Source organism: Micromys minutus (assembly GCF_963924665.1).
Source record: "Micromys minutus genome assembly, chromosome: 11".
Taxonomy (NCBI): Eukaryota; Metazoa; Chordata; class Mammalia; order Rodentia; family Muridae; genus Micromys; species Micromys minutus.
The window spans coordinates 49,051,484-49,170,437 of NC_137980.1; the positions used below are offsets into that span (position 1 = coordinate 49,051,484).

Below are 118,954 nucleotides of genomic sequence, written 5' to 3' on the forward strand. Positions count from 1 at the left end.
GAATTGAACTCAGGACCTCTAGAAGAGCAGTCAGTGCGCTAACCACTGAGCCATCTCTCAGAAACCCCTTTCTTTTTTCTTAATGAAAATGTATAGGCTACTTACACTGCACTCAGAGCCCTGTGTGGGTTAAAGTCCTAACCCCAGGATATGAGAATGTGCACACAGGGAAATCAAACAAAACTGAGCCATTAGAGCAGGCTCTGGGTCAACATAAGCAGACGGCAAATCTGTGGGAGACAGCGTGCAGACAGACACCCAGAGAGACAGACATCCATGATGACATTCCTCAGGCCAAGGAAGCGAATCACAGCCAGCAGATGTTGGGGAGTGGGGGAAGGGACTCCGACACAAGGCCTTCAGTGGGGTCAACACTCACCTTGCACTGACAGCTTCTGCCACCCAGGGACACTGCCTGCTGCTACTCAAGGCCCCTGAGCTTGCTCCCTGCACACTGGCTCCCTAGAGGGCTCTGCGTTGGCTCTGAAAAGAGAACTTAGGGCTCAAAGCAATGGTGGGGGTAGATGAGGGGGTGCTGAGGGGCAGGAGTCCTGGCCTGTAACCTGAAGTTCAGAGTGGAAAGTCAGTGTGGGACAGACAAAGTCACATGGGACTGTGAGAGACCTAGATGCTGTTGGAAGGACCCAGGGACCTACATTAGGGTGGCGGCTATCTCCAACATCTGACTGGGTGTGACGAGGGACATAGGCTGCATCAGAGGTCCAGAAAATTATGTCTTCTTCCATCAGTCCAAGAAGGTGCAGAAGGACCTGGCTACTCCCGATTCCCCTCAGGGTCCATCTCACGTACTTCCAGAGGTTGGGGTAACAATCCGGGGGCTGGAATGTGTGCCCAGGACTGCAGGAAAGCTGAACTTCGATCCCTGAGCGGTTGCTGGGGTTGCTTGTACCAGGGTTTAAAGCCAGGGGGCGCTCCAGCCATGTTGAATGGGGATGGATCATTACCAAAGGGAGCCCCAGCCCCATCAGGCAGATAAAAGCCCAATGCTGTGAGTGTGCATGTGAGTGTGTGAGTGCGCGTGTGTGTAAAAACATGGGGAGGTGTGTTTGAGTCATTTCTTGTGCCTGCGTGTTGGGGGATACATAGAGGCTCGAGAAACATGGCCTTCTCACGCGCAGTTGGTAGCACCCTCCATGGGAATTTCTGCAAGTTGTCCCGTGGGGTTGTAGCATACACACTACACCACGTTCTGAACCTTCTGGAACATTTCCACACAGGGGCAGGTTTGTGGGTGAGGTACAGCCATAGTCATCACATCCCCTGGGAGGAGAGAAGAAACCCCCCATTCGGCAACATCAGATGGGCTCAAATCCTCAAGGCCAGTGTCACACTGGAGGAAGGGAGATGGGGGAGGGGCGCTGTGATGGGTGCTGTGGCTGAGTCACTCTGACCGACAGGAGGAGCATCATCGAATGGCCAGATTAGCAACTCAGGCTCTGCCTTCACCCTGGGAGAACTTCAGTTTTTGGGGTCTCAGGATGCTAGGGGAGGGGCAAAGTGATATCAGATTACCATCTAGGGAGGCCTGTCCCCTCCCATGAACCATCTTCCAGTTGCCTTGGGGTAACCAGAAGACTGCAGGACACTCTGGTAGTTTTCCAAGACCCAGGATCTTAAAATGCAGCCAGGCACGGTGACACGTGCCTTTAATCCCACTACTCTGGGGTCAGAGGCAGGCAGATCTCTGAGTTTGAGGCCAACCTGGTCTACAGAGCAAGTTCCAGGCCAGAGCTACTTAGAGACATCTGTCTCCGTGGTGTGTATGTGTGTGTGTGTGTGTGTGTGTGTGTGTGTGTGTGTATGTGTGTGTGTGTGTGTGTGAGTGTGTGTGTGTATGTGTGTGTGTGTGTGTATGTGTGTGTGTGTGTATCTCTCACCTCAAGAGGAAGAACTCTATGGATCAGCACCTGGCTCAGGAGTCACTGGGGCCGGTTTGACTCCCTGTTCCTCCAACATGATTTGGCAAAGTTACTCAGCCGATGTGCCTCAGTTTCCCTCTCTGTAATTCAGGGATTAGTTAGCCAAGATAACCTCAGAGAATTCTTACTAACAACAGTCCTGGAAGAAGCACCGAGGAGAGCGTGTTTCCCATAGCTAATGCTCGTAGATGCTCCTGTGGTAAGGGGGCCAATCAGACGCAGTGCAGACAGCCACACTGTAGTCTAGTCAAGGGTCAAGTTTGCAGTGTGGCACCGGTGCTCGCCTTTGCCAGCAGACGTGAGGTTGAGACAGTCCAGAGAGAGTCGGCGAATGAACGGACATCGGAAGCTCTGTCAGGGGCACAAGAGCACCCCCATTTCTTTAATAGGCACCCAACACCTGTGAGTTCAGCTGGATGACGGAGAATGGATGCGTTGGTAAGAGGCATGGCAGGTCTGACAGCTGGAGGTCCCAGGGAAAGCTCCTGTGTTCTCTTCCCAACATCCACTGAGGCCCAGATGATGCCTGGATAAACAAGTCATAAATACACGGGGCTTGGGCTAGAAACGAAGGCAGAATGCAGGGTTAGAGACGCACAGCAATGGTGGGTTGGGGGCGGGGGCTCTCTGTAGATGGATAGGATGGGATAGCTGACTGTGGGGCCTCGCGTGATTCCAAGCACACACTCACATGTGAGCTTTTCCGGGGAAAGGTTAAGGACTCTGAAGCTAAGTGAGGGACCCCATCTCTCAGTCCCGTCTCCTCCCCCCGAGTCGGCAGAAAACATGGTGCTCAGCTGTGCTTCATGGGGAGGCTGCCGTGAGGAGATGTGGGCACAGCGGAGGAGATGGAGGCACCAGGACCTGCTGCCGTGGCTGGATGTGAAGGAGCCCGGAGCAGGGAGGAAAGAAGGGGAACTGGGCCTTTGGGCTTTGCTTTGTGGGGTGGCCGTGGAAATGGAGAATTCCATCTACTCCGGACATGGAGAGCTTAAACGCGCAGATGACAGAGCTCGGAGGAAGATTAGAGTGACGACATGCCTTTGGGGACCACTGGCCGGAGATGGCATTAGCCCAGTGGAATGGGGGCTGCGGCTCTGTTCCTCTGGGTGATACCCCAAGTTCCCACGTATACATGGAGGTGAGAACACCTTAACACAGCGTTCACGGTGAGCGTGTGGGGAGGACAGTCTGCACACCCCAGGGCCACCAACCAAGATGACTGGTATCATAGGCTTTAGCCAATGTGCCTACAACTCCCACTGTGTGGCAGGCAGGGATTTGGGTGTTTGGGTCCCCCATTATCTAGGTTTCTGGAAGGTGGGAATAGACACCAAAGGAAAGTGGTGCAGAGTCAGGGGGGGCCTGCTGGGAAGGGGCACTGTAACTTGCAATACTGGGGGGGACCCCCTGACAAAGTGACATTTGAGCAAGTCTTGGGAGGTAAGAAGGGATATCCAAAAGCTGTGGGCAGAAGTGGGGCTCAGAGGGATGGCAACGTCTTCCTTTAGTGTGCAGTAAAGGTCCACTGTGGCTTTCTTCCTCCAGATTTTTACGGCCTGAAGACTACTCCCTTACAGAGACTGAACCTATGAATTTAGCTAAACCTTCCTCTTTATCCAGCTGAATACCATAGTTCCTGATCCTCAGGCAGCCGCATCCCATGACCCCTGACCCCTCATCCAGCTGTTACTATAGACCTTGGCTCCTCCTCCAGCTGTAAACCGTGGCCCCGCCTCCTCCTCAGCTGTACACTATAAACCCCACCTCCCTATTCAATTGCACATAATAGACATGCTCCAAAAGCCCAGATCACCCCTTCCAAGCTTGTCTATGTTCATACATCTGTCCTTTCTTCACGCCCTTGCTGCCCCAGTCGGGTCAAGTCCCTGAAACCATGGGGATCATGGCAGGGCAGTCAGTTCTTCCGCAAGGCCAAGGCACAGGGTGTCCATACACCAAGGTAGCCTGCACCAAGGGTCAGCTGCTGAGGTTTCCTGCAGGCCCGGGGTCTTCTTACCGCCTCCTATCTCTAATGAAGGCCTTACCTGGTAGAGCAGGCTCACCAGTGATGGCTGTCCTCCTGTCCAGAATATGGCCCTTCATAGCCAGACTCAGATGGTCCTTTGCTCCAGGGTTCCCAGTTGAAGCATAAATCTGAATCACCTTCCTTTGATTCTGTGGAGACCGGAGACAAAGCTTCTGGGGTGAGCACAGCCTGTAGCGCTCCTCAGCTCCAGAGGAGACATCTGCCAGGCCTGGGGTCCATGGGACGCTTTATGAGACCGGAAGCTGGGGGCTGGGGCTAGCTCTGAGACTTCATGGCCTTGGATGGAGAACGAAGAGGGACCTAGAAATAAGATTCTCTCGGAGACAGTGACCGTATCCACCTACTAAAATCAGAAGGACCCAGGAGGTGCACGGATGCCCCTGCTGCCGTCTGGGAAATGTCCTGCACAGGATCATGGGTATTCTTGGTCCCCAGCTAGCGGAAGTCTGTAGAAACTGCAGGATGTGGAGCCTCTAGAGGGCGTGGAGAGCTGGGGACCACCTGGGGGTTTTCCAGCCTCTTCCTCTTACTTGTTCTCTGCTTCTGACTGGGATGGGGGGAGGGGTGGGCATGCGACTGCCACCCAGGCTCTGCCACACCCTCCCCATCATGGCCCCTGCTTAAACCAGGAGCCAAAATGAAGCCTTCTTTCCCTAACTGGCTTTTGTGAGTTTTTTTGCCGTGGCGGTGAGAATGGTAACTGTAGTGGGCGTTGTCCAGGAAAAGCGCCCAGTCGCTGACCTACCCATCATTATCTTCTGGGTTACTGAATTACCAAATATCTGTGCTTTCTACACAAGTGAATGCAGGAATTCCTGAAAGACACACATCTATAGGAGAGGCCTGGACGACTCAACCACCCTTCACTTCACAGAAGAGCTGATCCAGACACTCAGAGCCACCCTGGAAGTTGATGACTGACTGATGTCTGTCTTACAGTTAGAAGACAATGGTGCCAGAGTGCCACCCGCCACCTCTGAATGGTCCCCGAAGAGCAAGGGCTTATTTCAGAGGGGGAAGTAAGATGTACTCTCCAGAGAAACCACCCAAAGCCATTCCTCTCCCTCCCACTCCCACGGTGACAAAACCACCACCAACTCAGCCAACACTGATTGAGCCCACAAGCACCTACTGTGTGCCATGTGCTCAGGTCCTTGTGTTCCTGCAACAAGAGCTCTAGACCTGGTAAAGTGTCTTCAGTCTGAAAGATGCGGTGTGTGTGTGTGTGTATGTGTGTGTGTGTGTGTGTGTGTGTGTGTGTTAGGGGTTATGATGACCTTCACTTGTGGTAAGGAAACTGAGGCTCAGGCAGCCCTGCCCTAAAGCCACAGGGGCCATTAGATGTAGCACAAGGATTTGAAGTTTGTGCTGATAACTCTTCATTCCAAGCCTCAGTTTCCCCCAACTGGGCAATTAGGATTGCTTCATAGGGTTACCCTGAGGATTGGAGGGAGATGGCATGCCACCCACCTTCAGTAGAACATTTGTGTGTTCAGAAGAGGTTAACCTCACTATAAACAAGGAAGGTGGGTACTGGAGGACTCGTAGAGTATTGGTTTTGAGTCTCATATATCCCAGACCTCAATTTTGCCGCATTTAGCTGAGAATGACCTGCACCCCTTCATTTTTACCTCCTGCGTTCTGGGATACATGTGTGATACCATTCCTGGTTTATGCCCTGTTGAAGCTCAAAGCCATAGCTTCCTGCATGCTATGCAGGTGTTCTACCAGCTTACACCTGAGCCAAGACAGCTTCACAGCCAGCACACAGCCTAACGCCTGGGCTGGGCCAAAGGGCAGGCTCTAACTCACCCTGAGAGTGACTTGGCTTAAAAACATGTTTTTCAGACACCTAAGGCCCTTCTCGGCTCTTGCCGGGTAATAATAACGAGACTATTAATGAGCCCACACAAGGCGGATTGTAGGGCAGGCCGTTGCTGCTCCTGTTGCTTCAGTAACTTGTGACCAGAGCTGGCAGCATGCTCGGTACGCTGTGGCCCAGTCAACCTAAGGTCACAGAGCCAAGAAGCGGAGAAAGAAAGAATCCGGGTTAAGGGGGATATTTATGGCGACAGAATGCCCCTTACCGTATCCCACCCCACCTACCCTCTAGCCTCTTTCATGGCCCAGTTTTGTCTGGGCCTTTAACTCAGCGATTCTCAATTCTTCAGATGCTGCAACTGTAATTTTGCTACTGTTATGAACCGTAGTGTAAATATCTGATACATGAACACTGCTTTAGTTACTCTAGTCACTTTTCAGGATCTTTGTCAGCAAGCTTCCATGACCTCATATCCCAGAGGAGGCCAGCTCATCTCTAAGTTTGGTCTGGACAAACAAAAAACAAAAAACAACAACAAAAAAAAAAAAAAAAAAAAAGCAAAACAACAAAAAAAAAAAAAACCAAACAAACAAAACCCACATAAACAGGACAGTATGTGAGTGCCCCTCTCCAAACAGCCAAGGCTGTGTTCCCCCCCCCCGACCCCCCCGCATGCGGGAAGGGCCTTCGTGAAGCCCAGGTCTCGGTCTTTTGCACTGAAAGAGGCACCTTTTCCTAATTCAGCAGCCCGCCGATGCACTAGCAGGGACCCTGAGGGGCTTCGGAAGACACAAGCATGCTTCTCAAGCAAGAGACTCTATCAGGATTAAGCCTGATGGCGCACACCTTTAATCCCAGCACTCAGGAGACAGAGGCAGGGGGATCCAAGTTCAAGACCCTACATAGTGAGTTCCAGGACAGCCAAGGTTATCTGGTAAGATAATATCTCAAAAAAGCAGACAAAAATGGAAGGAAAGAAGGAAGAAAGAAAATAACCCTTTTCTTACGGTTGAGCTACACTTAAAATACTGTGCAAACCCCCTCCTGTGACTGTTTCAGGGAACTTTTTTTCTGATTACGCCTCTGCCCAGTTCTGAAATGAAAGAGTCCAGCCTGAAGCAGCTCACCTTGACTAAGTAAGAAGTTTAACCAGACGATCATCAAGAACAGCAGCAAACCCACCGGCAGGCAGAGCCAGAACACCAGGAAAGAGAGTGTAAGGTCGTTCACCAGCGGCACCAGAGGGTACTTCATTGTGTACCTGTGGCCCTGCAGGGCCACCTGGATTCAGCGGGAGGGCCGCCCCTGAGGACCTGGCAGCTTGGCCAGGGCTTTGCTTTTAGCCCAATTGTGACTTACAGGGAGTGTGATGTAACAAGGAAGTCACAGTGTCCTCAGGCACAGAGAGCCTACAGGGGGGGAAGCTGAGTGGGGCTGGCTGGAACACACGGGCTTGGAGAGGCCCAGGCTTCTAAGAAGGATGGCCAGGGCTGGCCTGACCCAGCAGTCACTGGGCTCATGTGAGCCTCTGACCTTCTTAGGAAAGAAAACTGAGTAATTCTAAAATCAGAAAAACAGACAGGACAAAACATCAGCCCATGTAAGGTACTTGCACACGCATGATTACAGTGTGGCCAGGAACCAGCCAGGTCCCCTGGGTCTTCCCTCCCAGTAGCACACACACATATATGTTGCCAAGGTCACGAGGGGTCAGAGGACTGTTGGGAATGGAGGGAGCTCAGTGCTGCAAGATTAGAGGCTGGATAGCTCCAGCAATAGTTGCAATGCTGGAAAGACAGGTCCAGCATTGCCACACGGCAGCCCTCACAACAGTGCAAGCCTGGCTGTTTTGCAGGTGGGCAGTGTGGAGTCTCCCAAGTACAAAACAGGAGATGTGGGGCGGGGGAGGGGGGAGTATAAAACACCTGCTCCACAAGTATGAAGCACAGAGTTGGGAATCTCCAGAATCCACATGAAGTCAGGTGTCCTTGTTGGTCCACCTATAAATCCCAGCAGCGTCAGGGAGCCCTAGAGCCAAGCTGGTTAACCGGAAGAGCTGAAGTAGTTAAACTCAGCAAGAGCACCTGTGTCAACATGGAGGTTGGAGGTTGATGAGAGAAACGCCTTGGACGATACCCATCTCCATGTATACCATACATACTATATACACCGGCATCGTAGGCTACATCTGTCAGGCACCCACTGTGTGGCCATTTGAAACTTTAACACAGTAATTTGAACTTTCCCCACTTATCCTTATTAGGAGTTTTAGTGAGGGACTTCTAAAAGCTTGCCTCCTTATGTCAGAGGGCAAGACAAGTGCCACCCTCCTCTCACCTGGCCTGGTTTAGTCATCTACCCAAGTATTTACTGAACATGTCACAGGAAGTAGGATCAGCATCAGTCTGCACTATAGACGGGCTGGTACACAATCTTCAAAAGATGGATGGGGCAGAGAGGTACGTTAAACACGCCTGTAGGGCACATGGACCGAGCTACAAGGCGAGCAGAACTGGTGAGGCGGAGCATGCTCAAACACGGGGAATCTCTGAGACCTGGGCTGCCCTCTCTGGAACAACCCTCAACTGAGAGACCACCGGCAGGCAGTCCCGATGCAGCATCCAGAATATCTCTCCATGCTAACGAGGGAGCTCAAGAGCCTTGGCCTTCAGCCAATGTCCTTCCCTTCCCTGGTTCACCCGAAGAAAGCGTGTGCTCACATACAGAAACATGACAAGCCTCCACGTCTCAGCTGCTGCATTACAGATCTCTGTGGGGAAGGCCTTCCCTTAAGAGATGTGACACACTGGCTCTCAGTCTGATCAGATCCTGGTCAGATGGGGAAGCTCTCTCCTTCAGGTCTGGCTGCGCAGTGGTGCTCACCCCCGAAAGGGAGATATGCCCTCTACCCTACCCCACCCTGTTTCTGACTTCCTCTCCCAGTGGCACCCAGGTTCCCTGAAAGACAAAACTGGGAATCACAGCTGTTCATCCCAGACCCCCTTCTCCTTTCAGCTGTGAGCTGACGCCCTAAGGGAAACATGTGCCCTGCCTGTGAATTGGTGAAGAGAGGGAGAACCTGGGACCCACAATGAACTTGGGTACCAAACACATCAGTTCCTAGGCTACACCCCTGAGGGTTCCTCAGGACGGAGGGGAGGCAGGCTAGACTGGGGAGAACACAGCATCTCACAGTGGAAAAGCACAGGTTGAAACTTGACTTGGCTTATGGGGAACTTCAGCCTCACTAGGAGGGGTCTGGGCAAACGGTATACAAACATTCGTCAAAGAGCTGCACAGGCAGGTGTGGACAATGCAGTTTGGGATTTCTAGGTGCTGGGTCAGAAGCTGTGTCAGACATGGAAAAACCTGAATATGTATTTTTGGCTACAAAACCTTCCCAGACACCAAAATGAGGTCATTAAAGTCAGCTTCTTTGACCAACAGGCCTGGCTGGAGGTCCTGTGGCCAGTAAGCAGAGCTGGAGTGAGAAAAAATGCAGAAGGCGGCTCTGGGTCCCAGTACATTCAGATGCAGCAGGAGAGCAGCTTGTGGGTTGGGCGCCACATTGGAAGGGTGGCTCTGGATGGAGGAACAGCTTTCACTTGTTTCCAAGGCTCCCCGGCCCATCGCCTATGCCCCAGGCTCATGGCCCCAAAATATTCCCTGTAAAATCCTCTGCGGCCAACCTGTGCAAAGGGGCAGCAGGGACATGGGGTGACACCTCTCTCTGCCATCTCTCTTTTCAAATGTCCTGGTCTGTCTGTCAGTTTTCTCTGTAGGCAGAACAAGGACTCACTCATCCCCCAGCTCCGGTATTTGTGTATTAACGCTCCATGCTCCTGCAAGCATTACAGGACCATGTATTCTTCTCTTAACAGTTAAAATTGAGCAGACTCCTGGAGAGTATGACTTGTGTGCTCCTGCGGGGGTCAGCCCCAGGGCCTGTAACCAAACGGGCCAGCCCCGCAGCCTGTGACCAAAACCACACACCAAGTTATTAGATAAGAAGCTCCTTAAAATTTAACTGACTGCGTGTAGTACATTCAATAACCCGTGGGTTTCTTGTGGACAAAGGACAGGCATAAACAGGAGCAGCTCTGCTCCTCTTCCTAGGCTGACACAGACCCAACAGAGGTAGCAAGGAACACAGGCACACACTCGTATTTACATTTCCTTTACTTTACAAGTCAGTGGCAGAAATATTTACAGAAAATACAATAGGAAAAAAAGATCCCATCTTGGCAATATACTGAAATTCATACAAATTGTAAATATGGTTTCGAGCAAATAATGATGCTTAGTTTTTAGCCACAACCGCCAAGCCCTTCAGAGGAGGAAGATGCCTTGGTCACTGTGGGAACAAGGAACTTGGTTTGCTTCAACAAATAGGAATTGGGCGCCTACCATATGCAAGGCACTGTGGAATCCCAAATTATACCTTTTCCCTCACCGTTAAAAAAGCCCGTCTGAAGATCCAGGGTGGCACCTCGGAGCAAACCCTATGCAGTGTGTGGCTCTGCCAGCAAGATCAGTGGCCCCACTGTCCAGGTAGACCCCTCGGGGAGAGGGGCCCTCAGGAAGTGCTAGGATCTGACAGGTGATACTGAGGGTCACTGTCAGCACAGATCTGGCCTCAGCAAGCCTTAAATGCTAAAAGACAACTGCTTCCAGGAGAGTGCCACATTGCCTCAAGGCAGCTACCAGCAACCCGGCTGTACTCAAGGCTATGTGTGCAAAGTTCCGTTTTTTAATGATAATAAACACCCTGGAGATCCCAGCATTGTAATGTCAGCCTGCAGAACCTGGTTCTTCCCTAGCTCATGAACAGGGGAGCAGGGCTTCCAGACTGTTCTACTACCCGTGGGTCAGACACGGAGAGGGCCAGTCAAACTGTATTTTTATATGCAAGTCCAAAGATGGCGCTAACCTAAAATAGAGGCGCTGGAAGGGGAGATGCGCGTGTTCACAAGTGCATGGCACACGCATAAGTATGGCTAGGGAAGGCCTAAGGAAGAAACCCTAGGCAAAGGGAAAGGAGGCTTCGAGGACTGAAGACATTAAGAGCCCAGTTTCAGGAGTTCTCAGCCAAAGTAGAAGCCCCACCCCCACCCTTACCCCCAGCTTCAAAAGTGAAAAGAATGGGCCAGCAGCCTGACTGCCCTTGGGAAATGTTTTCCTGTTTGAAGGAGCCTGGTTATCCAGGTACGGCAATGGAATAGTTTAAGCCACAGTTCAGACTGGTCCCAGTCTTCCCCCAAAGTTTTTGAACCTGTGGTGGCAAATTTATCAAGTGAACTACTGAGATTATTGTTAGGTACTAAGTATGTTCTACCAGGATTGTTCAAAGTGATCTTAGTGAGCAGGGTTCCAAACACCTCTGCGAAGGCCCAAGGCTCTTCTGACCCAGTCTTCTGTTGGGTAGATGGTGTGTGGCACACAAGTAACCAGTGAGGGGGTGCATTCCAGGTTCTGTTGGCTGTGCACACCAGGGCTTCTCTCCTTTGGGAGTGGGTGGCAGCCCTCCTCCCTTGGGTAACCATTGCATGCACCAGATTTCAGACTTCATCTGACATGGTTGTTTTCTTACCAAAATAATCAGAATGACAGAGTTATCAGAAACTAGAGCCCACTGAAGGGGAAAGGCCAGCAAGCCTCCTCCACAGACACAACCCTCACGCTATTTTTCTGTGTCACTTAAAAACATCCAAACATAAGGTTTTCAGAAGAATCACACCAAGGAAGTGTGTCTTTATGAGTTAATTGTGCCCTCTGGAATGTCAGGTTGCATGTGTGTGGAAGATCTTTGTTCGCCTTGGACAGAACAAGAACCCACTTTCCCATGGAGTCAGACCTGGAAGTATCTTAGATGTTGCTCAATCTCACCTATTCTTGCTGAGTTACTAGAATCCCCCACCTTAGGGTATCGCCTGGAAACATTAGATTATTGCCTAACTTCAAAGGGAATCAGAGACAGAAGGCTGTATGCCTCGAGTGGAAACTGGACTCAGAGGGAGGAAGAGGACAAGAAAGGATGCTAAGGACAAGGAGGTGATCGTGGTGGGGTGTCTGTACCTGAGCTGAGAAATAAAAAGGGTGGTGGCAAACTTTAGACCAAGGACCGCTACAGTCATGGTTCTTGTTTCGAGATGGCAGAGCACAAATGTCTAGAATGGAGGGACCCACACAGGAGAGCAGGCCCAACACTGTCCCTGATATCCAAAGGAAAGAAACCTCAAACCAAACAGTGGAGTCTTTAACGACAACAGAGGGCCAGTAGGAACACCCCATTCGTTCAAGTCTGATTATTTCTCTTTGGACTACAAATGTCACTTGTTTTCTAAGACAAAAAAAAAAAAAAAAAAAAAAAAAAAAAACAAACAAACAAAAAAACCCCAACAAACAAACACACACACACAGCAAACCTCTTACTGAAGGAGAACATAAAAACAGGCACATACTGAACACTGTAACAGGAGTCCTAAAACAGCTGGGTTCTGGCCACCTCCCAAGCTTTGTCCCTGGCAAAAGAGCAGCAGTGAGGTGACAGAGCCCTGGCAGCGACTTGTGCCGTTAGCTGGCTAAGGCCAGAAACAAACAGTAGCAGCCACTTAAGGAGGTGGCACTAAGTTCTGTGGACTGTGAACTAGGGGCTCTCCAAAGAGATGAGTGGGTGACACACTGCTCACTGAGCCACGAGGTAAAACCCCATCAGCCACTTGCAGCCTGCAGGTTAGTCCTGAAATCAGTGATGAATGGAGCCAAATAATGTTCAGCCCCTGCTATGAACTCACATTTCTTGGTGTTTAATGGAGGAGCCATGTCTAACCTATCACCATGCTGTTAAACTGAACAGCAACGGAGAAGGGAGGCTGTTCTTTCAGAGCCTTTGGCCACAAACATGACTCATACCCTCAGAGAACACGGCTGTGCCTCCAGTTCCCATGTCAGAGAAGCTGAGCCATGTGACACATCTCCACAGTGATAAGAGGACAACTGGCTTAAAGATGGAGAGAAAATAAGAAAATTTTAATGTCAGACTTTTTATCTGAATAGAACTCATTTATGTTTCACCCTCTGTCAGTGTGACAGGGTGACAAATGGATCCACACATGAGGACAACGCTGCAGCCTTCCTTCCACAGTGTCAACGTGAGCCTAAAAAGTTCTGGAAGATTCTGAGACAGATTTTAATTTTGAATACACCCTCCTAAAAAGCGAGGTATAAAACTATCTTCAGTTTCTAACTTGCAAACTTGTTGACACTATCAATGCATGTATTTAACTGATGCATAAAAGCCTTTTTTCTCAAAAGGCTGGTATTTTACTAAAATTGTCACTTTTAAAAGAAAGTTTATGGCTAAAATGCTTGTTGTTTTCAGCAGGAGTGTGACTGTGCAGGGTCCCTTCACTGGACAGCCGAGTCTTCACGCCAGTGGCTTCACATCATGTTTCTTCTGGAGACTCAACAGTGACTCTTGGGAGTGATTAGCTTGTATTTTTACAGGACCGTCTTGCTGTGATGCTGGAGCCCACTCTGGAGTTCACCGACCTGGACAAACTGCCTTCTAAGAACTGCAGTTCTTGAGTCCAGCCTCTTGGAAAAGGGCAGTATAAAACTCTGGCTCCAGCTGCTTATTCCGGTATCTGTTGACAATGTCAGTGATTTTCTGTTTCCGACGAACATGTGGTGGACTGTAGGAGTCACTCTCCAGCCTCTTTCTTCTACAGATGTTTATCACTGTCTGCCTCACCAGAAAACCTTGAAAACAGAGGTCAGAATAAATTAGTGAGGTGCCAGGCAGACCTTGTTCAGGACCCATTTCCTGAGCATTCCAATTCTTTCACAGCAATCCTCCAGTTTCCCACCTCAGAAACAAACAGGACACCAAGACAAGACCAGAGTCAAAGCCTCTCACAGAGGAGCCCTGTCCTCTGCACCACAGCTGTTCTCCTTGTCGAATCCTGGTAGTTAGTGAAGGCTCATTTGTATCACTAGATTAAAGCTTAAACTGGTGCCAATACAACCCCACCCCTTTAAGGGAAGCAGCTTGTGCAGGGCTGTTAAGTAATAAGACACTTCCTTACCTTTACTTCTTTGTGCTCTATGATAGAAGGAAAGGCAGTGGTGTACTCACTGACATCCTGTGCTCCACTGACCTCCCACCTACACCCATACAGGGAGCCCTAATTAAATGGGACGGTGACACACACATCATGAAAGAAGGTTGGCAAGGCTTCAGTAGTACGAAGAGAAATAAAGAAAAATACTATGACGTGAAAAAGACTAAAATTCCTTAAATACATAAATACATATATGAGATTGTCAAGGAAGGTGAGGGAAAAAGAAGAAAGCAGGGGACTCAGTCCTTTAGCACCCAAGCCCTTACCAAGTGCTCGCCGGCTGACTATCATCCCATCAACCAGAGGTATGACCATGTTAAATTTTCCAGTGGCTCCTTGGATTTTTATCCGGAACAATCCAGTGTTTAATGGATGAATGAAGATTACTGGGACTTCTTTTTCAAGAGTTGTCGATCTTAGAAAAGATAAGTCTTTTTAGTTCAAACACACAAGTCTTTCCTATTTGGTATAAGAACAACAGGGCCTGGGGAGCTGTTGTCAGCAAAGTTTGAGCAGAGTCTGCTCGGAATACTTTTCCTGGGAACCCATGCTGCTGCAGTGGAACCTCTGGCCATAAACACTTGTTCCTGGACTTAGGCTTTTTAGTAACAAGAGTCGTCTGAAAAAATGATTCTTAGACAACTACTTCTGAGATGTGGGGTTGAACGGCCAGGCAAGTATGACAGACGGCTAAACATCTGGCAGCCAACTACGGGACTTTCGCTCAGTCCCTTGTTGCAGGAGCACAAGTGTGGCTATGACACTGTCAAGGCAGAGCCCAGGGTACAAGCAGGAACAGTGAAAGCCCGATGTGGGAATTCTATGTGTAATTTTTTTCACAAGACAGGAGTTAGGATAAATCCGAGAAGCAGTACGCTAAGAAAATAAAGTCATGCATGAGAAGACAGATTCTTTATAGGAGCATTTATCTGAAGAATAGAAAATAAAGTCAGAGTACACAGTGCTTAAAGACAAAATGGGAAGGTTCTTACTACAATACAAACTTTCAGTTGTACAGAGTAAGTCCCAGACGTCAGCTGCCACTGTACTGAGTAAAGTATACTGTACTATATAATTAAAACCCTGAGGACAGAGCAAATAGTAATAACAGTAATAATAATAATAATGATAGTAAAACGGTAGCTACACGGGTGGCAGGTTCAGGCCTCTGAAGGTGACACTCATGTTTATGGGATATAGTGCAGTGACGGTTTTGTGTGTATAAACCTCCAGACTTAGCAGATTTAACACACTATATGTGTACAGCTTTCTGTGTAGCGATCGTCCTTCAGCAAAGTGAATGCTGACCTGCACTCCTCCGAGGGTCTTACTGTGCAGTCCACGCTGGTTTTCCTGAGAGGACTGAGACACTGACTGGAACACCATCTTGCTAGCCCTTCTTTGATTCTTTATTTAACAAATTTATTTTGTTCACTTTTATTCGTGTGTGTATTTCACCAGCATGTACACATGAGAAAATGTGTATCTGGTGTCTCCAGAGGCCAGAGGAGGGAGGTGGATCCCCTGGAACTGGGGTTATAGGTAGTTGTGAGCCACTACGTGGGGGTCTGGGAACAAAGCCTGGATCCTCTGCAAAAATAAGTGTTCTTAACCACAGAGCTATCTATCTCTCTAGCTCCAGGTTCTTTACTTTTTGCCTTTAGCCACTGTTCATTCTAAATATTTTACTGAGCTGTATCCAACAGATAAGAACAGACACACTGATAGCCTCATGCAAGTAAGAGAGCGCACCTCAGGGAAGTGCTGCTGTTCGCAGTAGTCTCCACACCGGTGCTGGTCTCTGCCATCAGATCTGAAAGTGGGAAGTTCTCTGGAAGAAAACAGTTCAGTTACTACCACCTAATTCTCCACATTCATACACGCACACAGTCTGTGCTACACCACAGTGCAGAATCCTGTGATTCCCACACGAAGACAACTGCCGTTCACAATATGCTCTGGCCAAGCTCACCTAAAGCAAGGGTCTGTGACTGAGGGCTTGGTTACAAGTAGCTATGATACCTTCTTATGAACTCTGAGGCGGACAGGGTTCTAGGCTAAGCATGTATTTCTGGGTTCCAACACTGCATACACAAAAACACTTCGAAACTTATCCACCACAACCTTTAAGGACAAAGGAAGCTGTTATACACAAATGGGATCATCTGCACACAGAAAAGGTGGCCCAGAGCTCCTGGTCTCTGCACCGAGACCAACAGAACAGCTCACAACTAGAAATAAGGGCCACAAGTGTGCCAGGTTACCAGGCTTCATGAGACTGAATGGAGGCTGGGACAGTAACCCAGGCGTATGAACGTCAAGCCTCTGCATGCACCCTTTTTAGGCATCATTTTACTCAGAAACCCCTCTTCTCATACAGTACCTATGTCATCGTAGCGCTCCACCCAAACCACAGACACTCTTGTCTCGGGTCCAAGGGGGGGCACAGGGCGACCCTGAGGCAGCTTCTTCATTCTGGAACTGGGACTGAGCTACATTAAGAGAAGAGCAGAAAGAATGTTGTTATTGTTTTAAACCACCTGATTGGACATTTACTGAGATGATTAGTGACATGTTCATGTCACCAAAGTCACTTTGGGAAGAAAGGGTGAAATAAATTTGCTAAATAACTCTTCTTCAGTATCTCTGCTTAGAAGCTTGAAATACCACTAATTGGTCTGGGGATTTTAGTTTCTAAAATGCAACACTGGGAAGTCATTCAGCTTCTAGATGAGGTGTTCCAATAGTAATTTATACCTAACTGCCCTCATACTGTCTGCAACAAGACAAGAGTTCACTGGTCTTTAGAGGAAGCTCATACAAACTTTTCCTTCTCTGCCACTCAACTGGCTTATTTTTAAATGAACTATTTTTGGTACGTGTCTTTAAATCATTATATAAGGGTGCATTTATTATTATGCATGAAATCCTCCTGTTTAGTCACCCTCAGTGGTATTGGATCTCTTACTTTTGAAAGATATACTCAAGCAGTGCCACAGTGAACATATTTATTCGAACTGCAGACATATATTTTATGTTGAACACACACCAGATCAGCCCTCACTCTTCCCATCCCCCATCTTCTCCCCACTTCTGTCTGTCCCTTTGTTGTTCTACATAATTTCACATCTACTTTTTATGTGTGCATACATAATTCTATGACGATTCAAAATCCAGAACCCACCAAAAGACCATCTGTTTTTCCAAACCAGCTTCTCTTAGTTGCATCCGTTAAAAAATAATAGATGTATTATTTGTCATATTACATCTGTGCATGTTCATGTGTGCCTGTATATGTGCATAAGGATGCCTAAGGAGGGCCAGAAGCGCTTTATCATGAAGGGATTCAGATCTTGTCATAAAACTTTTCAAATCAATTGAGATGATCATCTGATATCTATCCTTGAGAAAACATTTGTATGGTATATTACTACATTTATTGATGTTTTTTTTTCAGTTTTTTTAAGGATTTATTAATTTTATTTATATGAGTACACACTGTCGCTGTCTTCAGACACACCAGAAGAGGGCATCAGATCTCACTAGAGAAGATTGTGAGCCACCATTGGTTGTGGTTGCTGGGAATTGAACTCAGGACCTCTGGAAGAGCAGCCTGTGCTCTTAACCTCTGAGCCATCTCTCTAGCCCCCTATTAATGATTTATGTATGTTGAACCATAACTAAATTTATAGAATAAAGACAACTTGATCATGGTCTTTCTGATACACTCTTGATTTCACCATGCAAATATTTGGTTGAGAACTTTTACAGCTATGTAGCTTGTTCTATAATCTTCTTTTTGTTGTCTGTATCTTGTCTTGATACTGGACACTGGTTTCAGAACGAACCCTGAGAGGGCCTCATTCTTTCCTGCGTTAGACCTGGAAGTCAGCAGAACTCAGCAGTCAAGCTGATCCAAGTATGGCTCTCTTTTAGGAAATACTTCTTTCTCCCGCTCTCTCTTTTCTTAAATAAGTGCTTCAACAGTGTTGCTTGCTATAAATATGTTAAAATGATATCACTTTGATTTAATTTTGATATGGCTCTATACCCAGAAAATTGTCCATGTTTTCTAAGTTTTCTGTATAGTATGTTTTTAAGGCATGTCCTGATGATTTACTGAATTTCGCTGTTTTAAGAAACCATCTGTCTGTCACTGCTTTGTTTCTAGTTTACCTGTCTGTGGACTTCTTGTTCTTTCTTTTTGCTGCACTGATTCTTTGTACTTTTCCTGTTTCCAAGTCACTAATTTCTACTTTAATCTTAATTATTTCTGTTCTTATTTCTCCAGTATCTGAAGATGAACTGTAAACCGAAATCTATCCATTTCTTAAATGTGAACACTTACAGCTACAACCCTCCTGCTAGGCCTGCTGTTGTACCCACATTTTGGTATTTGTGTTTTCATTTTCATTTGATGGTAAGGTTTTGTTTAATCGACATTATACTTGTTGTAACTTCCTTCATGTCCTACTGAACAATCTGGCTTATTTATTTTTGTTGGTGAATAACAGATGCTTGTCCTATGCTAGGGTTATGTGTGAGTTCACATTTTGTAGTATTTGCTTTATGAAATTATGTGTACCCATTTTCAATATAGATTTTAGAATGATAATGTTCTCTTCATGGACTGCTCCCTTGATGAGTATGGGTGAGTCTTCTGAGTGGATTGAGGTGATGTCTACTTTTATCAGATCTAGACTAACAACAAAGGCTTGTTTCCTAGTTCTGTTTGATCGAATTACCGTTCTCCATCCCTTACCCCTACAGTGCATAGGTTTATCTGTCTTTTGTCATGAAGGGTCTTTCTTTCTCTTTTTTTCCCACAAGTGCATTGGTTTTACTTGCATGTATGTCTGTGTGAGGGCATTAGATTCCCTGGAACTGGAGTTACAGACAGTTGTGACCCGCCATGTGGAGACTGGGAGTTGAACCTGGGTCTTCTAGAAGAACAGCCAGGGCTCATAACCACTGAGCCATCTCTCCAGGCCCATAGTGTGTTCCTTGGTGGCAACAAATTCCTTTTTAAAATTCAGTCATGTCATCCTGTGCGTTCTGATTGGGAAAATGAGACATTACCACTGAAAAGTGTTACAGGGCTGTAGTAACTAACCCTGACATTCTGTTGGTCTTAGAATGGTAGCTTTCTATGTCTCCCTTGCTTAACCTAAAGGGTTTGCTTGCTTCTCCATCCGCACAGATGTGTTTAGACTCCTTTTGTCATCTTTACGGAGCTGGTTTAGTGGTCATGCATTCTTTCAGCCACATCACAGAACGCTTCTTTTTCATTTATGATCAATTTCCTGAGAACAGTAGTCTGGGGTGACAATGGCCTTACAAAATACATTATCTACCATGGTTTTTAAAAAGTTTCTGCTGAGGATGAAACAGGGGTTCGCTGGAACAACAACAACAACAAAAAAAGGCCATAAATTTGAAAGAGCAAGAAGAGTATATGGGAAAATTTGGAGGGAGGAAAGAAAAGGGAGAAATGATCTAACTATATTATTATCTCAAAAATAAAAAACAAAATCCGTAAGAAAATTCTGCTGAAGAACTCTACATTTACTCTGATGTATCTGCCTTTGTACATGACTTGGTGTTTCCTGATGCTTTCAATATTTTCTTCATGTGTGTATACATGCAAATTTAATTTGGGTGCACGTGTGAAGAGCAGAGTAACAACTATGAGTGTTGTTCCTCTGTGCTATGAATTCTCTAATAAAGACAAGGTTTTAGACTAGGCAAGTGCAGCCGTGAGAAGGGACAATGAAAAAAAATCCAAGAATTTGCTTAAAAATACTTAAGTTAACGAACCAGTACTCTTGCTATATACTCCCTGCTTCTAAAAACTGAGAAACTTCCAGACTTGATTCTACAATCACTGCCAATTCACCACAAAATTTTGGGCAAGTCAATAAAACAACTTACCCTCTGTGAGGAATTAAGACTGTCTGTGTGATTGGGGACCAACTCAAGTGTCAAGGGTGGCTGCTTCAGAATTCCTGGCATGAGGTCCATATTTGAGTCACTATCGTGGTCTGAGATGTTACTTTCCAAAGAATCAGCTACAAAGTAAAGAAAAAAGATTATAGTATCTGCTACTTTTCTGGAGCAGAGGCTTAATTATGTTAACCATTCTAAATACCCTAGGTAACTTAAAGCACCATTTCCATAGCAAGTTCTAACAGATATCCTATGAAGGAGCAGGGGACCTTTTTACAGGATTTGCTGGTCATAGAGATCCTTGCAGCATACTTATTTTTGCATTTATAGCTCAGCAGCTAAGAGTAATGGCTGCTACTGTGGACTTGAATTTGGTTCCTAGCACACATGTGGTGGCTGTAACCATCGGTAACTTCAATTCCAGTTCCCTGCCCTCTTCTAGCCTTCGTGGGCAACAAAGGCGCATATGCATGTCACGCACATACTTATCTGCAAGCAAAATAATCATACACATAAAACAAACACTTTAAATTTTGTAAAAGCCACAAACTCATTCTTGACTGAATTTCTCTTGTGTGCTATGGTTTGTCATCTCCTGCTCTACAGGATAACTGAAAAACTGAGGTAAGACTAGACAATAATAAGGGTCTGGAGAGGTGGCTCAGTGGTTAAGAGCACTGACTACTCTTCCAGAGGTCCTGAGTTCAATTCCCAGCAACCACATGATGACTCACAACCATCTGTAATGAGATCTGACGCCCTCTTCTGATGTGTCTGAAGACAGCTACAGTGTACTCAGTACATAAAAGAATAAATAAATTAAAAAATATTTTTAAAAAAGAATATAATACAAAGCTATCTGCTATTTTCTGAATTATTTATATTATATACTCAATCAAAAGCACCATCCTAAGTAGACAGTGAGACACCTAAAAGACACCAAGGACCTAGTCTGAATTTAAAGAGCAATCTGGTCACAATAAAAACTAAACAAATAAGCAAACCCCCAGAAAAATACAAATATTTATTTTATGTAAACGAATGGTTTGGCTGCATGTATGTAAATGCACCACATATATGCTTGGTACCCAAGACAGTCATAAAAGGGTGCTGGATTCCCTGGGACTGGAGTTACAGATGGTTGTACAGATGGCTGAGACTACCATGTAGGTAGAGGGAGTCAAACCTGGATCTTCTGGAAGAGCAGCAAATACTCTAAACCAGAGTCTTCCTCTAGGCCCAGAATAAAAATATTAACAGAGACTGAGTGAGAGCACAAAATGGAAGTGGCATCAGGCATATGTCATGACCGTAGGTGAAGACTCAGTTGTGGGAACCACAGTGTGATCCAAAAGGTCTGGGAAGACTTGCTAGTGTAGGCTACTCAACCAGAGCCACCGGGCAGGCACTAAATCTACACAGTTGGCCCTTAACCTCTGAATAAAGAGGCAGCCACAGCTTTGAATGGAAAGCAAATAAATACTATGATATGGATCGTGGAAGGCTCATTCTACTAGGAACAAAAACAAGACAGAGTATGAAACAGATGGGAGCCTACAATGTAAAGTCAAGGCCAAGTGCAAAAGTAGGAAAGCTGCTAAGCTACACATAGCAAAAGTCTTTGCTCTGGCAATGAGACCATCAAGTGTGACGTATCATGCCTCATACTTACTGTCTATGTACTACATGGGGAGGGCAGGTGACACACTACAGAAGGCTGTAGGATCTAGAACCAGAGTCACAGGTGACTGAGCTGCTCAGCACGGGTGCTAGGAACTGAGGCTGGGTCTTCACTCCTGAGCCATCTCTACAGGCCAAAAAGGCTCATGAGTTTAGATTAAGCGAGAGCACCCATACTCCATCCATAAAAACAGTGCCATCTCCAACAATGGGCCTGAGGGCGTCCTGAGATCCCGCTAGCTCTAGGTTTACACAGGGTTCCGTACAAAGGCTCTCACATGGGCATCTAAGATAGGAAGGCTCACTCACGAGTGTGAGAGAAATGACCACAGCATGTATGTGGTTAAGCTAGATGAAAAGACAAATCTAGGGTTGAAGTGGGATTTTACGAAAAGATTCATTAAATGAGCACATAAACAAAAGCAAAATTTTGTCAAATGCAGGAAACTGGATCTAACTGGAGATCACAGTGTCCAATGAAAAAACCATGGAAAGACAAACCTCTCATTTTCTCATATATGAAGTCTAGATATACATAAAATATCTGATAAGAAGAAAGAAGGGAGAGGAGTAAGACAGACATGAGAAGGGAACAACTAGGGTGGGGAAATAGGTAAGCTAGAGCATGTTTTCTTTCATGCTAAATTTCAATTTAACAATGTATGTATAGAGGGGTATTCAGAAGAAAGGCTAGTAGAGAATTATACACACAGTACCACATATACACATGAAAAGGTGATAGCCAAAGATAAAATTTAAAAAAGGGGGCAGAATTAACATTACCCCACGTCTAAGTGTGCCCTGCTGTGTTTTCAGTATGAAACTGCCTTCCCAGACAGGCTCCTACTTTGAACACTTTCTCTAACTGGTGGTACTCCTCTGGGGAGCTGGGGGCCTTAGTGGGCACTGGGAAAGGTCCTTAGAAGTAAATACCTAGCCACTGATTCTGACCCTGGCGTCCACTTCCTGGCCTGCTATGGAGAGAAGGCTGCCATACGCCCACAGCCATGGACTAAGCCATCCGCCATGGCATTATCACAGTGAGGGTAAAGACTTCTAAAACCATAAGCCAAAACCAGACCCTTCATCCCTTTCTTGTCAGATATTTGGCAACCAGCACTGTCTAGTTTTGTCCTCTTGACATACCTCGGAGGAGGGAGCCTCAAATGAAGAAGTGCCCTGATCAAACTGGCCTGTGGGCGTGTCTTTCGGGTATTTTTGATTACTAATTGATGCAGGAGGGCCTGGGCCCTCTAACAAAAGTAGTAGAATAGGAGCCAGGGACTGAGTAGTAAGCAATGCCCTTGGTGGTTTCTGCTCTAATTTAGCTTCTGACTTCAGGGTCCTGCTTGAGCTCCTGCCCTGGTTCCCACTGCCCAGTCTGCTGTGATGTAAGAAACTGTCCAAGTTCCCACTGCCGAGGACTAAGCCACTCCACCATGTCTTTTCCATCACGATGGCCTGAAAGTTCTGAAACTGCTTTAGAATAAACTAGTAACAGGACCAGCAAAGTAACTAACACATTACAGTAAGTTATGAGTGGACTTCACAATGTGTGTATTTACAGTTATAGCGACTTTGCTTAGAAGCTAAATAATGCCCCCGAGGACTTCACAATCTCCTCCAATGCGTAACAACACACCAAGTAGTGAACAGAGGTAAAACAGCACTACGAAAAACATGTTCTTACTCAGTGACTCCACAGGAGAAGGAACCACAAAAGCTATTTCCGTTAAGGCATCAGCATAATACAGCACCTTCTTCTGCCCGTTGAAAATGCTAGCCCCAACGTCTTCAGAGGCAGGTACTTCATCTACGAGCAAGAAACCGCATATCACTATGTCACCAAGTTGGGCACATTCATCTTCTTGTTCATGAAATCTAGCCACTTTATAAAACAATAGCATTTTTAACAAGAATCAATTTGTTGGTGAGAACAAACCATGAGTCTTTCTTTCTTCCTTTCTTTTCTTTTTACAGATTTTAAAAAGCATTTTGGCATAAAACTATATGAATAGATTTTTGTCAGTACTTGACTTTTTAAAAGGTTTGATAGTATGCATTGAAATCTTACTAGTTACCATAAGCATAAAGTACATGTAAAGCAAAACGTAACATGAAAATAGTCAAAGTTTTCTTGGTGTGTATAGATTAAGCATAATGATTTTTAAATACCAAAAATTGCCACAAGGCTATCTTCTTAGCTCTTGAGTTATTAATGATTTAAGGTCTAGGTGTACCCCACTCTGAGTGAGTGTTCTTTCTTTTTTAAAGAATTGTTTATTTTATGTATTTTGACTACACTGTTGCTGTTTTCAGCCGCACCAGAAGATCTCATTACAGATGGTTGTGAGCCACCATGTGGTTGCTGGAAATTTAACCTTGGAGTTAGGAGTTAGTTAAGCAGTCTCTTAACCTCGGAGCCATCTCTCCAGCCTACCGTGAGTGTTGATTAAGTGTCCTTATGATAATCTTGTTATAGATAATAAAGTTATTCTACTGCTCCTCAGCTCAGCTTCTGCTCTCCCAGACAGTCAGTGACGTAAAAATATACAAGTGTCTGCTCTACACCAGAAAGAATGAGTTAAAACACCCCTAATATCCTAAGTCTCAGTTAGAATGCATATCCAAACCAATATGACAGAAAAGACCAGGATCTTCATAGGAGGTTGGCACAGATTTCCAGGAAAGGAAATGTATAAAGACATGCTTACTTTTCTATCACAACTAAGATTTCACAATACTTTATGCTGGTAAAGATGTGGTGGTAACAAGAAGTTTAGAACAGAGGCTGACACACATTTTATATTACAACTTGATGCTCTGCAGGTGGTATGTCTCCGCTACACCTACCACTCCTAGACTGTAGGCCGACACACAAATGGAGTGTGGATGTTCCGGAACATTCTACTTATAAAACTAGACACAGCCACAGCTCAAACTCTAGGGATGCACTCCCTCCCACCTACGATGCCACTGCTGGAGCAGGCCTGAAGCTAGCAGGGGTGGACTAGCTCAAAATACCATCTCTTTATCAGAGTCAGGGTTAGGGAGGGAGGTCCAGCCCAGCCAGTTCCCTTCTCCTGGCTAGTGTGATGTGTGCATGTCAGGTCTGAACCAGCCTTTCTTCACTGTGAGAGGAGGAAAGCAAGAAACAGAGCTACAGTAAAACTGCTGAGAACACAAAAACTTTGGAATTTCTTAGTCCACAGGAGAAATAAATGATAAACTGGAGACAGTAGGACTGGTTTGGAGTGAATAGTGCTGGCTGCAAGGCCTGAAAACCTGAGCTTAATTCCTAGAATCCATGTGAAAGTAAGAGACCTGCTCTCTGTACCTACATGTGTAGTGTGGCATGTACATACCTGCCACATATATCATACATACATGTATCATACATACACATACTTTCTTCTTTTAAGACAAGGTCTTACTATGCATCCCTGGCTAGCCTGGAACTCTCTTTCTCTCAAGGAAACCCACTTGCTTCTGCTTCCCAAATGCTGGGATTAAAGATGTGAGCCACCACACAGAGCCAATAATAATTTTAAAAAAAATAATAAAAATCTCAGCCAGTTTTGTTCGGGTTTCTGTCTCTTAAAACCCTAAGCATTTGAAGGACTTATTTATAAAGTGGTATAGAAAAAAAAATCTATTCAGTGGTAGAGTTTGCCTAGCACATGTGAGGCCATAAAGATCAATTCTCAGCACCATATATACAAAAATTCTACTAATGCGCAATGACATATTTATAAAATGAAAAGTGTGCATATCCTTTATCGATTCTACTTACAGAAACATAAGGTTACATATAACCCAGCACATGTTTCATGGGTACATAGAAATTAAAATTATGGTATATCATAAAATATTTTCCTCCAACTTGAGTGAAAATTAGAGGTCAGGTTGTACCGGTGCTGAAAGGAATTGTAAGACAGGATGACAGTGAGATGAGAAGACCTCAGACCTCAGGAGCCCAGAACACTGAGATTCCAGGATTCTGCTCAAGCTTTCATCTGTGCCGCTCTCTGTCACTCTAGTGACAGACTCTCAGGTGTGTGGAGAAGGGTAAGAACCTGAGACAGGTGACTATCAAAGATTCTTGTTTCTAGCACTTGGGAGCACATGTTAGCCTGATGCACACATGGAGATCTCCGTGAGTTCAAAGGCAGCCTGGTTTACGTAGCAAGTTCCAGGACAGCCAGCGCTGTTACAGAGAAACCCTGTCTTGAAATGCTCCCCATCAAAAAAAGAAAAAGAAAAAAGAAAAAAAAAAACCTGTGATTAGATATATTGAAAGTATTTTTATAGGAAGCTGTACTTGTTTCTTCACATGTAAAAAGCAACACACCAGCACAGTAATAATAAAGTAGTTAATTTTGCATTGGCTTACCCTGTCATTACATCTTTCCCACACACAGAAAATATCTATAAAACTAGACAAACCAGGAGTGGCAAGATGGTTCGGTATGTAAAGGCTCTTGCCTTCAAGCTCCACTAACCTGAGTTCCACACCTGTAGCTCATACAGTGGAACGGGTGAGCAGACTCCCAAGCTGTCCTCTACATCCACAGCACAGACGTTTCATTCCTTCCCCAACCCTCCCACACAAAATACACAATTTAAAAAAGAGAGAGAATATACAAACTACAACATGACCCCAAAAAGATCAGCACTGAGGAAAGGCGGCCTCCCCTTGATATAATCTGCTTAAACCACTAAAGGTTCACAGGGAAGGGAAGGAAGGAAAGGCAGGAATGACCAAACAAGGAAACAGTGAACAGCTATTCCAAGCTTTACCTTGTTCAGACCCTTCACCATCATCACTGCTATTAATTGACCAACTGGTGGACACATGTCCCGTCCAACCGGGGTGTCTCCCCACATCTACTGACCAGCCCAGGGAGAGCAAAAATTCAAGGAAATGTGGTTGAACATTTCTGGAAGACTCCACATTCTTTAAGATCTGAAATACAACACAGCAAGCATCAATTATGAAGGAAATACAAGGATATAGAATAAAGACACCTGAAGACTGATGGGCTTTGAAGCTTCTGACAAAAAAAACATGAATTTGAGAATATATCACCCAGTGAAAACTGCATGCTCTAGAGCTGGCTGGCCCTTGTCTCTGATTCTTTATGTGCAAAGTGAGGAGGATAATGATGGTTGTGAAGATTACAGGACATGACGTAAAAAAAATCCTAAGCTCTTCCTGTGGCAAAACAGTTCCTGAGCCAGACCTGTTTGATGAGAAATGTTAAACAGGTGTGTGGCAACAACCTTGACAAATGTCTAAAACTACAAGCCTAGTACAGTTTATTAAAGATTAGGTATAATTAATAAATGTGGAAACACCCTTTCCTCAGTGGAAAGGAGAGAATATAGGCAGTATAGAAAAACATAGAAAAACAAAGTAACCACAAGTTTCTCTCTTCTTCAATTGGCCACAGAGAAGAGAAAGCCTCATTCTAAACTGGTTTTTGGGGGCTGGCAAAATGGTTCAATGATAAGGGAGCTTGTTACTAACCTGACAATGTGAATTTGATCCCAGAATCCCACACATAACAGTGAAAGGAGAGAACTGACTTCCACAGGTGCCCTCTGACCTCACTCACCTACATACCATGGATGTGGATGGGTACAAGCATACAAATAAATAGATATGCAAACATGGGACCGTTTGAAACAGTCATTCTCATCTGGAGGCCATTTTGACCTCCAGGTAATAGTAAGTCTGGAGATGTTTCATCTGTCACAGTATGATAGTATTTACTGCCGACCTAACCATCTGGGAAGGGAGTCTCAGTTAGGGACTGTCTGGATTAGAGTGGTCTATGGGCATGTCTATGAGGGTTCTTTCTTTCCTCCCCTCCCAGTCTCTTTCTCCTCCTTCCTGTCTGTCTGTCTGTCTTCTCACTATATTGCCCTGGCTGCCTTATAATTCACTATGTAGATCAGGCTAGCTTTGAACTCACAAGTAATCTGTCTGCTTCTGCTTCCTGAGTGCTGGGACATCACCATCACCCAATATGGTGTGTTCGTCACCAGGTTAACTGAGGTGGGAAGAACCACCTTGAATGCAGGCAGCTCCCCTCATGGCTCAATTCTGGACTGGCGATGTAAAGGAGAAGGAAAGGGAGTTGAATACAAGCCTGCATGCTGGTCCCTGAGTATGAGTGCTATGTGACCAGCTCCTCTCAGCTCCTGCCTGACTTCCCTGACATAATGGATCTGGAATGAGGAGCTAAATAAGCCTGTTCCCCTGCATGGGTTTTGTCAGAGTCTCTTATCATGGTGACTGGGAAAGAAACTGAGACACAGTAAAATGCTGGGACCCAAAATCAAAGATGTTGCTCAATGGTGTGAAATACTCTGGGGAGCCCCACAATAAAGACAGCTGCTCTGAAACACTCAGTTCTACAGGAAGGAAGATGTGGAATTCCTTTCCAAATGAAAGATAAAAAGGAGGCGAGGAGAGTGCGCCAAAACCGTATGGAAAATTTTCTAAAAATAAGACTTCCTTACGGTACCTCAGGCATACAGAGTCAGCAGAAGTGCGACCGTAAAATCATGATCTTAAGGCTCCTCTCAGACGGGAGAAGCAGCTGTCTACACATCTCTAGTCATTTACAATGTCAACTGATGGCAGTACCCACATGCCTGGAACTTCCTAGCCTGCTGTGTGTCACCGCCACAGCATCCTTTGCGCACACAGTCAGTCTCTGGAAGTGTATTTGCTTTGCTCACCCACAGCTCTCAAATTCTTCTCAAACATCATTTATTTATTTGGGTGTTTATCTAGCATGTGAGAGACATCCAGAGGGCCAAGGAGAGTAGGTGAGAAAGTGTGAGCATTCACACTGCCTACCAAGTGGAGGTCAGAACACAATCCTGGGAGTCAGTTTTCTCCTTCACGTGGGTCTAGAGATCCAATTTAGACTCCAGATGTGGCTAGCAGTAAACTCTACTCACAGCGCCGTCTCACTTCATGTTAGGAAATACACCCTGGCTCTGCTTGAACTTTCCATCTTTCTGCAGCCTGACTAGACGTGAAGTCTGTAAATAAATAACTTGTGTAAATTTACTCACAAAGCAGTAGGTGATTCAGATTTACCTTGAAGCTCACCTGTTAGCAGGCAGAAATCAATCTCCACTGGCTAGGGAGAGGTTTCAAATAATTCTCAACAAGTGTTCAGAAACCTTCATGGCTTCTTGATCACTCTCAGCTCCCAGAAGCCCAAGGAAACTGAATGGATTAGGAAGTGCCTCAGGGCCTGTGTCTTTTACAGGTAGGAGAAAACTTGCTCCATATTTTCACGTGAGCAACACCCTAATCTTACTAACCTGACTTGACTGGGATTCTAACAAACTAAAGCACAAAGTCTCATTTCTGGCTGTCACCAAAAGACTTTTCCCTTTTTGAAAGCCCTAAGCACACTTGGGGCCCTAATGCATTTCATGAAGATGCAATAATGCTCTTTTTACCTCTCGGGAACTCATGCTGTGGTCAGTGTACACTGAAACTGATGAGATGGGCTTGTCTCAGAACCTTAGAATCAGGTTAGGTCTCTCAGGCTTCTAAGGCACAATTAAACCCCACTGACACACTCTATTATGAGCTTGTCTTCCATGTCTGCCTTCCCTTTAGATAGTGATACGGCCTTTTAGATATTCTTTGCCTATAATCCTGGAACCTAACAGAAAGGAGAAACTTTGTGTATGTTGAATCAGAACAGAAATGAGAAGGACTTTCTGTTAGCAGCTCACTGACACACACTTGGAGACAGTGCTTTTATGGAGACATTCTGTGACTTCAGTAAATGTCTACTGGTACGTTAATTTAATGACAGGTTAATGATGGGGCAATTCCAAGATCACAGGCCACAGCCACTATCTGTGTTTCAGCTTCCTGTTTCCAACTGACACTTCCCATCCCGTTGTTATTCCTCCCAGTTCCCATTCTCACGTCACACATCCCTTCAACCCCCTGTTACCATATCCAACCGTGTCTTAGTTCATCGCATTTTATGCTTTAGCTCAACTGAAATGGCTCACTGTGAGGCTACCTGTGAGAAGACAGCCTGCTGCTCACTTCTATCTGGCAGGAGCCCCAGGGAAATGGTCAGGAAGCATTTAAGACCAGTGTCCTACTCTGGCTCCCTGTAGCTAACCTTCAGGTGTTTAGTCTCCTCTGCCTCATGAGTATGAATTCCTTAGGGAAAAGGAATCCATGGTGCCTCCTACTCTAAACATGCTTCTTGATGGTGGAGAGGCTCGGGACTCTAAGCTCAGCGTTATACACACGCAGTTTCTAAATGCAACAGCAAGCCTAAGTCGACACCAAGTTCTCATGTCAAACACAAATTCAAACAGCTGACATAAACGTGTATGTGTGGAGCACAGAAAGAGGAAGCAGAAGGTTCAGAATTCTTACCTCTTGGTTTGTTTTCTGACCTGGTTTCATGTAGAAAATAAAAACTGTGTCAAAAGGCCGGCATGGCAAGAGATCCAGATACCCAATGTCATCAAAAAACCCAGGAATGGTAGAGTCGAGTGCAATGAGGTGAGGAGGTAGACGACTGTTCGCAGGTTCCTGTCACACAAGCAAAGGAGCAGCTGTTGTTACTGCATTATTGCAACCATAAAGCAGCACTTGTGACTGTGACAGATCGGTTCATTGGTCATTCATTCATTTACTCATTTATCATTCCAGTAGAGTCTCAGGATAGCATGGCAGTCCAGGTTAGCCTCCAACTCATTATGTAGCCTTAGCTGTCCTTGAATGTGTGCATACTTCGAGTATGTTTATAACTCAGATGGCTGGGACAACAGTGTACATAACCGAGATCCTTTTTCTTTCTCGAATATAATGCTTTGTAGAATGCAAAGATATGGCTATGGTTATTTTGCCTGCTGTGTATATATGTGCTCCACATGAATGCCTAGTGCCCACAGAGGCCAGAAGAGGATATAGGATTCTCTGGGGCTGGAGTTACAGATGGTTGTTGGCAGCCATGTGGGTGCTGGGAACTGAATCTGTGTCCTCTGTGAGAGCAGGTGGTATTCTTGAAAGCTGAGTCATCTTTCCAGCCCCTTTAGAACTTTCCAAGAATGTATTTTAAAAAGTTGCCAATTGCTAATACAATTACTTTGGAAGTGACAGTTTCTTGCCAACACTCATCTTAAATACAAATAAATATTCATCTTAAATACAAAGTAGCAACTGCATACCTTGGTTTTTTCCCAGTGCAAGAAAAACATAACCACAGAAAATGACGGAAATGATTCAGTCATAACTGCCAAGCCAACATGTACAGGAAGCCAAGCATTTCAGTAGGTGAATGGATAAACAAACTGCTCATTAATGAAAATAAATGACTTATTAAGTCCTACAGAGACACGCAAGAATCGTAAATTCACAGCACAGAATCCCATTGACTTAAATTTAAATGCAGATAATAAAAGCTCAGTTTGCTTGTTCATTAGTTTTAACCCTTTCTTCATTTTGACAAAAGTTTAAAACTATCATCAACTGATGGCTAACTTGTGAATATATTTATTTATAAAAGTTTCTAAAAATTACCTTCAATGACTCTAAGGACAAAAATCCAAAGTGAGAAAGGAAAAGGCGGGCTGTCTGGAATTCCTGGGCAGGAGGTGGGGGCTTACAGTCCGTAACAGGGTCAGGGAAGCTGCGCTTCTGCAGCTCCCCCTCGCTCTGCTGCTCCAGGTGCATCTCATAAGCAATCTGCTGCGCCATGCCGCTTCTTAGTTTCTCATGCCTCTCTTCCAACTGAAATAAATCACACACAATTTCCTTCTATTTTAAAAAATAAAGCAAAATACAACAAAGAAGGGTAAGCTCCAAAATTCTTCCCCAGGACCTAATCAGTTGCTTCTTCGTCCCCTGCTATCTCTGCTCTGAGCTGTTTTCTCACTTGACTCCCAGATATAACCACACCCCGCAGTACCTGTCTGTTTAAAGTACTTACCAATACGGATTCCTTACCTTCTCACCAACCCTACCTTTAAGTTTCACCCCTTCATGCATGAAGATACCGCTAAACAACCTGGCTTAATAATACAACCTCCTCAACCCTCACTATTCAGACCATGCATGAGCAAATGCTCTGAGCTTCAGATGTTAGCCACTTTCCAGGGCTGTATTTCGCTCTCCAATCCCAACCCCACTTCTGACACTATATAAATAGCTGCCTTTACCACCAGATTTTGATCATGTTAGTATACGACTATCGTCAACAGCCCAAGCAGCCTGTCTCTAAAAGATGTTTAGTTCTTAACAACTGGCCCAAATTACACACCCATTCTTTGACATGCTAACCTCCTGATGGTAGTCACACCTTCTTCCCCTCCTCCCTAACACTAAAGGCAATGTCTGACCACATATACCGCCTAAGAATGTTTGCATCCCTCCTTTCGGCAAGAGCCAACAATAACTTGTCTTACTTCTTCAGTGACAATTTCATGTAAATCTGGAATGCTCAAGTCTGCTTTTACAAAAGGAATCTTGTCCACCTCTTCAGGAAATGGCCGATGTTTCACAGAATATTTAAATCCAACATCATTTTTAGGAACTGGGCGAGGCTCAGGCACAAAGAGCTGTTAAAATGACACAAATGATATTATGGGCATTCCACATCATCCAACAACTGCTAAGGAAGTGTCTTCAGGCCACGTCCCAGGTCTGCTCGAAAGCTTGTTTTCCTAAGTGTATATATCAGCACTCAGCAAGTCTGTACAAGCTACGCTAATGTTACAAGCAGGAAACCTATAGATTGTGTACTCCACTTCATTTTTCTAAAATTATTTGCCAACTTATAGATTTCATGAGCAATAAGCAGCTTCAGACCTCTACTGTCCAGGCACCAGCCAGCCACACAATTCTTACTTAATGATTAAGGACGTTTAAAGTTTTAAGACTCAAACTTTCTTAAATGTCTACATTGTCCTAGGATTTTTGTTTTGCTTTGAGACAGGGTTTCTCTGTGTAGCCAGGGCTGTCCTACAATTCTGTAAACCAGGCTTAACTCAAACTCACAGAGCTATGCCTGCCTCTATCTCCTGAGTGCTCCGGGGTTAAAGGCTTGCGCCACTACGCTGCCCTGTTGCCCTAGGTTTTATCCCCAGTACAAAACAAAATAAACAAAAAAACCAAAAGCCCAAACTTTCTCTTTTCCTAAGAGCTCTCAACATTTCATACATCTCTAGAAAATGTGTCTGATGAGAACCTTAGCTGGCTTAACTGAGAGCACGATCCCAAATCTAGGTCTTCAAGGCCCCAACATGCTGCCCTATTACGTACACTGCACACAATGAACCTTCAAAAAATTCAGTTCCTTTCCTATTCTTCCCTCCCTTTGAGTCTTACAGAGCTGCTGACAGAATGCAATGTGCTCAGCTTTCTAACAGATACATCTCAGGTGTTAAATCTGGAGAGAATCCAAATGATGAGGGATTTCATTATAATATTTAAAAAGAATTTTAGTAACATAAGTAAATTCTTTAAAAGTAATAATTTATAAAGTATTATTCCAAGTGTGTACTTTCTTAAGCTGTTAACCTTATACAGAAAGAAAAGTGATTTGAAGAAAACTGAGCAATATTATCGGTATATCGGTGTTAGGAGAACTTTGGCTAGCTTCCTCTGAAAAAGGAGAACAGGTGATTTAACATTTTCCTTTTTAATCTGAATTTTCCAACAAGTAGGTAACATTCACATAATTTTAAATGTTATAAAATATTATAGTAAATTATATAGCACAGTAGCAACTATACAAAACGAATCATGCATCATGCAAAACAATGTTAAACCTATCAAAGGTCTAGTCAAACTTCCCTGACATACAGCATTCATCTGACTTTTTAAAGCTGCACAGAAACGTCCTGGACCTCTGTTTAGAACAGTAGTCCTTATTCCTAGCTGAGTATCAGAACCACCACAAAAGCTTTTGGAAACTATCCTTACTTCAAAGGTACCTGGAATTCTAAATTCCTAAGAGGACTCTAAAGTAAATTCAGTGACAGAGGACCTGGCTAGGGACCTGAAACAGTCATGTAACCTGTGACTTTCTGTTGGACTGTTATAATCTTTACATCACCCACACACGATGCACACATATGTCATATGCACCCATGTATATGTACTCACTCACACACTCTAACTTCTGATGTACCTTCTGATTTGCTTTCGCTCCTCTGGGTAAAAGGCAAAGCTGCTGAGCCCACGCAAGTCTTCCAGACATTCCCCGGACCAGCACAGTGACAGAGGGGAAAAAATCATCTAGAATAAAACGAATGTGTAAAAGTTTGTACTTCGGATAGCAACCATATAATACACAACCTGCTATCACCTGCTCATGGCTAAAGTCCTAGCTCAGTGCCTCCTACGGTTCAGTGCCATGAAGACACTGCCCCGATCGGTACCAAGCACTCGATGGTAGCTCTTCTAACACACTTGCTTCTCTCTACACACTCAGTTTGCTGAGATAGTAGCTATCAAGACAAGCATTCCTAACTTTCCAGTGTTGAAGACAACTTCTAAGAAAGAAAGCAAGTTGGACATCTGCAGTGCTGACATTTCATTTGCTCAGACTGGGCTCCTACAGCCTACTATAAGCAGGGACCATTTCCTCCCAGCAAAAGTTCAGGGATGGGGGTGTACATAAAAAGCCAGAATCCTTTTTATTCCCTTTCTTAGTCTTGGTTATGGGAACTAAAACTGGTTTGAATGCTCTCATTTCTTCTGTTATTAACCATCTCAATAAAAAAAATGTCTTTATAATTGTATAAAGCTGCAGTTTTTTGTTTTGTTTTTGCTGTTTGGGTAGATGATCTATCTATGCATTAAATTTACTTGGAATAAAAGGCAATCCTAAAACAAAAAAACAAAAAAAACCCAAACAAACAAAAAAAAAAAAACTTGCAAGAGAACCAGAGGCCTAACGGGGACACTAGGACTTGGCAGGCTGCTCACAGACGGCTCAGTGCAGGAAGACGGTGACAGTGAGAGTAGGAGGCAGGAGAAAAGCCAGGCAGGCCTCAGCTCTGGGATACAGGAGCTAACTGATCGGTGGTGCACGTGGCCATTCTCTCTCACAGTAGTGCTACTAGCCTCATGAGTGACAGGACGGTATCCTGTGACAGCCTGTCTGTGGTCAACAGAAGCTGAGCAGGATGCAAAGACCCTGCTTTTCCCTTTACATGTGCCTTTGGCCACCAAGGAAGTCCTACTGTGGTGGGACAGCAACAGAAAACAGCACTGTCTGGAAAACTGGAATCTGAATCCTAGGAATATACTTCTCTAGTCACCCTAACAAAACACACACACACACCCTGTGAGCCTCGTAACTGGGGAACAGTGTATGTCTTGTCAATGAACATCACTCAAGTGTTCTCAGCAGACCATGTCTACATGCTTAAGGAGGAGCACTATGGTGCAAGAAGGGAAGTGGTAAGGACAAGCAAAATTCTCAACTACCACAGGGTATCAGACCAGGTAGAGAGAAAATGCAACAATCGATACAAGAAATGACTAAGGCCTTCACTTGGATGCACTGGGAGGAGTATAAAGGAGATTCAAGAGTCACTGGGGCAGCAGAGACACTAAGACTAATTATGTGAGGAGGGAATGACAGCAGGAGGAAGCGAAGATGACTTCCTAAACCTCTCCCTGTGGATAGTAATGACTCCGGGGGAGCGGGGAGAGGGGCAGGATCCGAGCTTCACAAGGAAGTGTGATAAGGATGTTTATAAATTGTAAATATAAACTATCTCACCAAGTAAGATTTATATAAACATTTGACACACTATGATACATCAGGAATATATATATGATCTTTAAACAATTTTACTCCATATGCCTATTCTATTTGCTGACCTGTTATCTATCCTCTACCTTTAAATCTTTGACAAGCAGTCAAAGGAACTCACAATGTCTGCTTCCCTGGATGCACTGAGAACAAGCACACTGTGTGAGCAGTAGAGAAAGCTAAGCGTGCCACAACTTACTCTGCTCATTTCCAAGCGGTTGCTCCAGCATTGCCAGGATGACACTGTTATCCAAAACAAAGTACCGGAAACTATGCTTGTTTATGGTTGGCAGCCTGGAGTATTTGATCAGAGTGGTCTCATTCACCAGACTACAAGGAGAGGCGGGACCACTGGGTGAAGGAAACGCGCCAAGCAACTGCATGATACTACAAAGAATGGAATAAAAAACAATTAATTCCCAAAGAAAATTCTAACCTTACCTTTTGGCTCTATGTGCCCTTCTGCCCCTGAATTAACTGAACAGCTATGCTTCCTCTTCGTAGATTAGGCTTCACTCCCTGTGGCCTGCTGGGCAGAGCCTGCACCCTAATGACAGCCCCTCTCCTGGGGCAGGGCAGCAGCAGTCACAGCTTTCAAGTGGCCCAGGAACTGCCCTCAGCCATGAATGCCTCACTCAGGACCTCCGCTTCTTTCTAGGCCATATTTACTGGTTAGCACAAGGGTCCTAGTTCCCAATTCCCTCCCAACTAGAGAGAAATCTGAAGGTCAAGTCAGTGTGATCACAGGTTGCAACTGCCTCCACTGTGCGCACCTTTGTTCCTCCACCCGCCCAGTCCTGCTTCCTCTCAATAGAGCTGCAAGCAAACTTCTCTCAGTTACCCAGGGAATATGGCTGACTACAGTTCCAAATCAAGAAGCTCCTAAAGGCACATTTAGAACTGTGATTGTGTGCTCCACGTTTCAGGATTATAATAGCCAAAGCATCTGAGGCCTAGAAAAGGACATAAAGATCAGCCAGACCTCCTCACTTTTAAGGTAAGAAAAACTTAAGACTCCAAAGAGCTAATGATTGTTATGAGGCCAAACCCAAGGCCTGCTGCCTTCTTCCTAAATGGCCAAGGAATAGACGCCTCCTCATTTCAGGTAAGGAACATGAGCTATTAAGAGTTAAATCTCAAAAAAAAACTATCATAAATAAAATTATAACACAAAATGCTTTATAAAGCAGACTTCTACTGATCAAGACTTAACCATTCAGAAATGTTTGTATATGTGTATACAGAGTGTGTGCACACTCTTATGCACACATAGTAAGGGAATAAAGATTTCTGCATCTGTGCAAGGAATTTAAAAATTCACCTAGCTCTCACTATGTGTCAAGTACTAGTCTAGTACTTTATACGTGTCTCATATAGTTCCATAATAAACATGTGAATTAGGCCCATCATTACGGCCATTTTTATTACTCTCACTTAAAAGACTGAGGCTCAAAGAAAAATTCAATCTTTACTTAAACAAAGATTTTACCATGTAATATCAACCTGGCCTTTCCTATGCATTTCATACAGAAAAACTATTCTTCAACAGTGTTGTGTGTGCATGTGAGCATGTACATGTGTTGTATGTATATGTATGTATACATGGGGGTATATGTAAGTGGAGGACATGAAGTATCCTGTACCATTATTCACTGCCTTAACCCTTGAGACAGTGTGACTTAATGAATGTGGCATTAGGCTGGCAGCCAATAAGCCCCAGTGACCCCTCCATCTCTGCCTTCCCCTCTAGCACTGAGTAGGGTCCAGGCGCAGACCATGCCAGCTCCTCACGTGAGCACTGGACATTGGAACCCAGGCCCTCATGCAGCCCAACACCATCTTTATCATTCAGTTTCTAGCTTGGGTGGTCTGGCCTCAGCTCTCTAAGGTCTCTGATGGAAGGCACTGTTTCCTTGCAGTTTTCACTCCTTCTATAAGTACTGCTACAATTCAAGAAACAAGGAAGCTCCTCAGTAAGTTCAGCATTCTAAGACTGTGAGAAACAGGAGACATCCAGGAACCAGTATTGAGAAAATACAACTTTGGCATCTCCCATGGAACAAACACAGATGTCACAAAAGCACACAGACCAGGTGAGCTTGTCTTGTCCCAGCTAAGGTACAATGTTATTAAATAGGCTGCTGGAAGAGTTAGGTCACTCAGATGAAACCATTACCAGCCTCACCACATTCTTTTCTTCCTGGTACTGACTAGACTGGAATGGTGAGCAAACATCTTTGAAATTAAACCTGTAGATAAAGATTAAAAATCCTGTGAACCTCTGGGAAAGTCTTCACTGGCATGCTCAGAGGTTCAACCTCTGCTTTCTATAAGCAGTGGTCAACTAAGAACATACAGAACAAGCTCATAATGCTTGTGCATGCCTGTTAGCAACACCCATGAAGGTGAGGCAAGAGGGCTGCCATGAATTTGAGGCCAGCCTAGGCTAAAAAGTGGCCTCAGAAAGAAACAGGAGCCAGTAAGCTGGCTCAGTAGGTACAAACTATCGCTATCAGTCCCAACTGATATGGATTCCCTGAATCTTTTTCATGGAGGAAAGAAAAAAAAGACTCTCAAAAGTTATCTTCTGACATCCACAGGCCCAGGCCACAAACACATGTTTAGTTTTATCTCTGTAAAGAGCAGAGTGGTGCATGTCCTTAGCCCCACACTTGGGAACCAGAGGCAGGCAGATGTCTGTGGGTTCAAGACCTGCATGGCCTACACAGTGAGTCCTGGGACAGCTAGAACGACATAATGAGACCAAGGGAAAAGGGCAAAATAATTAAGAAACAAACAAACCCAAGCCCACAACAGACTAGAACTTATCTGCAAAGATCATACATCAGAATAAGGGTCAGGATTTTAAGACTACAGATAATGTGGAATGTCTTACAAAAAGAAATTTAAACACTCCCAAATAAAAAGCACAGGGTGAGAGACTGAAGAGTCCAGTTAACTTGACTTTAGGAGAATCTCATGCTCAAAGTCTTGTTGCAGTCTCCCAATAGATGCTGCTGCTGATGTACACTGTTTACAGAGCCTGAAGACATCCAGATCTCTACTCAGATCCATGTACTATGAACAGCACATGAGGGAGCTGGCGGAAAGGAACAGAGCCACATGACCACTGTCGCTGTGCATGGCGCTGCCTACAGAACAAATTTAAGGACCAAAAGTCTGAATAAGAACCAAGGAGAGTAACTTTAACAGGAGAGGATTTTAGCTTGATACAGAATATCATGTGTGGGAAATCTTAGGGACTAGACTGTAAGCCCTGACTGAAAGCTAAGATTTAGTAAGTACACCTTGAGCAGAGAGAACCACTGAGATGGCGTCTGGATTTATCCTTATATGTCAAGGTCAAGAAACCCAACCAGGCTCTTGCTCTTGTGCTCTTGCAGCCTTGCTCTCCCACCCCTATCCCTCCTCTTCCCCCCCACCCCCACCGTGCTCATGGCTGGCCTCTACTCCTCTCTCTCTCTCTCTCTCTCTCTCTCTCTCTCTCTCTCTCTCTCTCTCTCTTAACTCTCCCATGATCTGAATAAACTCTATTCTGTACTAAAAAAAAAAAAAAAAAAAAAAAAAGAAAAGAAACCCAACAAGTTAACATGTACATTGTGAAGGTTAACAAAGATAGACTGGCATGTACCTAATAAACTCAGTATGACTGTGACAGTATGGACGCCCGTGTGTGAGACAGGTCAGTGAGTACAGAAGTAGTGAAAACAGTTGTGCTTCCAATACAGAGCAACAGAAGGAGGCGCCGACATTTACTGTGAGCATGGGAAGTCTATGTTGGTGCCTGAAATGCAAGAGAACTATATAAGCAAACATGAGCATGCCCAGTTCACCACAGGTGGCCCGGCAATGGCAAGGGAGGCTTGAAAGCAACATGGGAGGAATCTAATCACCTCCCTGACTATCGCAGGAAACAAGACTTTCAAACACTCAAACAGTAGGATGAAATAGTGTTTAAGGATGATGTGTTTAGCTACAGAATACAAGACAAACAGGAAGAATTAAGAGACTGGAAACAAAAACCAGGCAAAAATTGAGATAATCTAATACAGAATATCATCTAGGGTTTCAGGGGATGATGGGAAGACCTTACAAAGACAGCCTACAGACTGCTGATGGCCTCATGAGGAATGAGATCCACGTCAGAGAAAAAGCCGAGTGGAAGCAATGCTGACAGTGGGGCGTCGTGGCCACACTTTTAACCCAGCACTCAGGATGCAGAGGCAGGGGGATCTCTGTAAGTCTGAGGCCAGCCTGGTCTATTTAGTGAGCTCTAGGACAACCAGGGGGACACACTAAAGCCCTGCCTCAAGAAAACAACAACAAAAATCAAATCAAAACACACACACACACACACACACACACACACACACACACACACACACACAGAGTGATGCTGTTGAAAGACAGCAGCAGCTGTGAGGAACGAGCATATTTTCTCCATGATGTGAGAGATGGACTGGCACACACTCCTCCATGGTGAGCTTTGCTGAGTGCAGACTAACGACTTCATGATGGACTCGCCAATAGAGACAAGAAAGCAGAAACCGAAGAAAAGCCACTCAGATAACCAGTCTGAGGGAGAAAGAACCCGGGACACAGCCGGCCCTCAGCGGCAACTATGCTCTCATGGGAGCAACAATCAAGCTAAAGAAGAACAAACTTCTTGTAGCAGGAAAAAGTCAAGAACTCCTAGTGAGCAAGGTTCTCCCTGGTATGTATCAAGCCCAGCTCTGTGGCACTCTATGACTGGGTGGCCCACGGGCTGCACGAGCCCTCACAGCTGTCATCACAAGTCTAGCTAAACCTCAGCAAAGGCACTGAAGGTCATTAGCACAGTGAACACAGTTCTAAACAAAAGCAAGCATCCTTCTGAAAATTATCACCTAAGCCCATGAAGAAAAGCAAATCTAATTATTCTGAATATAACCCAAAGAAGCTAAGGGTACTGCACTCACAGAGATGTCAGGATCTGAGGCTGGCTTACACACAAGTCTTCAAGCCAGTAACCTGACATTTCCTTCCTGTGGCTGTTTTCTTAGGTTCTCATTCAGTCATTTCCTTGCATGAACCACATTTTTACATTATTACATATACATACACTGGATCTATGTAATCTCTATTTATTCAGTCCCTTTAAGCTGTAGATGTGCCAAACACAGTCTCTTTCCAGTCCCCAATCCAGCAGGTACAAGGGACTTTCTCAACTCTTTCTGTCATCCTCTCAAAGACAGAACCTCTTGTTTCTATGTAACATTCATTCTTAATTGCCTACAATGCTGCTCACAGCTCAAATGTTCCCCATCCCGCAGTCTGGATCCATGGTTCTCAAAGTGTGTTACTCTGCTCTCATTTTATCCCAAAGGACTCGGCGCCTCCTCCCAGCTCCCTACCATATTATCTGTACCTCTTCTTTAGGGACACTAACTACCCACCTGATACCAAAGAAGTCTGCATTTCTATTTCATCTTCCCTGCTGTTCCAGAATTGTATTCGTGGTAATAACTGTATCTAACTTATCTGTAAGATTCTACTACCAAGCTTTTTAAAGGGATTTAAAAAACCAATCTTAACTGAGTAAGTTAAAAGATGCAATCGGTGAGCAGCAAATGTGACGCTGTGACACAGCTCATCTCTAGGCTGAGCCATCAAAGAAAGGGACAGAGTTAACTCCAAGTTACTTTGGCTCTAACATGTCTGGCCTGAGTTAGGATCAGTCAGTACAGAAATACAAATATCCCAACCCTCTGGTTTCCTGTTGGTCTAAGAATGAATACAAAGAAAATTATTTCCTTTCCATCTTGTGTCTACAGATGCAGCGCCCTACAGGGCTGAGCTCCTCTGTGCTGAACAAGAACGACAAAGCGGCGAGGCCACTGCTGCCCGGTCTTCAGCACTTATGTACCATGTTAAAGTGGCTTCTGCGGCGTCCTTCACCCTCATGGATGCAGGGTTCGGCTCCTTATCACCTTTGTACTTGACTTCCTGCTCACTGTTCTTGGACTTGCTTCCTGAGATACCCAGTTCTACAATCTCTAGGACTTCCTTAAGGCAATCCTAGAAGCAGGAAAAGACAAAATGATTTTTTAAGATATTTCAAATACATCATTTAAGGAAGAATATATGTGTGTTTGTGTACTAGCCAAGGTCTGAGAACAGCTTTTGGAAGTTGATTCTTAACTCCCACCATTTGGAACTCAGAGATCAAATTTAAATCATCAGACTTGGTTACAAGCAGTTTAATATGCTGAGCCATCTCATCAATCCCAGATCAAATGTTATATATGTTACTTAAAAGAAGACAAGGAACCCATAACAGTGGTTATGTTTTGGAGGTGGAGCTCAAGTTTCTAACGCTCTTTAACAGATATATGTTTGTATCTTAATATAAGAAACTTAAAACTCCATTAAATTTCTTTTCAAAGAACTAAATTTGTATGTTCAAAGGAGACTAAAGGCACGTTTTAATTTTAGTAGCTACAGAGCTCACAAAACTACCATGGACTGTCATAAATCCTAGAAGGCTAAGTAAGTAGATTCAGAAGTAATTCCGTTAAACCTAGATGGTTTAAGACACATCAGATTACCTAATATGTCAAGGAGAATTACTTATTTTTGAAGAGTATCTCAACATGGGACTCAGGTTGATCTCAAACTCACTATGTAGCCCAAGCTGGCCTTGAACCTAGAACCCTCTGCCTCTCCTAAGTGGTAGACTTACAGGCAGGTGCCACTGTCCCCAACTCCAATGATTGACACCTTCAAATAATTTCTTTTTAAATTTGTTTTTGTGTAACAGAGATTCATGCAGCCCAGGCTGGCTTCTAACTCATTATATTGTCAGGGATGACCTTGACCTCCTGACCCCTCTTCTACCTCCCAAGTACCTGAAATCACAAATAAGCCCATCACTAGTTTACGTGTGTTAGAGATCAAACAGAGCTGTACAAACACTGAACAGGCATTCTATTAAACCTAGCTACAAGTCCAGCCCTGTAACAACTTCTGATATCCTGACTTTAAAAGCCACAATGAAACTAACTCAGATTTTATGGACAATATTACTTACAAAGGTCTCTATAAATACCCAGTGACCCTGGAAAGCTTTACTGGTACTGAGCTCACTGTGGCTGCTTCACTAGAAGGTACAGTGGCAGAGAAAACAGACTGAATATCTGTTAAAGGCAGAAACCTGTGAGAAATGCAACGTTTTCACAAAAGTAACTTTCATAGCCAAGCTGTTACACTAGATTCCAGGTTTACCATTAGGTGTCCTTCTTTGTTTGATAACAGAAACGAAATAGCTTTAATGGCTATCTCAAGTCTGCCATCCTATCAGAAAAAAAAAAAAAAAAAAGTACTTTTCCAGACAAACAGTTATGCAACTGTGAAAGTGTACACAGACTTGAGCAGGCTCAAGCTAAATGAAACTCCAGCATAGAGATGGTGAATATAGGCAAACTATTGTCACCAGCTAGGGAGCTACTGGCATGTGTGGTCATGTGTGACAGCTGCTGGGAGAGGTTGGGAGAGGTAGAGTCAGCTTTCTTAAATGGCATGATCAGTGGTAAGGTGACTACACTCCAGGGCAGGCCCCATTCTCAATAGTAGCTAGGAAACACAAATGACTCCACAGAGGGAAGAAACTCTCAAAACTGTGTAGGTAAGAAAGTGAGGATAGAGGGTAGGACTTGGTGAAAAGGTAAAAATGTCCAAGATACACAGTATGAAGCTTTTCAAATACTAATAAAAATATTTTTATAAGCGATATTGCTGGCTCATATAAATTAAGCAAGGTCTTCCATAAAAGGTTTCTCTGTGGGGTTATTTGGAACCAAAGCTAAGCATGATGACAGTTTTCAAGTTATGCCAAAAAAAGAGTGAGTGTCCTACTAAAATCAAACAAGTAAATCTGAAGTGTGTGAGACTGCCTTTACACCCAGATATTCTCTTTTCAGTTTCCTGCTTTGGAGTCTTTAGAGTGAATAAACTCACCTTTTCATCCAGCATATCAGGGTGCTCTGTGAGCCAGACACACAGACACTGAAATGCTGCCACGATCATGGAGTGCAGATCCCGGGAGTGAAGAGGAGCCGGCCGGCTGCACTGGTACACGATGTAACTGCACACAGAACTGATGGCACGCTTCCGGTCTCCCGAGTCAACCATCACCTTCACCTAGGCGTGTCATTTAAGGAACAGAACCAGTCAGTCAGAACCACCACACCAAGCATTTGTCCTGCAACTGAGCCTATCTGGTAATGCGATATACAAGAGGCCTTGTTTTTAAATATTATTTATATATAGGAACAGAATATCTACATATACAATTATATGTAACAAAAAAGTGGTATTCTCAAACCTAAAGCAGTGCTTTACTCTAGCATGGTTGTTCACAGCTCAAAACCCAAAGTTCTTGGGCACACTTACTCATATTGCAAAATGTGCAGGAATGGTCTCAGAAAAGAAGCACATTCGTACTTTAAGGTCCCTAACCCAACCTCACAGTGAAGGGTTTTGCTCTGCACAAAGTCTAGTGAAACAGCTCAGAGGCTCAAATATCAATTACAGTAAGTTATACATATTCAAAGTATGTAACCTTAAAGAACTGTTAACTACAATCAGATAACACACATGCACCATCCCCACATCTCCTGTGCACCTACGTAAACTTCTTCCCATCCTCTGTGAGAAACCACTATCATTCTCTGCTCCATAACTGACCAGACCACACTTCCTAAAATATATATAAGTTCTACAGTATATATTTTAGGGAGGGGTATTTCGCTAGCTTCTTTCTTCTATTTAGGACAGTTAATTACTTCCAGATGTATCTATTTTTGTAACATTTCCTTTTTATTGAGCTGTATTCTAGTACATAAATATAGAACAATTTATCTAACCAGGAGTTTGTTAATGGACATTTGGGTTATTTCCATCCTGTGGAAATATAGTTGCTATGAACATCCATGACACTGACTGGATATGTTCTCTTATACTGGAACTGGGATGACAAGGTCATAAAATATAAGTGTGATTATGGTTTTTATTTGTTTTGGGTTTTTTATAATTTATTTTTATTTTATGTATGTTTGTGTGAGGGTGTCAGAGCCTCTGGAACTGCAGTTACAGACGATTGTAAACTGCCTTGTGGTTGCTGGGGATTGAGCCCAGGTCCTCTGGAAGAGCAGCCAGTGCTCTTAACCACTGAGCCATCTCCCTCTAGCCCATATGATCAAATTTTTAAGGATTTGCCAAACTTTTTTCCAAAGTGGTTATTACAATGAACATTCTCATTAACATTTTCCTTATAATCTCGTCAACATTTGGTACAGTCAAGTCTTTAAATTTAGCCTGTCTTTGTTTGTTTGTGTGCATATATGTGGTATATGCATATGTGTATTTTTATGCAGAGGTTACAGAAGGACTGCTGGCTGTCTTCCTCTGACACACTGGTTCTCAACTTTCCTAATGCCGTGACCCTTTAATACAGTTCCTTATGTTGTAGTGACCCCCAACCATAAAATTATCTTCGTTGCTATTTCATAATTTTAATTTTGCTACTGTTGTTAACTACAATGTAAACATCTGTGTTTTATGATGGTTGAGGCAACCCCTGTAAAGGGTTATGTGACCCCTCCCAAAGGGGTCCCGACCCACAGACCGAGAACCACTGCTCTCTGGCTTTCTATATTACTTCCTTTAGATGGGGGTCTTTCACAAAACCTAAAGCTCCCTGTTTCAGCGAGGCTGACAGGCTAGTAAATGTCTGACATCTGCCCATCTCTACCTGCCACTCTCTGAAGTCCACGTGGTCATGCCTGATCTTTTTAAGTGGGTGCTGGGGATCTCAATTTAGATTCTCATGCTTAATTAACAGGCACTCTTAACCTAAGCTATACTCCTAGCCCTCAAGGTTAGGCATTCTAATGATTATTTCACTGTGAATCTAATTACATTTCCCTAACTAATGATAGTGAGGTAGGAGGACTCACCTTAAAGGAGAGTGGCACTATTCCCTGGGTTTGGGTCCTGGACTGCATAAAAAGGAGAAGCCAGCTGAGCACCAGCATTCATCTGCTCTCTTCTTCCTGACTGCAGACTCAACGTGACTAGCTGCTTCAAGCTCCTGCCACCTTGACATCCCCGCCATAAGAGGCTGTACCCTCGAACTGTGAGCCAAAATAAACCCTTCCATCCTTAAGTTGATTTTGTCAGGTGTTTTGTCACAGCATGAGACAAGTGACTAATACACTTTACATTTAAATCTACAACCAATTTTTTTTTAGCTCATTTTTATACCTACCATATACCAAACAGGTATGAAACCAACTTTTCTACTAGAACCACTGGTCAAAAAGACTAACCTTACTCCTCAGAGTTATCTCTGCACCTTTGTCAAAAATAAGACAGCCATGTAAGTGTGGTCGTGAAGTCTCAATTACACACAACTAGTCTATTCACTCAACCCTCTTCTAAAACCAGATGGTTTTAATAATTTTATCTTTATAGAGAGTTATAAAATCAGGTAGTATTAGCCCGTTATATTTTGGCACAGGTCCAAAGCAATGCCCCATCTAACCTAATCCATCTTTAAACCAAAAGTGGACCACAAGTCATAGGGAGCAGCACCTCAACTTCTGTATGGCCCGCCATGTCTCCTGGGTAGCTATCCTAACGCTGTATATCGGCAACTGCTCCTCATATGTCTATTACATTTGGGGATTTCTGAAGTAAAGCTCCAAGCAGTGCTGAGAACACACTTTTTGTCTCCTCTGTCCCTCACAGCTTATATGACAGCTCTGACGTAAAGTGTCATCTTAGACACTATACCCTTTGTGGTGACTTATCACTACAGGACCACAATGCCCTTTATACTTCCATTTCAGCTGATCCTCACAACATCAACTGATATATGAAAAATATTCTTTTCCATGTTAATAATAAAAAGTGTTCAGATGCTAGCAAGGATGTAAAAAATGTGGAAGCCTTGTATGTTGCTGTGGAACAACAATCTGTAGTTCTTCAAAAGCTAGAGATCTATCATAAACCCAAGAGTTTTGTCCCTCAGTACATACCCCAGAGAACTGAAACCAGTATTTCAAATTAATACACATACATCCATAACAACTCTACTAGTAAGAGCTGAAAATGGAACAGTCTAAATACCCCTCAACTGATGAGCAGGCAAACAGTGATGTTTACATTCAGCCCACGGTTGTGCAACCATTAAGAGGGGCTGAAACTAAACAAATTACACTGGGCTGGAGAGATGGCTCAGATGTTAAGAGCACTGACTGCTCTTCCAGAGATCCTAAGTTCAATTCCCAGCAACCACATGGTGGCTCACAACCATCTGTAATGGGATCTGATGCCCTCTGCTGGTGTGTCTGAAGACAGCTACAGTGTACTTATGTACATAAATAAATAAATCTTTTTAAAAAAATTATGTGAGAAAGACAGGCACTGTTGAAATGACATACATGATTTTCATTCTGCTCCCTTTATGTGAATGGAATCTAAGGAAGCAAAAGCTTAGTGGCTGTAACAAGAGGTGGTGGCTGGGAGGGTTGTCAAGAAAGCACGTGCTTTGAGCCTTGAGAACCCCTTCTTAGGTGACAAAAACACATTGCAAGTGTGGCTGGAGAGCCGCGTCCACAGCAGATGCACTAACAGCCATGGGATTGCTTGCTTTAAAATGGTCAGTTTTACGTTACATAAATTTAAGAAGGAGACAAAAGACTGAGGTGTATGTGCCAAAAAGATCCCACACTTCTAAAGTCCCATAAAATTCAAACAACAGAGAAAATTGAGTATAGAGTCGATCTTTGCTTACTACTAATAACAGAAAATAGTAATCACAGAAATACTTTATAATTTTTCATTTTGCAAAATTTCACTTGCAGGCTTGATTTTGTATACTGTGTCTGTAAAACATGCATGGACACTTATAACAGTAACATAGCCCCACAAAGGAGTGTGTGCCAAAATTTAAAAAAAAAAAAAAAAAAGCAGAATGAAAGTCTATGGGGCTAAATTAAAGGACTGTCTCACCTTTGCCAGGCCAGAGAGGAGCTCTAGAGCTGCCAGGGATATGCTCATATCTTGCCGCCACTGAGAGTTGAGTCGCTGAGTGACAAGATGAATGCTGCGTATCAGGAGCCCAGCAGCTGAATCTGTATTAAGAGCTAGGATATAACCCAATGCCACATCCACAGGGAGGGAAAACAACTAAGCATTAGTAACAGAAGCACAGCATTCCACCAGGCACAGACCACAGCAGCCACAGTGAGCAACAATGGGCACCCACACAGAGCTATGCTCCCCACCCACCATACTGAGCCCCAGGCCTGACTGATGGCGCACAAGGCGCACATGGGGCGGGGCCAGCTCCTAGTTCCCAGGCTACACTTTAACAAAGAACACGAAGACTTGGCAATTTTAGTAAAATCCTTAGAACAAAAATTGACATCTTAAATTTTTAAATTAGTGTCTTATAGACTTTAGTCTTCAAAAAGAACAATAAAAAGGCATCCAAGTAGTTCCTAGAGTTTTACAGAGGCAAAAATTCAAACTTATAGCCTCCTCAGATACTAGGAATTACCTTAAAGCACCTGTTGAAATGACAGGGTATAAGCCAGTTAAAACCCACATGCAATGCCTTTCCAAACCCGTGTTTACATTTTGCTCTTTACCATTACTTTAATACCTTTATAAAGGTAAAACAACCAAGTCAATGTTTTCACTTGGACTTCAATTTTACATTTAAAGCCATTATTACTTAAAGAGTGAATTCTAAGAATTAAACAATAACAAATTCTAATTATAAAGGAAGCTTAGGGGCATTATATTATACCTGTGGATCCTATCAGAAAGAGGGCAGTGACAACAGAAAAAGGAATGGTCATTAAAGAGAGACAGTCATGCGACACTAACACAAGTCTGGATTTCTCAGTAAGTGGGACATAACAAGCAGAGCTCACTAACACCAGCTGCAATGCTGGACAGTCACTTCCAACACTTACACAACGCACGCTGTGACGCAGTGTCTTTAGTTTTGAAATGTCTTAGAAAGTATGAGAAAGAGAACAACCCAGAGGATGCCTAAGTCTACATAAGTAACACTTTAAATGCACTGGATGCCCACATGACTATGCATTTGACATGCTGATGGGCAATGCATCATAAACTGCAATCGAAAGGATCCCCCATGAACACAGCTCAAAATTCTTCAGATGCCTAGAAAGTCAAGCTCACATCTAGGGAGTTAGATATGCTAATCTCATGAAACAAACACTCACAGATGTAATCGATATTCGCACTTGTGCGTAAAAACATTATAAAGTGTTCACACTAAGTCCATAAAATAATGGCTCAGTGTGAAGGACACCACTGAACAGGATGCTTTGCTGACAAGCATTTTAAGTAGCAGAGCAAACAGTGTCTCTTTATTTTTATTACTGAAGAGTCTAACAAGACAGATACCTAAGTAAGTTTTAACATGGAAACACACGTTCCTCTGGGTCTCCCTCACAGCTGCAATTACTTGGCTCACTGACCATCTCTGTCATTATTCTGAGAGCTCTGAAGCAAGGCCCACAACGTATGTGAGCCTGATTCACTACTGCCTGCTGCAGAACACAGACCTTTCTTCATTAACATCTGTAAGGCCTAACAAACTCTAAAACAGATCTACAAAAAAAAAAAAAAAAAAAAAACATAGAAGTACTTTTTCCTCAGCTTTTTAGGCTAACATCTTCTATTTATTATACCTAAGTAGACAGAATTCTTATTTTTGTTTTCAATTCTTGAGAAGCTTTTGTTCTGCTTATTTTGTAAATCTGAGAATTAACACATGTGTAAACGCTAACAGACTGTTCTAAGCACAGCTTACCATAATCCCTCAGGAGAGCTTGAGCAGGTCTCTCACTATCAGGGGTTGTAGGCTCCGTGCTTCCTCCACTGGCTGAACTAACACCACTGTTCGTGCGACTGTGACTCTTCAGGTTGTTTTCTCCACCGCCCTAGTCACAGTTTACAAGGATGAAAAGTTAATGACTAAAATCTGCTAGAGTTGGGGCTGTGGCTCTGGAGCACAGCACATGCCTCCCATGCAGGAGGCCTAGGTTCATCCCAGCACTGAGACAGTTAACAAGCTGACTAGCACAGGCGACACACTCACAGACAGACACAGGTTAAGATCACTTGGTGCTGCTGCTCAGGTGCCATCTGTTAAAAGGATGCTCAGGGTTGGAAAACTACAAACATCCACACCGAAGACGCCTGTGCTGTTTTCAGCCACCTTGGAGCCCTTTACATATACAAGAGTTCCCTAGCTAATGATGACTTCGAGTCGTTAAAGAAAATACCTCAAAGTGTATTTATAGCAAAACCTCAGAACAGGAATATAATCTTCAAATAAAGACGATATGGGCCTGGAAAATGAGCTCTGTCAATAAAGTATTTGCCACTCAAGAATGAGGACCTAAGTTTGATCCCCAGAACCTACTTTAAATTAAAAACAAAAGGCAGAAGGAGGGAAGGCCTAGGGAGATGGCTCGGAGGGTTAGGAGCACTTGCTACACACGGCAGCAGAACCTCTGTTCAAATCCCTATCAGCTACTTAAGAGGTCAGCACGGCCACCCACATGCCTATAATGACAGTGCTATATGGGTCAAAACAGAAGCACCACTGGGCTTGCTGGCTGCCAGTCTAGCTCCATGCTCATCAAAAGATACTCAAAGGAATAGGGCAAAGTAACAGCACAGAATACCTGACATCCTCCTCTTACCTCCACGCTCACACCCACCCATACCCTTATACACACACACAAGCACACACACATGCAAGCATACCCATACACATGGATAGACACATGAAGACCCACATCCATTTGAGTCTATACACACATAAAAGAGCAACTTTTAAATGTAGTTACATGATAAAGCACAGACAACAAAATACTATAGTTAGTATAAATTCCCATACACACAGGAGCAAATAAACCCGTTTGTTAAAGATTCCTTGTACCTTTCCCCATATGAACACACTATTGTACCCAGACCAGCACATTATTAGACATCTACTGAAACATGAATGAATTTAATATTTTTATATTTCCAGCTCAGCCTATTATACCTTATTATTTCTCCCATAGCCCAGCCTATACCCCAAGTACAACATGTATCTTTAGGAATACTGTCCATATCTGGGGAGCTTTGTAAATATCATTTAAAAAACTTTCGGACTTTGGGGTACCTGCAAACTTCAGTCTACAGGAACTACAAAGAAGATAAAGATAGCACATCTTACAGGTAGTCCTACATCTGTTAGGAATAACAGGAACTAGAAAGGTCTTTCCTAAAATATTCAGACTAGTTGATTGGTACTTCAAAATAATCCCAACTGGTGTTTCTCTCATGTAGGATTTCTCAAGGACATGAGAAAAATCTCAATATATGTGATGTTTTAAAACCAGACCCTTCTAAGTCGATGAGCTGAAATTTATAAACAAAATGGCTTTAAAAACCAGATGTGATAGTGCAAACCTGTGGAGTGGGAAGACCAAGGATTTAAGGTCACCTGCAGCTATATACTCAGTTTGAGACTAGCCTGGGCTACATAAAATACTGTGTACTGGCTGGTTCTGTGTCAATTTGACATAAGCTGGAGTTATCACAGAGAAAGGAGCCTCCCTAGAGGAAATGCCTCCATGAGATCCAGCTGTAAGGCATTTTCTCAACTAGTGATCAAGGGGGAGGGCCCAGCCCATTGTGGGTGGAGCCATCCCTGGGCTGGTAGACCTGGGTTCTATAAGAAAGCAAGCTGAGGCAGTCATGGGAAGGAAGCCAGTAAGTGACATCCCTCCATGGCCTCTGCATCAGCTCCTGGTTCCTGACCTGCTTGAGTTCTAGTCCTGACTTTGGTGATAAACAGCAATGTGGAAATTGTAAACTGAATAAACCCTTTCCTCCCCAACTTCCTTCTTGGTCATGATGTTTGTGCAGGAATAGAGACCCTGACTAAGACACACTGCCTCAAAAAATAAAGACAAAGGGCTGAGACACAGCTCGGTGGTAGACAGCTTGTTCAGCATGTGTTGAGGCTCTAAGTTCATTGCAGCGCTGTTGAATATGATTTACATAGAGTCAGAAGCAGATATTCTGACAGATTATGTAAGCTTCTTACCATTTCCATTTGGCAACCAATGGCTTCTAAAAGTGCAGAATCTTGAACAATATTTAACATTGCCCCTGCAACAGTAAAACAAACAGACAAAGCAGTTACATGACATATAATTACAGTGATGGCTCAATCAGGGCAAAGAAACACGATTCAGCCAGGGTTGGTCAGACACAGAACCCCGGCACTCAGAGGCCTAAGGCAGAAGAACTGTTATCAGCTGAAGCCACCTTGGCTACACAGCAAGTACAGGGCTACTTAGACAGACTCTGTGTTTCCTCCCCTTTCTCTAAAAAAAGAAAAAAGGGGGGAATTTTGGTAAAGCATTCCTGAAATTCTCTGAAGATTACAAATAAATACATTGGTAGGTTAAAACGAGCAATGCTTTAGAAATCCCCATATTCTGATGCACCTTCATAGTTTTTACACTTTCACTTATGGGGTGGGGGTTGGTTGCACACAAGTGTATGCCACCGCATGTGTAGATTAAAGGACAGCGTTCAGAAATCAGTTCTCCCCTTGCCTGGTTAGGGTCCAGGAAGGGAACTGGGGTCATTAGTTGTGTAAGTTGTGACACAAACCTAGTATCATCTGGGTGTTGTTAGGGTCCGTTTCTGTCTGCAAGGCACCTATTAGTATATTCACAAGTCTCAGCTTCAGGGACAGAAAAGTTATTGGTTTATCGTAAGAAGAGCTGTCATCATTACTAAACTTCCCTTCTAGGACCACCTGGAGAAAGAGAGAGAGAATATTTAACACCAGCTACTGTACACTATGCCCATTTAGGAAAGCAGGAGCAGACAAGAGTGAACAGGCTAACAATCCAGGCTCCCACTTCACACCTGTAGTCAGATGTTATTAATCTATAACTCATGAACAGTAAGTCATAATATGTTGGCACTTCCAAAATTAGAAATACACAAACCACAAAGACTTCATTAATCCATTAGAAATGTATATTTTAAAATATTTGTTTATTTACTTAATGTCAACACAGGGTCTCACTGTATAGCTCTGGCTGGCCTCAAACTCACAAAGCTCCACCCGCCTCTGCCTTCAAGTGCTGGATTAAAGGCTTGTGTAACCATGCAGGGCTAAAAAAACATTTTTTAAAGCCCTGCTCCACTTTGTTAAAAGTGCAGTTTGACTTAAGTTAGCATACAAAACCAGGATACAAAATACAAAAAAATGTTAAGAATGATACCTGGCAGGATGCTGAGGCAAAAGGGTTTTAAGTTTGCAACCAGACTGAGCTACCTATACCTAGCAAGAGCATGCATCATGAAAGAAGGGGGGATGGGGGTGGGGGGAGGAGACAGAAAAAGAAATAACTAAAGAAACATTACCTCAGATCTGACTGTACCAAAATGATGAGGGAGGGGCAACAAAGAAAGCAGGATATTAATGGATGATCTTCTCAATTCTGTTGGATTTACATAGCTTTTGAATTTTGAGAGTTCTCTGCCAAAAAAAAAAAAAAAAAAAACAAAACAAAAAACCTATTAGTATTTTTCAACTAAAGAGTAGTTTTAGCTACTTTCATATCTACTATGCATTCACTTTCCCACACCCCAAGCACTGTATACATGAGAACTGTTATGTCACACACTTACTGGATTAAAGCTAGACTCTGACTGAAAATCTAAGGCCTACTTTATAACAGTAGGGTTTCAGGTTGACCCATCTAGACCAGGCCAGAAGGGACAAGACTGGTTGGATGCTCTGCAGTCAATTCAATGTAGCCTAGGTCCCAATGGACTGTGAGAACAACTAGATAGAATAAATTAACAAACAGGAAAAGTACCAAAACAGACCCCGGCAAACTAGACAACTGACACAGTAGTGGAGAATGACAGCTTACCTGTCAGGCAAAATGGTTTCAAGAGCTGAAATAAAGTAAGGAACCACAACATCAATCCCTTTCAAGTCACAGCAGAACAAAGGAGGGGAGTTTAGAATAACGCTGGCCAAGACAGGATGGCATACATAATCGTTTATCTGCAAACCTTGAATTAAAAGCATGTAAAATCTAGGAAAGCAAGAAAAACATTTTAAACAAACTGCTGATCAAATGTCTCCACATTATTAGCATTTTTTACACAGTTCTCTGAAGAGCCATTTTCCACTCTGCACTCTAGTTTCTGGACTTTAGGTAATTACCAGGAGTCAACAACTCAAAAATCAGAATGATCCATGTCCATTATACCTTTTTTTAAAAAAGTTTAAACTCTTTTACATCAAATTACAGGTACCTACAAATGAGATACCCACACCAAAACAAAGCCTGGGTATTTACCAATCAATTGGTGGAACCAATTAATCAAATTCTAAAGCAGTATATTTTTGTGGTATTCACAATCCTAAGAAAGAGGTGAGTCTGTGTCTTTTTCCTTCCTTCACTGCTCCTGAGTGGTTGGAGCGAAAAGAGCCCCAGACAACTCCGTGCTCACCACAGTAACTAAGACCACACTGAGAAGCCCTTGAGGAATCCTCCTGAACTTATCTTCCTTTTCCTACAGCCTCCGACTGCAGCCACGTCACCAAGCACCCAGTAGCCTGGTTACTCAAGAGCAAGGACGTGGCTCTGCTTTCTCACCACAAGGACAAACTCGGCAAACTCTTTCGAAACCATCTCCTCACTCACTGGTGCCTATTCAGGTTGTGGTCTGAGCAGCTGAATGGGTGGCAAAGGCGTCACAGATGGTAGAAGCCAGAGATTCGGGATAGATAATCCTGCCCGATCTCCCAACAGTCTAAGCACTACCCAACTTCTCTAAATCCAGTATAAACAGCTAACAATATACCACAACTCTCTCCTGAACCCTCTAGGGCTAAGTATGAGCTGTTGTTTCCTCCAAACACTATGTCTCTCTCCTGCCAACTTCTGCTTCCTATTAAATCACTTTAATTTTGCATGAATCTACTCACCACAGTCATTAAATTCCTTGGAGTAAAAATTCACATCTGACTTATTGCTGGACTGTACACAGAACCTAATGGTGTCCCAAAAATCTATTAACAAACTATTGTGGTACTTCCAAATCTCTTCAGAATGTTCAAATGATAGAATAATGACAGCTCTAGAACAGAACCTTAAGTCTTTACCAGATCTGACAAGGCAGGTAAAATCAAAGAATTCAAGCAGGTTTCAATTACATAAAGACACTGGCAAGCATTTCAGACCAGCGATGGCTTAATGATTTAACCTACCAAGCTATGACACAATAATATTTCACCATCAAATGATATAAGTGCAAAAATAAACAAAAAAAATTCTAAAACCTGGATAAATAAGCTGGCAGAATCTCTTCTCCAGTCTTCTTGCTACAAAAAATTCTACATAATGTCCCACAAGCCTCAGCTCTTCCTGCTTCATAGTTATCGGGAAATTCACTTGCATCAAACACGGGATTGGAAACCATGGTGTCTGTTGACATTTGGGACCCTTTCCGTCGAAACTCCATGCTAGCTTGTGTTGCAATGGCTGGGGAGAAAAAAGGAGCATTTTATTACTTTTATCAAAATGCCAAATAGGCTCATGGGACCCTGGACACAAAGATCAAATACTGGTGTCATTATATAACTACTTCAATAGAATCCAATAATGCTTTTGTTTAGCAACTATGTCATAATTTAAAGGGCTCTCTGATATCTTCTTTGAAATAGATAGCAATTAATTTACAATAACATTGTCAACAGAGTCTACAAAAATGATTTTTTTTCATTAAATTTCTGGTCAGAAGACTATAACTGTATACATCTGTATACAGATATATACAGAATTTGCCTTATCTATTATTTATTTTCTGGGTTTTTTTTTTTCCTCCTTCTATAGAATGATGCTTAACCATGAAGAAAAGTAGCAATTAAAATTTATACAATTAACCCAAATGGACACAGTAATTAAGAGGGCAAGGAGATGCCACTTTGAGTGCTTTATGACATGACAAGGAAAGATAAGAACTGAGTAAGGAAGGCAGAGAGGGCACTCCCACCACCCACCCAGCTCCAACACACACCAAAGAGCTGGCCAACCAAGCAAATGAGAATGAACTTTAACAACCACAGACAGCAGCAAACGTGAGGTTGATAAATCAGAAAATCAGGTGGTAAGGAGGATTATCATGGTTATTATTGGCAACAAAACAGAAGCCCTTCCAAAGTTGCTTTTAACAAAAGATTTCACAGCACACAGATCACTCTGAAATCTTTTATTACTCTACATAAAATATTTAAATTGTTTTGTAATGATAGGAGGCTTAACAGATGTAGAGTCAAGCATAAATCTTTATGCAACTTCCCATGAGCCATTTTAGTCCTGAATAAGCTATCCGGCAATAATACATTTGGAAAACACTCCATGCAGAATGCATACAAATCAAACACCAAATCTGTATAAAAATAAGCTTAAAGCTAAAAAAAAAAAAGAAAGAAAAAGAAAAAAAGAAAGAAAGAAAAAAAAATCAAAGCCAAAACACAGTTAGTGCAAAGTCCTGGAATTCATGACATGACCAGACTAGTATACAGAAATAATGGGATTGATTCAGGCAGATTAATTTGCTTTTGCCAACAATCTTCCCCATTCAAAACACAGAAAAAATAGTTCTCTTCCCAAGTGCAAAAAACTACAATAGACAATGACAATTAAAATTTTTAATGGAATTATGGAAAAAATAAAAACATGACTGCAATTAAGGAGAAGCTTCTGGTTCCTACTTACAAGATTTATAAGAAAGAAGAATTTGGATAAAAGATGCTGCAAGATAATAGAAATAAATGGAAACAAATCAAAGGACAGCAGTAATTATAAAATACTTTAAAGATGGTGAAATTCACAATAAATTAAGAAGCTTTTTAGCTTTTTCAAAGTTAGATTTAAAGCTTTACGATACCACAAGCTAATTCAAAAACACAGGAAATTGTGCATTCAGATCCAAAATTATGATTTTTTTTGTATCATGCAAAACAATGAACAAAGAAAATTATATAGCTACAAAGAATTGAGGTTTAGAACTGGCCACAACGTGCATCAAAGTTTTTAGTTTATTAACCCTTCCCAGCTCAATGTAACTTTTACAAAGCACAGTGCATGAGGTAAACTGAAAACTAACAATCCAAAGAAGCAAATCGTTGTCTCAGGTGAACTGCATGGCAGAGTCCCTTGATGGCAGCCAGTACTTAAAAAACACAAAAGACCCAACCCCTGCGCCTCCCACCCAAGTCTCAAGACTGGCACCCAAGAGCATGACACCCACTTTCACTATTTGGACAACTCAAATCTCCTGGGAAATGTAACAGCCTTCAGCATCTCTGGACAGAGAGACAAGCGTGTCTCATTTCTGAACCACGCAGAATGAAGGCAAAGTGACATGTTGCTCACTTATCACTTGATTCTGTCCTTCAGTGCAGTGAGCAAACTAAGCTGTTACAAACTCTCCAGAGACAGAAAGCTCTAGATTCTCATACAAGCCTTCCACAACGCAGCAGACTGAGCCATGCTAGATTCAAAGATGTCAAGGCCAACAGCCTCTTAACAGTTAGTTTACGTTGTGAAAATATACCTTAACAAAATAAATAAATAAATGGCTGACTGACTCTAGACAATAACATGCAAATTAATAAACATGGTTAAAAACTCAAACATATGGCATATAACATAATGAAAACATACCCATGATTTTTTTTTAAAAATTCTTCACTTACTCAAGCTCATGAATAAAACTATAATAAGGAAATGCTAAAATATAAAGTGTCCGAATTTGAACAAACTAAAGCAAGCAAAAGAATTCCTAACTCACTCATACAGCCTCATATCCCATAACATCTTTTTTCCCATAACATCTTCATACTTAAAACTTTTCTAAATTACTTAGAAGATTCATGAGAACATCAAAGCTAATTACATTTATAAACTATTCATACACACACCTAGCTGTGAGTGAGCTTTTGATAAAAAAGAGCCCCTTATGAACATTGTTAATTTTATCTCTGATTCAACACTCTTTCTGGAAGGTAATACTATCAGACATCTTTTTACCTCAGTCTGTCTCCAGTGCCTGTAGAAAAGTACTTTTCAGAAGACGACTAACACATTCATGAATACATAAACATGACTCCTGACACATACTAACAGCAGCTCAATAAATGCCAGCCATTATTATTCAACTGTGAAGACAATGAGCACCAACAAAACTCTGCACCACCACCATCCACCTGGCACTAGCATCAAACATACTGGTAAGATGACAAACCCAATTTCATTTAGATGAAGCTGCTCTATAGTAAAATCTAATAAAGATACTGGCGTTGGCTTGTTAATGCTCTACAAATCTTACAAAGTTACAGAGCAGATCATATTTTCTCTAAACTAAAACCTGAGATGTTAGATGTTAGGTTCTATCATGAAGCAAGCAGAAAATTCCAAATATTTGTAAGTACTGATGATTAAATGGCTGGGAAAAATTTAAGAAACATTTCAATGAGCGAGTATTCACTCAAAATCATTCCTTATTCATACATCTATTACCATCCTGGCTGACATAAAGAGAATTTCCAGGTCACCTACAAAATGGAATTTGATTCAACAGAAAATTGCTAACCTAAAGTGTGCCTAATAAAACCAGACAAAGAGCCGAGTTTCATAAAATACACATTAAAAAGTCTAGATAAGAAAGCTTCACCCGATTCTATTGGTTCAGCTGGAAGGGGTTAAGCACAACATATTGCTTGGTTAGAAATGGTGCTTTTCAAGATCTGTGTTAATCTTGCAGGTAGGAAAGACTAAAAAGAAAGAAATGGAAAGGGGATAATGAACGTGTTTCTGGGCATATTTACCAGTCATGCTGCTGTCTCTGTTTATTCCATTATGGAGTTTACAGTGAACAAATGCTGCATCGAATAACCATGATCCAAAGAGATTCAAGATGCTGTTAACCTTTGGTCTTCGAGGGGCAGGCAGCGGCCTGGGTTCTGAACTAGTCTGATTTGGACTTGACAGAGGAGACGTGGAGGATGCCTGGTGCTGGACTTTGGAGGTGTGAGCAGTAGTGACCTACCAGAAGAACACAGGTAAGTGTCCACAGACAAGAAAAGTTGGAGAAGGTTAAAGTTGTAGGATTTGTAAAAGTTAACCTCCATAAAGCAAAACAACAATGCTGAGCGTTCTTACTGTACTTGTCTTCATTGTGGCCTTGTTCACAGTAACAGCCCGGTGCCTCCGGTTATGTGGTGGTGTGGTGTTCACAGCAGCGCTCTGGGGCATACTTAATCTATTCACGGGTGTTGGGGGAGCACTGTCTGATCGAGGTCGAGAAATGCCTTTAAAAAAAAGTTTTGTTTCTGTTTTAAGAAAACCAGAGCTGCCCCATGACCCACTTAGCTTTCCTTCCTAAGTAACCAAACCTATTTCAGTTAGATAGGAAGCCAGGAGAAATGACTGCTTTCAAGCTTCCCTTATAAAAAGGTGTAGCCATGTTCTAAGCTTAGAGAAGTAAACTAGTACTGAATACAACTCCCAGGAAATCTTACAAAAGACGAGCGGGCGTCCCTGTCCTTCTTTACTAGGACAAAGCTGCAGGGATCCTCTCATGTATCAGGTAGTACAAAACAAAATGGACAGTCACCAGACAGATGGGTCTTGATCCTAACAGTGAGGAAACTACTACAGTAACCAACTGCCCGGCCTGCTTCATACATGTGAAAACAAATGATTACATGTTAACCACAGAGAACTCAGAATGTTGTATGGCAGCAATTTAATCAGAACAAATTAACTTGTTTTCCCATTTTTAAAAGATTTTAATAAACTTTATCATTTAAAAACTGGCAAATAAAAACAGCACACACTACGGGGCGGTGGTGGCACACGCCTTTAATCCTAGCACTCAGGAGGCAGAGGCGGGCAGATCTCTGTGAGTTCAAGGCCAGCCTGGTCTACAGAATGAGCTCCAGGACACCCAGGGCTACCCAAAGAAACCTTGTCTCAAAAAACAAACAAACAACAAAAATAAAACAAGCAAAACCCCAGAATCACCCAGAGAGTGAAGTTTGCAAGTTTCAATGACCATCCAGTCTCACTGTATTTCTCATTTTCACTATCAAACATATTTCTATGCACTTATCCACCATCAAAAACAAACAAAAAAAAATCCATGACAGAGGAAAAACCCACAATTATTTGATACATTTAACACACATACATGACAATTATTTTAGAAAATGACAGCTATTAAATATCACTTTTCAAGAGATTAAATTATTTTGACTTTTTGTATATATTACATATGAAAAGCTAAAACACTGGCTCACAAAAGGCATAGTTTACCAATGGTATCCATGAAAACATTTGCTAGAGCAATTTAAACTAATTTCATGGGTAACTTATTGAATGAGGTTTACAATTTGCAATCTGTTTCACAAACTATGTGTATGATGTCTCCATCTATCCACTGGGTTGCTGCCTTTCTCCTGGTATTTTTGTTTGATTTACACAAAGACAGTAGCATTCTAGCTATCACAGTTTCTGAAAATAATTTTTCCTAAGTCATCATTTGCCACCAAGTTTGTCCCTTTCTCTGGGCTTCCTTCCCTATGAGGCTCCAGCATTACACTATAGACTATCTACCCACAGGTCTTCAAACACCTAAGAAACATACACAAAATTCACCTAAGAATGCATCCACCAGACAGCTGATTCCACGCATGGCACGGAAGAATATCTGAGGCAGATGTTTGAGGCAGGGGTACTGGCTCAGCTCCTGTGGCATCCCACTCACATTCAGGAACTGTTCCTGAAACTTGGGGGTTGAGCTTATAACAGCTGGATTACTCAGATCCACAGGATTACTATCGAAAAGGAAAAAGAATTGATTATACACTTAGAGATGTCTATAGCAATAAAGAATGCATGCAATCCAATTTAAGAATTAGGACTATTCCTGATGGCAGTGCACACCTTCAATCCCATCATTCAACAGGCAGAGGCAGGAAGACCTCTCTGACTTTCAGGCTGGTCTGGTCTCTATAGTGAGTAAATTCCAGACAACTGAGACTATCTAGAGAGACACTGTCTCAGAAATCAAACAAACAAAAGCAACAACAAAAAAGAATAAGACTGTTTGCACCTGTGTCTTCAATGTGGCGGAGACTAACTTTATTTGATTAGCTAAGGACTCAGCATGAACGTTTCTCTATAGGCTCACAGAGTTATTTGTTCATTTGGCTTTTTAAATAATGGTTTAATTAATTTGTTGAGAATTTAATACAATGTTTTTGTCATGTAGCCCTGGCTAGTCTGGAGCTGGCTACGCAGACCATGCTGGCCTTGAACTCACAGATATTCACGTCTGTCTGTCTCCTAGACTCTGCCTCCTGACCTCTTCTTTCCAAATTCTAGGTTTAAAGGTCTGAGCCACCATACCCAGCTTGCTCTTTTTAAAAAAACAAAACAAGGGCTAGAGAGATGGCTCAGTGGTTAAGAGCACTGACTGCTCTTCCAGAGGTCCTGAGTTCAAATCCCAGCAACCACATGGTGGCTCACAACCATCTGTAATGGGATCTGATGCCTTCTTCTGGTGTGTCTGAAGACAGCTACAGTGTACTCATATACAATAAATGAATTTAAAAAAACAAAGCAAAACAAAACAAAAAAGCAAGAACCTTTCTTCATAGAATAAGAATCAAGCTAGACTAGAAAGTTTTAACTTTTTAAGAATATTTTCATCCAGCATTATGGCTTATGTCTTTAATCCCATCTCTCGGGAGGCAGAAACAAGCAAATCTATGAGTTAGTTCTAGGCCAGCCTGGTCTACAAAGCTGTTACACAGAGAAAATCTGTCAAAAGAGGAAGAGAAATGATTTTGGAACTAAATAATAGAAAAATAAGGTTATTTTAATATAACTTTAACTCTTGTTAACTATTATATAGTAAGAGTCTCATGAAGAAATTTGAACATAAACATTATCTACGTGTATGGACTTACCAACAAGTGCAAGGACAACATTTGAGAACAGCACAGTAAAACCAATGGGAACTGTGTTATCTTCCAGGAAAAAAGATGAAGATACCATACTAGACCAATCTGTTTATATGACACATCCTATTCAGCCCTCTTTCCAGGAAATCTGCCAATGGACAGAGTGGTCCTTCTGAGTAACCCTCATAGCCCTGTTTCTGACCGCTCACTTAAATAAAAACATAATGTATCCAAAAAGAATCTATCCAAATGTCTATGAAAAAATCCATAACCGCTTTAGCCCAATTAACAAAAGAATGACCTAATATATCTCTTTTGAGGGAAAGCCCAGTAATTTAAAAGAGTCAGTGTTTTCAGCTGTTCATGCCACTAAATCACATAGACCTGAAAGGCAGGGAAATCCAGAAACAGGGGAAATAGTCTACCAGAGAGATAATAGTATGTATGTACAAGAGAAGGAAGAAAGCTGAGATAGGGAAGGTCAAGTGTTCTTGGTTCAAGAACAACTCAAGGTTTGATCTTTCCTCAACTGCTTCTTAAAAGTTTAATGAGAGCTCTCCATACATAGATCTACAGTAACCTCCCTCACACTGTAGTGTGTGTGTGTGTGTGCATCACACATTTGCTTACCAAGGTTTCTATTATTTATGCAACAAATTCTGAGTAAAACACCAGTATTATCCCAAGAACAAAGATAAAGCTTAAGAGATTAATTAAGAATGAAGAAATTAGAAAATATTAGGCAACAATATCTTAATTTAAACAAATTTTTAGTAAACAAGAGTCTTACACGAGGTGAAACTCATACATAGCCCTTACTGGGCTTAAACTTGTGATCCACCTGCCTCATATAAGGATATAATAACATAACAAAGGTGAGATCCCCACTATCTTAACAATACTTACAAATAATAATATAAGAAAATGCAAATTTTGTGGATAAAACATTTCTGTGAGCTATGTAAGACTCTTAAAAGAGAGACTTTGTGGTAACTGAGCACACTGGTTCAATTCCAGTACTAAGGAAGCTAAGTTGAAGGCAGTAGGTTCAAGGCTAGTCTGAGCTACACAGCAAAGCTTTGTCTTAAATAATAAACCACTATTATGTCTAAGTGGTAGACTACATGCTAACATGTATAAATTCAACTTCAATTCCCAGTACAAATAAAAATGTTAAAATGGGGCTAGAGGGAAAACACAGTGGTTAAGAATGCACCCTGCTCTTCCAGAATACTCGAGGTTGGTTACCAACAGCCATATCCAGTGACTCGTAACCTCCTATAACTGAGGTTTCATGGATGTGATGCTCTTTTGCCACTTAAGGGTACCCAAATACACAGCATACACTCACACAGAGGGATACACATAGTTTTTTTTTAATTTTTAAAAGTAGATCCTAAGAACCACAGTTCTTATATCTGGTAGAGGTTCCCTTTCTAAAAATGTCATTTTATTGAGCCAATGAAATGGCTAGTAGACTGATAACAAAGAAAAGAGCTTAAGTCCCTAAAGAATGTGACAAAGTCCTGGGAGAGACAGCATCATCTAAGATGCAGCAACGAACAAGTTCCTAGAAAGGATGGCCAAAACAGCTGAGGGCGAGTGGGGCTCCCTGGCAGGGAGAGGGAGGAGGTGCATGATGCAGACATGCATGTGTTCAAATTCAGCTCCTTCCCATGGACTGTGCTTGGTGCACACGCTGCATCCCAGCAGACACACAGGATGGTTCTTGCCACGAATAAGGTGACAATACCTTAGCATGTGTAGAAACCGAAACCATGTTTGTGCAATACACTCATTGTCCATTTCTGGAGGGATCAGATTGGCATCTTCATCAGGAACTTTAAACGGAGGGAACGAAGGTCCGTACGTAAAACGGAGCAATCTGGAAAATAAAACCATACCCTCCTCAACACTGTGATTAAAGGCGTGTGCCACCAAGCCTAGCTTCCTATTATTTTTTTAAAAAGTGGTACCACTGTAAAGTTTTCAATAAAACCAAGGTATAATTTATTTATAACAACCTTATGTGAAGTTCAGAATTTAGTATGTATGTTTAGAATATAGAACATTTTTATGATGTACCATAAAAGCTAACTGAATTTAACAACTTATTTGCTTAACAGTAATATTCTACACATATTGGGACTTTTCAAAGCCATTTGACTCAATTACTTTGTAACTATGGATCTTATTTTAATAAAACAATCATAATATATATAAAACTGCATAAAGTATTCCTTCAACAAAATTTCTAAAGTATATTTTTATCAAATAGAAATTATTAAAGTATTTAAGACTATAAAGTTATTAAAGATGCAACCTCAAGAATTATTTACTAATTAATACATACAATTAAAATGACTTGAATTGGACATCAAACAAAAAACACAGGTATACAATACTATCTCAAGCTTTTGTTTTTAATAAAAGAGATGTACATTGAAAAGCATTTTTAAATGATGGGATGTTACTCTACATTTTCCAAGTTTGCTATTGTCAGCACATATGGCTTTTGTAATCCAAACAAATTAAAAGAGGACACAGTACTTTAGCCATCATCGTGACTAAATGCATGTGAGGTCAGAGGACAATTCTCCTTTTGCCTTTTGCCTTTGGGCTCTGGGATTAAGCTCAGGGTGTCAGGCTTGCACATCAAGTGCCTCCACCCTGCACCATCTCCATAAAGCACAATGATGCTGGGTGACGACTTTTCAAAGGATGAGGAAGACAACGGCTTACCTGGAGGTCAGTGCACAGATGACCTTGCTCCACTGCTCCACCACTGCAGGGTGGTGCCTCCAGTTAGCCACCATCTCCTTGGCTGTCTTCCAATATGGAGGTGTTGGGAAGCACCGGGTGCAAGCTAGTAACCAAACTTCAAAGAGAACACCTATCAGCTTCTCCGCCAGATTCTCAGCAATGCCACCTAGGCAATGAAAAGAGACATAACTTTGGCATACATATTTTTAAAGCAGTCTCTCATTCATTATATTGGAAAACTGGTCAGAAATCAAATAGTTGTAATGTTAATATCAATTTTTCAAATAGCTAAATTGAGATGTTTAGGAGGAAGTACCTAGGAAGGAATCATAGAGAACATCAATGAATCACTTTTTTGCCCTGCTAGTTTTTAGTACAGATCTTAAGGTTCTAGCTAGGAACAAACAGGAAAGAAAGAAAAAGATGGATGCCAACAATGAGTGACCACTATAAATCACCTTCTGTGCCAAGCAGTTCACACATGACCTCACATAATCCCCTCATTTATTTCTGCAAAACAGGTATTTATAAATACCTATTGGTTTTGTTTAAAGACAGTCCTGTTATGTAACTCAAGCTAACCTGGGACTATGTAGTAAAGGGTAACCCTGAACTTCCAATGCCAGTATGTTTCCACCTGGCCAATAAAAAAAGAACTCAGAACAAATACCAAGGTCTTCCTGACTCTAAAGTCTGCAACAAAATGCTCCAGGTGCTTAATGCTGCCCTTCAGTGGAGAAAGACAAAGAGGAAGCTAAGCAGCAGTACCAGGTAAAGCCAAACCTTAACTGGAAGGAGAGCTGCCCAAGTCACAGCCCTGAAAGCAGGGCAGTGAGCATGCACAGCTCAAGACAACAGAGTTAGGACTCGAAGGGAAAGGAACTGGGTGTGCACATCCAACAAGCAAACTCAAAGGTCAATAATAAAGAGTCCACCAAGGGGCAAGTTGCCTGACTCACACTACTGACATCAGTCACGAGCACGGAAAACCAACAGCAGAGAGCCAACAAGCTAGTGCTTTCACTGACCAGCTTCTGTCCATACCAGATTGTGTTCCTCACACAGGTCCTTTCCCACATCACAATTCCATCATTCCTTCTAGACATGTCCTTGGTCACTGCATCTATCTGACAACACAAGCATGCTAGAATATACAGAGAATAAGAACAGAGTCTGAAACTCAACTATTAACTTACACTTTATGTATATTCTGCTCTAATGTAAAAGCAGGGCTTCTGAAATATACTATAAAACTGAACAAAAATAGAGGCTTTTATGGGTTGCTGTTATGGTTTGCATATGCTTGGCCCAAGGAGTGGCACTATTAGAAGGTGTGGCCTTGTTGAAGGAAGTGTGTCACTCTGAGGCTGGGCTTGGAGACACTCCTCCTAGCTGCCTGAGGATGCTCAGTCTGTTCCTGGCTTCCTTTGGATGAAGATGTAGAACTCTCAGCTCCTCCTGCACCATGCCTGCCTGGATGCTGCCATGCTCTCACCTTGATGATAATGGACTGAACCTCTGAACCTGTGAGCCAGCCCTATTAAATGTTGTCATTTATAAGACTTGCCTTGGTCATGGTGTCTGTTCACAGCAGTAAAACCCTAAGACAGTTGCTAATGAATGCCATACTTCCAAATCAAACACCTCAAGGCTTTGGAGGTTTCATTTGCCAAACAAGATATTTTCCAGGCTGGAGGCCGAGCTCAGTCCCTGGGTCATTTCCAAGAACAAGCTATCTCACTACCATCACTATTCAGTTTCTGGACTCGACTTTAGTAACAGCTTTGCCATCCAGTACACTATCCACAGACTAATTTAGCATTTGCTGTTTCCTAGACGTGCTCTATACTACTGCACAAAACAAGCTATTGTTCCTATCCTTCTCCAACATGCTTAGTGACAAGTTCGTTTCTGTGGGGATAATCTCTTGTGCACTGTGTAGAAGCAGTACCTGTCAATAAAAAGCTAATGGCCAATGAGCTGAGGCAGGATTGGAAGGTGAGACCACCAAAGAGAGAGAGAGGAAAAAGAAAAAAAACCTCTGAGATAAATCAGGAGAGGGAGATTTATCACCCAGACTCTGAGCATGAAACCTGGAAGAATTAACTAACAGATACAGATACAGAATAATATAATTAGTTTAATAAATAAGTTATAAGCTAGTTGGGGAACAATCAAAAGCTTATGGCCTAAAGATTTATTCATAAGTGAATGTGCCTTGCAAAGTGGGGCACAGGGAAGACCTCACAGTTTTCTACATTAGCCAAAGTAATCACCAACAGAAGACTGCTTAGACATCAGCCACCCCACATACACAACCATCCCACATGCACAAACACCCCACATACACAACCATCTCACATGCACAAACACCCCACATGCACAACCACCCCACATATACAAACACCCCACATATACAAACACCCCACATGCACAAACACCCCACATGCACAAACACCCCACATATACAAACACCCCACATACACAACCACCCCACATATACAAACACCCCACATACACAACCACCCCACATATACAAACACCCCACATGCACAAACACCCCACATACACAAACACCCCACATACACAACCACCCCATATACACAAACACCCCACATACACAAACACCCCACATACACAAACATTCCACATACACAACCCCCGACCTCTTTTTAAGGCAGAGTCTTACTATGTCACCCAAGCTGGCCCAGAACTCACTCTGTAGACAAGGTAGGTCTTAAACTTGGCGATCAGCCTGCCTCTGCCTCCTGAGCGCTGAGATTAAAGAGCAGCACCACTACCTCAACTGATATTGTATCTTTCCAGCCCAAAAACTGTTAACTTTGGTTTGTCAACATTCTTACCAAATTTGAAATTTCTAGAGTCTATCAATCACTAAATTTAAATGTAAACTATATTGAGAGCTCAGAAATATATGGGCAAAATTTATTAACAAACCTTGAACAGTTGGTGGGGCCAGAAGTATGTCATTAATTTGTAGAAGAAACAAGAGTAAGACTTCCCAGGTTTCTCGAGCCATGATGGATGACTCACGGGCCAGTTTCTGAATGGCTCTCAGCACTTGCAAGCATAGTCGTATCTGACTGGAGCCCTGTTCCTGTCTGAAGAAGACAGACAGATATCACTGACAGGCCTGAAAGAGAGACAGCAACAGCCAAAGAACAGGAAACTTACTGACGTAGAACAGTGGTCCAGTGACACTGTCTAAGCACCAATGGACAGCACAACCCAGTGTACAGCTAATTTCCCCCACTATTCAGTTCAGCACCCTAAGATCTTCATCCACCTCCTCTGTGAAAAATTATCTTCCATGAGAAAACAGAAGAACAAAAATGTCAACTTCACCTCTAGATGTCCCATCTGAAATGTGTCTGGCACATAATAGCAGATATTCGACTAGTTCCTGATACATGAGTACATGCCTAGTTACTTCTGCTCTTCACACTGGAGCAGAAAAGCCCTTACTTATATTCTTTTTCAATTTTCTGAAACATACATTCACAAGAATTCTTCAAGTGTTTACAGTCTTCACAGTCACCCCAAAGGTAACCTCTTAGGAGGCCCAAAAGTGTATCTAAAATTGATGAAGCATGTCAGCATCTCCTCAGAGGAGTACCTGCTACTACTGCTCTAATAGAAACACAGGCACTCCAAAGGCCTCCAAGGTCTCCTCAAATAACAGTTGCAAAATTCTCTTTAGACATTTTTGCTCCTGGAGAGAAGAAGAGTATTCAATAAATTGGGGGTGGGAGAGAAAGCTAGAGATCCAGGGCCTAGCCTTTGACTCTCTTTCCAAGATGCCCAACCTGAGCTGACCTCTAGATTTCCCATGAGAACCCAGCACATTACTGATATAAACTATAAAGTCAAATTTCTATACATTGTGACTTGACACATAGATCTGGAGAGTCTTGAAGAGATGTCAGGACATCATCCACTCCTAGAGCGCCCACTCCTCAGACTCGAAGAAATAGGGTTGACTTTATATAAAAAATGAGAAGGTCTGAACAAGAGATTTTCTTCAATCTCAAAAGTGACTGTAGTTTTCAGAAAAACTTTCGAACAAGGAAGGGATAGTGAACCGGTCAGAACCTGACTAATATCTGATTTAATGCTATCTGTTCATTCATTTGTCTGTTTAATTTGTATGTTAGCATCTATCTATGTCCATGTACCACGTGTGTGCCTTGCCCACAGATGCCAGGAAAACACATCATATACCTATGGAGTGCTGGGAATCAAACCCAGGTCCTGTGGGAAAGTCAGCCAGTGCTCTTAACTGTTGAGTCATCTCCCCAGCTGCCTTCATAGTAAAGTTCTTATTTCTTTTTTTTTTCTTTTTAATTAATTATTTATCTTATGTACATAAGTACAGTGTAACTGTCTTCAGACACACCAGAAGAGGGCATCGGATCCCATTACAGATGGTTGTGAGTCACCATGTGGTTGCTGGGAATTGAACTCAGGACCTCTGGAAGAACAGTCAGTGCTCTTAACCACTGAGCCATCTCTCCAGCCCAAAGTTCTTATTTTATAATTTAGTAGTCATAATTTAATGTCTGCTTTCCTGCTCTATCACAGATCTAAAAGGAAACAATTTTTAGCTAGCTTTTTAGAAAAAAAAAAAAAAGTAGATCACTGCTTTAGGAGACATGTACACTGGGTCCAGGAAAAACAAATACTGCATTTCTTATAATGTAATATATCTAAGCAATTAAAACTCCAACCAATTTCAACAGATAATACATTTTTCATTCAATTATAAAAAAGTAAACTAATGGGCAAAACAGAAAATCATATTAACTTAATCTCTAGCAAAAGGTAAAGGCAGTTTCGTCCACTTGAGAATCAGTTTATATAAACACAATAATTAAGTTCTAATGACAATTTGATAACTGTCTAATAATTGTAAACTGAAACTTCTAGTAATAGAAGATTAAATCGGAAATCCCAATATACACAGCATTGAAAACATTCACCTAATTTTCATACATTATCACTGGTCAAGAAAACCCTAAAACCTGAATTAGTGCCTTTCAGAATTCACTGACCTATAACACATGCACACAGGCACACACGCATGCATGCACCACTTCTGAGGTACAAACTAATTATCAAACAGCAAAACAACTTATAGTCACACTTTTCAAGAGAGAAAGGTAAAAACAAAAGCACATTCAAATGCCCTTACTGTTTTCAGCAATGCACCAGGCATGGCGGCAAGCACCTCTGCCCACTGAGCCATCTCACTGGTCTCTTTCGGCTTCTCTGAGACAGGGTGTCATAATATAGTTCAATCAGCTGCTTCTGTAGACAAGACTGTCTTCAACTGCCCATCTTGACTCCACCCCTAAAGTACTGGGACAGAGCCTCCCTGCCTGGCCTGTTTGCTTAATACACCACAAGATTATTTTAAGGTAAGAGCACCTGCCTTTGGTTGGTGTAATCGGAGACAAGAATTGATACACAGAAATACACACAAGTTGAGTGATTTTTAAAACATGTACTTGGTGTATGTGCACATACATCCTTGTGGGTGTATTTCCCCTTCCACCATATGGGTCCCAGAGATCAAACTCTGGTCACTGTGCTCAGTGGCTAGTACCTATACCCACTGAGCCATCTTGCCAGTCCCACCCCCAAAAAAATGTTTAAAGAGGAAAAGAAATATGTTACCATCACCAAATTTTAATATCCAATAACTCAGAAATAAGGCCAAAAAGTATTTAAAATAAAGGCACAACTATTTTAAAACTTGTGCTAAATCCAAGATTATACACCTATAATCTCAGACCTCAAAGGGCTAAGACAGGAGGATTATGAGTTTAGATCAACATGGGCTACACAGCAAGTTCATTACCAGTCTGGATTATGCAGTAATATGCACCTCAACACACAAAACAAAGAAAAACCTCTTGGTAAACATTCTATGACCCTGTAAGCCTGTCTCTTTTATTCATATTTATAAAACCCATAAGTGGATGAGTAAAGTTCAAAGGACCAACAACAAAATCAGCTTTCATAATTAATAAAGTAACATTATAAGTTTTTCTTTTTTATGATCTTGATAATAACCAGTTAGTTCCAACTTACCTTGGTACAAAAAGATTTTGTAGATGTTTTAATATACTTTGAATATATAGATTAGGTTCTTTAATAACTGGTAATGGAATAGAATCTTTTGGCAACACCAAAGCCATAATCCAATCTGTATATACATCAACACAATATTTTACAGTCTCTCCATCCAATGGAAGGGTCAGTCCATAGCAAATTACTTCCATGGTCCATTTTACCTAAGCAAAAGAGAGAACATTCACAAAGATTATAGATCTTTATCTGTATCTCACTAGATTAGTGTAAAATTTAACATCTTCAGGTGCCCAAAATTGAAGACACAATCATCTAAACATATATATCAAGTTTAATCTAGATACATACTTTCTATGTTGTAGACAACATATTGTTGTATTTGTCAATCAAATTAAGAGAGAAATTAACTTCGTTATTTTTAAAGTGTTTTTTTTTTTTTTTACGATTTACTTACTTATTATATATAAGTACACTGTAGCTGTCTTCAGACCCATCATAAGAGGGCATCAGATCGCATACAGATGGTTGTGAGCCACCATACGGTTGCTGGGATTTGAACTCAGGACCTTTGGAAGAGCAGTCAGTGCTCTCAACCACTGAGCCATTTCTCCAGACTCAACTTTGCTGTTTTTAAATATTAAGCCTATGTATGTTTTACCCTTCTGATATCATTATTATTCACTCTGTAAAATGATCCTTTTGACATTGGAAATAGAAAAATAGAAAATGCAGGGACTGGAGGAATGGCTTAGCAGTCAAGAGTACTGGTTACTCTTCCTGAAAGTCCTGAATTCAATTTCCAGCATCCACATGGTGGCTCACAACCATATATAACTGTGGTCCTATGGGATCCAATGCTCTCTTCTGGTGTATACATGCACACACAGACAAAAGACTTATATGCATAAAGAATATATAATACATCTTTAAAAAAAAAAAATGCAAGTTTTATTCTACTCAATTTACATATGCAAATATGTATCATTTCAAAAATCATTTCAATTACATTCCATCCTCAGATTATGCAACAGAAAAAAAATGACAGAAAGATGAATCATTTAACTTATTATACAACTTGTCTTCTTTGTCCAAAACAAAACAAAACAAAACACCCACAACACTAGAATGGACAGGTGAGAACTCAGGGAGGTGAAGAATGAGTGAGTTCACTAGGCATCTAGCCATACTTCATCTGACAACCTGAAACATTAAGTGCTACAAGAAATAAGATACTAGGAGAAAGGGGGGAAATCTCCCAATTTCAAAAAGAAAAGTGAAACTATAGTCCAGACATCAAATCCTAGAGTGTTTATGTGAATTCCAGATAAAATTCTGGAACAGATCCTAAGCCGACGATCAGTAAGCATTTACTGAAGGGGTTGTGTGAGCACTGAGAACCAGGCTGCTCAGACAGTCAAGCCAGATAAGCTCTACTAACAGGCTCCTATTAGTTCTAACAAGAGCTGACAACTGTGCAGTCACCATCACCGTAACCCTACATAACAGTAAACTGTTCTCATTTCATACATCAGAAAAATAAAACTTCGCATAGTAAGTAATTCAGCCCACCACCACTTCATACATAGTGAAGCTGAGAATGAACCTTGTCATCCAATATGAACCCAGTTTTCCAATCACAAGTTTTGAAATGTCTCACTAAACCAAAACAGGTGTTTCTGGCATGAGGGTATCCGATCCTTAAAGAAATCCTAATGGACAGAGATGAAGACGTAACAGCCTGTAGGATGTAGACTGGCCAGATTTAGAAGTGGACCAAATACCACACAAGACAATAACAGAATGAAGGCTCTGACATTATTTAGGGAAAGGGTGTCACTGGTTTACCAAAAGCCATGCCAAGTTCATGTTGTTGCTGCTGCTCGGTGGTGATGGTGGTGGTGGTGGTGGTGGTGGTGGTGGTGGTGGTGGTGGTGGTGGTGGTGGTGCTAGGGATTAGACCCAGAGCACTGAACACAGCAGGGAAGCACTCAGCTGCTGAGCTATACCACACCAGCCGCCTTGCCAACACTTTTATTTAGGCCAGGCATGGTTGATGGTGCCAGCACTCCCAGGTACTAAGGCAGGGAGATCTCAAGTTCAAGGAAGCCTGAGCTACATAATGAGTCTAAGACAGCCTAAACTAACACAAAGATCAAAGTAATAACAACAGCAACAATGAGCAATTATCTGCGAACAACACAAAGACAAAAAGGACAGTCAGCTTGTTGGATATAGTTTAGGATTCAGAAATACTTTAAAGGCTTGGTAGGTCTGAATCTGACAAAATACACACATACTGATGTCTGAGGGTAGAGGACAGGTGGAATTGAGACCGTGTCTTGTTAGATAACCCTGGCTGTCCTGACACTCAGGATTCTCTTGCCCATGCCTGCCAAAGTTCAAAAACAACTACAAAAGGCTAAAGGTAGGGAATAAATGGTTAGCAGCAACAAATGCTAAAGAAAACTGTAACCACCGTGAACCTGTGGCATATTCAGAGCAGGAAATGTTGGATGTTAGGCCACACAAGAAGACAGTGTGGATGTGTGCTTGTACACACGGGAGCATGCATGTGTGCCTCTGCCTGTGTGTAGATGCCAGAGGTTTACCTCAGGTGTCACTGCTTAGGTACTGTCACCCTGCTTGTTGGGACAGGTGTGCCACTGACCTGGAGCTTGTGTTTAGCTGTGCCGGCTGTGAGCCCCAGATCATCTGTCTCTTTGTCCCTAGTGCTGGATGGCAGTGACTGAAGTACATGCCACTAAACTGTTGTGGGGTTTTGTTTTGGTTTTGGGTTTTTTTTTTTTTTTTTTTTTTTTTTTTTTGGTGAGTTTTAGGTTTTGTTTGTTTTTGCAGGAGTTCCACTATGTAGCTCTGGCTGGCCTAGAACTTTCTACATGGACCAGGGTGGATTAAAGCTGGATCTTAGCACTTTACCAGCTAAGATCTCAAGTTCAAGGCAGCCTGAGCTATACAGCCCTCTCCCCAGGCCCAAAAAGGAATCTTAAAAGGAGCTATAGGTCCCTAATTATTAGATGAAAGAAAAAAAGACAAGTTATTTTTGGGATAAGTCACAGTAATTCAGTTGTTCTAAAGGAAAACTACCCTTGATGACTCAGGGCAAAACTGTTTGCTGCATATACCTGATAGCCTGAGTTTGATTCTAAGGACCTGATTTCCAAAATTTGTTCTCTAATCTCTAAATGTGCACCATGGCACACATGCTTCCCTGTCCCCAACCCCCAACATAAACACTAATAAATAAAACCTGAAAACAAAGTACCTTTCCATACATAACCTTCTGAGAGCAGTAAAGACAATAAGCAAGAGCTGTACTAGGTAACTTTCTACATGTCATCTATGCTGGCTGGTTCTGTGTCAACCTGACACAAGCTGGAGTTATTAAAGAAAGGGGACTCCCTTGAGGAAATGCCCCCATGAGATTCAGCTGTAAGGCATTTTCTCAACTAGTGATCAAGGGGGGAGGGCCCAGCCCATTGTGGGTGGAGCCATTCCTGGCCCAGCCCATTGTGGGTGGAGCCATCCCTGGGCTGGTAGACCTGGGTTCTATAGGAAAGCAGGCTGAGCAAGCCAGGGGAAGCAAGCCAGTAAGTAACATCCCTCCATGGCCTCTGCATCAGATCCTGCTTCCTGACCTGCTTGAGTTCCTGTCCTGATTTCCTTTGGTGATGAACAGCAATGTGGAAGTGTGAGCTGAATAAACCCTTTCCTCCCCATGTTGCTTTTGGTCATGATGTTTCATCACAATAATAGTATTCCTAACTAAGACAGGAACTTCCAAACAGAAACAGAAATGGAAATCTGAAAACTGGCGCTTATGAGTCTGACACTTTATTCTCTGTCTTAACCACTCAGCTCACATGGAGGGGGCAGTGAGAAGCCTTAGCAGCAAAAGAGGCACAACCCTTTCTTTTTATCTCCCATAGGCTCCATGTCCCAGCACAGAATCCAAATGAGATAAAACCTGAGGACTTTCACTACACTGGGCAGCAATCCATTGAAAAGTCAACACTGTAACAATGCAGTGCTTGGTTCCCATCAAGCATGCGGGCGGATAACCACTGCTGCTAACTCCAGTGGCAGAGGAATCCAACAATCCTGGCTTTCGTAGCACTGCAGTCGTGTGTGCACACTCACACAGAGACTATACACAGATACAAGATTAAAAGTGATAAAACTATTGTTATTCATTTTTAAAAGTCAGCAGTAAGTACGTTTTTTAGTAAGCAATGCATATTTTCACACAACAGAATGAAATGAAGACACACTTACTTCCTTGTCAGTTTTTAACAAACTCTCACTGCCCGCCACTGAAGAGGTACCTAACGCCTGTCCAAGAGGACGGACCACTGCGTTCGCCACCTCTCGCCCAACACTCTCTGGATAGCTGTGTAGCACACTGGTATGGCCTTGATCATTCTGAATCACCAAATGCAGTGACCGCCACTCAGAGTACATTGTGCCACTACAGTACTATCCAAATGACACCTGAAAAGACAAAACAGTCATACACGTCAAATATGTTTATTACCAATATATAAAAAGATTTACACTGGGCAGCATAATAAAATGGGTGGCAACTAGAGGGACTCAGAGGTTAGGAACACTTGCTGCTCTTCCAGAGGACCAGCACTTTCAGCGGGAGCTTCACTTCCTATGACTCCATCTCAAGGGAATCTAACCCCAGCATTCCTATGTATATACCCCACAACAGTGTGTAACTAAAATTAAGTCATTTTTAGAACAAATCTAAATGTCCTGAGCTATCTAAAAGCTTCATGGTGAAGCCCCCAAGAGGTAGCTGTATGAGCACCTACACTACAGAGCTCTCCTGCTTCTGAGCAGATTCTAGGCCAGCCTACAAAATTTAGCAAGACCCGTCTCAAAAAAAAAATTTTTTTAATACAAGGAGAGTCTGAGAATATACATCAGTAATAGAATACTTACCTAGCATACTCAAGGCCCTAGATTTAAAACAGCAGTACTGGAAAGAACACACACACACACACACACACACACACACACACGCATACACACACCAGAACTCCAGAACTCTCCCACAACATAAGGACATTCCCCTTCAACGGTCAGACAGAAGCGATGTGAGGTGGAGTATGCTATATGCTAAGGGCAACTTCATGTGTACATACAGTCTCTTAGGTCGTCAATGTTCTTCACACTCCAGTGTTGTGCTCATCTGGAATTTACTTCTATAAATGATGTAAGAAAGACTGTCTTTCAGATGTACAGTTGGGTTTGGCATCATCTATTCAAAATACATCCTTACTGTCTTCTATCCCTCTGCCTCTTACAGTCTTTCTACCTTGTCTTCTGCATAGCTCCTTGAGGCCTGAGAGGAAGGTCTGATGAAGACATCCCATTTACGACTGAGTGTCCCAAAGATTCTCACTCTCTGCACGCTGACCAGATGTGGGTGTCTCTCTCCACCTGTCAACAGCTTGTAAAGGAAACAACAGTGTTCTCCAGTGGAGTCTCACCAGGTATTTAAACAACACTTAAGTAGGCCCTACGGCCAAAACAGAGACCACCCCATGTCTGTGCAGGATTGTTTTTGTCTCATGCCATAACTGGGCATTTTTATGTTACTACTCTTTTGCTTGTATATTACAATTTTAGATTTTGTATTTTATAGGTTTTATTTGTGTCTGTGTGTTTTTTATACTTTCTCATTTTGTTTTGACCTCTTATATTCTGGTTTGTTTCCCTTTTTATTTGCCTGTTTATTTTCTAAAGAGAGAAAACGAAGACATGGAGTTGGATAGGTTGGGAGGTAGGAAGGATCTGAGAGATGAAGGAGGGGAAACCATAATCAGAATATGTGAATTTTCAATTTAAAAAATCTTATTAAGTTGAAGCAACATTTTTGTCATGTACTATGCCAATAGCATAATTTAATTCCAGTAGCTTTATAAAATCTTTTATAATTGCAAAGAACATCTCCCATCATTCATTTTAAAGTACATATTGGCTAGCCTAGACATTTATCCTTTGATATAGGATGTATGGGTTTTCTCTAATTCAAAAACTGTATCAATAAAACTTGCTAGGAATCGGATTGAAATTGTCTACACACTATGCTGGGGATCAAACCCAGAGCTCTGCACGTTAGGCAAATCCTCCACCACTGAGCCACAATTCCAGGTCTTGAAATTGCTTACAGCATTGTGACTCACAATCCTTGCCTCCAAGTCATAGCTTCAAAGGACTAGTGGTAACTGTTCTACCAACCCCACCTCACAACTGTTTTTGCCCCTCCTACCGGTAATTTTAAGCTACCTCATGAAGTTTCACCCTTCAAAGTCCAGCCCAGATATTTCCTTTTGCTAAAATTTTGACTCTCAAGCCAGCTTCTCCCTGTTCTGAGTGCCTACTGATCTGTTTATAGAACTTCACGTTCAAGCACTCAATAGCTGTGTATAGGTTCTCTGCCAGGTAATTCCAGTCTTAAGTAGAAACCTCAGCTCCTTACATACATTGCATATTATATATTTAAGAATACCAAGGTTTGCTGTACCCGTGGGGAAAGAGAGTTTAATAAATATTCCATCTACTTTACTAAAGTATGTCCAAAACTTATACTATCATATATATTTCAAATTTTATATATACATCAAGCTAAGTTATTTAAAACTACATCTCCAAATAATAAAAGAAAATAGTTAAAATTGCTATTACAAATTATTATTACAGGGAACCAAAGGGTTTGGTGCCTCTGCCTCCTGAGTGCTGGGTCTAATGGTGTGTATGTACCCCCATGCCAGGCTGGGATGAAAGTTTTAAGAAGACAATTGGTTTTATTTTCAAAAAGTTATACTAGCTATCAAATCTCATCTATACACAGAAATTATCTATTATGCTTTGGCTGAAAATGCAATTTCCTGTGCCTCAACTTTAGAAATTCTGATTCAGTAGGTTTAGGACAGAACATGAGGTCATCTTAAAATTAAAAAAAAAAAAAAAAAAAAGAATGTATTTATTTTTGCTTTAAACTCATTGTGTTTTGCCTGCATGTATATAGTACGCAGCTAGCATATTAATTGCCCAAAGAGGACAGGAAGGGGTGACAAGTCCTCTGAAACTGAAATTACAAATGGTGCTAGGAACCAAATACAAAAGTTCTCTATGTCCTCTACAAAAGTTCCAAGTGCTCTTAACCTGAGCTATCTCTCCAGCCCTCCCCAAAAAAGAAACAAAACTCAAGGGAGAATACCTGTTTCACAGGTGTTGGGAGAATTCAAGAATTAAGAATTATATCTGGGGATTGTCCTAGTTAATAGTAAGGGACTAGTGAGTGACTGCTATTAACTGGGGCAAAGTATATATCACAATAAGAACTAGGCAAACATGTATGGCCTGAGACTATAAAGATGAAAGAAAGTACTGTTACTACAATCTAATGCAATACATTATACTAATCTCCATGTCAGAGAATTAATAAAATCGTCAGCATCCTGATTACTGTGACAATTCAGTCACTAACAGAAACCACCAAACTGAGTCAGGCTGTGATGATGCACATCTTTGTCAATCCCAGTCCTCCAGAGCCAGAGGCCTGAGTTTGGTGGGGGGAGGGGCGGCAGCCTGGTCTACAGAGCGAGTTAAAACAGCCAGGACTACCCAGCGAAATCCTAAATCTCGAAAACCAAAAAAACAAGCAAAAGAAAAAAGTCACCAAGGTGACTGATTCAACAGTTATCAACCATCTATTACATACAATGGACAGTGCAAACACCAGGGGGATGAGTAAGACACACATCCTGTTTTCAATTAGGCTACAGTTTAACACATAATAATTATGATGCAAATTGGAACATTAAGGTGCTAAATGCAAAAATTATAAGCAACCATGGAAATTCAGGAAAAAGACTACCTTTGATACAAAGAAAGTGAACTGAAAGCCCAGTAGGTTCAGAGTACAAGGATATGAAGCACACAAACTGGAGACTGACTACAAGAAAACTGGGTAGACAGGAGTGAAAGTAAGAAAGAGCAACCATAAGAAAAGATAGTAATAACAGAGAATGGAGAATGGCACACATCTGTAATTCTAACACTTGAAAGACCAAAGCTACCATAGACTGACTACACAGTAAGATCCTTCTAGTAAAAAGTAAAATAATAGAAACAGGACTGGAGAAATGGCTCAGCAGTTAAAAACACCACTCTTCCAAGCAACCCGAGTTCAAACCCAAGCACCCATATTAAGCAGGTCACAACTGCCTGTAACTCAAGCTCCAAGAATCTGATATTGACACTATCTTCTAGCCTCCCTGGGTACCTGCACGCCTATGGCATATACATTCACAGACACACACAATGACAGACACACACACACACACACACACACACACACACACACACAATTTTTCTAATGTTTTAAAACAAATCCACATCTGGAACAAGATGCTCAAAATGGACGGGAAAGATTATATTGTAGATGGTGATAGGATTTTATCTGAAAAAAAGGCCAGACACGGTGGTATATGCTTTTAATCTCAGAGTTAGGGAAGTGGAGGCAGGTCTATCTGTGTGAGTTCAGGCCATCCTGGACTACATGGTGAGTTCTAGGCTTGGAGACCCTGACTCAAAAAAATAAATACTTTTTCCCCATTAATTTAAACAATTTTTCAAATGTAAGCAATGCTCAATTTTGAAGGACTTTGAAAGGCAGGATTAGAGATTTATAATTAATTCAGTAAAAACTGGAGGCAAGGCCTATAAGATGACTCAGCAAGGCTAAAGACCTAGATTCAACCCACAGGATCCACGTGGTGAAAGGAGAGAACCGACTCCTACAAGTTGTCCTCTAACCAAAAATGCACAATGGCATGCACTCACTCAGTTAAAATGCACAATGGCACACACTCATTCAATTAAAAAAGAAAAAGAAAAACTGGGGATAGATAATGTTCACATGAAGCAAACAGAGCTTTGCAACAAGAAAAAGTGCAAGTACATCCAACTGCAGATATGGGATACAGAAGCTACCTTCCAAGGAAGATATACCCCAGAGGTATAATGTATCTGCCCCTGTACAATCACACAACCAGCATTCATGTAGTATTCCAGAAGAACTGTACACACCTTACCTGTCAGAATAAGAGTGTAATACAGGGACTGAATAATCATCTGGGAAGAAGTCAGTAAACCTACTTCCTAAATACCAATATAGAGATAGTCCAGGAGTTCGAGTGTGGGTTCAAGACTGTCACACACCTCTATACAGGAGTAGATATTAGAGTGTGCAGCTGTGGGGAGTTGTGCCACAAATAAATACTATAGGAACAAGATAAGTGCACCCTGCTTCCCTCTCAACTGCACACGGGCCCTTCTCCAAGTATCTTCTCTAAAGGTTGTCACTGTCTGACTTACAGCTCGTAAGACTCCATATGTAAGTTCAGACTAAATGACAATAACCAAAACAATCAATACAGTGGTGACCCATAAAGGCCACAACCTAGTACTAGTCACATCAATGGACTCAAACGATACTCATTATATGTATTCTATACAGCAGACACAGTACTACAGTAAAAATCAAACTATTCCCACGGAGCTTCAAATCAAACTCTAAACAACAATTGTTTGCAAACTTCCTCAAGTAAGTCTAGATATTGGTTATCTCACTAAGCAAATACTGTTGAACACCTGTACCATCAGGTTGTCCTAGGAGTTAGGTATGTAGATATAAACAGAACACACTGACTGACCACTATGAAGTTTTATAATGATTAAGACAGAAACCACTGAGACATCATCACAAACTAGCATTTAATATGATCGATGGTGTGATCAGCTACAAGGCAGCAAATTAGAAGCAGAGATCTTGACTTGATAATAATGTGCCTCTGTGTAACTGTAACTGACCAATTTTGAAGAACTTTCACAAGTTACTTCATCTTATTCCAACAACAACCTTAGGCTGTTTAAGTTAGAAAGACTCACTAGCCATTAGGGAAGGACACAAGACTATGACTCGGTCAGGGTTACATCAGGTAACTGCAACATTGGGATAAGAAACCCTACCTCTTGCCTCAAGGTCCAATACTTCTGGCTCTGCCTCACGTATGACCTTGGACAAGTCACTCCACACTTACTTTCACAGTCTCCCTGATTCTCAAACAGGGTGAGCACCTTCAGTGCCTATCTAGAGTGACTTCAGAGAAGGATCAAATAAAGCAGCCTAAGTCAACAACATACTTCAGGAAATACACAGAAAGGCACGTGCTAACAGGAAAGGGTAGCCATGTGCTACATACATGACCAGTCACTGGGTCTTAATGCACAAGTGCACCAAACCCATCCATGTGACGTAATGACAGAAGCACCACGTTTCCTCAGTCTCCACAGGGCACACAACTATGGGGGGTGGGGATAGGGGAAGGTGTCACCTATGCACTAGACTGACTGCTAAGGATGCCATCCTCGAATCACAGGAGAGAGAGAGACAAGTCCCGCCCACATTTCTTCCCAGAGTTTAAAAAAAAAAAAAAAAAAAAAAAAAAACAGATGGTTTTTGCTAATATATGAAAGAAAATGTGAATACACTCCTAGCCCCCAGCCAGAACTATCACAACTGTTCCAGACTGGTATTCCTAGTATCTTATCTCCTGGCATGGGTAACTATAAATTTAGAACTCAGTTCCTTTACTGCATTTAAAGTGTTTAGTAGGCACACAGAACTAGTACACAGTGTACTGGACTGATCAGACATGACAAAAAATTCTATTTCACAGGGATGCTGAAGATACTATACTTTTACTGCAATTCTAACTACAAAACTTAAGTACAGAAGCTGAATCTTACTCAATACCTCCATTGCTATAACAAAGTGCATGCCACATTCACTACAGTTCTAATCTTAAATACCTAACTTCAGATTACACTGTTCAGCTTTCCCAAGTGTCTCTTAACAAAAGAACATGTCATGTGGGGACAACAAGGAGGAGGACAGTCTAGAGGGAAAAGGCCCATTTTACAGCCCTGAGTATCCAAGAAGCTTTAGGCACAATTTATCTATAAAAAGTTAAAACTAGACTATGTAGACACTTCCTTCTAAAACACCTTGGGAAAAGGTGACAAGCTCTCACTATACGCCTCAGGGTGACCTCAAACTTGTCCCAATCCACCTGCCTTATCGGAGAGTACAGGTGTGAGCAGAATATTGAGCTTAAAACTATCTTATACCACAGAATCATTCATTCATTCTGCACAGAATCATTCACTCTGTCTAAAAGACCTTGTGTACATGTCCAGAACAATACTGACAGATACCTCGATTCAGACAGATTTCTTGCCAAAGTCATAGGTCACTGTGATCACAGCTACTTTTGGCCACTGAGTATGTGAACGTTCTCACCCATACACTGGAAGTCAACTAAAGACTTTAACCTCACGTTTAAAAAACCCAACTTTCTACCATATGCCAAGACCTGAACTGGACACTCTGTCCGTATCTGATCAGAGAACAAGGGCAAACTTCTTGAGAGGTTGAATTTAACACCCTTCATCCCATCACCTTCTCTACTAGCCTCAGCCTGCAAACCATACAAAAGAGTGAGACAAGAGCCCCTTCCTCTAACAATATTATACTGTATGCATTACTTTAGGAAATGTGTACTTTTATTCAATCTACACACTTCACATTTAACTGGAGAGAAATATCCCATCTAGGCATGCTGGTACAGGCCTACAATCCCAGCTACTTAGGAAGTTGAGCCAGGAGAACCATAAATTCAAGGCCTGCTTAAACTATAGACTAAGTTCAAGGTCAACTCACCTAGCTTGGTATGACCTTGTTTCAAAATAAAAAAAAATATATAGCCAAGTATGGCAGCACATGCCTTTAATCCCTCAGGAGGTAGACATAAAAACCTCTCTGAGTTCAAGGACATCCTGGTCTACAAAGCTATTTCTAGGTTAGCCAGGGCTACATAGTGAAACCCTACTCAGAAAACACACACACACTAAAATAAAATGGGAGTCAAGACACAGTGGCTCAGCACTTGTGCAGAAGCTCCTGCACTCAACCCAGTACCAATATAAAGAGACAAGACAGGCAGGGGGAATCTTCACTGTCAGCAAACTTTTTCATAATGGCCTTACAATATTTAACCTCATTAGTCTACTAAGGCTTTAAGAATAACCAAGAACAAAGGACTAGAGAAACGGCTAGCTGGTTAAGAGCACTTGTTGACTGCTCTGGCAGAGCACCCACGTACAAGTTCCAGCAACTGCATGGAAGCTCACAACCCTCGGTAACTTCAGTTCCAGAGGATCTGACACCTTCTGGCCTCTGCAAGCACCAGACACCCAAGTAGTGCACATACATGCATGTAATCAAAACGCCCATACACATAAAAATAAGTGCTACCAAAAAAAGGGAGAGGTAGTAAAAACAGAAGCGATCTGAGCTACTGCACTGACTTCCTTTAAAGCTGGTAAACCTGCAGAGCAATGGCAGTTCTGACAGTGTAATAAATACACCCAGTCTGTCAGCTGCTCTGATACAAAGCTTTACTGTCTTCTGTCACGTCAAATGGGATGAACTTTTAGACAACACTTCTTTTAGACAATGAAGAAGACCACATGCAAAACCCCAATGGCAATAAAAAGTCTCTCACTATAGAATTGTCTGATATGGAAGTTAACATCAACATTCACCAGTGTTTGTGTGTGGTGACTGGTTGAGGGGAGAGCATTTTGAGGCAGACCTCTATATGTAGCCCTGGCTATCTTGGCACTAGCTCACTGTGCAGAGCAAGCTGGCCTTGAACTCAGAGATCAACTTGCTCCTACTTCCTGAGTGCAGCCACCTCACCCAACGTTGCTGAAACATAGTCCTACATAGACTGCCTTGTAATGGATAAGAATTCAACATTTTATTCATCTGCTGAATAAATTAATAAGTTAACTAGAGTATTCCTAAGGAAAAAAGGAAAACACCCTTATGTTAAGAACATCAAATATCTTTTACAAAAAAAAAAAAAACAGATGCTTCTGCAGCATGAGGTTAGACATAAAAGGACTAAACATTGTATTCCAAAAAAGTTTGTCAGCCTCTATGTCAAAGTTCTCCAAGAAAAAGAGACCAAGAAAACATGGTCCCTGCTATCAAAACCTTATAGAAGAGCTAGAACTACAACACAGAAAAGTATGTGGAAAACTACACTACGATACGTCAAGGTGGGCAGGGCTGGGGGTGGGGGTCAGAGGATCTCGAAGGGAATGTTGAGAGCTACACAACAGACAGAAATGATTCGTGTGAGAAAGTGTATGTATTTGGGTAGGGTGCTGAAAAAACATGGACTGTCTTGGAGAAAGAACAGTATATGCAAAAGTCCAGAGGCTAGAGAAACCACAACCATGAGCGCTGTACATTAGGAAAAACTGCAAACCAACAGTTTTTGAATGGGATGTATACATTTGGTTTTAAAAGCTCAGGTGACTAAGACTCCATAATTACGTTCTCACCCTCAAGGAGGCCTACCTACTGAAGGAGTGGTCATCAGTGGACCTAAGGAAAAGCTCTGTCCTCGAAAACAGCCTCCCTCCCAGCACCCAGGAGGCTGAGGCAGAAAAATGGAGAGTTCCAGCAATAGAACAAGGGTGCGCTGGGGTAGGGGGGTAATACTATGAATCTCTGCCAGTGGAATCCGCGCTTTTAACAAGCACCCTTCTGCACACATAAGCTGGAGACACACTAACGGACCTCTGAGATTACATGCTTCCAGTTGCCAAACCTTAGTATATAGCCCAGAACCACTAGGGGAACTCCAGAAAGACAAATTCTAGAAAGATATGTCTTCCCCTACGCTCTCGGCATGGTGGTTTAATTAGTTTGGGGTGCTATGGCACCAGGAATCTTTCCAAAACTCCCCAAGTGATTTTTACCACGCATCAAAGTTGGACAACCGATGACCTAATTGTTAAGAACCTGGACTGGACTGTCAAGGCTGCTTGAGTTCAAATTACCCAGCTATATGACCTTGGGCACCAAAGGCGGCCGATCGCTCTAGGGCCTCGGCTGCCTGGTCGGTAGAATGGGGTAACAGTCCTGCCGGGCAGGGTGTTGAAGTTCCCCATCTGGCCAGGGCCTGGTGGACAGCGAGCGCTGACGGAGGGGGCTGTTTACTCTCCTCCCAGCGACACCGTGTCCCGAGCAATAGCATCCTCACCGGACGGCAGCAACTCCACCAGCCCCCTCGGAGGACCGCATTCTCCCCGGAGTTGCGGCCGCCGCTCCAGACCCGCCCCTGTCCCCAGGCTGCCGGGGGAGGACTCCGCCAGTCCGACCCTCCTGGGTTCGCTCACTCCCCGCAGAAGCCGCGGGGCCGGGACTGAGCTCCCGCGCCCGGTGCGTCCACTTCGGAACCCAGGATGCGCCTGCCAACGCCCGGCCCCGGGAGCACGGGAGGCTGAGAGCCCCCGCCTCAGTGGCTGCTGAGGGGAAAAAAAAAAAAAAAAAAAACACACGGCGAGAGGGGAGGGTCCGGCCGCACCGCGCCGGCCGCCGCGTACCTGAGGCGACGGGCGGGGCCCGCATCGCTGGGCGGGCGCACCGCGGGCCGCACTCGGCCTGCCGCCTCACGCGACCCGCGCCATCCGGCCCGCGCTGCCACTGCCCCGGCCGGCCCTCCACCGGCGGTCAGTCCGTCCACCCGTCAGTGACTCTCACAGGGCGCCCAGGGGACGACGAAGACCGGGTCGCTGGGCCGGCCGGCTGGGCTCCGTTCAAGCAACTTCCGACTGCCAGGGGCGGTGGCGTCAAATAATTCCCCAGCCGAAGGGACCACTGCGCCTGCGCGGCGCGGCTGGCCCGAGACTTCTGAGGGAACCGAGTGGGCAGCGTCAAATAAATCTCGGAGCCGGGAGCCGGAAGCTGCGCGTGCGCAGCCGTCCCAGAGGGCCGTGCGAAGCGCGAGTGCCCACATCGCCCCCTTTCGGGCTCCAGTGGAGAGGGAGGAGTAAAGTGATGGAGCAGTTACCTCATCGCGGTGCCGGCCCTAGATGGAAGCAATCTGGCTTTTGCTTGTTCTTAGTGCAGAAGAGTAAGGGGCTTCTCTGTGAAAAGTTGGCTGCCATTCAGGCAGAAGGAATGTCTCACGTCCCAGTATCGTAGCTCTTCCTTTGCCCAGCCCCTTATTACATGGTCGCAGCGTTATTATGGGCAATGCCCTCCCTCGCCAGGCCTGGTGTGCTTTGAAAGGATGATTCAGAACCTGTCATCAAGTTGAATCCGATCTAGGAGATAAGCTATTACTAGCGAGAGATACAAGTTCGAGCACCTGCAATGCACCGGACGTTTTGCAAACCGTACTACTGTCAGTAATTTAGTTTCAACTTGCAGGAAGAAAGTTACGTTTGAGACTCCCACGTGTCAGGCTGAGAGGAAAGAGGGATGGGGCTGGCTTCTTAGAGGGCCTGGCCTTGTGATGGACCTTAGAATTTAGAGATGGAGGGATCTGGATGTTAGGTTGCGCAAAAAAACACGTTTGTGTGGAAAGCAGAGGAAATGGTGACCCTCAGAAGAGACCATGAACCAAGTAGGAGTGAAGAAGAAACTGGTGCCCTCTCATAAGAGATACAACAAGAATTTCCTCAAGACCCACAACCTCACCTACGCCAAAAAAGTAGCTAAAGGAAGAAGTTTCGCTCATCTGGTCTGCAAGAAATAAGCAAAATATCAGTGTGTAGACTTAGCGTTGGGACCATAGTATGTTACGACTCCAGGAGATGTGGCCGTTGTTCTGAGACCTTGAGGAAGACTCCACTATAAATGTAAAACAGGAAAAGAAACCTTCCTCTTTAGGACGCACTGTGGAAGCTGCACGAACCCCGTGCTCCTTTCCTACTGTAAAGAGGGTGGTGGACATTCATACCACATTCGTTGCGTGTTTTGTTACTTGGGACCACATTCCTAACACTGTAAACATTGAACGTCTATGGTAGGTCAGACTGATAGGGCTCAAGAGCAGCAGGTGATGGGAATTGGAAAATTGACAGGCATAGAGCACTGGGGACCCTTTTAAAGCCTATGGGACTGCAGATGTAGCTTAGTTGGTGGAGTACTTGCCTGGTGTGTTTGAGGTCCTGGGTTTGAGTCCCAGGCCTACACAAACCATACATAGTCACCTATTCACCCTTGTCCTTGTTATCCTGAGTGCTTTAGGCCAGCTTGGGCTACAGGAGATCATGTCAAACAACAAAAGCAACAACAACCAAACAAGTACTTGGAAAAGTGAAAATACCTCTAGCCCCTCCACCTTGAGAGTTTAATTCCTGACAGACCCAGTTATTTAAGGTGAGCTATGGGGGAGGGGTTCCATTCCTTAAAAAGGGGGTAAAGAAGTTGTGTCCAGTTCCAACTTGAGGCACTTGGGCTTGCTTACCATTTTTATTTCACGCACACGCAAAGAACTGTTGTGAAAGGGAAAAGAAGCAGAACGGATAGAAGTTTGAAAAGTCACAGCTACCCAGCGAGGAAGCTCTCACACACACCTGGAGCTCTGCCGCCGCGGTCAATACCAGTGTGAACTGGGATTCTTTTCCACACTAAAACACGCAGCTTAATCGTGCTTTGCTATTCTCTTCATTGACGCCTAGGAATTGGACTCGGTGTACATATTTATGAAGTCCAGTGTGACATATCAGCATATGCAAACAATGTACAGTAGACAGAAGCGTGTAAGCAGTGAACACGGAACCCAGGGCTCTAATGTAGGGTCTTGTTGCTGCGGTAAATGACACATCAGCAGTCAAGAACAGATAGAAATGGCACGCGTGTTTACACTGACAAGTTCGCATTTACTCAGGCCAAGACTCAAACCTAGAGAATGGTGCCACCTACAGTGGGCTGAGTCCTCCTGCATCAGTTAATCAATACGATCCCCACAGGCCAGTCTGTTCTAGACAATCTGTCATGGAGACTGTTCTCAGGTGACTCTAGACTGTGACAGGAGGACAATCCAAACGGACCATCACACAGGGTAATTAGCATATCTATTCCTTCAGACATTGTGTGTGTTGGGGGGGGCAGTTGCTCTTCGATGGGTATACTGCAATAGCTCATGAGTTGCTGTCAACCATGGTTGTCCCACTATGCAAGGAAGAACATAAGAAGTTACTCCTCCTATCCTACCACCATTAGATGCCCTCTCTCCACCTGACCCTCCCATGCCCTCTTCTACTTTCAGGATAACTTTCTAGCTTTTGTGTGCATGTAAGGATGTAAGGCATTCCACTGTGCACACGAAGCACACATTCTTGACTCATTTGTCCATCAGTAGATACAGAGACGGGTTCCATATCTCAGCTGATGTGAAAACGCTACCATAACATGCATGTGCAAGTGTCCCTGTGTGTGGTTGATGTCTACGTGCAGGTGAGGACAGGCACACGATAAAGCAAGGCCTGTGATTGGGCAGTGAAAAAGAAAGGTGGGGCAAAGATTTTGGGAGGCAGGAGAGAAGAGAAGAATGAGAAGGAGAATGACTCATCCCCCACCCCCACCCCCATGTGGCTTTAAATAGCCACAGGTAGCTATGAATGTCTTATAAGGGATGGATAATTACAGGACCATTTGTCTTGTCTAGGTGGGCAATTTATATCTATCACTTGGCTCTGAGTTTATTGTGTGGACGTTTTATGGGGTGAGAATTTACTGATATAAATCTAATTGATAAATTACAAGCCTCTCGAGTTTTGATTTTAATGGGTTACTGGGAATGGTGACTATAACCAGAGGGGTGGATGCTGGGAATGGACAGAGGGGTGGATGCTGGGAATGAATGTGAGCAGAGTCTGCAGCGGAGAGCTGCGAGAGGTCGACCACTACATGGAGCTTAGCCATGGGGGCAGAGAAATGGCCGGGGACAGAGAGTATCAGGAGGTAACATGTCATGGGGCCATGGTGTAATTTTACCTTTTTAATATTGACTGCTACGCCTGTAACATTCTGATTTCAGTTTCTTTGAAAGTGTTCCCTTCCACCCATGAGGTCGCTTGATCAGATTGTTCTCTACTTTCTTAAAGGGCCTTTGCCTGCAGCCTTCAGTGGTTTGTTTTCCCCGTAGTGCATGAGGACTGAGCTCTGTCTTACCCGCACGTCTTTACTCTTTTTCATTTTTTTTCTTGTTCTGTGCATGGGTGTTTTGCATACGTGTGTGTCTGTCTAGGCACCACTTTTGTGGCTGATGCCCATGGAAGCCAGAAGAGGGCGTTATAGCTTCAGAGGGAGTTACAGGTGTGAGCCACCACGTGGGTTCTGGAAACCCAACTCTGGTCTTCCGGAAGAGCAGGCAGTGCTCTTAACTAACAATCTATCCAGACACACCGTTAATCTCTTTTATAATAGCCATGCTAAGTTGGGGGAGATGCAGTGTTCCTGTGGTTCCCACGTAGTTCTTAATAATTCCCCAACTAACTTTCTTTCCACAGACTTCTTTGTTGGCCATTTGACTAATTTTTTAATGTGTACTCATATCATTTTCTCATTTTAAAATCAAATTGATTGTTTTTTTTTAACTATTGAGTTGAGTTTCCTACATATTCTACAGATTGACCATCTTTCTAAGCTGGATAGGTTGCAAAGGCTCTCTTCCCTCCCACAGGTCAAGTCTCTCTGATTCATTTGCTGTGCAGGAGATTTGTAATTTGATGCAACTTGAGTTATATTTCTTTTGTAGGCTGGAGAGATGGCTCAGTGGTTAAGAGCACTGACTGCTCTTCCAGAGGTCCTGAGTTCAATTCCCAGGAACCACATGGTGGCTCACAACCATCTGTAATGGGATCTGATACCCTCTTCTGGTCTGTCTGATGACAGCTGCAGCGTGCTTATATAAATAAATAAATAAATCTCTAAAAACTAGCAGCAAAATTTGTTTTTGTTTTTGTTGTATGCTTCTGAAAAAACAAAACTAAAACCTTGTCATGAACCAATGCCCAGAGCATTTCACCATACTTTCTTCTAGTCACTCGATTACATTGATTGTATTAACCCTTTCCGTTCCTTTTAATGTTTGGAGGGTTTGGTTTTTTTAGGTTATTTTTTTAATGAGTATGAGTGGCTTTAGTGACATGCCTGAATATACCTGTGACCGCAGAGACCCAAAGAGGATGTCAGGGTCCCTAGAACTGGAGTCACAGATGTACCAGGAAACAAACGGGGGTCCTCTGCAAGAGCAACCAATGCTCTTAACTGACAGCCGGCTCTCCAGCTACTTCTGCTGTTTTGTGTTTTTTGTTATTGTTGTTTCTTTGTTTGTTTGTGGTGAGAGATGGAAGTTTAGATTCTTTCTTCTATATAATAATCTCCACATTTCTTGCAGTTTTCAAAAACAGGCGGTTGTTCTGATCCCGGGCTGGCCTCCAGCTCACGGTTGTCCTGCCAGAGCCTCTCGGCTGAGAGGTCATGGCACGTGAACCACGCCTCCTTCCCGAGCTTCTGACTCAAGAGACTTTCTGTCTGTCTTCATGAAAACTCTCTTGACTGAGGGATGCTGGTCCAGAGGACCAGACCCACTTCTCGACACTCACAGAGAACCTCACACACCTGTAACTCCAGTTCCAGGGAGCCCAGCCCTCTGTTCCTGACACCAGGTAAGCGTGCGTGCAGTGCACACATGCACATAAAATCAGTCTTTTATGGCTGTAATTATGTGCACTTACTTCCGTCCCGTGGGTCTGTGTCTGCTTTTATGCCAGTACTTGTTTTGGCTCCTATCACATTGTAGTATAGTTAAAGCTATATATATGTGTGTGTGTGTGTGTGTGTGTGTGTGTGTGTGTGTGTGTGTGTATGTATGTATGTATATGTATATGTATATAATGAGCTGCTTTGCTTTTTATTTTTAACCTTAAATAAGCTGTTTATTCAGGAGCAACAATTAAAGAAAGTGATTTTGATGTGGATTACAAGAACAAAGAATCACATCTTTTTCCAGGCTCAAAGACTAGATGGTACTGCTCTCACAGGCACTGCCAGCTCCAGGCTGAGTATGTGAGTGGGCTAGTGTGCATGTGTGAACGTGAACACACACACAATACACACAGACGCAGACACACACACACACACAGTCTACAACGGGGTGTAAACTGCAATGAATGGCTTTGCTTTTTTTTAAGAACATATTTTTAACTAGATATTTTAACCAAAAAGTGAAAATAGACAGTATAAACTTAATGGCCTTAAGATTCAGCTGTTAAGGATGAAAACTGAGCTGCATTGCTGAGATGGTGAAGTTTCCTGTCAGGGGGTTGATGTAAGAGATTTGAGTGAGTTGTTCTATAAATGGTGACATTTTTATATAACTTATTTATTTGTATTTTATGTGCATTTGTGCTTTGTCTACATGTATGTTGGTGTGAGTGTATTGGATCCATGGGATTACAGACAGTTGTGAGCTGCCGCGTGGGTGCTGGTAATTGAACCTGGGTCCTCTGGAAAAGCAGTTAGTATTCTTAAACACTGAGCCACCTCTCCAGTCCAGTGATTTTTTTTTCTAAGATTTTATTTATTTATTATAAGTACACTGTAGCTGTCTTCAGACACACCAGAAGAGGGCATCCGATCCCATTACAGATGGTTGTGAGTCACCATGTGTTGCTAGGAATTGAACTCAGGACCTCTGGAAGAGTAGTCAGTGCTCTAACCACTGAGCCATCTCTCCAGCCCCAGTGATTTCTTTATATTTACTTTTTTTTTTTTTAATTTGTGAGGACGCCATTTAACCAACTCGAGACACATGCGCAGGCACACACATCCCTTGAGGGAACCCTGAGGGGTAACTGTTGAACACCTTGGAGTGCTAGGACCCCAGCATGTGTAGTGACTAAGAGACACGGAAGACGCTGGACAGAATAAAAACCCCGTTCTCTTCATGCAGAGCCTGCTTCTCATCTGTTCCCCAGCAGTCACTGCCTAGACGTGCAGGTTGAGTGGACGATGTATTTGTGTGGAGTCTCGATGTCAAAATGTCCCTCTGAACAGTGTGCGGAGGGCATTGCCCCGGAAAGAAGGAACGACCAACTGATGTGTTTATAAAGATAAAGAAAAGATCTGTCCCGGTTTCAGCACCAATGTTAGGAAAAAGATGAAGAGAGTAGGGGGTCTGCTCTTTGGAGGTGTGGTGAGGTATGGGGGCGAGAGGAACGCCTCTGGCAGACCCTTCCCCCTGAGGGACCAGCTACACGACGGTCTAATACAGAATAGAGTTTATTCAGGACATGGGGAGGGGAGTTAAGAGGGGAGTAGGGGCAGAGAGAGAGAAGAGGAGGAATAGAGAAGTAAAGGCCGTGAGCACGTGGAGAGGAGGCTAGGGAATGAGGAGAGGACGGGCAAAGGGGTAAGGGCAAGAGAAGAAAGTAAGAGCAAAGTGAGGAGGGGGCAAGCAGCCCCTTTTATAGTGCCAGATAACTGTGGGGCGGAGCAAACCTGACTGTTGCCAGGTAACTGTGGGGCGGAGCATACCTGGCTGTTGCCAGGTAACTGTGGGGCGGAGCATACCTGGCTGTTGCCAGGTAACTGTGGGGCGGAGCATACCTGGCTGTTGCCAGGTAACTGTGGGGCGGAGCATACCTGGCTGTTGCCAGGTAACTGTGGGGCGGAGCATACCTGGCTGTTGCCAGGTTAACTGTGGGATGGGGTTTACAGAATCCTAACACCAATGCTATGAGCTCTCATGACAGATTGTTTTCCAAAGATGGTCACCAAGCATGTGACCCATTCTCCAGGTATTACTACAATAAGACTGCTGCTCCTCCCTCTGAGTGGCAGGTCAGGGTTCCAACCCCCATGACCATCCCAACCAATAGGGCAGAAGTAAAATAGTCATGTGACCTCTGGAGTCAGTTAAAGCATCTAGAGAGACATCACGTTTTCTCCAAGCTGTGCATTGGTTTTGTTATCCAGGATTTTATACCTTAAAATGTTCTCCGTCCCATGGTTAGACTGGCCAGGGCCACGAGTGCCAGCTAGCAGAACAACTGGGCCCAACTGCCATGTTTTCCTCTTCAGAGTACTTAACGTCGACGAGCTGACTGGCAGACTCTCATGTTCAACTCATGATGAGTTCAAGACTCTGGGATACAAGTGGCCCTCTTCAAAACCTGGACTTGAAGCCCCTGCCTTTTCCTCTTCCAGGGACGGTGCTTAGAGGCACTCAGAATGTTTGGATTCTCTTACAACACAACCTCTCAAAGCCCTGATACCAGGACTGTTCACCTTTATGTCAAGAAAATAGCACCTGAATCTGCCTGTGGTGTACTCTGACAGAATACAAGGGGTTCATGCTGGGAGACCGAAAGTCCAAGACCAAAAAAAAAAAGCATGGCAGCTGGGCCTACGCTGGTTCTGTGCCAGCCGAATTGAGTCTGTGACAGGATCAAGAAGGCATTCCTGGTTGGGACACAGAAAATTGTTATGAGTGTATTGAAGGCACAAACACCAAACTCAGAAAGGAAAATAAATAAGCTGCTTTTTTAAGTAATCAAAATCAAGGCTTGGTCAAAAAAACAAACAAAAAAACCAACCTGGACTTGAGTTTCATGGGCCCAGCCGCGGACGCTATCTTTGTGTTCAGAATTCATCACCACACCTGACCTGTTGCAGTGCAGAGGGTGTGTCCCAGGCTTCTTTTGCCTACGTGGCCTTTTGGTCTATGTGCAGACAGACAGACCCTGACTAAGGCCAGACTGTCCTCCCAAAACAGCAAGTCTTCTGTCAGTCTGCGCAGACTGCTCTGACAAAACACGGCAGCTGGGTGCCTTATTCCTCACGGTTCTGGCAGCCGGGAGTCCGAGTCCAAGGTATTAGCCTATTCGGTACCAGGTATCATCAGTTCTGAAGAGGGCGTTGTTCCTGGTTTGTCTTCTCACTGTGTCTGCACTTGGTAGAGGGAGGAAACTCTGGTGTCTCTCCCTTCTTACGAAGACACTAAACCTATCATTAGAGCTCCACCCTCAGGGGTCATTGAACCTTAACTGTGTTCTGGGACAGGTTAGTGTTGTCATCTTGACCAGAGCTAGAATCACCAGGAGACAGGACTCGTAAGTCAATTGGTGTGGGAAGAACCATCTTAATTGTGGGCAGGGATCCCAGAGTGGAAATGGAGAAGCAAGCTGAGCAGTGGCATCTGTCCCTTTCTGTTCTTGACTACAGATGAAATGTGACCAGCTCTCCGGCCCCTGTCACCGTGGCGGGTGGGGGTGGGGGGGGAGGGCTGTAAATGAACTGTGAGTCAGAATCCACCCTCTCTGTCAGATTGTTTTACTACAGATACGGGGGAAAGGAATAAAAACAAATTCCAAGTTCTGCTTCCTGATCCAGCCACAATGGGTCACAGGCTGTCAAGATACACACGGGGACACACCGGATCAGACTATAATGCTTGTCTTGGCCACTGCTCTGTTGCTGAGAGGAGCCAGCATGGCAACTCTTAGGAAAGAATGTATCTAGTTGGGGCTTTGCTTACAGTTCTCAAGGGTTGGTCCATCAGCATCATGGCGGGAAGCACAGAAGCTCAGAAGCAGCAGCTGAGAGCTCTGTGTCCTGACCACAGGCAGCAGACAAGGGAAGAAAGGCTGGGCCTGACATCGGCTGCTGAGATCTCAAAGCCCACTCCCAATGACACACCTTCTCCAACAAGGCCACCACCCCCTCTTAGTTCTTCCCGGAAGGCTTCACCCAGGGTGGAACAAGGATTCAAGCTTGAGCCCCGTGGCAATCAATTTCCACTTAAGCAACACAATGCCCTGGAGGCTTCTTCCAGGCGTCACAACACCGAGGTGCACCCCTCACACTGTGCTGTACTGCAAACGGTGGGATGGCGTGTTCTCTCTGTTGGTCTTGATGCATGGGAAGGAGACCATGCTCTGCTCACAGCCCAACCCTCCCCCCCCCCGCCTCCCTCCCCTCACCTCCCCCACCCCCCACCCAGTTATGCTGCCTACTGGTGGCAGGCAGCAAATGGGACACAGAGACAGAGCCAACACTGGAAGTCATCAACGGGTGTTGCTTTGCTAGAAAGATGTAATAAAGTTAGAATCAAGACTAGAATGTGCCCATTCCTCGTAATAGTAAGTAAAGGCTACATAATAAGAAATACAATGAGCTTCCATAATTACACTAAAAAGAGAAATAGGTTGGGGAAAAATTTGTGTTCAAGGGAAAACATATAGGTCCAAGGTAAAGCCACAGGTAGAAAAAGGCCATATCGTAAAACCTGTTGCTTTATATTTTAATGAGCATATAGGATGAAGCATTGCTCTGAACGTAATACCAACACCCTTCTTGAACTTCCATTCCATGGAACATGTTAGCTCTGAGGTAATTTTTTTTAAAGAACTCTTTGTCTAAGAAGACAGAAAAAGGCCAGAGAAAAGAAACAAAGTTGTTGGTTGGATGGTTTGGCTTGGGGAGTTCTGCCTCATCTAGCCATCCATCCATCCATCCATCCATCCATCCATCCAAATGTATATGTCTGTTTGTACATATGTGTGTAGGTATGTTTATATATGTAAGCATGCATGAATACTTGTGGCGTGTTTGAGACAGGTTGTTGGGCCCAACAAAATGTGAGTGTGTTAATGTGTAAAAGAGAGTGTGGATGTAAGTGTGTGTATGAATACGCATGTGTTGGTGCATATTTGCCTGTACAAAGCATCTTAGTAATTTTCCTTCCCTTCCTCTCTGCTTCACGAAGAGTTAACCTTCACTGCCTGGCCAGAGAAGGGAGTCTTAGCAATAAATCCTTTACCTAATCGCTTCTCCCCTTAGCAACAAGGGTCAATAGAGTAACTTAAAGTCAAGATAGACATAAGTTATTATAAAAAGCAACTTTACTCTCGTACAAGAAAGACCAGGCCTTGCCCCCACTGACACTCTTTCCCCCTTGGCTGTTTCAGAGAGGACCCAACCCAGGGATAAGCTCCAGGCCCTTGACACTTTCCCACAGAGTCCAGATAAAATGCTCTATCTGCCGCCATCACTGGGGAAGCATAGAATTCTGGTTCCATTTATACTGCTGTGAGAAAATACCCCAGCCAAAAGCAACTGTGAAGGGGTGGGGGGGCTTATTTTAGTTCGAAATTCCAGATTACAGGCCAGGGCTTCAGGGAAACCGAGGTAGGGAGGCATTCGGGAAAACTGTGACCTCAGGTCCACGGCCAAGCACAGAGGGAAAACAAGGCACCCTCGCTGCCGTTTGCTATTCTCACAGTTCCAACCCAGCTCAGAAAAAGATGCCACCAAAGTTCCTGGCCACACTTCCCACAGACTAACCTGATCAGATATCCCTCTCTTCTCAGGTGGTTCTAGATGCCTTGAGTTTGTTGAAACCATCCAGCCTACGCAGTAACATTTTGTTTGTTTGACACAGACTCTCACCTATCCCACACAGACCTTGGCCTTGCCCTGCTGTCAGAGACAATGGCGACCTCCTGATGCTCCTGCCTCCAGCTCCTGAATGCTGATTTTTAAAAAAAATCATATGTTCCCATGCCTGGTTTCACAGTCTTTAAGGAAAAGTCCCCCACCCATAAGTAATGAAGCGTGAAAGGCAGTGGTGCGTCTGAATTAGAGATCTGGAGGCACAGCCAGGCCCAGGCCACCAGTGAGCCTCCGTAAGGAGAGAGGAATAGAGGAAGCAGGAACCAAATGTTGTAAAACAACAGATCGAATCCTTGAGAGACTGGAGCAGGAAAAGATAGGAGCCTCACAAATGACAGTGGCGAACAGCCTTGCACATGAAGATCTGCCTTGGCTGTTGCCTCCTCTGCTACCCATAATCCCCTCAAAATTCACCTGAGTCTATGGCCTAATTGCCCACTTAAGCCCTTATTTGTAACTCAGAAAAGCAAAACATCCAAAATGCCCAATTTATAAAACCTCCTGTTTGGAGGAAATGGGCTTACAAAAATTGTGTGTGTGTGTGTGTGTGTGTGTCTGTCTGTCTGTCTGTCTGTGTATATCTGTGTCTGTGTGTGTTTCTGTGTGTGTCTATGTCTATATGTGTATGTGTGTCTGTATGTGTGTGTTTCTGTGTGTTTCTGTGCGTGTGTCTGTTTGTCTGCCTGTGTATATCTGTGTGTGTGTCTGTATGTGTGTCTGTATGTGTGTGTGTGTGTGTGTGTCTGTATGTGTGTGTGTTTCTGTGTGTGCCTGTATGTGTCTGTGTGTATATGATGTGCATCTGTGTGTCTGTTTAGGTGTGCATACACAGGTATGTGGAGGCCAGAGATCAACATCTGATGTCTCCCTCCATCACTGTCCACCTTAATCTTTGAGACAAGGTTTCTAACCGAACTGGAATCGCATTGATTCAGTGACTGGCCAATGAACTCCAGGGATCCACCCGTGCCCACCCTCAGACCCCCAGCCCTGGTGTTCCATGTGCACCCTGCTACACCCACCTGCTTTATATGTGGATGCTGTGAATCCAAGCCCAGGTCCTCATGCCTGTTCAGCATGTACTTTATAGACTGAGCTCCCTCTCCAGCTCTTGAATCTGTGCTTCTAATGCCTGAGGAGGTGTTCAGTGGTTAGCGAGTTCCGGGAGCCACTGAAGACCTGTCGGAGGGCTGCAGGCGAAGGCTGCCAAAGCTAGCTGGGCCTGCTGGTCTGTTTTCTGAAAATTCTAGGTGGGTAGATCAGTGTCTCAAGTGAGGATGTCACCTGGATAGACGAAGTGTCACTAATGTCACATGACAGCCACTTATGACACACCCTCATGAATGACCATATTGACCAAGTAAAACAAAAGACTCAAGGTCTGAACCGGGACTCCTTGGTGAAGGGGAAAGGCAAGTAGTTACTGAAATGTTTGTGTTTGCAGATGATGTGGAGAGCAAAGGTTGGGGCTAGATCTGCAAGTCAGCCTCAGAGAGGAGAATCCTACTGGGCTTTCCTGCTTTCATATTTGCTCTGGTTCCGTGTACACATGAGAAAGGTAGGCTTAGCCCTGGGCCCATCTCCACCCATCTTCTGCTGAGGAAGGAGATAACTGCCATAACAGGAGCCTTCAGATGGAACATGATGAGAGACCTTCAGCCTTAAGGCAACCTCCCCCTAAATCTACAACCTCCAGTCTGATTGTGAGACAACAGCAAAAGCCAAACTGAGCAGCATGTTCCAGGACCCCAATACCCGTCTAACATCAAGGTCAGCTAGGCATGGTGGCCCCCGCCTGTAAACCCAGCATCTGAGAGGCTGAGACCGTGGGATCTCTAACTCCAGGCGATCTTGCATTACTCAGGGGACTTGGTCTCAACACAATAATAAGCTAGAGTAAAGTAGTTCTCATGGTCAGAGGAAGCCGAACTCCCTCCGACTGCAGGAGACTGCGGAGACACAGGGAATAAATGCCATTCTGGCTTTGGCTGGAATCCTGGCAAAGAGAGCAAGCGGGGAAGGCAGAGGAATACAGCTGTGTGTGGTTCAGGTGAGGGAAATGTGCTGAAACGGACCCTCATTTTGAGAAATGTCTCACGGTTCCGTAAGACACTGACATTTGGGAAGCTTGGTGGGGGCTATATGGAAATCCTCTGTATTAAGTTTTACATTTTTCTATGAATCTAAAATTATTTTAAAATGCAAGGCTTGGGGCTGGAGAGATGGCTCAGCGGTTAAGAGCACTGGCTGCTCTTCCAGAGGTCCTGAGTTCAAATCCCAGCAACCACACGGTGGCTCACAACCATCTCTAATGGGATCTGATGCCCTCTTCTGGTGTGTCTGAAGACAGCTACAGTATGCTCACACATATAAAATAAATGTCTTTTAATAAAAAATGCAAGGCCTGCCTTTATTTTGTGTATGGGTGCTTTGTTTGTATGTGTGCTTGTGTACCACGTACATGCCTGGTGCCTTCTGAGGGCAGAAGAAGGTATCCGTCCCCTTGCACTGGAGTTACAGATGTTAGGAGCCTCCGTATGAGAGTTTGAAATTGAGCTCCAGTCCTCTAGAAGAGTAGCAACTGCTCTGAACCACTGATCCATCTCTCCTGCCCTCACGAGGGTTTGGTTGTTGTTTCGGCTTGTTTGTTTAATTCAGTTTATGTCCAGAACATTTTAACAAGTTTATTTATTATTGTTATAAAGTTGAACTGCTGAAACATGTTCACTGAAACATTCTTCTTGCATGAATGCTTTACATCTTGCATTTGTATTAAAAATTCACACACAGATGGACGGTAGAGAAACTGCCAGTACCTGACTCTGTTACTATGTTTCCACTCGAAATCATATACTTAGGTACCTTTGACCCCCATGGGAAAAATATCTAACATTCAGAACTAGTGATAACAGGAAGAAGAGGGGAAAAATATTTTTGGGGGATGTTTCCCCTCATAGTGGACTTTTAAGCACGTTCTCCGCACATGTGGTGTGCTAGCTGGATATCTTGTGGCATAATTGTTACACTTTGGGCACAGATAGCACACAGGTTGGCATCTTCAAAGAAGCAACCAGACAGGCCTCCCTTGCTTCCCGCCAAGCACCAATAGCTGCTCTCTGGAAGCGCAGGTCTGTTTTGAAGTCCTGAGCAATTTCTCGCACCAGGCACTGACCGGAGAGCTTGCGGATCAGAAGTAGTTCAGGGGACTTCAGATCAGAAAGTTTGAATTTCACCACAGTGCCACAATGCCAGGCCTGTAACGATGAGGTTTCTTCACTCCTCCAGCAGAGGGCGCACTCTTGCAAGTGGCTTTTGTAGCCAGTTGTTTCCTGGGTGCTTTACCACCGGTGGATTTGCGGGCAGTCTGCTTTGTACGAGCCATGGTATGGGTGCCTCCTTACCTACCCCCTTCTCCTTCGGCTGGAGTTCACCAAGGGAGAGGAGGCGCTGGCGTTAGAGAGCTGCGGAGCGGCGAAGGCTGCGCACACCTAAAATGTTTTGTATATTTATTTCTTTTTCTTTTTTAATTTTTTATTGGATATATTTTATTTACATTTTAAATATTATCCCGTTTCCCCTCCATACCCCTATTCCCTCCCCCTCCTTCTGCTTCTATGAGAGTGTTCACCTAACCACCCACCCCCTCCTGCCTTCCCGCCCTGACATTCCCCTACACTGGGGCATCAAGATTTGGCAGAACCAAGGGCTTCTCCTCCCAGTGATGTCCAACAAGGCCATCCTCTGCCTCATATCCAGCTGGAGACTCTTTGGATAGTGATTTAGTCCCTGGGAGCTCTGGTCAGTTGGTATTGTTCTTATGGGCTATCAAACCCCTTCAATTCTTTCTTTACTCCTCCCTTAAGGACCCCGTTCTTAGTTCAATGTTTGGCTGTGAGCATCCGCCTCTGTATTTGTCAGGCACTGGCAGAGCCTCTCAGGAGACATCTGTATCAGGCTCCAGTCAGCAAGCACTTCTAGGCATCAGCAATAGTGTCTGAGTGTTTATGGGATGGATCCCCAGGTGGAGCAGTCTCTGGATGACCTTTCCTTCAGTCTCTGCTCCGAACTTTGTCTCAGTATTTCCTACTGAGAATATTTTTGTTTCCCTTTCTAAGACAGACTGAAGCATCCACTCTTTGGTCTTCCAACTTCTTGGGTGACATGTGGTCTGTGAATTGTTTCTTGGGTATTTGGAGCCTTTAGGCTAGTATCCACTTATCAATGAGTGTGTTCTTTTGTGACTGGGTTACCTCACTCAGGATGATATTCTCTAGTTCCATCCATTTGCCTAAAAATTTCATGTAGTCATGTTCTATAGATGTCTGTTAAATCCATTTGGTTCATAACTTTTGTTAGTTTCACTGAGTCTCTATTTAGTTTCTGTTTCCATGATCTGTTCATTGCTGAGAGTACAGTGTTGAAGTCTCCCACTGTTATTGTGTGAGGTGTAACATGTGCTTTGAGCTTTAATAAGGTTTCTTTTATGAATGCAGGTGCCCTTGCATTTGGAGCATAGGTATTCAGAATTGAAAGTTCATTTTGGTGGATTTTTTCCTTTGATGGTTATGAAGTGTCCTTTTTTATCTTTTTTGATAACATTTGGTTGAAAGTCGATTTTATTTGGTATTAGAATGGCTATTCCACCTTGTTTCTTGAGACCGTTTGTTTGGAAGATTGTTTTTCAGCCTTTTACTCTGAGGTAGTATCTGTCTTTGTCACTGAGGTGTGTTTCCTGTATGCAGCAAAATGTTGGGTCCTCCTTATGTATCCAGTCTGTTAGTCTATGTCTTTTTATTGTGGAATTGAGTCCATTGATGTTGAGAGATATTAGGGACCAATGATTGTTGTTTCCTGTTATTTTTGTTGTTAGAGGTGGAATTATGTTTGTGTGGCTGTCTTCTTTTGAGTTGGTTAAAAGAAGATTACTTTCTTGATTTTTCTAGGGTGTAATTTCCCTCCTCATGTTGGAGTTTTCCATTTATTATCCTTTGCAGGGCTGGATTTATGGAAAGATCTTATGTAAATTTGGCCTTGTCATGAAATATTTTGGTTTCTCCATCTATGTTAATTAAAAGTTTTGCTGAATATAGTAGCCTAGGCTGGCATTTGTATTCTCTTAAGGTCTGTACAACATCTGTCCAGGATCTTCTAGCTTTCACAGTCTCTGTTGAGAAGTCTTGTGTGATTTTGATTGGTCTGCCTTTATATGTTACTTGACCTTTTTTCCTTACTGCTCTTAATATTCTTTCTTTGTTTTGTACATTTGGTGTTTTGACTATTATGTGTTGGGAGGAATTTCTTTTCTGGTCCAATCTATTTGGAGTTCTATAGGCTTCTTGTATGTTCATGGACATCTCTTTCTTTAGGTTAGGGAAGTTTTCTTTTATAATTTTGTTGAAGACATTTACTGACCCTTTAAGTTAGGAGTCTCCACTCTCTTCTACATCTATTATCCTTAGGTTTGGTCTTCTTATTGTGTTCTGGATTTCCTGGGTGTTTTGGGTTAGGAAGTTTTTGCTTTCTGCATTTTCTCTGACTGTTGTGTCAATGTTTTCTATGGTATCTTCTGCACTTGAGAGTCTCCGTGTCTTGCTTTATGTTGATGATGCTTGCATCTTCAGCTCCTGATCTCTTTCCTGGGTATTCTATCACATCATTTTACAGGAGGAGGTAAGTGTTGTGGTCTTTAGTATTACCTGAGGTCCTACAACCAACCAAATGCATATTGAGATGTGACTATGTATATGCTAACACGGATGTGTACTTCCTGTGCTTAGCACTTAGTAGTTGTCACTTAGAGGTGCTCAGTAAGTGACTAATGACTGTCCAAGGGGACAAACCCAGGCTTAACCAGTATGTAGCAGGACTGGGGAGGGGAGCTGTTTACAGAAGGTCCTGAAGTAAGATGTATAGTTCCATCAGAAAAACCTGATATGTACCCAGTTGCTCTATGCCAAGGCAGACGTGAAGGGATACTGGAGAATGAGGAGCCCTGGGCACAGCATCTTCTGTGAGTGCATACAAGATGCAACAGCCCTCCTGCAAAGCAAGCATCTCCAAACACTGTTTTTTTCCATGCTGTTTGGACTTCTTATGTCTGATAGGGTAGCCATACATGGCCAGTGGGCATTTTAAACATGCCTAGTTTAAATTAAAGAGGCTGGAGAGCTGGCTCTGCAGTTAAATGTGCTTACTGCTATAAAAACGATCAAACACCAGGCTCAGTTCCCAGGAGCCACATTAGGTGGCCATAATTTGCCTGTGATCTCAGTTCTGGTGATCAATTTCCTTCCCTCATCTGGCCTCCTCGGGTACCTACAAGCACATAGGGCACATAAACACACATAAGTATGCACACAAGTACACACAGACACACACACACATACACATTTTAAAAATCTTTAAAAAGTAAAAGAAAGAAAAAAGAAAAAAAAGAAAGGAAGGAAGGAAGGCAGAAAGACAGACAGACAGAAAGAAAGAAAGAAAGAAAGAAAGAAAGAGAAAGAAAGAAAGAAAGAAAGAAAGAAAGAAAGAAAGAAAGGAAGAAAGGAAGAAACTGAGGTGTGTTGTAAAATGCATAACAAATTTCAAGGAAGTTTGGGGGAAAAATCTCATTAAGCCAGATAGGAGGGGACTTACCTGTAATTCCAGCACTTGGCAAAAAGACTTCAATCGTAGCTCCAATCCAAGCTGCAGAGGAAGGTCATCTGAAAATAAAAAATCTCACCGAAAAACACTATCGTTTTGAGACTGTAGTTCTAGCTGGTCTTCCTATGCCTAGCTTCTTGCCTTAGCTTTGCAAGTGCTGGTAAAGTGTGAACTACCATATCTGACTCATTTCAACAATTCTTAAAGTTGATTATATGTGGAGAGACATTTTGGCACCTTGATGGCGGAGTATTATTAATATTATCCCAGAACATTTTGGGGCTACCCAAGGCAGGAATCTGGCCTCTGTGCTACGACCTGTAAGTGCTACTATCAGCACATCTGCATCTGTAGCCCTAGGCAGGTTCTAAGGCTTTAAGGAAGTACATTTACATCTGTAGTTTGGGGCAGGACCTTTTAGAATGTAGCACAGGGAAGTACTTTCGTATTTGATGCTCCAGGCAGTAATATCCTTAGACAAGCAGCTCAGGACAGGGTGGATTTTGGAATGTAGGCACAACAGTATCCATTTTTGTCTCTGACCTTTTCACCTGACCTCCAAGATTGTTAACTCATTTGATCCCTAGCTCTGAACAATTGTTACCATTTTTGCATGTAAGTAAAACGGTTTAAAAAGAGAGGACAAGGGCTGGAGAGATGGCTCAGTGGTTAGGAGCACTGACTGCTCTTCCAGAGGTCCTGAGTTCAATTCCCAGCAACCACATGGTGGCTCACACCCATCTGTAATGGGATTTGTTGCCCTCTTCTGGTGTGTCTGAGGATAGCTACAGTGTACTCATATACATAACAATAAATAAATATTATTTAAAAAAAAAAGAGAGGACAAATTTTTAAAAAACGCTTCACTTCAGCCACGAGGCTTAGGCTTCAAGTCCAGCCGAAGTCATACTGCAGCTTTAACTAACTTGCCTTTTTCTTTCAATCCTCACTCCGGTTCTGGGCGGACCTGTTGAGAGTCCGAGCTGGTCTCGGATAATTATGCACTAAAATGCATTTTAAAAATTGTTTTTTTTTTTTTTTTTTGTTTCCCACACACACTCCTTAAGGTGACTCCTGGGACAATTTTAAATGAAGTTTGAGGCTCACATTGTTTCTTTCAGGGATACAGTTCCATGAATTTATCAACTTCTGTTTGTGTGTGACCCTGGGGCTTGATCCCAGGGCCTTGCACAGGTTAGACAAATGCTCTTCCACTGAGCAATAACCCAACAGCACAGCTCCTTAAAAATCCCTGTCTGCTTTGTTTGGAGATCCACTCCAGGCCCAGCGCACGGTGAGCCAGTGAAACTTCATAGCTATATATATATATATGTATATATATATATATGTATATGTATATATATATATGTATATATATATATATATAGAGATAGATTTGTTTTTGATTTTTGTTTTTTAAAGATTTATTTATTATGCATAACTACACTATAGGTGTCTTCAGAAGAGGGAGCCACCATGTGGTTGCTGGGATTTGAACTCAGGACCTCTGGAAGAGCAGTCGGTGCTCTTAACCACTGAGCCATCTCTCCAGCCCTTAATATTTGTTTTTAGACAGGATCTCACTATGCAGACCTGGCTGGCCTGGAACTCACAAAGATCTGCCTCCCTCTGTTTCTAGAATGCTGCGATTAAAGGTGTGTACCATCATGCCTGGCTAGATAGAGACTTTCTTATCCACCAACTTAACGCTATTCTCAGTCTAGAAACTGGTGTCTTGTTTTATTTGGGGATTGGGGAGGTGTCCCTACATAGCCTTAGATATCCTGTAACTCACAGAGATCCACCCGCCTCTGAGGGCTGAGTTCTGAGTGTTGGGACTAAAGGCGTTTGCTACCACATGCACCGAAACTAAGGTTGCTATTGGTCAGGAGAAGACTGGGCAGAGGACTATCCATTAAGGCTCCTACTCCATTCTGACTGGATTCTACCATAGAATCTCCCAAGAGCTGCTTCACAAGAGTCTCTGGCACCAGGCCACAACTTCCTGGCAGGATTATGGTCCTTCTTGAGCTACCTTGGTAACATCCTTTTAGAATGTCTTCATTCTTTAGACCCCTGGGATAACTCCAGAACACCTGATGCTCAGGCACCAGCTGAAAGAAGGCCATTGTCCCTGGACATGTCTGGTCCACAAGTTCAACCTGCACAGTTGTTAGTTCAGATGGGGAAATACGTCAAAGGGCCTGGGTGAGACCGCAGCAGTTACCTGAGCAGCCGGGAAGGCCAGCGAAATGTCCGAAACTTCCATCACCCAGAGAAACCCAGGACCCAATGGGCAGGTGTGTCCTGTCTCTTAAGACCAAGCCTCCGTACTGTGCACACCGACAAAGAGCCGCCCAAGCCTCTCACTGGGCATGAAGTGAGTCTCTCTGTTTCTCTACGCCTTGGCTTCCTGGGTTATAACAAGGTATCAATCAAATCTCCCCCACTGGGTTGTGGCGATTAAGTGAGGTGATTGCATGTATCAGCTAATACCCTGCATTTAGTGCGGGTTCAATCTACCATCAGCGATGACTAGCAGCTGCCCCACTGAGATGCCTGCAGATTAGTAGATCAGACGGATGTGATGTCACCCTAACGGAGGAGGCTATTGTGGTGGCATTTTGAATTTCTTACTCATCTCAGTGATCAATCACCTATACATGCTCACTGGACAGAAATAGCTGACATTTATTGGTACCCAGCACGAGATGCTGAGTTTTTAACACACATCATTCCATAACGTCCTTACTGTTTAAGACAAGTGATAATTTGTGGTCAACTTATGTAGTTGAAAACTGAGGTTCAGAGAGGCAACAGAAGATGCCCCGGGGCCCACAGCAATTAATGACTACGTTAGAACTTGACAGGTCAGTGCTTCCACTGGGTGGCTTCTAGATGAAAGCTGGACCAAGAATCCTGGAGACGGACTAGGTGACCACACAGAGGCAGAGGAGACTGCGTGAACTATTCCCGTTACACTGCCAGAGGCCAGCAGCTGCCTTATTCCTCATCTTTGTCTGCTAATGGACACCCTCCAGGTGGTGGACACTCTGCCACTATGTCTGGAACTCAGTGTAGCCAAATTAGAAAAGAAGACAGGAATATGGGTCACATGGCCACACTTTATAATAAACCAGAGAAGATCACATCCCTGGGGTTTGTGGGTGTTGCCCACACTAAGGCCTTGTGGGTTGAAGTGATCATCTCTTTGTAAAATGATTTCGTTTGTTTACTAATTAGTTTATTCATTCACTTAGTGATTGTGTGTGAGTGTTTTGCCTGCATGTATGTGTGTGCCACATGCATGCCTGGTACCCTTAAAGGTCAGAAGAGGCCATCGGATCCCTTGGGACTGGAGTTACAGACAGTTGTGGGTTACCATGTGGGTCCTCGAATCCAAACCAAGTTCTCTGCAATAGCCATGCCCTTGTGACTCTTAACCACTGAGCCATCTTTCAATCCCCTGAAACTACAACTTTATATGGTGAGCTGACTAAAATACATTACTACATAACTGTGGTTTCGAAACTAGACAATCATCTCCCGTCTGTAAGACTCTGAGATACTATTCTCTTACCCAGAACAAGAGTTCAGTGCTCTGCATTCCTAGGTGCAGCTGTTGAGACCTGGTTTCGCTCTCCCTCTTCATGTTTCTCTTCCTGCAATCGCTCACCCCAACTCTTGACACACTGGAGCTCCCCAAAAAGGAATCTCCCGTCCTGCTCAACACTACCCCTGGTCTTTACCCAAGGTCATGGCTTAGACTTATCAATGGCTGCCCTTGGTATACTGAGGGCATTCCTTACTCTACTGAGCTATGGCCAGGGTAAAGGACAGAGCTTGGTTGGCTACAGGTGTACCCAACCTGGTGCTAGCTGCAAACCCTGGCCAGACCCAGCTGCCATCTTTTATTAATGGTTGGCAGACGTTTACCACTAGGGACATCTCCTAAGACCTCAGACACCGTGGCCTTCCCAGATCACCGGGTCTGGTATTCAGGAAGAGAGCTCCTCTCCACCCTGGTCTACGCTGTGACGAAACTTAAAAGGGCCACAGTGGTACCGGAGGCAAGAGCCCCGCTTATGCATGACTGTCCCCTAGGTGACTTGACGTCACTCAGTGCAAAAGGTCACTCCTCCCGACTCCCTAGCTTGTCTCCCCGCTCTATAACTTTCTCCGTGTCCTTCTCCAGCACATCGCCGAAGTTCTTTGGTCAGTCTCTTGCCCCGTCCTCTGTAAGGTCACCTAGGAAAGAGATCTGTTCTTTGGTGTGTTTGCTTGGCCAAGTCCTAGAGCTGCCTGCATTAGCTGGCAAGGGAGGGGCAGAGAACGTGTTCTTGCTGGAGGATGTGAGATAGCTGAACTAGCTGCCCAGTGGACGACACAGGGAAAGGACTCATTCAGAACGAGACAGGGGGAGATGGGGTGCCCGTGGAAGTTTACTGCACCAGGGGAAGGTGGAGGGGCTGGTTTGGCGGAAGAGAAATGGAGCCTCACCCAAGTCCTCTGCTGGCCGGAGAGTCAGACAGGGAGAGAGAAGCTAAGGGCAGCAGGGAGAGGCTGGGCCAGCAGCGAGGGTCACTCCTTGAGTGACCGAAGGGCGGAGTTGGGAAGAGCTGTCCCCGACTGAGTGCTGACTTCGCAAACCTGCCCTCCCCTCTCTGCCTTTCAGGGCCCGCCTTAGGTACTTTTCGACCCTGATAAAACACGTGACCAAAGGCAACTTAAGGAAGACAGAGTTTATTTTGGCTCGTGGTTCGAGCGGAGAGATGAGCCCCTTATGGCAGAGAGGCACCAGAGCACGCAGCAGGCGTGGTGGCAGGAAGGAGAGACTAAGAAATCACACCTTGAAGGTCAAGCATAGAGCAAGGACTAAACCGGAAACGAGGCTTTTAAACTCTCAAAGCCCTCCCTCCCGTCTGCCGCACACTTCCTCCACCAGGGCCCACAGACTAACGCTTCACAGGAAGGCAGTCCGATTCGACGCTCCTCTGTAACTGCTGTTGGTCCACGTTTAGTAAGCAATATATCACATATTCCTCTTTCCCTCTCGGTACAAAGAGTCCTGCATTAAAGCTAAAATCTGTATTATTACATTCGGATTGCTCAGTTAGTCCCATAATGCCACGCTTCGTGTGTCTAAATGTTCCCTTACTATCTTTTGTCCAGACAACTGGTCCCAAAGAATACAATCAGTAGCACTTCAAAACATCACACTGTGTCCTCTTATAGGTGCGCCCTTTATCCCCCCACACACACATAAGGCACTTGGATTCTGCACTGACAGACTGAGAATCAACATGTAAAACAGTCAGTAAATGTAAACATCATTTTGGGGGCAGCAGTATTATGTCCTTGTTGCGTCCCCAAAGTCTTGGTTTGACCAGTTAAAGTCCCCCCGAGTTATTGGCTTCCTCTTCCTCTTGGGACATCCCCTCTTGATGGGTTTGTAGTCTAGCCGCCTCGCTGGTCTGGTGGTCTCTCGGACGCTGTCCTAGTCAGATGTGTCACAGCAGGAGCCACCTGGAACTTCACTGAATTTTCTGTAAGACAAAAGCAAAACCTCGCCTCGATGGAAGGACATCGGGCACTTCCCATTGATTAGCTGCAGGTTCGTTTGTTTTTTAAACATATACTTTAGGGAGTGTCTCCTTTGGGCAAAATGCTTTTGGAATCAGAAAAAGCACTATCTTTTAAAGTGGAAATTTTTCTTTTAAAAGATAGATTTATGTATGTATGTATGTATGTATGTATGTATGTATGTGTATGAGTACACTGTAGCTCTCTTCAGACACACCAGAAGAGGGCATCAGATCCCATTACAGATGGTTGTGAGCCACCATGTGGTTGCTGGGATTTGAACTCAGGACCTCTGGAAGAGCAGTCGGTGCTCTCAACCACTGAGACATCTCTCCTGTCCCAAAGTGAAAAATTTAAAGTTGGCATAGCTGAATGTAGCATAGGATGTGGGAATTAAAGTTTGTAATTTAAGTATTTGATGGTGTTGTTTTACAATAGTTTGACACTGTTAACTGTAAGGGAATTCAGTCACATGAATTCCATAAACTTAAAAAAAAAAAAAAAAGTAAAGCTGGCCCATTATCAGTTTTAGTAGTAATGGGAGTCCTAGAAAGAAATGTGTAAAAGGCTATTTGGCAAAGTCGAGGTGGAGATAGGACAGGTATGACAGAACGGCTTTTTCATGGAGTCCCCAGGACCCTATGCCACGCCTGGGACTCTATTCTGCGGCTGTCTAGTTAGGGCGAAGCATCACGCATGCCCACAGTGTACATGGAGCACAGGTCTCTACACTCCTGACAGAGAGAAGGCCCCAGACGCAGAAGCTCTTGTTTTAGATGTCACGCTGAAGTGACAATCGCTCACCAAGAATGTGCACTAGAAACGCTGAGCACTGTGTAACATGATCTTGAGCAAAGGGCGGGGCCTTGACAGGGCGGGGCTCCTGAGCCTCCCCTAACTTCCTCCCTTGTCAAGGGTTTGTTCTTTTGCACCAGACCAAGGGCAAGAACAAAACTAAACCACAAAACCTCCTTGATTAGTGCTAACTTTAAAAGATTTAAACCTAAGGCTGTTTATGTAAGATTTGGGATCTTTAAAATTTAGGACAATTTGGATTTTGAGTTCAAGAAGACTCTCCTGTCAGGCTAACAGGAGACTCAAAAGTACCTGAGGAACAATCACAGAACATGTCCAGCTGATACTGCAAGCAAAACAAACATGTGAATAGCATCAAAGTATAACATTTCCACGGAAGAACTTTCTGGAAGTCTCTAGTTCTTACTCCATCCCACATATTCTCAGACTATACCAAAAATAATTTCAGGTGACAACTTTCAAATAATCTAACTCCTATCGACTACATTTCTGCTTTTCAGTCCTTGGCCACCCTATATCCAGAAAAAAATATTCCTTCTTGGTTCCAATTTGCCCCTACTTTTTTTTTTTTTTTAATCCATGTTAAGTTTGACCACATTACTATTTTAAATTTTAGTGATTATAATAAATACAAAGGAATTTAGGTGGGGTTTGGTCTCTCAGTGCCTAAAACCTTGAGGTAAGAAAATCTCCATTTTTTGATGTAAAGGACAAGATAAAATTGCTTATTTTGCTAAGGCTGCGAGTACGTGATTGGACAGACGGAGACAATGAAATGGAAACAGTGAAGCAACGTGACTTAGACAATGAGCAACGAGAGCCCTGAACACTCCTGGCTGGGCGTCCTCCAGGGGGCGCTGCAGAGTCCGGTCCACGCGCGGCCTGCAGAGGAGACAAAAAGGCGCTTTTCAGTTATCCTCCCCGCGAGCCGCACAGAGCAATGCACGCCTCCAGCCAGCAAGATAATCGGCACGCATTTTATCTCGTCTTTCACGGCTCCAATTGACGCTGACTCCTAGGCATTTCTAAGTTTCTTTTTTGATTTTTTGGTTTTTGTTTCGTTTTGAAGACAGGGTTTCTCTGTGTAGTCCCGGTAGCCCTGACACTTTCTCTATGGACCGTCGCCACCACCTGGCTGCGTTTCCAATTTTCCACGTCAATCATTTCTTGTTCAGGAAACCAAGGACTGAATTTGACTGACTCTTGGGCTGCGCTGCTGTTGCGTTAACTGGTTTTCCTCCTTTGGATCTTAACCAGCAGCTCTGTAATTGTAGAAAATGCTTTGTGTTAGGACTGGAAGAAACAGACTTATTTTAACTTCCCACTTACCTGTGGGCTCCAGAGGGCGCGCACGGCTCCTGGGTGACCCTTGATTCTATTTGAAGAAAAATCCCTCTTACCTTCCCCAAGACTGGAGCTCCTCGTGTTGGTCACCTGCAGGCACCTCGACCGGTCACCGTGAAAGCCCAGGTGAGGTAGAAAAGGCAATCTGGCTCAACACGACTCAGTAGCCAGCGTTGATTCAAATGATTTTATTACTTTATTTTACTTTACTTAATTTTTTGTTTGAGACAGGGTTTCTCTGTGTAATCCTGGCTGTCCTGGACTCGCTCTGTAGACCAGGCTAGCCTCTAACTCAAAGATTCGCCTGCCTCTGCCTCCCAAGTGCTGGGATTAAAGGCGCGCACCACCATCGCCCGGCCGAGTGTTGGTTCAAACTTCAAGAGTCTGACACCAGGTAGTTTAACACAATGAGGCTTAAGCCACGACTACATCTGTAAAGTACATGTGACATTTTCCATAAAGATGATTAACCACACGTGACATCTTTTTAGAAATTATTTATTTATTCTTTGCTTTTCCCAGACGGAAGGTTTCTCTGTGCAGCCCTGGCTGACCTGGACTCACTGTGTAGACCAGGCTGGCCTCGAACTCAGAGAGCCGCCGCCTTTGCCACCCGAGTCCTGGAAGTAAAGGCATGCACCACCACCACCCAGGTGACTAATTACAAATGACATCCTAAGGGTTTAGGAGAGGAATGCAGAGAGACCCACCCGCCTTTGCCACCAGAATCCTGGCAGTAAAGGCATGCACCACCACCTAGCTGACAGATTACGTATGATTCCATAAGGCTCTAGGGGAGGATCTGGTATGGCCTTGGTCATACAGATAGCACAAAGTTCGCCAGAATATTAAACACCTCCGCTCCCAGCCTTCTGGGGCGAAAACAGGATATATGTCTCTCCCTTTGAAGAGACAATCCTGCGTGTTTAATATTGCTGGTTTCCCGAGTGCTTATTTGTGAGAGCAAGGACCTCGGTGCCACGTAGCATTCTGTGGCTCTGTCTAGGGGGAGTGGCAGATCTAGCTAGTCTCTAACTTAGGTCCCCAAGTCTCCAAAATCAAGGCCCTTCCCTCTGCATACCTACCAAAGTAAGAAGGTGTTCCCGGACCGTGAGACGGCCACAAGGTCTGGAGGCATGTTGCTTGTCAGTGACCTTGCACTTCCTGGACACCCAAGGACGCCACCATAGCCTAGGGCAGAAAATCAGGCACGGCCAGCAGCTTATAATTTTCATTTCATTCTGACCCAGCAGTCGGGCAGTTGCTCACCTGGATGAGGCCCCTGCAGGCAATCACGGCGAGGCGGCCATGTTCTCTTGTCTTCCCACACAGATGCTCCTAATCAATGAGGGACACAGAGTCAACGTGAATCCAGTCCTATTAGTCTGAAACAGCTCCCTACAGGACAACGGAGCAGTCACATAAACCGCAGAGACATTGCTCAGATGCCCCTCCCCACCAAGGTCCCTCCCTACATGCTGTCCCCAGTAGCTGGCACGGCAACCTCAGAGCCCCTCCCACGCCTTCTCCCACAAGTCTCCCTTGCCCATCGAATCTCATTTCTTCAAAGGCCCACTCAGGCGTGGACACCAACTCCAAACCATCGCTTCTGCCAGGCACGATTTTAATCCCAGCAACTCGAGAGGCAGAGACAGGAGACTCTCTGTGAGTTCAAGGCCAGCCACAAAGCAAATTAGAGGACTCACAGAGTCTGTTTCAAGAAAAGAAACACAACAGGATAGATCTCTATAAAAAACACACATCACCCATTATGTGTAATTCACTTTGGCCTTTCTAGATCCTAAAGTGTCCCCTTGGTCTCTGATAGCAGGGAACCAAGCTAAGAAAGCCCAAGCCAAAATATAAATGCATTTATTTATTTAACGTGAGTGCTCTGCTGCAGTACACCTGAAAGCCAGAAGAGGGCGTCAGATCCCCTTGTAGTCATGAGGCACCACTTAGTTGCTGAGAATTGAACTTGGCACCTCTGGAAGGGCAGCTGGTGCTTTTAACTGATGAGCCACCTCTCCAGCCCCAGCACATGTTCTTTTTAAAACTCAGCACGTGGGAGACAGAGGCAGGCCAGCCAGACCCTGTCTCAAACCAAACAAACAACACAAAGCAGAACAGAACCAGTGATGCTCTCGCAGAGGTCCACGCCCTGGGCCGAGGGGGAAACATTGGCAGGAGTGTGTGAAAGCACCAGCATTCGAGAGGGAGTAGTGGACCCTTCAAACACGGGAAATGGCTTTCAGCAACTCCTCTCCCTGCATCGTGGATGACCAGAGCACAGGCAGCCCATGGTCAGCTTCTAAATGCAGGTGCATACACAGGAACAGGCGTGAGGCCAAGAAGAGAGGCAGACACCAGAGGCCTGCAGCGTTGGATCCAGGGAAGGAGCCCAGCCAAGCATAGCTCCCCTGCCATGGTCCATATTTCCTACAGAGGCCCCAGAAAGCCTCATGGCCAAGGATAACCAAAGAAGATTCCCTGGGTAGAGCTACTTACTGGCAGGCATAAGGGGTTGGGACAGACACCTGAGCTCATGTGGAACAGGTTTCTCTGCCTCTGTCATTGTCATATTTTTCCTATCTAAAAATTTGTTTATTACATGTAAGTATACTGTAGCTGTCTTCAGACACACCAGATCTCATTACAGATGATTGTGAGCCACCATGTGGTTGCTGGGAATTGAACTCAGGTCCTCTGCAAGAGCAGTTGGTGTTCTTAACTGCTGAGCCATCTCTCCAGCCCCCTCCTTTCTTTCCTTTCCTTTTCTTTCTTTGAGACAGGGTCTCTGTGTAGCCCTGGCTGTCCTGGAACTTGCTCTGTAGACCAGGCTGGCCTCAAACTCACAAGTATCTCTGCCTCCCAAGCACTGGCATTAAAGGTGTGCTCCTTTTATTTTTCAAATGCCATGAATGAAGACCTGAGTCTGTCTGACAGAGAGTGACAGAGCAGGAGTCCCGTGTTTCGTTGCTGAAAGCCCGTGGTAACATGCATGGTGCTGTACTGAACGCAAGGGATCACTAGTCCAGAGAACAGGCTGAACAGAGATCTGACCTCTAGTACAGGTGGGTCTAGAATGTTCCTGACATGGTAACTCCCACAATGCCGCTGCTCACAGTGGGGCATGGTGGTTATGGGGCAAAGGGTCGGCATGGGCGTCACCAATCAGTGAGCATTCCAAAACTGTTGCCTCTTATTTCCAGAACAAACCCATTGTGGGTTTTAACTCCTAAAAAGGACGCTGTGCGTGGTCTAAGGCAGGGCAGCCACCACCAGCACAGGTGATGCGCAACAGAAACGGATGCAAACAGCGGGCTTGTGGGAGCCGCTGTGGACTGGCAATGACCTTGCGGCCATCTGGGAGAACTTAATACCCAGGGCAGGAAGCCAAAGCCCCGATGACAGTAACACGTGAGTATTTCCAGTCCCCTAAAGGCCCAAATGTATGTAGAATTGAGATCCCACAGTATGGGAACGCTTCCAGCATTGAGAGACATGGGTGTGGACCTTCCGGACACTGGTTCCTTCTTTCCACATTTTCTCTGCCTGCGCTACCAACGACCAGGGCACAGGTACCCCCTGGTCACTTACGAATGCAGGGCCAGATAAGGTGGACACAAAAGGCACACACAGCGGGTGTTCTTAGGCTGGGAAAGAAGGGGGGGCGGTTCCTGATCCCAAGGAAAACAGTCTAGCTGTTCTGCTTTCTGGAGAATGAGACCTGTCCTGGCTAATTTTATGTCAACGTGACACAGACCAAGTTATCTCAGAGGAGGGAACCTCAGTTGAGAAAATGCCTCCAGAAGATTGAGCTATAGGCAAGCCTGTTGGGGAGGGGGAGAGGTGGCGGGAGGGGGGGCATTTTTTAAAATTAGTGATCAATGTGAGAGGGCCCCGCCCAATGTGGGCGGGGCCATTCCTGGGCCGGTAGACCTGGGTTCTATATGAAAGCAGGCTGAGCAGGGAGGAGGGAGGAACGGGTGGGGGGGAGCAAGCCAGTAAGCAGCACCCCTCCATGGGCTCTGCATCAGCTCCTGCCTCCAGGTTCCTGGTTTTTTTTTTTTTGTCCTGGTTTCCTTTGAGGTTAAACAGCGTAAGCCAAATTAACCCTTTCCTTCCCAGGTTGCTTTGGTGTTTTATCTCAGCAAAAAGAACCCCAACAAGACCTGGGCACAGGTAGACATGGAGCAGCTGTGTCTGATCCACCAAAGCAAGAAGCACTGCAGAGGACTCAGTGAAACCGGGGGCAGGGATGGAGCCGACGTCATCTTCTGTCCATTACATTCCTGGGAACCTGTGAGCATGCCTCGAGGGCAGCCATCTTAAGTTCAGACCCTACCTTGGGAGCGCTGTGGTCCAGCGGCTTCCTCACAGGACCCCTCTCATGTCCCCTCTGCACCAAGCTGTCAGTTCTGCAATAAACAAGAAGCATTTAAATGGACATCTAAATGTCACCTGGTCAAATCTGTCCTGGGCAGCAGCACACGAAGATCCGCGGAGGCTTGATCGCTGGTGACGCAGCATTTTCTCGGGAACAAAGAAAGATGCTAGCAACAAATCACGTATGTCAGAGAACACTTCTCAGATCGTCCCTGCAAGCTCCTGACAAACGGCAGCGGCTCCGAAAGGTCCTTTTATTCCGTCTCCTGCCAAAGAACCTCAAATGGAAAAATACTGGCTAACTAGAGTCTAACCGCCAGCTTCAAAGACCTCCGCCCTATTAAAGAAATCATCCTTTCAGGTTAAGACTCTACCTGCCACCCACAAGAAGACCAGCTTAGGTTCAAAGTGAGAAATCGGTTTTATTCACACCGCATGGCATAGCTACCATGCAGCCAGGGTCCAAACTAAGACCAGCATCCAGATCTGCCTTTGCAGCTTCCCTACCTGGGAATGAACGAACTAGCTCACATAGGACCTGAGGTCTTTACGGCCTGAGTCCAGACTCCCAAGTGGCCCCCCAAAACCTTCCTGCACAGGGTCTTTGCAAGGCTGTTCCCAGAACTGGCTCAACTCCACTCACACACCCCCCACTTGCTAGCGCCCTTGGGAAAGCTGAAATTAGGTGGCACTCGGGCTTCCGGGTGCACCCGCAGCACTTACCTGTGTGCTTCCCGGATGGTGGCACCCACCAGTGAGTGCGGAGAGTGCGAGGACGGGCGTTGGCCGCCGCAGAACCTGCGTCATCATCAACCTTCTTGGGGTCAAGAGGGCCCTGCGCCCATCAGGGAAGCAAGCACTTGGGAAGGGGTTCACAGCAAGGCGCCACACGGGAGTCATTAGCATCCCGTCCTGGAGTCCCGGACTCATCAGCTGGGAAGGATGCGTGTTAACAGTCCGAGGACCCTGTGTAAGAAAGGACAAGCGGTTTGTCATGCTACCTGAACCCGAGGCTCCCGGGCTCAGCCCCTAACCCACCCCTCCGCCCGGGCGCGCGAGCACTGGGTCCCCAGGTCTCTCTCCTCCCGGCTCCCTCCCCTGAGGCTGGACTTAAGCTTAGCTCGAGCCCACCGACCCTGAAAGGCAGAGGTGACAGCCTACCAACGATCTCCTTTCGAGTACTCCAGGAGGTCCATAGCTCGCAGGGTGGGAGGATCGAGCCCGCACCCTAGCTTCCCGGCTTCTGGTTTCCTGGTTAAAAGACTGGAGGCCTTGGAGGCGGCCAAGAGCGCAGAGCCGAGGGCACGCGTCCGGCAGGCTGAGGTGGAAGGCAGTGCGTGTGGGTGCCGCAGTGCGGGACTGCGCAGGACGCTCCCCAAACGCCGCAGTGTCTGCCCAGCTGCGGCTGCGCGCACTGCAGTCTCCAGCTTGGCTTTGGCGCGACCGGACAGTGGGCGTGGCTCCGCAGCGCCCCCTGCAGGAGCAGAGCTGAAATGCTTGCCGCGCCCGCGAGGTTCTCCTTCCTCAGTTCTAGCTTCCATTCTTCCAAGCAGGGCCTGCATCCTTTCTGGCAGAAAATTCGAGCGGAACATCAGCTTCCTCTCATCCCATTAGTCACACACCCACCTTCTTACGTGTCTAAATATTCATCCGCTTGCATCTGTCTGCCCATCCACTCATCTTCTCATTAATTTACTCATCTAGCCATAAAATCCACCAAGGAACCATTTCGTATCAAAGGCCAGACTCCGCACTAAAAATAAGAGCAACAAGAGGCGTGACCCCCAACTCGGTTACATTTTAATGAGCGTGATAAACACATAGGCCAGAAAAATTACGACCAAATCGTAAGCGCGAGGCTGCAGAAACAGCTCAGCAGTTAAGAGCACTGACTGCCCTTCCAAAGGACCTGGGTTCGATTCCTAGCATCCCGATGGCAGATCATAACTGTAATTTCAAAAATCAGACACCCTTACACAGACATATATGCAGATAAAAAAAACCCTAAAGTACATTAAATAAATAAATAAATAAATAAATAAATAAATAAATACTACACCGAAAGAGTAGCAGGCAGGTTTGACAGTGGTGACCATTTATTTGTCCAGAGTGGACAGCTGGGCCTTCTCTGAAGACAAGACAAACCTGACAGAAATAAGGAATGAATTCTGAAATATTCAGTGTATTATATCCAGGAACATATGTAAAAAGTGAAGCAAAGACCCAGTTAATCCACTTCTGCGCACATACCCCAGAGATGCTCCAACATACAATAAGGACACATGCTCCACCATGTTCATAGAAGCCTTATTTATAATAGCCAGAAGCTGGAAAGAACCCAGATGTCCTTCAGTAGATGAATGGATACACAAATTGTGGTATATTTACACAATGGAGTACTACTCAGCATTTAAAACAATGACTACATGAAATTCCTAAGAAAATGGATGCATCTAGAAAATATCATCCTAAGTGAGGTAACCCAGTCACAGAAGAACAGACATAATATGCAGTCACTGATAATTGGATACTAGCCCCAGAAAGCTCTGAATACCCCAGAAACAACTCACAGACCAGATGAAGCTCAAAGAAAGAAAAGCCAAAAAGTGGAAGCCTCAGTCCTTCTTAGAAAAAAACAATAACAGCAAGTGTATAGCACTCACTCAGAGTGGAGTACACCTAGACCTTAAATCATTAATAACTCAAGAGCTAAGAAGATAGCCTTGTGGCAATTTTTGGTATTTAAAAATAATTATGTTTAATCTATCCACACCAATAAAACTTTGACTATTTCCATGTTACGTTCTGTTCTACATGTACTTTATGCTTATGGTAACTAGTAAGATTTCAATGCATACTATCAAACCTTAAAAAAAATCAAGTTCTGACAAAAATATATTCATATAGTTTTATGCCAAAATGCTTTTAAAAATCTGTACATGTGTCTCTTTAAAAAAAAAGTTGTAAGGAAAAAAAAAATGAAGCAGAGATAAAAAGCTCATGCAAATGGGTCAGCGATGCTTCTTGCTTTAGTTTGATTCCTTTCTTTCTTTTAAAGATATGTATGTGAGCACACTGTAGCTGTCTTCAGACACCAGAAGAGGGCATCAGATCCATTACAGATGGTTGTGAACCATCATGTGGTTGCTGGGAATTGAACTCAGGACCTCTGGAAGAGCAGTCAGTGCTCTTAACCACTGAGCCCTCTCTCCAGCCCTATTTCTCTTTCTTGAGACAGGGTTTCTCTGTGTAGCCCTGGATGTCCTGAAACTCACTCTGTAGACCAGGCTGGTCTCAAAATCAGAGATTTGCCTACTTATTCGGGATTGAAGTATCAGGTTGCAGGATCTTTGGTGGTGATGTGATCAGGTTATGAGGGTCCCCTGGATCTTGCTTCTCCCTTCTGCCATCTGGGAACAATAGGAAGCATCCATCAGCCCGTGATACGGGGGGAGGGGGGGTCAGATACTGAATCTGCAGATGCCTTGACCTCAGACTCCCAGTGTATTTGTTGCTGAGCCACAATGCTGGGGAAAGCAACTGAAAAAAGCTGAACTTTGTATTAGCTTTTGGTCATTTGGCTTTGTGGCCTGTAGTGAGGGGTCAGGTGCTCATGACAAGGAGTGTGTGGTGGAACAAAGCTGCCCGTGGTAGCCAGAGAGCAAAAGAGGTCTGTGAAGTATAAACCTCAGGGTTCTTTGGAAAGTCAGATGGATGGTATTTTGCTGGAGCAAACACGTGAAGGAAGGAACATTTAGCTGAAGTGAACACAGGTGAAAAGATGTTCTGCTAAAGCAAGCCCATAAAGGATTCTTCGCTGACAACACACATGTATTGGTCCGCGTTACTTTGCATAGTTGAGCTGCATTTGTCTGAACTCCACAGACAGAAACACACCAAAAACCTTCTGGTGCTGTGCCGTGGTTTCTTGTTGCTTCTATGGACTCGGGCTGATTGGCAGAGTGATGTCAGCTGAGACAGACCCATGCGCTGAGGCTAGACCCGTGGAGGGCATGTGATCTTTGGAAGAAGTATAAATAGGACCCGACAGACAGTGACAGAGGCCGAGCTTATAGAACTCGCTGAGCAATGCTTGTGGGTCTTCATGAGGGAGGTACAGCTGAGAAATTCCCCAGTGTTCCTATTGATCCTGGTCCCTGCTGACTTGTGCTGAGGGTGGGGCCTGGCTGTTTCTTCTAGGTAGTGCCAAAGCTGCTGATTCATGCTGGTGTATCTGAGAAGTGTTTGGGGGTGGATTGAGCAGCCCCCTGTGAACTGAGCTGCAGATTTCCAGAC

At 43.8% G+C, this 118,954-nt stretch overlaps 2 protein-coding genes across 7 annotated transcripts; both read right to left on the bottom strand.

Moving 5' to 3' along the window:
* Positions 1-2,290: 2,290 nt before the first annotated feature.
* ADIG (adipogenin) lies at positions 2,291-7,227 on the bottom strand. Of its 2 annotated transcripts, none has more exons than XM_080925686.1 (3): positions 6,940-7,227; positions 3,989-4,118; positions 2,291-2,466 (listed from the first exon to the last, which is right to left on the bottom strand). In XM_080925686.1, exons 1-2 carry the CDS (start codon positions 7,064-7,066, stop codon positions 4,003-4,005), a joined length of 243 nt encoding a protein of 80 aa, XP_080781812.1. In that variant the 5' UTR covers positions 7,067-7,227; the 3' UTR covers positions 2,291-2,466; positions 3,989-4,002. The 2 variants fall into 2 exon arrangements, with proteins under 2 accessions (XP_080781812.1, XP_080781811.1); XM_080925685.1 differs by having other exon boundaries at positions 2,291-2,501; positions 6,940-7,221.
* Positions 7,228-12,820: 5,593 nt separating this feature from the next.
* Positions 12,821-85,227, bottom strand: RALGAPB (Ral GTPase activating protein non-catalytic subunit beta). 5 transcript variants are annotated; one of them, XM_080924746.1, is made up of 31 exons: positions 85,012-85,227; positions 74,743-74,958; positions 70,450-70,652; positions 67,294-67,457; positions 64,315-64,501; positions 63,326-63,457; positions 60,263-60,441; positions 58,766-58,914; positions 58,432-58,648; positions 56,318-56,353; positions 54,880-55,081; positions 53,459-53,626; positions 52,944-53,058; positions 52,179-52,326; positions 51,604-51,668; positions 49,309-49,438; positions 47,469-47,590; positions 43,410-43,592; positions 41,320-41,471; positions 35,593-35,780; positions 33,759-33,865; positions 32,032-32,184; positions 31,148-31,357; positions 29,999-30,157; positions 26,362-26,527; positions 23,252-23,374; positions 19,867-20,003; positions 16,319-16,427; positions 15,688-15,766; positions 14,202-14,350; positions 12,821-13,573 (listed from the first exon to the last, which is right to left on the bottom strand). In XM_080924746.1, exons 2-31 carry the CDS (start codon positions 74,926-74,928, stop codon positions 13,380-13,382), a joined length of 4,512 nt encoding a protein of 1,503 aa, XP_080780872.1. In that variant the 5' UTR covers positions 74,929-74,958; positions 85,012-85,227; the 3' UTR covers positions 12,821-13,379. The 5 variants fall into 5 exon arrangements, with proteins under 5 accessions (XP_080780872.1, XP_080780871.1, XP_080780874.1 ...); XM_080924745.1 differs by having other exon boundaries at positions 47,469-47,602; XM_080924748.1 differs by lacking the exon at positions 56,318-56,353.
* Positions 85,228-118,954: the final 33,727 nt, after the last annotated feature.

Bases quoted from the DNA above. Each gene is read 5' to 3' on its own strand.
- ADIG (XM_080925686.1), bottom strand. From the start codon at position 7,066: ATGAAGTACCCTCTGGTGCCGCTGGTGAACGACCTTACACTCTCTTTC. The intron at 4,119-6,939 runs GTGAGCTGCTTC...CGGTCTCCACAG, and splicing joins AAACTTCTTACTTAGTCAAG to AATCAAAGGAAGGTGATTCA.
- RALGAPB (XM_080924745.1), bottom strand. From the start codon at position 74,928: ATGTACTCTGAGTGGCGGTCACTGCATTTGGTGATTCAGAATGATCAA. The intron at 56,354-58,431 runs GTAAATATGCCC...ATTATCTTGCAG, and splicing joins CAGAGACAGCAGCATGACTG to CATCTTTTATCCAAATTCTT. The intron at 53,627-54,879 runs GTTTTAGAATTT...TTGCTTTCCTAG, and splicing joins CTGCCAGCTTATTTATCCAG to ATTTTACATGCTTTTAATTC.